A 144179-nucleotide genomic window follows, 5' to 3' on the forward strand; every position below is an offset into this window, starting at 1 on the left:
CTAAGAAGTCTGACCATCTCGTTGGTGGGTGGCCAGGCGTTTTTTTTTTTGACGTCCCGTGGAATCTAGTCTGTAACAGCTCTAGTCCAGTGGTCATCTCTTATCCATGCTATAGAATGTATCAGTATGTTTAACTACATGACATTTTATTTATTTATTATTAGGGAACTTTTGGGTTGTTTATGCCTTTTGGTTATCATGAATAAAGCTGCTATTAATTTTATTGTATACATTTTTCTGTGGACATGTTTGAATTTCTACAGGGTACAAAACTAAGAGTGGATTTATTTGCTAAGAATTGTTTAATGATCAATGAGGTTTCTCGGCCGCTGCCACGGCCGCGCGACCTAATGTCATCTTAGCACCAGCAATATGTAATGGTTCCTTTTTAACGGGTCGGACTTTTGTGGGAGATCCTAACAAGAATAGTAAGTCTTTTGCTGAAATATTGAAGGCAATCAAAGTGGTAGCCATCTCTCTAGACTGAACTAAGCCATATCCCCACGCCGGCTGAGAAGAAATATCCTTCTTTCTCGGGAAGAAACGCGGCGTGGCGTCAATCATAGTGTGATGTCCATTAAGCAAACAGACCTGGTGGCGTGGGAATGGGATATAAGGGGAAAAATTATGTACAAGGAACAGCGGAACGCTGGTGGTATCTCGAGCCGGAGCCGATACCAGCGCAAGACCTTTGGTTCCAGAAACTGCTTGCAGACACTCTACTAGACTATCAACTAAGCCAGAGCCCCACACCGGCTGATGACGGGAAATAACCATCCTTTTCGTTTTTTTTCCCTTTGTCAGACAGCGTGGCGATTACTAAACAGGCATGAACTCGGTGGCTCGGGGCAAGGGGGAAAAAGAAAAGTTATGTAACAAACAGCGGGACTTAATATCTCTATATTCTTAGCAATGGAGAACTATCAAATGCTTCCTTGGCAATAGGACTGTCTTTTTCTTTTTTGGGGGGAAACCCCAGCAACGGTAGTGAGTTGTGTGTTGAAACATGGAATGTAATCGAGATAAATCGTAAACAAAGTGAAACTTATCACTTACAAGGGTGGGGACTGGGGAGGTGGGAGGGGGCGGCAGGTATGCGAGGGGGGGTTGGTGATGGAAGATGGGCACTGGTGAAGGGAAGGGTGTTTGAGTATTGTATAACTGACATAATCCTGAGAACTATGTAACCCTCCACATGGTGATTCAATAAAATTAAAAAAAAATGATCAATGAGGTTTATAGACTTGAAGGGGGAGAGACTGGTGGAGAATGGTGAGAGAGAAATTATACATTCTGAATAGAAGTATGGAGCTATAAAATAAACAGGTCAATACAGGAAACCAGAAGTATAGAGAAATAGAAATAAACTTAAAGGGAAAAGAGGAGTTGTCACTTCTTTTGGATCAGCACTTTGGTCTGAAAGCATTAGAGGACCACTGCTTGACTAAAAATAAAAGATTGTCAAGATCATCAAGGAGGCCTCTGGGGTATCAACTTAGTTTCACAGCTGGAATTCTATCTGGTCAACCTCTGGCTATCTATAGAGAATTTGCACTCTTAGAGCTTCCCACATTAAATATTTGGATGTCTTCTTATATTAATAATGCAAGATATTCAAATATTAATAATGTAAGGTATGGGTACACTTACATTATTAATATAAGTGTTATATCAATTAATATTATTGATATATTTCTAATATGATAAGTCATTTTTATTAAAAGTCATCAAAAAATTCAAAAAGGTTTATTTAATTTGATCACAAATATGCATTAGATTAAGTTTTTGAAAGTATGTATGCCAATTTACACAGACTTTCTTTTTTCCTGCAGCAAGGTATATTCATTTTAAATAGTAAAAAGTAATCTCAGAGTTCTGATTAAAATGGAGAAGATGACTCATGATTTGAACTTAAATCCTCTGAAATTAAAATTCCTTTTGCACTGATAACTTTTAACAATAGAACTTTCAGATGGCACTCCTTGTTTAATCTAGGTTAAAGGGCAAGAACCTGAATTTGAGATGTTGTTATTCATAATGATTATTTTTTCTGACTCTATGCTGTGGGAATTATTAGACATTATTAAGAATGATGTTGCGCATTTCCTCTTTCAAAGTTGCAAATATCAGGCTACGGTTGAATCTTTTCTGAGTTTTATTCAATTTATTTTCCAGTCCTTTTCCATTAAGGGCCTTCAGAAATAATATTTCTCTGTGCTGATTCCAAATTGAATTTAAGTTTGACTATTAAAACAGCATGTAGCAGCGTTTTAATTTCCTAATTCACATGGTAAACAGCAAAAGTGGAGCAATATGAAAGGTTTGGGGAAAGCTGTATAAAGCCTGATGGTTTACATTTTCTAGCATTTGATTTATTAGCTGGCTTTCCTCTTTTTGAAATTGAATACAATTTGGAAAAGTTTAAAATGCTATCAATATACATGGAATCTACAGATTCTTATTTAATGCCTACTCTGTCAGATATCCTGGTCAGTCTAGGGTAGAAGATGACAAAGATATAGGCTTCTTCTTGGGATGAGAACGGACACAAACATAGTTATGTGTATATTTGGATAAGTGAGATCTTCTACTGTGGGATCCAGAGCAAGCTCGCTTCTTGTCCCTCGGAAGAAAGAAATGTGACTGATGTCATCATTGGCTTGTTACCCCCAATCCCTGGGACTTAGTCTCCTAAAGACACTTCCCATTTGGTTGGGGGGAAAAAACTCAGGTGAAGAGAATTATGAGTGACAGGAAGTGATCTTTGTCTTCACTTCCAACTGTTATCAAAAGCTATTTTTTTCTTCCTCTAGGAAACTACTTATATAAACTTTTTCATGAGTTAAATATTTGAAAAGACTGATTTCAGTTAGTTTCAGATTTCTGGGTGAAAAATTGAGGAGACAGTCCTTGAGGTAAGAAATTGTGAAGGTTTGGTTATCTGGAAAGGTGGAGGTGGGTGTTGGGGGGGGGTAAACTTATATCTCAATTAATGATTTGACTCTTGATTCCTAAGTGGTTGGAAGATGTGTTATTGTTACTATCTCTTGGCCCTGAATCTCAGTGAAAACTGCGCTGGAAATCAGGTTAGAGAAAAGGAAACAGCTATCAGAAGATTTGCAAGTCCCACTAATATGAGAATGTTACATAAGGATTAAAGGTGGAGGGAGGGGCGTGTCACTGTGAGGGCCTTTATCAGAAGGCTTTTACCAAAAGCATGCAATGATAGTTTGTCCCTGAAACAGGTATTTTTAAAAACAGGATGGTGACTGGCTAGCCAGACTGTAGTTGGAAGAGCAGCATAAAAATAAATGTTTTGCATAAGATTGAGCAGACATAATTACAATATGGGTTAGAAGAGTGGCAAAAAAAAAAATTAGGCCCAGAGGAAAAAATATCAAAAGTAAATTGTAATTTTATGTTGTGAACTAATTGGAAGCTTTAAATGGCAATTGAAATTCTTTCTAGGCCTCAGGGAGATGAAGCAGTCTTCTTCAGGATGTTTGAACTTAATTACCAGGTGCAGCAAGAGTGGAAAAGATTTTATAAAATTACTTAAAATAACCATGTTGGGCACCAGGAATGGTTATATTTATCTAAGGGCCTTAGCACACTTTTCAAGTTAAAAGATAATTTATATCATTAAAAATTTATTTAGTAGAATTTTAATGTGTCTGTACATGAATGGGGAATGTTTGAAAAATGTGCTCTGTACCCTGTCAGAAATTCATTTGGGCTTAAAAATGCATATGGATACACTTCTTTACTGTATTATGGCATATTTGCAGCAAACTGTTTTTATGTTCTTAAAATATTTTTCAAAGACAAAAGTAATATAACATTTTAGAAAAACAAAAAATGATTTATAATCTTTCCACTCTATTACAAGAACTCATCATTTTATCGGCATATGGTTTTTGTATTGTTATGCAATTTTGTATCATGTTCTCTTTTTCTTTATGAAATACATTTTTTTCTTATGTTGCTACATATTCCACATTTTAATTTAAAATTTCAGTAGTTGCATGGTATTCCTTCTAGATGTGCCAAAATTTGTCTAACTGTTGTCTGTAGGATGAAACATTTAGACTTTTGCTAATTTTGGCCATTAAAAATTAAAATGCAATGAATGTATTCATGCGTAAAACTCTCCTCCATCATCTCTTGTTCTGGTTCCAGACTTTTGGTTATTTCTAAGAAGGAGGATTATGGACATTTTCTTGGCTCTGTGTGCACATTGTTAAATTACTTCACAAAAGGCTGTTCCAATGAAATAAAATGCTACAACATATCAGACCAGCAAATCCATTGTCCTTAAACAAAACTTGGTCTTTCTTTTCTTTTTCCTTCTAATTTAATAAGAGTCATATTTTAATTTAAGTTTCTTTAGTGGTGAGCAGAACTCAGTGTTTATACTTATGTTTATTTATTTTTTTCTATCCATTTTGTCTTTAAGACTTAAAGATGAATTGTTCTGGGCTTGGAGAAGAGTTCAATGGAGGAAGCAGTCTTTTTGCTAGCCTGAGGCCCTGAGTTCTCTCCCTGGTGCTTGAGCCAAGCACAGTTTTGGATACTCCCATGTCCGGAGTTCCCAAGGATAACAGAGCACACTCTGTCCAAAACACTGAAGCTGATGTTTGTCAGTGACACAGCTACACATGTGCATGTATCACGGTCAGGGGGTGAGCCTCAGCAAACTGTTTGCGTGACCGGGAGTGACCCCGGGGGTCACACAGGTAGAATCCATGTGATCACTACAATTACACTTATCTGTCACTCCAGATTGTGATGTGACCCTCAGGAAATGCCACAATGACAGCTTTAGAAGGGCAGGAACGAGTGAAAGGAAACAGAAAAAGAGATTAACACTTATGTGGTGACAAATATATTACATGTTCCTGAAAATTTGTTGACACAAAATAATTATACTTTCGAGCATACTTACACAAAATGGCTTGGTTTTATTTGAATTAGAGATGGAATGTTTTAGATAAAAGTTATGTAATACTTTGGGGCCACTGTTTTGTCTATTTGCCTTAACTGCAAGTGAATTTCCTGCAAAATATTAAAAGGGATTCACTGAAAAGAGTTTGTAAATCAAGTCAGCTTGGAAAGAGCTTTCTTAGTGGTGGAGCAGCAGGTGAAGCAGAAAGAAGCAGCTTTCTCTGGTCAGAGGACTGGTACGTTTGCGCCAGTGCTGGGTTTTATGCTCCCCAAGCCCTACTAAAAACTTTGGTTGATAGTTTTAAATTGGGGCCTCTTGGGGCCAGAGTGATAGTACAGCAGGTAAGGGCATTTGCCTTGCACGAAGCTGACCCAGGTTTGCTCCCCGGCATCCCATATGGTCCCCCGAGCACCGCTAGCAGTAATTCCTGAGTGCAGAGTCAGGAATAACCAATCCCTGAGCATCACCAGGTGTGACCCACCAAACAAGCAAAAAAAAAAAAAAAAAAAAAATGGAGTCACTCTCTGCAGTGCTGGGTACCCACTCCTGGGTCCTGTGGTGGGGGCATAAGGAGGGAACCAGAGCCTGGAGTTTGTGCAGTGCCAGGAATTTAATTGGGGGTTTCTCACAAGCTAGGCCTGTGCTCTAGCATTTAAATGAGTCCTCTGACCCCTACATACCCATTTGTGTTTGGGAGGGAATTGTACTTCAGGTTTCTTCTGAGAGTCCTGAAAGTACAAAGTACTTAATATTCTAAAGTATATGAGCATACTAACAGTTCTTTGAGGTTGTGTGCCAAATAAATCTGCTGAGCAAAGCAGTGGGCCATACAATTATATCTAAAGTCAGAAGACTTGTCAAGAGTTTCCATAGGGAGTAAAGAAGGGAGTGTGGAAGAATTTATTTCAAGATCGTGTCGTAAGCAATATTCAGTCTTTTTTTTTTTTTTTGCTTTTCGGGTCATACCCGGCAATGCACAGGGGTTACTCCTAGCTCATGCACTCAGGAATTACCCCTGGCGGTGCTCAGGGGATGATATGGGATGCTGGGAATTGAACCCGGGTTGGCCACATGCAAGGCTAATGCCCAAACCGCTGTGCTATCACTGCAGCCCCAGCAATATTCAGTCTTTGAGGCATTAAAAGAATCTTCTGCTGGGTCGTTTCTTTCTTTCTTTTTTTTTCTTTGCTTTTTTGGGTCACATCCTGCAATGCACAGGGGTTACTCCTGGCTCGTGCACTCAGGAATTACTCCTGGCGGTGCTTGGAGGACCATATGGGATGCTGGGTATCAAACCCGGGTTGGCTGCGTGCAAGGCAAACACCCTACCCGCTGTGCTATCTCTCCAGCCTCTGCTGGATTGTTTCTAAAAGCAGCTCCTTGGGATACCCCCATTTTCTGTGGGAGAACCTGGCTCAGCCTGGGGGTATCTTGTGAATAACAGCAGCTGCTGACCATTTTGCATTTTTTCCGTTAGAATCCAAGGTGACCCAGACACAAGAATCCTACTCAGAGCTGGTCCTGTATGATGGCATCTCTTCTTTGTCCTACCAGGATGAAATTTTTCTGCAATGTGGCCAGTCTCCAGTGTCCAGTGTGGAACCGCCATGAACATAGCCTGCCTAGTCAGAGCACAAGACCGTCAAGCAAACTATTCACTTGGAAAAAAAAAAAAAAGGAATTTTGAAGCTTCTTAAGCGCCTGTCTACTGATACGTTCTGAAGCCTAACTCCAGGGGTAGAGAGGAGGAAGTCTGAGGAATAGTGGAAGCCACTGAAAGAAGAGGGAGTCAAGAAGAATTTGGAGGAGAGACTTTGGCTCTGCCTTTAGGTCAGGGTGAAGGGAACTGAGTTGGGCACTTAACATCAATCGGGTCAAACTTGGGGAGGCAAGAAAGTGGCTGAGGATGGTGCTTCTCAGACTTGACTGGACACATTTCCTGTTGTCTTTTTTAAAAATGTAGCCTGGGATTCAGTTTCAGGGAGAGATTCCTGAGCGTCTGTATGGCTAATAAATTCCCAGCTGATACCGACGCTGCTGGTTTGGGAACCACACTTGGAAAATTGAGGGCTTAGACGATGGAGGAGACACAAGAAGGGGCTCCGAAGGGCCAAAGGCGTGCGGTTTACTTTGTGTGAGTGGGCAGGAGAGGCTGGAACTTTCTAGCAAGAGAATAAATGCTCTGATCAAGTGGAAGTGCATCTGGTTACAGCCAGTAGAACTTGAGATGCTGGTGGAGGGGAGGAAAGGAAACAAGGAAGGAGTCATAATGATGTGGGTGTGAATCTCTAGGAGCTCGGTGTTTATTTTATTAGGAATGGGGAGGAATTAAGCTTCTCCTGGGCAACTGCTTCCTTGCCCTCTGGCTAAGCGCTTCATTTGTGTTTGAAAGCTGGCTGGCCTTCAGTGGAAACAGCTCAGGCCTCTAGCCTGCTCAGGCTGAGGGATGCCTCTCGCCCAGAGCTGCTTGCCCAGAAAAAAGAGAACATTTCTATTTTGTTCTCTAGTTTTTGGCGCTCAGGTCTTACTCCTGACTCTAGGACAGGGATCTCTCCTAGAGAGGCTCAGCGGATCCAGTGAAGTTCTGGGGATCAAACCTGGATCAACTGTGTGCAAGGAAAACATCCCACCCACTGGACTATCTGTCTGGGCTTCATAGAAAAAGACTTGAAAGACCAGATCTCTAGCAGTAGCCAGGTTACAACGCTGAGCTCTCAGACCCCCTTTCTGTAATGAGGTTGGCTTTCTAGGTTGGCTTTCGTGTCACACTCAGGGATGCTTAAGGCTTATTCTCGGCTCTGGGCACTCCTGGCTGGGCTTGCGGAACCATAAGGAGTGTCGGGGACCAAACCTGGGTCGACTGCATGCAAGGCTGTACTATCACTTCAGCCCTAGGTTGGCTTTCCTCTGTTATCTATGTCTTAGAATTCTCATACTCAGCCTGGTTCACAGACCAGCCGAATTGGCATCAGCTTGAGAGAAAACTAAAACCTTCAAGTCCATCTTAGATGTTTAAATTCAGAGCCTGCATTTGAGAAGGATCCCCAGGTGAGATACGTGTGCACATTAAAATTTGAGAAGCGCTGTCTTGTTTGACTCTTCCAGTGGCACCCTTCAGTCTAGGCAGAGCCTCAATTACTAGACTAAACACATGCTTACACAGACTTGTTATGGGTGAGGCAATGTGTTGAGTCCCTTTCAAACATTAACTCCTCTTACAGTCTATCAGTCATGTCATTTCATCCTTTTCTTGTCTCTGCCTGTGTCAGGAGACACAGGAAACTTTTGTAGGCAATGACTCAGGGGCCAAAGTGCCTACCTTGTGCATTACCTGTCATCTGGTGTGCTACTTAGCTGGCAGCTGGGTAAGAACTGAACCGTTTTTTCTGGGGATTCTGCTAAAGCAAAGCCTAGTGTGTGTGTGTGTGTGTGTGTGTGTGTGTGTGTGTGTGTGTGTGTGTGTGTGTGTGTGTGTGTGTGTGTGTGTGTGTGAGGGGGGAGGGGTGTGGAGAAGGGGGAGCAGTTGCATGTAAGGGAGTACTGTATCTCGAATAGTCCTAAACCTCAACCTTGAATAGTCCTAAATAGTCCTAAACATTACCCAGAAAGCTTTCTGGGTAATGACTGTGATTGTATTCCAGAAATGAAGTAGGTACCTTGGCCCTCTTCCCAACTGCATTTCAGCTTCCAGATGAAACAGGGGAAATGTTGTTTTAAAATTCAGATCATGTCTATGAGGCCCATCTCTGACAAGAAATCCCGAGAAGTTTCCTTCTAGCATCTCATTATCAGGGTGCAGGACTGTTTAATACTATAGGGAGGTGAAGCAGTGGTTTTTAGTTTGGACTCTGAGAAAGATTTCCTGGTTTCCAATATGTGCCTAGCCATCACCTTGTAGATAGTCCTTGGGTAAATTAATTAACATTCCCATATGTCAGTTCTCTAATCTGAAAGAGGAGGATATAAAGTACCTTACATGTGTGATAGATGGGTGATAAAGACTACATTAATTAGTAAGTGTAATGTACTTAGAAGTACTCATTATTATTCCCTAGGTTCCCATGGTTCTGTCCTGGGTCAGACTTAGACTAACGTGCTTTTCTGCTTTATTTAGACAGGGATGAGTGTCTTGACTATTCAATAGTGCTAAAGCCATGCTGACTCATCACAGGGATGCCCCAAATCTGAAGAGGAGGGCCCAGGGAATGACTCAGTGACAAAATGTCTACCTTGCAAGCATAAGATCATGACTTGCATTCCCTTATGCCGACCACTTGCACTGCACACACTCCTGGTACCTCTGCTGTCAGAAACCCCATGGGTGTGTGCTCCCCAGAACACTACAGTTCCATGTCTGTGAACACCACAGCTAAAGATATTCCAACACCATGGTTAGGTATGTCACACTGGTCAGTACATGTGTGAGTATGGCTGTTGAAGTGTTCAACTCCCTGCGAGTACCACAGTCTGCATTCATGCAGCACAGCTGAGGGTGTGTCACCCCTGGACATTGAGCAAAAGGGGAGGGGGAAAAACTTGAGGATAGGTTTGGCCAGTTTTCTTGTATAGTGTGTCTCAATTTTTTTCTGATGGTCTCCTTCCAAACTTGTTTCATTCTTGTGGACCCCCTACTCCATCCTACTAGTTGATCCCCAAGACTTATGCCATGGTCCCCTTATGTGATTTCCTCTTTGACCCCTTGAAATACCCTAAAGATTCACAAGGGACCAAACGGTCCCTAGTTGAGAAGTGCTGTTCTTTAGTGAAGAAGGATTAAGTGCTGTATTAATTTCCTAATATTGTTGCAATAAATTACCACAATGTTATTCAGTTAAAACAGCTTACAAACACTCTATTGCTATTCTGGAGGTCAGAAATCTGAAATTGGTTTTAGCAGGCTAAAAATCAAAATAGGAGTGAGTTCCTTCTGGAATCTCTAGAAGAATCCTTTTCCTCCCATTTTCTAGAGGCTTCTGCCTATACCCTTTAGTTAATAAGAACTTGCTGAAGCTTCCCACCCAGAAGCCTATGATCTGTCAGACTGCCACAGATGTCTACCTTTGTATTAATCATTCCTTTTTGACTCTTCTCAATCTACCTGTTTTATTTTTTTGGCGGGGGGGGGGAGGACACCTGGAAACATTCAGGGGTTACTCCTGGATCTGCACTCAAGAATTATTCCTGGCAATGCTCGGGGACCATATGGGATGCCAGAGATCTAACCTGGGTTGGCTGCATGCAAGGCAAACACCCTTCCCCCTGTATATTGCTCCAATCCCATTAATCTCACTCTATAGCCTGCAAGGACTGGTACTGATCCTGGCATCACCTAGATAATTCAGGATAACCTTCTCATCTTAAATCTTTAACTTATTTATATCTGCAACATATCTTTTGTTATATAAGATAAAAATCATAAATCCTGGGGTGTGGGATGTAGAAGTTTCAGAGAGAATAGCGTTAGTTTGCCTGCAACATTGACTAAAGGATTTATCAGAACTTTACTTAGGCCAAATAAATAAGAAAGTCCTTGTTAATATTCAGAAGAGGTTGGTGAGACATCATTGGTAATTTGAGGTACTAGTGTCATTATTGGACATTCACATGTGACAAGCACTGCCACGGATGCTCCTGGTGGTTTCCCCACTTGGCCTGAATACTAGCTTTTTTACAAGTGAGGAAACATATGGGAAAGGCTAGGGTCAATATTCTAATGGTAATTCTGGTACTTGCACAAAGTACATCCAGCTGCAAAGTCCATTCTCTTCCCATCACACCTCTCCTTTTATTAGAATAAACAAAGCCCAGTGAGGCACACCCATCCAGAAAGCTTAACATCCTCAATAGAATCCGTTTTCACAAACACTGCTTGAATATTTCTTTAGTTGGGAGTTGGCCAAAGTAAAATTTGGCAGTAGCATCAATTTACCCAATGTGGGTGAGAGCTGTGGAAACCTCTTGGGAAGGGTTCTGTTTGCACTGTCCTCTGTCCCATCACCTTAGGCCTCATCACTGGTGCCCCACAGCTTCCAAGGCAACTGTGACCCAGAAACCTAATGCCCTGAACTACCTGGCCCAGTTTGATACCCAGCCAGCTCTGGGCAAAATCTTTCCAGATAATAAATGAGAGCATCTTAGAGTGTGCAAACCATTCCACAGTAGAGCTTTTGGCATTGAGACTATTGGAAGAGTTCATGAATTATGAGAGCACACTAAATGGCAGGAGAGAGAAGCATGATTTGGCAAAAGAGCTGTTTTGTTACTACAGCTCTTCGAAGCATAATATTCAAGAGTAAAAATTTGAGCAAGACACTCCCTGATTGAATTATGGCCAAGGGAAAATCCCCAGCAGTGACTGTAATAAAGTAATAAAGGTCTCCCTTGCCCTTCCCCTGCTCTCTCTCTCTCTCTCTCTCTCTCTCTCTCTCTCTCTCTCACACACACACACACACACACACACACAGACAATTTCTCACTCCTTCACTGTCCACTTTTTCACTGTCCACTTTTATTCCCTCTCAGGGAGTGATGCTCAAACCATAAAAAATACAGAAAAAGTTCTGGGAGTCCCAAGTAAGAAAATAAACTTGTTCAGGAAATGACAGAGAAAAAAATTTCTGCTTAGTGTGAAAGAGAACATTCCAGTAGAAAATCAACCACTAGAGCTGCCCAAATATGGAAGGACCAATGTAGAAAGGTGTGCTTTCTGCCTTGAGAATTGTTTAAGACAGGCCACTTAAGATATGTTAGGGCATCTAGCTGAGAGTCTACTGAACCCTCAAACCCTTCTTTGAGGGTGCAAAGGCAGCACGATTAGCTTTGAGGTCCATATTTGATTTGCTTTTTCCTTGTAGAAATCCGATGAGGGTTTTGGGAGTAACCAATGTATTTTGTATATACACAGCGGGTAGGGTATTTGCCTTGCACGTGGACGACCTGGGTTCAATTCCGCAGCCCCTCTAGGAGAGTCTGGCAAGCTACTGAGAGTAACTTGCTCGCACGTTAGAGCCTGGTAATCTCCCTGTGGTGAGCGTATTCAATATGCCAAAAACAGTAACAACAAGTCTCGAAATGGAGACGTTACTCGTGCCCACTCAAGCATATCTATAGCAATGGGATGACAGTGACAGTGACTAAAATCAGTTATATATTTTCTCAAATCACCCTATTTGCTGTTGTCATTTGCTAGTTGCATGTATGACTTTTCCTCTATTCTCATAGCCACAATATGAGCATAAAAACATCATTTCAGGGAGAACTTTTCCTTATGCATAATACCTGTGCAATTATATACCCTCTAGTTTCCAGGCCATCTTATTTTATGTTCATTTCATTTCCCAAAGTGGCTAATGATCAGCGTTTTATGGATAGCCTTAACATCAAAGGATTCTGGAAGCCTTCATCCTCTCTGTTTTTCTTTTTAATTCTGGTATGATAGATAAATTATGGATCATGGAAATCTGTAATTCTTTAAGAACGTCCAAGCGATTACAATGAAGATCCATACTTGTGAGACGCTACATATTAGTGCTTTTTGGAAGGAGATTTGAGAACGAAACCTTTACTAACCTGTACATCCAGTAGAATTAAAGCCATCCTATTGCAATGTGGTGGTATCTCTAGAAGGAGATATGAATCCAAGGAATATGATAGTACCTTCTTCTGCTGGCATGACAGCAGACTTAGAAAGCTAAGGGCTTACTTACCATTCTCCCAAGAGAGCAGCTAAACAGGAGAGTGCCCATGACCTAGGTAACTCTGAACCATGTCTTTTTAATGGCCACAACCCACTGCCATTTATCTGTGGTCAGAATATTCCAGGGCCTATTAACCTCGCCTTCCCCCCTCGTCTCTTCTTCTACACTTTGGATTCTTGTTATAATGTTTGGGTTCTCCTAGAGAAATGTTCTCTTAGCCTTGACATCTACAGTCCACTTTAATATTTTTTTCCTTTTTGGGTCACACCCAGCAATGCACAGGGGTTACTCCTGGCTCACGCACTCAGTAATTACTCCTGGTAGTGCTTGGGGGACCATATGGGACGCTGTGAATAGAACCTGGGTTGACCGTGTGCAAGGCAAATGCCCTACCCATTGTGCTATTGCTCCAACCCCTACAGTCCACTTAAAAAATATAGGAACACACTGGCTTTTTTTTTTTTTTTTTTGCTTTGCTCTCCTGACTTAGGTACCATAATCGTTGATGTGATTGTTGTGGCTGTTGTCATCACCTGGTATGCTGAGGTGGGCCGAGTGCAGTACTGGGGATTCCCACTCGCAAGATTGTGTCCCATCACTTGTGCCACATCCCAGCCAAACTCTCCCTCCATTATTACTGCGGAATTCTTTGTATTAGAAATAAAACTGGTTGTTCTTGTTACAGTGGCTGAAACTGGAGACTGTTAGTAGACCAAAAGGCAAATGAGGCAAAAGAGGTTGATTCTCCTCAAGATTAAGGGTTCCATACCTAGTGAGACTAATCCAACCTCACAAGAGTTTCCCTTTGGGAAGGATAGCTAACAGAATAAACAGTGAAAGGGTTAAACTCTCCACTTAAAGTCCCCAGATGCTGCTATGTCCCTTGGTAATGGTTGTAAATCTGCTCTGCTCCAAAGCTGAGAGAACTAAAGCTTCTTAGTTGAGGGCACAAACTTTCTTCCAATGTTGTGTGCAGAAAACCTCCATCGGTATGATCTGTAGACTCTGCCTGTGTTTCTCCTTGTGATTTAGAGGAACTTCACCTCCAGTTTTATCTCTTTATTTAAGTACCAAGAGGCAGAATGCGATGCTTTTGGATTCCTCCACATCAGAGCACCTGAGGATAAATTCAAAACATGAGTCTTCGGCCAGTGACAACCCAGGTTCTGGATCTTGCTATGAGCTATGAGTTCAAGCAGCACAGTTCACTACTGTCTGAAAGGAAGTACTGCAAAAAAGAATGAATAAGCACTGAGGTGTGGTGGTGGCGGCGGTCTGGGTGGGGGTGGCAGTGGTGGTGGTGGCGGTGATGGTGGTGTGTGTGTGTGTGTGTATGTGTGTGTGTGGTAAATTGTGAATGCGACTCTGGCAAAACTTTTTCCCTAGTTGTGTCAGGGATTAGGTACCTCAGTCACCCTGCCACTGAACTACCTTTCTTCAATTTCTAGCTTGTTGCTGCTCACAGTGGCATTGATTACCTCAGATATCCTGTATAATTCACACAGAAGGCTCTGAAAAAACTAGTGCTGGGTTTGTATCACCTCTAAGCTCTCTCCTAATGTTCAATATTTTTTGCCAAGAAAATTGAGGGCAAGGAACAGGTTTCCTATGTCATTGTTACCTTTCCCAGTGAGGTGTCTTCTAAACAAGGGTTACCAAAGAAATACGACATCCAGCTGGCCTCCTGCCTCTGCAGATAACGAAGTTGTGGACATGGAACTCGTGTCTGTCAGACTTGGCGCTGATCTGCTACCCGTACCTGCAGATTACGACACTGGTGAACTTTGGATGGCTTCAGAATCTCATCTCGAGGTTAAACTTTATCCAACTAGTGAAGTGGAAACGAGATGCACATTTCATTCAAAGGACCCTGGAACCTAATACGGAAGCTTCCTGCTCATCATGATTAGGAAGTTTTGTGTGTATGAGAACAGTCTACAGATGTGGACTCAAGTAGAGAGCAGGCGGGGTTTCAGTAATCAGAGGGAATTATGGTGAATAGCAAATAGAAATATCTGAGAGGAAGGCCAAAGAAACTGACTTTAGACTCAATAGATTGCAATAACTCCACATGGCCCGGGGGAAGTCACTTAAATCCTTGCCTTTAGGATCCTCAAAATTACTTATTTATATAGTTAAAACCATCAGTTGTTCATTTCCTGAAACTCTCAATCTGTGGTGATGCAGATTCATTTATTTTTTAGTTTCAAATAGCTACCTGATTGGGGCTGGAGAGATTGTACAGTGGGTAAGGGTCTTGCCTTGCACACAGCATATTTGGTGTGATACCCTATTCTCCATATGGTCCCACAAGCCCTCTCCAAAGAATGATCCAAGTGCAGAGACAGGAGTAAGACCCAAGCATCATTGGGTGTGGTTGTAAAACCAAACCAAACCAAACCAAATCAGACAAAACTCCCAAATAAAATAGCTACTGGATTGTCCCAGCACCATTTATGAAAAATTCTTTTTCCCGGTCATACTGAATACAACTTTATAGTCACAAGACAAGCGTATTCTGTGTGTTTATGTCTATGGTTTTTATTTTATTTTTTTCTGCCTGGTAATGTACTGGCATTTACTGTGTTCATTGTAAAGATTCCTTAGCTATTTTAATACCAACAGTATTTTTCAGCCTCTATTTTTTTCTTCTTGTTTTGAAGGCATTCGTGGCTATTTTAGTCTGTTTGGGTTGCTATAACAAAAACACTGCAGACAGACTGGGTGAGGTTCTTACCTATAAACAACAGAAGTTTATTTTTCACAGATGTGCAGGCTGGCTGGTCAAAGGTCAAGCTGCAGCAGACTGGGTGTCTGGTGAGCTCCCACTTTCTAATTTTGGACAACTGTCCGGTATCTTTTTTTCCATCAGTGTCTGAATGTGAAGAAAGAGGCAAGAGAACTCTCTGAGGTTGCCTTTATGAGGCTACTAATTCTACTAATGAAAGCGCTATCCTTTTTTTTTTTTTTTTGCTTTTTGGGTCACACCCAGCAATGCACAGGGGTTACTCTTGGTTCTGCACTCAGGAATAATTACTCTTGGTGGTGCTCAGGGGACCATATGGGAGGCTGAGTTTTTTTTTTTTTTTTTTTTTTTTTTTGCTTTTTGGGTCACACCTGGCTCTGCACAGGGGTTACTCCTGGCTCTGCACTCAGGAATTATCCCTGGCGGTGCTCAGGGGACCATATGGGATGCTGGGAATCGAACCCTGGGTCGGTCGCGTGCAAGGCAAACGCCCTACCCGCTGTGCTATCGCTCCAGCCCCCTGGGAGGCTGAGATTTAAACCCGGGTTGGCCACTTGCAAGGTGCTATCATTCCAGCCTCAAGAGAGCGCCATCCTTAACATAATCATCTCCTTGTGCCCCATCTCCTGCCTGGAGCCATCAGTTGAAGATTGGTTTTCATTATAAATTTGGGGCTGGAAGTACCAAACATCTAGATTGTAGCAGATGACTATTGTTTTCTATTTCTAATAACTTTAGAATAAGTTTGTTTAATACCAGTGAATAAGTGAAAAAAAATCAACAAATGTAAGGTGCAAATTAAACAGATGATTGATTGTTGAAGTGAATTTAAATCCTTTCTCTGGTACTGATCATGGAAATTTGATAAGTTATTTGGTCTTTCTGTGTCTGTTTTTCTCGTTTGTAAAACAAGTGGGAAGTGGTACAGTAGAAACAGTTTAGAATAGATTTGGGACAGATAGGCTGGGGTCCTTTTTCCTACCTTTGCCACGTCTTTCTGGATTTCTGCCCTCTCACTGGAGACAAAGTTATCACAAGGTCAGAATGAGGGCTTTGAGAGGCTAGGTCAGGCTCTTACCTAATGTGAAAAGGAAAATATTAGATGTGTGTGTGGGCATCTTTTCCTCTTTCTAAGGACGAACTTGCAATAAAAGGATAGCACTGTGGCACTGTCATCCCATTGTTCATAGATTTGCTTGAGCAGGCACCACTAATGTCTCCATTGTGAGACTTGTTCCTGTTTTTTTTTTTTTGGCATATGGAATACGCCATGGGTAGCTTGCCAGGCTCTGCCATGTGGGCGGGATACTCTCAGTAGTTTTCCAGGCTCTCAAATAAAAGGATAAGAGGCAAAAATGATCCGAGTCTTGGTTATATTAGTGATATTAAGCCCCCAATATTCCTTAATTTCAGGGATCCCAGTGAAACAGAATTGAAGTTCTTGGTTGAAATCTTGGAGCCAAGTATTGCTTCTCAAAGGTTCAAAGTCAGGCCTTCGCTCCTCTCTTTGTAGCTTGTTTAATGGCACATTGTACTCAGGACGAACTCAGGACACAGTTATCTAACTGGAAGGTCACATGATCATTGCTGGCAGAGAAAGGAATGGCCAACAGAATGTGGTGACCACACAGAGTTCTGAATCAGGTGTTCTGTCGGGCTGGGAATATTCTTTCACCTCCAAGATAAGAAAAGGAAAGACTGGACAACCTGTTCAAAGAGTCACACTCAATTAAGCAAGTCATCTGGGAGTGTCAGTCTCACTGACCAGCTTGGTTTGTGGGAAGAAGGCAGCTGGAGGTGGAGGGAAGCTAAGGAAGTGCTGTACTACAGTTGTACTGTGTGGAGAGTGGTATGAAAACTCCGCAGAAATATGCACAGGCCGCTGACGATCCCTTCAAATGTGGTTGTGCCTGATGGGCTGAAAATAACAATCATTCTATTGTCAAGTGCTTAAGCTTAGATATTTCCCAGTCAGGCAATTGGATGGCTCCAGGATACTTTCTGGTTGAAAGGCCTTTCCGACACTTCTCTCAGACATAATTTTCCATCTTTCTTTTTACCTTGAATGATTTGAATACCAGATCTTGTTGAAATGTGTGCAGCCAAGAGCAGAATATCTGAAATTTATTGTGCCAGAAGCCCATAAGTAAATAAATAGAATAAATAAACATATCACACACATATAACGAACTTTGATACAAACAGAATGCCTGTTTTGCAAAGACAATCCTGGACAGAGGCATTTTTCTCCCTTCTGAAAAGTCACCTCACCTCTGGCCCTCATTACTACACTAAAGCTCCCTAACCCAGACACAGTGACCTCACAAGAAGACCATATGACTGTGCTTTAGTCAACAGTCATAAAGATTTTATCCAAGAATCAGCATTACTCACCAAATATGTAAGTATAATCACCTCTAGGTGATTCCTCTAGGTGATCCATTTTTCAGAATTACTCTTAATAATTTAGTCATCCCTAACCTCCAAGACTTAGTAGAAGCCCACAAATTGTGAAAGTAGAGTCAAACTGACCCCAATTTTTATTAAATTAATTTAGGTCTCTACTTAAATATCATTTTGGAGTAAATTTCCTTCAATACCTCTCTAAAATGGCAATATTATTTTCTGTAACATTCTTTTTATTCTCCATGGCACTGACAAAAACTAAACACAAGTATTTGTTATTTTTCATTGTATACCTCTTATAATGAGATCTAAATTCCACAGTGATTATTACTAAGTTCTTACACATACTAAGTGAGTGAATAATAAATATTTGTGGAATGAATAAAACTTAGAGATTAGGCTAGTAATACTTGGCATTTCTCTCCCTTCCAAGGTCATGTCAGACTTTATTTAGCAACACAGTACTCTTTTGCCTTATTATGCCTCAGAATAAGTCATAATTATGTACTACTTATCTGTGTCAAAGGAAATAAAATCAATTGATACTAAATGCTTTCTGAACCCATAGACTGGGACACAGTGTCTTTGACCATAGTAGGAATTCCTGATAGCTTAGATGAATTAGAATAACTTTTGATAGTTTTTAGATCAACTCTTTCACAAAGAAAAAAAGATGATTAAACCAACATAGATCTGATGAGGTGGATAATTTGCACTACAGAAGTAGAAGGATTTTTAAGACTTAATGCAATAATGCTACCTCCTGGAAAAATAGGCAGATGAAAAATTCAGTTCTGTTGCCAGAGATTTGGGTTTACAAGGTGTTCAGTATAAACCTTGTAGGGTTTGAATTTGGGTTATGTGGGCAATTTGTCTCCCTGGTAAAAGCTCCAAGACTGGGATAGTCTCTTGGGCAAAACAATTAAAATCTTAGAATATATAACCAGATAGACAAATGTGTGCCCAGGGAAGGATATAATAAACCAGTTTACTGTCTTTTAGATATAAATAGACCCTAAATAGGCAAAAATATACGCAAAAGTTGAGTAGGAAATTTTCAAGCCTTTACTCTATACTTTGGGATGCCTGCTATTGGCTATGTGAAATACCTCAGCCTCTGCTCTCCACATACCTATTAAATTTTGGTGTGCTTACTAACTGTTCTTAATGTCTCTCTTAAGACATTGGGAGCCACGGTAGGGAGCAATATTGTATTGAATAAATGTGAGCCTGTGAGCTCACTTGGGACTGTTCAAGCTACCTTAAAGCTTAGACAGTCCATATGTGTTTGTTTGTCCCAGCCTCTGAGACAACCCTTGTTGGTTGAACGTCAAAGGTGCCAATCCAGTTGGCTTTGTAGGTTTCCATTGTATTACTTTTTTTTTTTACTCATCCCACTTCAAATACTCCAGACCTTCATTGCCTTCATCATTTGCTCTTGGGATGATATTGGTCAAATGAGATCTCTACAGAACTAGGCCTAGAAGTAGTGGGTCAGGTTTGGGTTTAGGCAGCCAGAGGAGTGGAAAAGTGACAGTTGTAATGTATCCCTTCAAGACTTGAAGATCAAAGGAAGCTTATTATCAAGTTTTGATGAGTTTTCTGTTTTAGAAGTGAGACTTGAAATTACCTTCAACTCGAAAGACCTTGAACTGGGTAGTTTTAAGATCAGGTTGCTCTCGATGGAAGCGTATTTTCATGGTTGTTATCTGGGGGCTTTGCTCATGCCAGGTGTTTTTTAAGACAAGAAAGATTTATCCCAATTGTTATGAATGCAATCATTTCTACTTTTGGACATGCAGTGTGTCGAGGAATGACCCGGTGAAAACTGAGAAATAAATGCCAGTTCAGAAAGATCTGGTCTCCACAAAGATTACCATCACATAGAAACATTATTCACCCTTATTACCAACACATCCATCACTCAAAATGTGAAAAGAAAACAAAAAGATAAACCAATTGGCATGAACGCTAATGGTTACACTTCATTGCTTCCACAACAAGTTGCAAGAAGGTTAGTGCATCAAAGTACTCTCTTTCCCTCATAACTGTCTGAATAAAACCAGAAAAGTCAGTTAAAGGAAGATACTGCCACAGAGCAGCTGCTGGCAGGAGTTCTAGTATGTGGTCAGTGGGGGGATGTTCTGCTGAATTATTAAAAGTAGGAGTCTGGACCAGATGCCAATGTTTAGGCTCTGACCAACTTAAATTTCTCTGACACATAGTAAAAATGAGGCAGGAATGCCACAGCATTCAAGTTGTTCAAATTAATTAATTTTTTAAATAATCATTAGTCTCTGATCACTGACATGTAAAGAGATGGGAAGGATATTAGGGGAAAATTAGAATTCAAATCCTAGATCTTCTCCAGAATTTTCTGTAAGTCTAGGAAAGGACTGGACTGCGTGGCATAGCGTATGGGGGCATTTCGTTAGGTTCAAGTAAATTATTATTAAATTTATTTTGTACAATATAGGGAAAACATGTTGATGCTCTTTCAAATGATGTTTTGAGTAATATTTGGAGGGGATGGTTGTGTTTGAGTTTGTTGACAAGCAAGTTTATCAATGTGAACTTCTCTTTTGACACTTTTCAAGTTGATTTTAGAAGCTTCTCTATCTAGAGAGGGTTATTGTAGGGGGAAAGGTGTGTGCCATGCATGCTCTGAGCCCGGGTTCGTCCCCAGTACCACACATGGTCCCACATATGTAGCCCACCCTGAGTGATCCTGAGCACACAGCTAGGAGTAAGCCCTGACAAAACCAGGTGTGATACAAAAATTAGAATATAAAAGGGGCCTATAAAAATGCATCTTTAAAGGGGCCAGAGCAATAGCACAGTATAGTAAATTGTGTGCTTGCCTTGCACACAGCTGACTAGGGTTCGATGCCCGGTATCTCATATGGACCCTTGAGTACTTCCAGGAGTCATTCCTGAGCGCAGAGCCAGAAGTAACCCCTGAGCACTGCTGGGTGTGGCCCCAAAGCCAAAAGATTCCCTTTCACTCCTCTCCCCCCAAAATGTTAAGATAGCAAGGCCTCACCATCCTGGCTATCTATGCAAATGTAAGTGAAAGGAAAGCAAGGGTAATGAGCAGTATAAGAATTTTTTGGAAAAAAAAGATAAACTGCCCTATTATTATTTTTTTCTACAAAAGATTGGTGAGAGTTGGGAATATAGTTTAAGGTAGAGTACTTGCCTTGTATGTGCAAGGCACTATGTGCAATCCCAACACTGAAATAAATAAAATGACAAATAAGTAAACATAAAAAAATTGGGGCCGGAGCGATAGCACAGTGGGTAGGGCGTTTGCCTTGCATGCAGCCGACCCGGGTTCAATCCCTGGCATCCCATATGGTCCCCCAAGCACCGCCAGGAGTAATTCCTGAGTGCAAAGCCAGGAGTAACCCCTGAGCATCGCTGGGTGTGACCCAAAAAGCAAAAAAAAAAAAAAAACAAAAACCAAAACAAAACAAAAAAACTTGGTGAGTCTTTTTCTCTAAGAGCAGAAATTTCAGATGTTCTTTTCAAAGTAGGATGGTTCCTTTGTTAATTTAATAGTTTGCTCCCAAAGTGTCTATTTGGGATCTTACACAGGCACTCTTTTCCCCACTGAGACTACTTATTTTTATTTGTTAGTTTGTTTGGGGGACCGTTCCCAGAGTTGCTCAGAGGCTACTTCCTGTTCAGTTCTCTGGGGTCACTCCTAGGGTTGCTATCTATCAAAAAGTTGTTGCTATCAAACTTGGGCCTCCAGCTTGCAAAGCTTTTGCTCCAGCTCTTTGAGCTGCCTGCCTTGTCCTCAAACTACTTTTAAAAGAAGTTTCCAATTCTGTATAAATTCTGTATAAAAAAGCAGAATTTTATACACTGATAGTGGAGGTGTTAAGCTCTGAGAACCTCAGTGGGGTGGGGATGGAGATGGAAAAGAAGTCACAGTGACCTAAAGACTATTTAATGAACTCAGTGATATTGAACTATAACTTACCACCCAGAGCAGGAAGCTAGAGCAAAAGCGTCTTTACATTGATACTGAGGTAATTCCATGGAAATCAAGAGTCTTAAAGAGATTTCTCCGCGCCCGCACCCCCAGAATGACTGACGAAGAGGAGGGAGCTGCTTTGGACACCAGCAGCCCACCAGCAACCTGCAGTATGTGACTTGAGAGTTTCCGCCAGGTCCCCGGTGCGGAAATCTCTCTCTCTCTCCTTCAACTTTTTCCCTGGACTTTAGAGAGAAACCCAAAACCGCGCGGCCGCGGCCGCGCAACCTAAAGTCATCTTAGTATCAGCAATATGTAATGGTTCCTTCTTAATGGGTTGGACTTTTGTGGGTGATCCTAACAAGAATAGTAAGTATTTTGTTGAAATATTGAAGGCAATCAAAACGGTAGCCCTCTCTCTAGACTGAACTAAGCTATATCCCCACGCCGGCTGAGAAGAAATATCCTTCTTTCTCGGGAAGAAACGTGGCGTGGTGTCAAACATAGTGTGATGTCCATTAAGCAAACAGACCTGGTGGCGTGGGAATGGGAAATAAGGGGAAAAATTAGGTACATGGACCAGCGGGACGCTGGTGGTATCTCGAGCCGGAGCCGATATCAGCGCAAGACCTTTGGTTCCAGAAACTGCTTGCAGACACTCTACTAGACTATCAACTAAGCCAGAGCCCCACGCCGGCTGATGACGGGAAATAACCATCCTCTTCGGTTTTTTTCCCTTTGTCAGGCAGCGTGGCGATTACTAAACAGGCGTGAACTCGGTGGCGCGGGGCAAGGGGGAAAAAGAAAAGTTATGTAACAAACAGCAGGACTTAATATCTCTATATTCTTAGCAATGGAGAACTATTAAATGCCTCCTTGGCAATAGGACTGTCTTTTTCTTTTTGGGGGGAAACCCCAGCAACGGTAGTGAGTTGTGTGTTGAAACATGGAATGTAATCGAGATAAGCGTAAATGAAGTGAAACTTATCACGTACAAGGGTGGGGACTAGGGAGGTGGGAGGGGGCGGCAGATATACTGGGGGGGTTGGTGATGGAAGATGGGCACTGGTGAAGGGAAGGGTGTTTGAATATTGTATAACTGACATAATCCTGAGAACTTTGTAACCCTCCACTTGGTGATTCAATAAAAAAATTAAAAAAAAAAATGCTTCATAGAAGTAAAAAAAAAAAAAAAGAGTCTTAAAGAATCTGAAAAACTCTGAGACGGTTTGAACAATTTATAAGATTTCTCCAGGCATATTTCTTTGACTTTTCACTTCATATGTGAAATAACAAAATTAAAAAGCAGCATTTGAAACGTATGTATAAACTCCCTGGAGACTTTTTATTTTTTTTTAATTTTTTTTTTTTTTTGCTTTTTGGGTCACACCCAGCGATGCTCAGGTGTTACTCCTGGATTTGCACTCAGGAATTACTCCTGGCGGTGCTTGGAGGACCATATGGGATGCCGGGGATCGAACCTGGGTCGGCTGCGTGCAAGGCAAACGCCTTACCCGCTGTGCTATTGCTCTGGCCCCAACCTGGAGACTTTTTAAAGGTAGACAATCAAGATTCTTGAAATTCATGGGGGCTTTTGAGAAGTCGTCTTGAACTCTTGCTTTCCATGAGGGTCATGCAAACTGCCAAGGCCACGAGGGGTTGACCCACTCATTTTAATATCTCACAACTTTCACTATTAGGAAAAATCTCTTTAAGCTGTAGGTAAGTAGAAGTTAAGCTCAATTTCTTTTATTGGTCAGAGGACAGGGATCTCTGGACTAGGCCTTTCAGATTATGATTTGACTTTAATAGAATTATATCAACTTTATGCTGAGAGCATGAAAAGATTTTCATCAGAATGTTCCCATGTGCCTCTGTCACCCCAGGAGACTCTGATTCTCTACACCTGCAGTGCAACCGGAAACTCAGGTATGTTAGATATTTATATCTGTTTTTGGAGCTCAGGAGATGTATAAGAAAGTTCACAGCCAGTGTCCCATATGTTACCCTTGAGCTTGTCAGGAGTGATTTCTGAGTGCAGTCCAGGAGTTACTCCTGAGCATCACCGGGTCTGCCCCCCTCACCCCCAAAACAAATTAAAGCAGCAACTGAACTAATGATTTCATCATCTTTAGAACACCAGGGTAAAATGTGGTAGGTCCTGTTTATGGAGCACTATGGACCCACAGGATGCCAGATGCACTTACTGTTACTTGGATAAATTTCCAAAACAGTGTGAAATAGGGCAGACAGAATTAAATTTATTATTTAGCAGCATTTGTGTCATAATCAAAAACATAAAAATACACATTGTAAAAGAATAGCTTTACATTCAGAGACATATACTGGACATTTTATAGATGTGATTATTATGGAGGAAGCAGAAAACAAAATCTCTTTTAGTTTCTTAATATTTGACTCTGAAGCAAACAGTACAAATTAAAATAAACAAATAGAGCTCCATCAACTAAAAAACTCATTGCTGAAGTAACTCATTAAAATAAAAGAGACAACTTGGGCCAGAGATAGCACAATGGGTAGGGCACTTGCTTTATATACAGTAGACGCAGGTTTGATCTCCAGCATCCCATATGTTCTCCTTGAGCCTGTCAGGAGTGATTCCTGAGTACAGAGCCAGGAGTAACCCCTGAGCATCAGAGGGTGTGGTCCCCCCACACCCCGAAGCAGAATAAAGTGAAAAAGACAACATACTGAATGGGATACTAACAGGTTGCCATCAAGATATGTAACAACAACAATAAGAGAATAAAATTTTAGGCAGATAGATGGATTTGAAGAGTTTCACACTAAGTAAAACTAGTTGTATGGAGAGGGATAGACACAGAATAATCTTTCTCATGTGCAGGATATAAAGAAACAATACGGGAATAAGAAATGCCCAGAGGCAACACAAAACTGAGAACTGGTCTTCAGCAAGAAGCTTATCAGGGTGGGGGGAATGGAAGGAGGGACACTGGTCAGTGGTGGATGGAAGAAGGCACTCTGGTGGAAGATGTGGGGCTAGAACTTCTTATACATGAAACCATCATATTAACAGTTTTGTAAACCATAATGCCTTTTAGAAGAAAAAAAGACAGGAAGGGAAAAAAAAGTTCAGAAGGGTCATGCATATAGCTCAGCAATAGAGTATAATCTTTGCATGCATGGGTCCCTGATTTCCACCATTGGCACTGCAAAAAATAAAAAAAAAGCAAATTATATTTTTAATTAAAATACCAGAGGAGATGTACAGACAACCAGCAACAGATATGTGAAAAAAATGTAAATGTCCACTATCACTTGTCTTTAGGGAAATGTAAATCAAAACCACAATGATATGTTATTTCTCACCCACGAAAAATGACCTAAATGAAAAAAACAAGAAACAAAAAACGAAATCCCCCAAAACAAACCTAGAAACAACATGTCAATATGTGCCTATGAGGACATAGAGAAAATGGAATTCTCCTACACTCTTGGTAAGAATATAAATCAGCCTTACCTTCTATAGTAAACTCAAAATATTAAAAGTAGATCTACTACTTGCCCCCATGCCTGGCTGTCTTCACTGGGGCCCCTTGGAAGGGGTTGGTTGAGTTTCCCACCCCGCCCCAAGCAGAGCCCCTGCAGCTGAAGATCTCTGGAATCCAGTCACAGTCATGCTCAAGGCCCCTCTCCACACATTCGGACAAGCCTCACACATGAAGGAACCGGCAGAGGAACCCAGGTGTGCGGGACCTGGGGCTGAGATCTCCAAGCCTGCTTGAATCCAGACTGGGCCTCTTCTGCCCAGATCCCCCATTTTCTAGTAGCTAGGCGGTCACAACCAAAAACTGTCCCCAGCGCCATGTAATCCCATCAACGGCCAACATCCAGAGACTATAAAACCAAGCTCCTGGAAGCATCTTATAGCCTAGTTCTCCCTTTAGAGAACTTGGCAAGCTACTTACTGAGAGGTTTTCCTGCCCTCATGGGAGAGCCTGGCAAGCTCCTTGTGCTGTATTCATATGCCAAATACAGTAACAATGATGGGTCTCATTCTCCTGACCCTGAAAGAGCCTCTAATGCTGCACCATTGGAAAGGATGAGTAAAGAGAGGCTGCTAAAATCTCAGGGCTAGGATGAATGGAGATATTACTGGGCCTGCTTGAGCAAATCGAGGATCAATGGGATGATAGTGATAGTGATAGATCTACCACATGGCCTAGGCAGAGGTGTCTAGGTGGTTAAGGATAATCAATACCTTAGGTGTGGGAGGGGTATGGTAACATACATTGAAAAGGTGTGAATCCACACCCTAAAAACACATGCATTGTTTTTATTCAAAAGAGATTAAAAAAAGAGAAAGAAGTTTGTATTTTGTAAGGACTGATGACAGTGGTAAGCCCTAGAGAGCTAGTTAATTAGAATCTTTGCATCCAACCTTGAAGCAAAAAAGTGACTGGGAGCAGAGGAGACTGGTGCCAAGATGGGAGAATAAGGAGAATGTGTTTTACAGCCTCTTGCAATCATACTAGAACTTGAATTAATTAAAAAATGTAATAAAATAGATTAATTCAAAAACTGAAGTAAGCTCCCCACAAAGTTTCTATAGCAAAGGGTCAAAGGAAAACACTCAGGATACTAGAGGCAGGGACACATCCTTGCAGAAGAAAGGAATTTCTAACGTGGAACTTCATCCTGGGTAACAATGGGAAGAGTGTCCCTGTCCCTCCACCCTGCCCACCTCACCAACACCTGGCAACTAATCCAGTGATCTTAGCACTGGAGCACTGTCGTCCCGTTGTTCATCTATTTGCTCAAGCGGGCACCAGTAACGTCTCCATTATGAGATTTGTTGTTACTGTTTTTGGCATTTGAATATGCCACAGGTAGCTTGCCAGGCTCTGCCGTGCAGGCAGGATACTCTCAGTAGCTTGCCAGCTCTCCGAGAGGGATGGAGGAATTGAACCCAGGTCTGCTGCATGCAAGGCAAATGTCTACCTGCTGTGCTATCGCTCCAGTACCCAGTGATCTTATACTTAAGAAACAGGAATAAGAAACTTTTGGGTGTAAATAAGGGTTGGAGTCAGTGGCAGATGCCATGTTGGCAACTTTTCACAACCTGGCTGCACAAGTGTCCTTATGAACTTCTTATCATAAACCCTTGTTCACCTTGTAAACCGACTTGAACTCGGTGCCACAGCAGGCAGAAGTTGTTTGTGACTGAGTTATCCAGTTCAAATTATCCATGAGAACTGTCACAGAGCACCAAACATGAGATAAAGGAACTCAAGTGTACTGATGGATAGAAAATGAGAGCATGAAAAAAACTAATCAGTTATGCAAGAGTCCAGAAGAAGATGGGAAACAACAATGCTCACCACGCTCATTGAAATGTGATAGATAGAACAGAACTTACCACTGGGGCAAGTATAAAAGAAAGTTTAAGAAAATCCAGACAGAAGCCATAGAGCTAAAGTAGCTGAGCTAAAAAATTCAATGAACGATTTCAACAGTCAAATGTAAATAAAAAAGAAAATCAGTGAGCTCAAGACAGAGTAGTATGAACAATTGCAGACTGGTAGTGAGTGTTTGGAAATACAACTAAGAAATTTCTTAGCCCTGTAGAAGCCCAAAGGAATGAGAACTCTATATCCCTTTGAGATGTCCATCCTAAGCTATTTGGAGACAGAGAAAACAAGGTCCCATCCAGTTGCATGAAAAGGTGGATTCTCAGAAAAGTAGCAACTGCAGGAGAATCTAAAGGTCTTGATAAGAATAAGATAGGACTTCAAGAGACCAAGCCTTTTTCCCTATGAGAATATTAGGATTAATTTATGTTTGCAGAGAACTGCAAGACAAGACATTTATTTTATTTTATTTTATTTCCATCTGGACTTTATTGATCTAATAAAATTACATTAAGAATTGAAATGAATTATACATTATTGTGCTCATGTTTCCCCCATACAAAATTCGAGAACCCATCCCTTCACCAGTGCCCATCCTCTACCACCAGTAAACCCAGCATCTCTCCCACCCTCCCCAGTCCCATCTCCCAGCCCCACCCCACACTGCCACTATGGCAGGGTATTCCCTTTTGTTCTCTCTCTCTGATTAGGTGTTGTGGTTTGCAATAAAGGTGTTGAGTGGCCATTGTGTTCAGTCTCTAGTCTACATTTGGCACATGCCACCGCTCCCCCGCATGACCTCTGACCACATTTTACTTGGTGTTCCCTTCTCTGAGTTGCCCAGAATGAGAAACCAGTTTCCAAGCCATGGAGTCAACCTCCTGGTACTTATTTCTACTATTCTTGGGTGTTAGTCTCCTAGTCTACTATTCTATATTCCACAGATGAGTGCAATCTTTCTAAAGACAAGACATTTAAAGGAGTTGCACATAACTTTCTTCCCAAATTGCCTATAAACTTCTCTGCTTTTTCCACTCTGGAGAAGTTCATGTTCTCTCTTGCATATGTATTATTGACATATTTCCATTTTATTATTGAATGTAATAATAGTTTGCTTTATTCAACATCTGACTCAAATTAGAGTTGTTATATTGATTTACATTTATTTTGAGAATATTATTTTCTATTAAGAATATTTTTTGGAGAATATTCTGATTCTTCTGTAATTGAATAATTTCAAATTACTTATCTAACACTTATATTTAATATATCCTATTTGGTGCCTCTATTCTTTTAAATTTATTTTTAAATTGAATCACCATGAATTACAAAGTTACGAAGTTACTCATGATTGAATTTCGGGGCACAATTTCCATCACTAATTCTTCACCAGTGCCCACTTCCCTTTCCCCTTGTCTCCTGTTTCCTTTCTGCATCCAGCAGTGTCTCAATTCTTGAACTAAGAAAGCTAAATAAAAATTTCAACTCAAAGAAATAAAATAAAAAGATATTAAACTATTAAACTGCCTTCTTTATAAAAACATGATTCATAATTCTACCTTCATTAATGGCAAATGGGGGCATTATTACTCTTTTAAATATTTGTAACAGACAATATGTCATGTGGTTCTAACTTGCCTTTGTTCGATTATTGGTAAATCTCAACATTTTATGTTTTTGTAGCACTGTAGCTCTTTAGCACTGTCATTCCATTGTTCATCAGTTTGTTCGAGCAGGCACCAGTAATGTCTCCTTTGTGTGACTTGTTGTTACTGTTTTTGACATATCGAATAGCCATGGGTAGCTTGCCAGGTTCTGCTGTGCGGGTGGGATACTCCCCGAGAGGGACAGAGACATCGAACCCGGGTCAGCCGCGTGCAAGGCAAATGCCCTACCTGCTGTGCTGTCAGTCCAGTTCTATGTTTTTGTAGCTTATTTTAATTTCTTCTTTCCTGAAATGTCTATTCATACTCTTTCCCTATTTTTTATTGCTTCATCATTTTTCCTTGTGATTTAATAAGATTCTTTGTATTTTGAGAATATTTAATGTCATCTGTATAACGTCTTATTTATTTTTGTGCTAATTTATTTTGATACTTTTGCCATTCAGCAGATGTATGTTCTGCAATGAAATCTGCATAGTTTCTGCACTCCCCCACTTTCCATCTCTTTATTTTCCTGCTTGTTCGTGGGATGGGGTGCTTCACTTGTGGTCTTACACAAGTTATTCCTAATTTCAAAATCTAATCTTTTTTGTGTTTGTTTTTGTCTTTGGGATTGTAAAATACTTAAAAAAATTTTTAGGGACTGGAGCGATAGCACAGCGGGGAGGGTGTGTGCCTTGCATGTGGCTAACCTGGGTTTCATTCCCAGCATCCCAAATGGTCTCCCGAGAACCACCAGGAATAATTCCTCAGTGTATGAGCCAGGAGTAACCCCTGTGCATCGCCGGGTGTGACCCAAAAAGCCAAAAAAAATTTAAATACTTCTTCTTTAGGGCCATCTTTGGGTATCTGATTCATACACATTCTTCTGGAAATCTTTGTCACAAAAATGCTTTGTTCCTAGCGAAGTGGTAAGTAGTAGGAGTGGATTGTTGGCAGGTCATTTCATGTCGTCCTTAGACACTACTGCTTTTAGCACTTTCCTATCAGTGCATGTGCAACTGTGTGACTGATTTCTGCCCAAGAATTATCAGCTAAGTTTATTTCCATATTTTGTCGACTAGGACTATAGGCTATAAATATCTAAGCAACGAGACCCTTGCACACAAACCTAATGAAAAACTGCATCTTAATGACTTAAGTAGAAACATCCAAGTCAGAGTCACTGTCAGCACTGGGTAGATATTTCAAAAGCAGCCAACGGGAACAGCATTGCTTTTCCATGAGGTCACTAATATTGCCACACCAGTGCCTTCTTTGTGAGGTGCACACACGATCTGCTTCCTAATTGGAATTCAAGAGGCCAAAGTCTTCATCTGAAATCAGTCACGAGATACTTGAACTTCCATTGCTTGCATCAGTTCCCCTTCTCTCTCCCACTTTCTTTTTAAAATTTCTCTCAACCTTTCCCTTCTGTCTCCCTGCTTTCATCCTGCTTCCCACCCCCATCCCATCTTACTCCCATGTTGTGTTTTCTTATGTTGCTTCCTGATTTCTTGAACACCAAACAAAAACAACTTCTCTGTGACTAACTTTAAAAGAAATCAGATTTACAATACCACTAGGATCATGCATACGTCATTCCAACACCACTGTAGTTAACTTTAACTCTATATTTTTTATGTCACATTCATTGAAAAGTAAGGAATTTGAGCACCTGCCCACCAACATCCAATTAGGGCTTTTCAATAACACACACACACATCTCAAGAAAAATCTTGGCATTTCTTTAGCTTTCAGAAAAGCATTCATTTCAGAAACGTACATACAAGTTTACAAACTCCAGATTTCGTTCGTTTTTTGTTCTGACTAATATAATGTAGCTAATGTCACAGTGCTGAAAACTAATGTTAATGAAAACATACCAGGAAAGCAAGTAAAAAAACCAGAATTATTACTTTGGAATGCCATAATGAAAATATTTTAGTTACCTCTTAATCAGTAGAACTGACAGTGTAATGGAAATATAGGATTGCTGAAATAATTTATGATTTCATTTGCATTATCCTGAGACTGAGACTGAAGCATTCTGTAATTAAGACTCCACTTGGGGGCCACAATGATAGTGTAGGCAGTAGGGTTTGCATTCTGCTGATCCAGGTTTAATCCCTGGTACCCCCTACTTTTGTATGTTGGGATGCAGGGGGTAGAACATGGGCTGCCTTCATGCAAGACAAGTGCCTGACCTGCTTTACTGATAGCTTCTGTACTATATGGTCTCACCACCCATTTCTTAGAGGTAAAAATATGTTGGAAATTTTGCTGTAATATTTCTGCAGCTACTTTGTTTAGTGTCAACTTTTCCCATGAAATTATAAGGAACATGTCACTCCAAAAAGTGCCCCTATGAGATTCTTATGAGAACCCTTAACTTTGAGCTAGAGTAAACATACTACCTAGAAGTTCAGAAATTGTTAAACAATTTCCCTGAAGGAGTTTACACATCAGCTTTGGAAGGAAAAGACTAATCTTTATAAGCCCAACAACACAAGCTTTCACTTAATTGCTGGCAGTTACCCAAACCCAGATTATATTAGTCCATTAAAATAGAGTCATCATTCCTGTCTTCTCCATGTCTGTGATAGTATCTACATATGAAAGATAAATAATAAGATGTGAAGTACATTTTATGGTGTGATATGATATAACATGCATAGTGATATGTACAGACATTAAGACTTCTTTTTTGCAACATATTAGAATCTCTGCTGGTGATGTTGAAAACAAAGATGAAAATCACTCAAGCTACTTTATATATGCCTCATTACAACCCAGAAGCTTTAACATTTTGATGTTTCTAGTAAGGAAATTAAAAATGGCCAATGCCACTAGATGGATGGACCTGGAGGGTATTAAACTGGGCAAGTCAGCTAGGAGAGGGATATATACACAGAATGATTTCTGTCATATGTGGGAAATAAAGAAACATAGCAAGGGACTAACAAACAGTTAAGAGCAACAGAAGCTGAGATACTAGTCTACCGAACTGAGCTTACCAAGGTGGGCAGTCAGCAGGGAAGGCGGAGGAAGGTTTGGGGGAGAGACTCTCAGATAATGATGGAAGAAAGTGATTACTCTGGTGAAGATGTGGTGTCAGAACATTGAATGAACATTGAACATGAGACCCTATCATTAACAATTTTTAAAATCGTGACTAAAATAAATTTAAAACAATGGCAATGGTAACAGGCCCAGAGAACTGGCCTGTGGAACTGAATTTGCTAAGAAGGTAGGCTGAGGCCAATAGGGGCAGGACCTGGGCAAACAGGAGGAGTGATGCTGTCATTCTGGCAGTGGGTATGGCATGGAAACACGGTATGCCTGAAATACTTCTATTAACAATATTGGGAATCCAGGAGATAAAATAAAACTGAAAAAATAATAAACTTGATTTTTTTAAAAAAGCTATCAAAATTCCAGAAATGATAATGGTAGTCTATAAATAAAGACTAGAGGCAGTTTATAGCTAAACAATTTTATTGGCTTTTTGTGAAATAAAAAACACAAAACAAACCACCATAGTTAAAGGCCATAATCAGCATCAACCAAATGAACCAGCCACTTGGTTTCAGTAGCTGACAACAAACACTAGTGAAGATTATTGCTTATACCCCAGGTTCATTTATATGTCCATTACATTTTGGCAAGATTACAAGCAAATGGAGCTTTGGTTGTATAAATCCATCTTTCACTACTCAGTGAAAACTCAACCTTTACCATTTTCTGATGGGATATATGCTGATTCTTCCTAAGTCTTGACGTTTATTCTCATTGTCTCCTTTGTCCTTCCATTAAAGATTTACAATCCTATTGACCAAAAATTAAAGTAGATGCATTTATAACCATCTAGTCCGACCCCACTGTCATTAGAGGGAGATGCATTTCTAGGCCCCTCCAAACTCTTGTATATCTGCTATGTTTCCACTGACAGTGATGAACGCCCAGCTGTATTCTGGACAGACTTTCAATACACATTACTGTCAACCTTGGGGTTTGGACTCAATTATCTCTGTTTCAAACTTCTGAAATCTAGAAAAAAAAACAAAGCAAAACAAATGAAATAAAATCAACAGCGATTTTATAAAATCAAATAAAATCAAATAAGATCAGTAAGTTGACCTTCCGAAGGGAAAAAAAAAGATCCCAGCCCCTACACCACATATTTTATAGCAGGTATGGAGCTGTAGCCTTAAAATGCTGATGTCTGAAATCGTCTATTTACAGAGAAGCTATGACTGACAGCCTCTAGAAAGCTCCCCTGCTCAGTACTTGCTGTTTTAACACTGAAACTCAGAACAACAGAGGGTCAGAACTAACTCACATTAGCACCATTTCCTAGTTTCTGGGAGTAAGATTTTCTGCCTTGGAAGATGCAGGGATCTTAGAAAACCTACCTTGGAGCTTTGTGCTTTCAACAGAGGTGGGTGGTCTATTTTAACCTACTTCTGCAACGATATGAATTTTCCCTGGGAAGAGTTAAAAATACGCATCTTACAAAGTAAAGTTGGCCACAGGTGAGACCTGAGGAAGCCCACTTCTGGTGGCGAGAGGATGGGGTGGAGTCTGGGGACCCTTTCCCTTGTCCATCTTAATTCAAGTCACTGGAGAATCTGCATGCAGAAGCATGGCAAGATCAAGGAATACTGAAAGACAAAACCCTAACAGAACAATCCAAACTCCAACAATCTTTTGTATTCAGGTCCAGGTCCACCAGTGAGTTTGCCCTGGATAGTGCTGGGATTTAATAAGCCCTTCTAATGATTATAAAGATTATCTTCTTGAATTTAGACATTTAAACAACAGAAGATTTGATATCACCATATTTTACATGGCACATATAACCATATAATTACTACCACTTACACAGCAAATATTGTAAATACACATTCTCAGAGTTGACTTGGTAATTATACCAATGTTATGCAGCAGAACAAAGATTAAAGACTCTCTAACTTGCACTTTTGGGAATTTCATTCCAACCCTTTACTTCACAACAAAAAGATAACCCTCTAATTATGTAATAATGCTCTGTGGTTGTGTGGGCAAAGAGAATCACAGGGCAACTTCATGGTTAATTTGTGGCCTGTAAAATAAAGTAATACACAGTATTTTCATTTCAACAAAATTACAAGACCATATAAAAATAGTTTCCAATTTGGAATTTGAAACATGAAAGCTGGATTTTCTGACTTTGTATAAAAAGAAATGAAATAATGGGCTAAACTATTAAGCTTCTAACAAAAAATATACATATAAGTTTAAGGAATGCAGTGAGCATCAACTTCCCTTTTTTTGTCCAGGCTCATTGATGGTGAGCTTGTGCTTTGATCCACAAAGATAAATGCACAAAAAGTGGAGGAAGATCAGTGCCTGAAACCTGAACTACATCTTATCTCTAATAAGACTAATTTTACAGTAGTGCTTTTAAAAGTGGTGTGTCAGATTACTGATATTTTTTTTTCTTTTCCTCAGGCGACTGCTGGAGATGAATTCCAGAAGCACCACTTTCGTCTGGAGTGATGTTTATTTAGTGCAATATCTTCCTTTTCTCTTTCCCTTTTCACACGCTGGTAGTGGTCTTCTTCCTTCAGATACCATACAGGGGGCCAGCGGTGTCGTTCAAAGTATTCCTGGTTGTCTGGTGAAAGAAAGACATGGAGAAGAACACTTGGTTATTCTTATGTGTGCTTGCTTATGTGTGCTAAATTCTGTGCTTGGTGCTTCTCATCTGATTATTTTATTTATGTGCTCAAAAATCCAACATGCAGGGTCTAGGAATAGGCTGATTTGCAGATTGTAGCACCATCATTTTGGGAGGTAGACTAATTTGCCTACGCTCCTGCAGTTGGGCAAAGAGAACCCCGAACCCAGGAATGCTTGATTGCAGAGTGAAAGATGGTCTTAAGCCTCTCTCTCAAGACATGGATGAACCAACCAATTGTAATGTGATCTGCAGCAAGGGACTGTGAACCCCACTCCACCCAACCACGCCCCCACCCCCAAGCTTGAAATTCTCCGAAGAGAATCCCCAGATTCCCTGTGTCCTGTCATATGAAAATGCCAGTTATGAAGAACGGTGCTGCCTGAGGGCGAGGGTGAGCACTTCAATAAGAATTGGCAAGAATGGGGGCCCGCACAGTCTCACCTGCAGATTTTGATTTGACTTCCTTGCGGAACTTGGAACAAACGCTGTTGTAGTTGGTGCAGATGTGGTGCAAACACCAAGCGGCCAGCTGATGAGCGTTGTGAAACTGCAGGGAAGCGACCAAAAGGGGGTCAGATTCTATTTTCTAAAGTGGGGCTATAAAGAAACAGGATGCCTTTGTCGGGGTGAAGGAAATAAAGGGTCTGAATGACTAATTTGGTAAACCTCTTGTTTTGACTACAGTGTTTTGACTTTGGCTCTGATGCCGGCCAAGTACAGCGCTTGGCATCTCTTCCCTTACCCCTTGTGATAGGAGTACCAAAAATAATCACTGTATCAGATCAGGAGTTTAAATTGTGCCTGGTTTCCACTCTCCCCAGCCACCTGGCCCTCTAGTGATAAGTGACTGTGGCCTCTGGAAGGCACCAGTCAACAGCAGCAAGCAGCAGTGTCATCTCTGTTTAAGGAAGCCTCAGCAACGGAATACTCTGTGTCACATGTCAGCGCTCGGCTTGCTGAGGCCAAACATCTGAAAGAGGAGACTGCAGAATGTGCTGCTGTCCTATACCTGTCCTTTGCTTGCATAAGAAAAGCAGGTGGTGTGGGCAGGGTGGGAGGGATCTGAACATCCCACTCGTCCTTTCTGAGCAGATGCTCAGGGACATGGCAGCTGAGATGGCTGTGACTGAAAAAGACCTGATGCTCCAAATTCCATAACCAACACACCCTAGATGCCCCAAATCTGGCAGGGCTCCCCCTTGCTCTGCTCACGCCCTTCTCAGACATCCACGCTTCGGTTTATTTTTAGTATTTCTTTCGCTCAGGTGAAACCATGGAACCTAGTAGTGTGCTTTCTCTTGTACCCACACCTCCACTGTGAACCAAGGTCAAGCGCCACTGACTTTTAAAAGTCCTCAGAAATGCAACGTGGGCAATTTTGGTTGGTGCTTCCAACTTCTCCTGATATGGAACTTCTTTTTGAAAGATTACGGTGGTTGCATAGTGATGCTGGCTTGCAACTGCTTGAGCGCAAACTGCATTTCTTATCCTCCTGTGTGTTCAGAGACTATGTTAAAATTGGCAAGGTGGGAGGGAACTATAAAATCTGGTATAGCAGAGTCCCACCTGTCCAGTGATTGTTAGGTACTTAGTAGCACTCATTGAGGTGGGGTTTAATGAACTGGCTAAATGGAGACTCCATCCTAATCTCTTCCTGCCAGGCTTGTCAAGGCTCGTCATGACACTCTGGGTGAGTGTCAGAGTGAGGGGGTGGGGCTTGGGAAGAAAGACAGAGCAAAGAAATAGACTCAAGCAAGTACATGAAATGGACTGGCCTTGTATGAAATTATGGGTTATTTCATTTTTCTCTAGAAGGAATATTTATTGCCACAAGTCACAGGGTGTCTTCTAGTCCTGTTTTCAAAGGGTGGTCATGCTCATCCAACTTTGATAGGGGCTAGTTAATCCCTGTGTATGCTATTCTGTTTTAGTTATAACCTCTACAGGCTATTTTACACACGGGATTTTAGCACTCAGTGCTACATCTATTTATTTTTTCTTTTGCTTCTGATTGCTCAAGGGCAGAGAATCTGTAATTTGTAGCTACATGTTTTACTGTCTAGGGTGGTGCCTGGTAGGGAGACAATAACAAATATTTGTTGAATGTTAAGTTAGAATGAACAGGGTACTATAAACGCCTAGTCTACCATTCTCCCTTTTGAATCTGTGTCATCTCCTACAGATTGACATGGAATAACATGGAAGGACATGAATAACACCTGCTATCAACCACCCTCCTGTTCCGAACCTCCTCCTCTCCCTTGATTGAGAAACATCAATTTAAATGGCCTGACCTAGAATTTAGCCATCCACTGTTCTGAGTGAGAGAACAAGAAAAGTCAAATCTAGTAGAATGGAGAAAAAGGTAAGGAGTTTTCTCAGAGTTCCTTCAGAGTTTGCATAATGCCAGGGATGAGAGAATGACTCATATCTAGAAACTGTCTGCTCTTGGCCAATACATTTCCAAGAATTGAAAAAAAAAAAGAGTCCTAAGTTGTTATCCCACATGTGAATCTGGTGCCTCCGGGGACAATGGGGGAGGTCTGGACTTAGGGTCCTGGTTGTTTTTTCAAATGAAGCCCAGCAGGGTGAATGGTGCATGAAATATAAAACTCTCAGATCTCCTCAGTGTACACAGGGGGCCCCTGCGACTGAGTGGTCACATATTTATTTAGACAGATGCAACAGTGGAATGTTTCATCAGCATTAAATTAACTAGTCGAACACATTGAAAAGGTGAAAGGAAAGGTTACCCACCTGGGCTAGTTCCAAATATGAGAGCACCTCTCCATCAATGCCCGTGCCACTCACTGCGGCCTCCGTCAGCTCCTGAACGGCATGCTGCTCTGCAGAGTGGAAGCCATACGAGAGAGTTAGACTGGGTCCTGCCAGCCAGCCAATCTGCCTGGAAGCTCTTTTCTGAGACCACCTGACAAGGGGAGAAGCACGGAAAACAATTCTGATAGCCATCTGGATTCAAGGCAGGGTCCATATGTGACCTTTGAGCACTTGAGAATGGTGATCTCTAGGCAATGTACCATGATTGGGATCACTTGCTGGTACTGCTGGAATAGCCAGCCTCTTTCAGACCTTCATTGTTCAGTAGGTAATGACCAGCTAAATGAGGGTATTTAACTTAAAATTGAATTTAAAGTTCAGGTTCTTTGGCCACCCTAGTAAAACTCAAGTGCTTATTAGTCACTTAAGTATTAGACAAGGCCAACACAATGCTTTTAACCAGTAAAGGACAGTGATGCTCTAATTTTTTTTTCTTTTTGGGTCACACCCGGTGATGCACAGGGGTTATTCCTGGCTCATGCACTCAGGAATTACTCCTGGCGGTGCTCAGGGGACCATATGGGATACTGGGAATTGAACTTGGATCAACTGTGTGCAAGGCAAATGCCTTACCCGCTGTGCTATATCATTCCAGTCTGACAGTGATGCTCTAGACCAGCTTGTTTTAACCTTCATCTAGGACAGTGAAACTCTAGACCAACTTTTCTCAACCTTTCTCTAACCGTGGCACCCTTCCTGGTTTTCATGCCTCCCCTTACCCCCTTCCAACTGGTAGGTATCCCAGTCTCATGTCACGGACCCTCATTTAAACAGTTTCCCCCTGTGTAATGTGCCATGCTCCCTAGGCATTTCTTGGCTTTCCACAAGGAGCCATATGGGCCCCAGATGCCACTCTAGACAGTCCAATATCCTCCTAGAATTCTTGACACTCTCTAGGGGCTGTTGATAGTTCCTCTCTTATACCACTCCCATTCTCAATCATCCTTGGCAATAGAGAGATCAACAGTAATGAGCTAATACGGGGAATTGAAAATGTGAACACAAAGGCCTGTCTCAACAGCTTGAGATAGATGACATATTGTTCAGCTTCTTCGATTCTGGGGAGACCCCCAACCATAAGTGAAAAAAAGAAATCAAGCTGGTAAAGCCATATCTGACTGCCAGCTGTGTCCAAGGTTTCTAAGATGAATGTAAATGATGCTTCCAAGACTGAGTTGTCTGTTATCTCTGTTTGGACTGTCACCTGCCTTTGGGGTTGACATGTGGAAGTATAGTCTAGGCCTGTGTTTTGAGCTCCTTGATGTTGATGTATTCTTTTCTCATCTCCAGCACCACATCTGTTCTTCTAATCCATTACGTTATCCAAATTAAGCTTACTTTCAGCTTTGGCTCTATTTACTTGGAACACAACACACAAAGTCAATATGCCTCTATTTGGTCAATATGGTATCCAGATCTAAATAGTTTCTTTGAAACAAACTTTTTTTGGGGGGTGGGGTGGGGAGGTGCATACACAGCTGTGCTCAGGGCTTATTCCTGGGTATGCATTCAGGGATCACTCTTGGTGGGGTTTAGGGTATTTGTGCTAGGGATTAAACCCAGTTAGACTGCATGCAAGGCAAGTTCCCCACCCACTGTACTATCAGTCTGGCCTTGAAACAAACTTCTTCAGCTGTGTCGATGAACTACTATCTGGAACTAAATTTCCTAGAGAAGCCATTGGGTTTCTATCTTAATATTCACTTAAAAATTAAATTTACACAGCTAAATTTTAACCCAAAATACTGATTTTAAAACATACATTGTACATATTCCATATTCATATTAAACACTTTACACCAAACATTGCAAATAACTAAAGAAGTTATTTTTTTGAAGCTATGTGTTAAATAACTAACAGTAATAAGAGTATCAATAAAAGTAAATATAATTTTGTAGTTCACACAAAAACCATTCATCAAGTCATTTTCTTTTAGGAGAAGCAAGGTTCATGTTTTTATCACTATATTAAATATTTAATAAAAAAGCACTACTTTGAGATTGATCACAGCTTTATTCAATAGACTTAGTTCATAGTAACTTTTGACTATTTTAACGCATTAAAAATTTATCCTCAAAGAAAAATGTACTTGTAAAAACTGTGATTATTCAAAAAGACTGGACCTCACATTTCTGAGCAAAAATTGCATTGCATTCTCCCTGAATTAACATTTCTGAACAAAAATTGCATTGCATTCTCCCTGAATTAGCATTTAAAAATCAGTATGTGCATTCACCTGAGTATATGACTTTCAGGTATATTGGCTTAAAAACAGTTTACAAATGAATACAAATGCCTTAATGGTATATGTCTGTTCAATTAAGAAAAAAATAAATCAAGGAGAAGAGTTTGGTTTCTGGTTGAGTAAGAATAGTAGAGACCTGAAATACAGAGAAATGAAATCTATTCTAAAGGCTTTGCCAGAAAGTCACGCACAGAGAGAATAGTTGAAGTGTTCAACATTTATTTTATTTTATTTAGAGATTCAACAAATATTTATTGAGAACCTAATATGCTTAGGTACTTTCTATGTGCAGTGGCTAGGCTCATGAACAAAACAGCACTAGATCTGCTCTCGCAGTTAGGAACCAACTAAATGTATAGATTGACATGATAGACTATCCTGGCTGCTAATAATACTTATGGTTAATGAACCTTAAGGTTTACATTCAAGAAAAGGTTATCTGAATGCATATATCCTATTTATACCTTCTGGAGCTGACTGAATGATCAAATCTAGAATTAATACATAAGATTTTATAGTTAAGCCAAATCTCCATTTTTCCCCACCCCTTTTGCCCAGAATGATCTTGACATTTTCTAAAATATATTTAAGAAAACCACTTACATAATACTTACTAGGTGCCAGACAGTCTAAAACACACACACACACACACACACACACACACACACACACACACACACACACACATTTAATCTTTATAACAGCTCTAGGCTAGAATAACATTACCCCCATTTGAAAAAGAGAAAGCTGTGATAGAGAGTGGGTATATAAAGTTACCCAGCCAGTAAATGGTAGAAGAGTCCGGATTTGTCTTCTCACTCTCCCTTATTTTGGCTGGTGCTGGTGTCAAACCCAGGCTTCATTCATGCAAGTCACACTTTCCTGCTGAGCCACATTCTTGACCCCTAGAGGGCAGGATTTGAACCCAACTAGCTAGTTCTCTAGCCTCTGCTCTTAATCACTGTCTCCTCTCTTTTTATTAAAGACTGTGTCTGAGCACATGTTATGGGGATAACATGAATTATTTCAAATTCTGTGGCTCACAAATGGGGCAGAATGCATTAAAAATGGACTTCAAGGACCTTTAATTCTCAGCTTTAAATATGTATCTCCTAACAGGACCTACCATGAAATAGGTGTTTAAATTTTTATTGAATTTAGTTGGGATTTCTGATAGAGTTGATTTATTATCTGCCCTATTATCTTGCAAAAGAAAACCCTGCATTGTCTCACAAGGAATTAATTGTTATTTCCTGGAAATCTTACTTCTTGTTTAAGTGTGAGTTTGATAAATGTGACAGTCAGGCACTGCATGGTCCTGAGTCATCAGCCTTACCTGCAAGTGCAACCAAGTGTGGCAAGCAAAATCTGTTTGCCAAGGCAATTAATTCCAGCGGGTCCAGGTCCAAGTTAGGTGACAACTGCTTGGTATAGAGATAATCCAATACCGCCTGCATCGACATCTTGTTTATGTTCGGGAGATAGACCTGAAATGTTATTTGAAAAGCTAAGTTCTGCTGAAGAAATCAGTAGGCATATTTTCAGGTGATACTGCTTATAAATATCCCAACTGTGTGATTCAATATTAGTGAGTCTGGAACACCTGCTGTGATGCTGGGCTAGAAGTCATTTGGTATTTATGGCTTTAAACATAACGGTTTGATTTATAGATGACAAAAGAGTGGAGCTGCATGACAAAGCTTGATTTGGAATTTTTAAATGGCTATTTGGACTTATAAATCAGACAAATGGGCTATAAATGTATGATGACTTTATGGGCCCTTCTTGCCAAGTACCTTATAATATTCTTTTGTGGGGAAAGAAATCTCCTAGCAACATGACAGGTGTTGGGGGTCTCTGCAAACCACACTGTTGCTGACATATGGTAGAGCCCAGCTAAGATGTCAAAAGAGAGGATGAGAAAGCACCCTAGCTGCCACAGTGACTAGCATGATTCCAATATTCCAGCAGCATGCACAGATATATGCACGCTTGCTTATTTTCTCTATGACACAGCCGCATAGATTCAGAACTAACAGGTATCTAATTCAGAGAATCTAGAGAAATTATTCCTTGCCTGGGAAAAAAGCGATAGAAAGAGAAGAAATGGTGGGATATTGTGAAATTTTCCTGTGTGATTCTCCTGATCTTTTTCCTGAGTATCTGTATTTGTTGCCCATATAAATACATTCTCAGGGCTGGAGCAATAGCACAGCGGGTAGGGCGTTTGTCTTGCACGCAGTCAACCTGGGTTTGATTCCCAGCATCCCATAAGGTTCCCGAGCGTCACCAGGAGTGATTCCTGAGTGCATGAGCCAAGAGTAACCCCTGTGCATCAGTGGGTGTAACCAAAAAGCAAAAAACAAACAAACAAACAAACAAACAAACAAACTCCATTCTCGATATTGCCAGAGAGCCAGAGACTGAGGAGAAAAGAGTTCTGGATAGCTAGACATGGGTCAGTGGAGATAAGTAGCACCGTCACTGTCGCAAGGTCACCCCGTTGCTCATCAATTTGCTTGAGCAGGCACCAGTAACATTTCTATTGTGAGACATGTCACTATTTTTGGCATATCAAATACGCCACGGGGAGCTTGCCAGGCTCTGCCATGCAGGCGGGATACTCTCGGTAGCTAGCTGGGCTCTCCGAGAGGGATGGAGGAATCCAATGGAGATAAGTACTGTATAGAAAGTACTCTTCATCTTGGATCACTACTCTAGAAATGGCTCCTGTTGCAGTAGTACTGAGGGATGTCATTTTTATTTATGCTTAGAATGACAATGATAATAAGAACTGATCTTGAGGGACTCAGTAGGGGAGCCCAAGTCTGTGGTGGAAGGACGCTTTGGTGGGAGGGTTGGAATGCTGCATGCATAAAAACTTATTAACAGTATTGTAAATCATAGTGACTAAATAAAATTGAAAAAACCCACAAATACACATTATAAAAAGAACCATACATTTACAACAATATAAATTCAAGTGATTAAACAAATTAACTAATCTTGGGGCTAGAGAGATTGCTCAATGGACTGGACACTGTACTTTGCATCTGTAAGGCCCAGATTTGATTCCTGACATTGTGTGGAGGCCCCAGAACTACCAGGAGTGACCTTATAGCACTGAATCAGGAGTATATCCCAAATTAAAACAAAAAGAGAACAGCCAGGTGTTACCCCCAAACTAAGACAACAACAACAAAAAACAAGAATGAATCTTGGGGCTGGAGTGATAGCACAGCGGGTAGGGCGTTTGCCTTGCACGCGGCCGACCCGGGTTCAAATCCCAGCATCCCATATGGTCCCCTGAGCACCGCCAGGGGTGATTCCTGAGTGCATGAGCCAGGAGTGACCCCTGAGCATCGCCGGGTGTGACCCAAAAAAGCAAAAAAAAAAAAAAAAAAAAAAAAAAAAAAAAGAATGAATCTTAACTGAAGACCTCCTATGCACAAGGCACTATGCTAAGCTTGTCACACATGTGAGATAATTAAGACTTTTTTTTTCAGTTTTGGGAACATACGCAGTGGCAGTGCTCAGGGCTTACTTCTAGTTCTGCATTCAGTAATCATTCCTGGAGGGCTCAGCAGACCCTATGGGGGATCGAACCCAGGTTGGCTGCATACAAGATGAGCACACTACCCGCTATACTACCTCTCTGGCCCTCAGTTCAGACTTTTTTTTTGGTCATCCTACACATAAGGACATGGAGGTTCAGGGAGATTGAATCCCATATCTGAGTTCACAGAGCTAGTAAGTTTTTGAAATTTGAGCCCAGGGAGTATAAATCTAATGTTTATGTTCAGAATTACCATGAAGTATTAGAAGTCCTTTATAGCAAAGAAACAAAGTTTGGTTTATCATACAATAAAGTCCCATATCTCACAAATAATGTTTAAGATATAGATTTATAAGTTCAAAAGGATGAATAGTGATAAACTTCTATGCAACATAGAAAGATATATCTATGTATCATGATTCCATCTATATTTTATTATCTCCTTATAAAAACTGTCATGTTATATGTAATATATTAGTATATAAAATATATATAATTTTCCACACATAACTAGATATAAAATTTCTAGCAAAATTTTCCATATATAAATTTACCATATATATGAAAAATTAAAAATATGCACACATGCATATAAATTACCTAACTGGGGCTCAAAGACAATATAACCCACTAAAAGTGGCTTGGTTTCAGAATTTTCAAGCACTAGCAACTTCTGTATCTTTTTTTGCATAGTCACCAGCCATCCTTAATGTAGCAATAGGATGGTCAGAAAATTCCTAGAAATATTAAGAAACCTACTCTTTTCTCTCTCAAGGACAGTGAAAACAATTACAATTTTATAAATAAGCTTCATTGGCTATTATTATAATTTGAGCATGATCATTTCAAGTTTCTAGCCCAACCTCTCCAAGAAATGGATTTGGCAAGTAGGAACCATTACTGAACTGACATTACTTTAAAATGAAGAAGCCATTATATATTATAATTAATTGCTATTCTAGTGAAACTCACACTGGTTAAAAAAAATTGTATGTATGCATACTGCCCATATGTATGGACTTATCCAAACTAGACATGAACGCATTATATAAATCTATTTGTGTGTATGAACATATGACAAAAATTTCATTCTAGGTTGTTATTTGGATTAGTACAATTTTCTAGATCATTGAAGTTAATTAAGCTGTGAAATATTCAAAATTGGGACCATTTTGATAGTAGAAATATATATATTTTATAAACTTCTGAGTGCTAAATATGGAAGTCTTCAGCTTTCTGTAAACCCATGCTCTCTCAGTTCTCTCTACTGTGGGCTGAAATAATGACTTGACTTGAGGACAGTGCCAAGGCCTAGGACAGTTCCAGAGCAACGCTGCTAAAATGCTGCACCATCTTTGCCTTATCACTGACCTTTTGACCTCCAGTTTCCTTAACTGTTGTATGGGAGAAATTTAGAGTAGGCGATATCTAAAGCTTTTTATTCTTCATTAGGGTTTTGGTTTTGAAAAGAATAGGATTAGCGCAGGGTTGGCAGCACAGCAGGCTTGCCCAATCTGGGTTTGGTTCCGGGCATCCCATATGGTTCCCTGAGCACCACCAGGAAGGATGCCTGAGTATAGAACCATGGGCAATCCCTGAGGAATGCTGGGTGTGGCCCCCAAACAAACAAAATAAAATCAGATTACCTTAGCATTTTAAAAATAGTGTATTCTATGTCATGGCAAAATGAACACCCTAAATAGAAGGACATTATTTATGGCTGCAGGACATGCCTGACTCTGGTAAGGGAAGCAGCCCTTTCTCTGTGTCTCTGTCATGACCTGCTATTTTCCTCTTTTTAAATACAGTCCTTGGTATAATAGTTCTTAATTTTTTTTTTTAAGGAATGGGTATTTTTGGCAAATAGTGTCAGGGACTCTTAGGAGTAATCAGGAAATGAGAATCAATTAGAACATTTCAGGGGACTGGGAGATACTATAGTGAGCAACTCGTGTGCATAACTAACCTGGGCTCAATTTGGAGCACCACATTGTCCCCTGAGCATTGCTGGGTGCAACTCTGGATGCCCTTAGGGGCCTCTGGGCCATCTCAGTAATCCCCAGCAATTCAGGGACCCAGTGCCATGGCATTCCGAATCCTTGCAATGACCCATTGGCTGGACTGACTGAAAGTTACTGGTGGAGCTCCCTAGGGCTCCTGAGACTGCTTGAACCCCCATCTCCCCAAAGAAGAGCAAAGTCAAAGAAAAAAACTTGCAGAACACCCATCTGTCCTGATGCCTAATTTTTAAATTCCTGTTTCTATAATTTTAATATTTTCAACACTGTGTAAACAATGGAGAGGTCACCTAACGGGGAGAATTTTTATCTTAAAATAATTGAAGTATAAATAAGGAATGGAATTAAAAATATTTCATTCTATGTGCTTGATGCAGCTGCTTAAAAAAATAATGAAAGAGTATATAATGCTACCCTAAACAGCACATTCCAGTTTAGTTGGCTTAAAATTTTAATTGCAAAGATCACCTCAGACTATTAGGTTTATAATTAGAGATGGTCTCACAGAGAATAAAAAAGTATTCTGGATCTAGAGCACTGCTTACTACAACCCGGGCATACATTTTTAATGAATCACTTGCTGAGTACCTCTGGGGAGAGAATTATGCTTACTGTTACATTAAAAGTAATGAGAAAATATAAGTAAAGTACAGTGTCCTCTTAAATATTAAATGACAAAAACGTTAACGTAACATCAATGGGCATGCTTTATTTCTTTCTGGATAGGCATGTGAATTCTATTAAAACTAAAACAAACAGGCTGACTTTTGTTTTATTTGTCTTTTGGGATGGCCTTCGCAGTCATGCCCAGGATCCTGGCAGTGCTATGAAGTTCACACAGTCCCAGGGTTTGAACCCAGGACTCTGTGCTCCAGTTCTTCCAGCAATTTCCCAGCTCCTAGATGAAATTTTGTGGGGACTTAGATTTGCAAGAGATGATAGTTCAAGGAATAATAAAAATTGTAGCCTCAAAAGGACAAATAGTGGCAAAAATCAATTAAGGAATATGAAATCAAATATCTCTGTCTCCCCATTACCTATCTCAACCATCCGTAAGCCAGTTTAGAAAGGAAAGGTGGGGGCTTTTGAACTTAGGTCATTTAGAAAACAAACATTTTTCTTTTTAAATTTTTTTTATTTTTTTTATTTTTTTAATTAGTGAATCACTGTGAGGGTACAGTTACAGATTTATACATTATTGTGCTCATGTTTCCCCCATACAAAGTTCGAGAACCCATCCCTTCACCAGTGCCTATTCTCCACCACCAGTAAACCCAGCGTTCCTCCCACCCTCCCCAGTCCCGTCTCCCCCGACCCCAAACTGCCACTATGGCAGGGTATTCCCTTTCGTTCTCTCTCTCTGATTAGGTGTTGTGGTTTGCAATAAAGGTGTTGAGTGGCCATTGTGTTCAGTCTCTAGTCTACATTTGGCACATGCCACTCCTCCCCCGCATGACCTCCGACCACATTTTACTTGGTGTTCCCTTCTCTGAGTTGCCCAGAATGAGAGACCAGCCTCCAAGCCATGGAGTCAACCTCCTAGTACTTATTTCTACTATTCTTGGGTATTAGACTCCTAGTCTATTACTTTATATTCCACAGATGAGTGCAATCTTAGAAAACAAACATTTTTAACTCATCATAAACAGGATTCAATGGGAATCCTCTAGGATAATAGTGATTAACATTTCTTAATAGCAATCATATTTTCTATGCACCAAATCTGATGCTTAGCACATGTACTTTTATTCTTCCTGCCCTTTGAATACAACTCTCTTCTCCTTTATAGATGAGGAGACAAGTTTAGAGAAGGTGGGTGGTTTGTCCAGGGTCAGGCTGAGAATAGAGCTCATAACTGTGTACCTACCTGCAGTCTAAACAGGGCAAGAAAGAGATGAAGCAGAGAAGGGCAGACGTGTCAACAGCTCAGGGCATTCTTGATTTATCTGTCAGCTGATGGGTTTAGGAGCAGACTTTTGACCCCATGGTCTCTGTCCTTTGATCAGTGGGATCTGTACCTACCTACTAGCCTTAGCTATGATGATTGTGAGTGGTGAGTGATGGAGTCATTTCAGTGGGGAGGGCTAAACAGGTGGCTACTTCCAGGAGAGATTGTTAAACGACCATGGATGTGTACATTCTTACTCACTGCTAAGTTCCTGTTTTGGTCACCTCTCCTGCAGATGATTACAGTCCATTCTGGGAAGGGATAAAGGGGATTAGCATTTGTGAGATCAGCTTTGACAGTATCCCTTTGTGCTAGGGTTTCTGACCTTGATCAGCTTCTCTGGGTTAGTAGCAGGTGCTCTGCCACACAATCAGCACACATACCATTGAGCTAGAAATGGGCGGGAAGCAAGCCTTTGGGCTCTAATCGCTGGGGATTACTGAAATCAGTGGAAGGCCACTGGATGTGGTTTTAATAGTGTCTTCTCCATTTTTCTCAAAGAGGAAAACAATGTCATGAAGATCACACCTGCATTAAAATAGTCTAATGGCAACCACCAAAGACTTAATGCTTTTGCAGGGCTTTGCAAGCATTAACTAACTCATAAACTTAACAACCCCACTGTGGTTACTTTCCCAGGGCCATGTAACTTTTACGTAGAGAAGTTGGGATTGAAGCCCCTTCGACCCTATATACAGCAGTTACCACTATCTGTAGCATCTATTCTTAGTAACAAGACTCACAACAGGTCTGAAAGCACAGTGAGCATGTTTAATCTAAGGTAAGGTTCTCCTGGCTTACAAAAGCTGCCAGACACTAGAAGATGTCATTAGGATAATTGAACACCTGTTCCCCAAACAGCAGACAAGTTTTGGCTGGGGGCTGGTTTAGGAGCAGCTGTAGTTTGTTCTGGAAGCAGGCGGATGGCCTAGTGACCTCCTCAGCTCCAGCCATCCCAGCTTGTGATTCTAGGATTCTGTTTTCCTACTTGGGGATGAAAATGCAGGCTCCTGGGTCACAATGGGAGTGCTTAGATTTCTGGCGAGAGCATTCTTTTAGAAAGGTTAGCAATTGTTTTTTGTATTTCTTTTGAAAGTTTGGAGCTATGCTGAGATAAGGAAAACAAACCTTTTAGGACAATAAACTTGCTGGGGTGTCCCCATGTTTTTTTAAAGATGGTTAAAAAATACTTTCAAAACTCAACAAAAATGCTTGCTCACCTCTAAAGTTAGAAGTGGTTGAATTGGATTTTTCTTTCCCAACAGCACTTGATAAAAAAAAAAAGATGAAGATGAAGGATCTCCAAAGAACAGCTTGTTTTGCCCTTAAAAAGAACATTCTTTTGAAGATAGACCAATGCATCGACAAGGGACCCTGCAGATAATGATAGACCTCAGCACTTGGAGAGGTGAGGTCAGAAGGAGTATAATCCTCTAGTTAAACCCTCAGAGAAGTCAAGTCCTATGAATGCAAGAGTGACCTGCTGTAGCCAGAGGCTGAGACTGACACTTTTCAAGATCTCCCATATGGTTAAGGCTTAACTGAGCATAGGCAGTAAGTGAAGAAAGAACATTTTCATGGTCTTGAGATTCTGGAAGGTGCACTCTTGCCCATATTTCAAGTAGGTTTTTAGTTTGTTTGTTTTGGTTTTGGTGAACACCCAGAGGTTTTCAAGACTTATTCCTGGTGGTGCTCGAGGACTGAACCTGGGCCAGCCACATGCAAGGCAAGCATCTTACCTGGTGCATTTTCTATTTGGCCTTTGTATGGTTTTGATATTATCTTGCCTGTTGACATTTATTTAAAATAGAGCTTCCTGTGTTTCTGGGTGTGAGGAGAATTGCAAGGATGAAAAATGCTGCATGGAGAATACATAGGTACTCACACATAACAAGGGAACAATGAACAATGATTCCTCATAATTGCGGAATTAAGAGACAAAATATTCCAGCACAGCTTTAGAAAACTATTCCATGGAAGCAGTTAACGTATGTAATTGGCTACTTTAGCATTTTATGTAAAAACACATGCCTTGACACTTCGGCCTTTTGGCGAGTACATACCTCACTGTTGGCGCTTTCCACAAATGACCCCCCAAACATGGCAGCCATCCATCTGCAGCTACAGATCAGCAGTGGCTTGTGGGCACGGATTGCTCCATCATCCAACTTAAATGTCACATCTGTCCAAGGAGGGAGGGAAGAAAATGATGAAATTGCCTCATTGAGCGTCCCACCCATTTTCATCAACTTACATCTTTTATACTCTCTCTTCCACATATTTTTAATTGGGGGGGTAGGGGGGAAGGCTGAGTCGTACCTTGCAGTGCTCATGGGCTACTCCCAGAACTGTGCTTGAACACAGGTCCTGGAGATACCTGAAGGATGATGATTCAGTGCCAGGGGCAGACCCCAGACTTCCTGCATGGAAGTCAGCAAAGCACCAGTCACTGAAACTATCTCTCCAGCCCTCCTTTTCATAGCTTCACTTATTAATTTTTGTGTCAGTCTTCACCTTTGCCACACCTATTTTCCTTGATGTGCTATGGAATAAAGGGTAAGCATCTAAAATTGCCTATCAGGTCACAAAGAAATTTATTTGAAACATAAAATGACATAGAAGAAATACTTTTTCTCCTTAAGAAAAATGTAAAACTTATAGATAGTGTAGAGCCATCTGTGTATACACACATACTCGATATCTCATTTGAAATGTTTCTAACATGGCAGTTCACTTTTAACTACTTTATGAAGTTTCCTAAAAATAAGAACATTCCTGTAGATGAAAAATTTAGCAATCATTCCCCATCATCTATTATCTAGTTCATATTAAAATCTTCCCAGCTATTTATAAATTATATTTTATAATATTTTTTTCTTTAAAGGATTCAAATGTCGCCCTCATCTTGTCCTTGGTCATTAGCCTCTGCAGTAAGGGAGGTGATTTCTGAGAAGTTGATTTCATTAACCAAGATTCAATTATTAAATTTTATTAAATTTAATAATTAAATTATTAAATTTACTGCAGGTCTGTAACTTTTTCATGAACTTTCAGGGCTAATTCCATCTCATGGAGGTCAATCTTTGAAGTTGCTATTGCTTTAAGCCTTAAAATTAATGAAAAGATGCAGGAACTGCTTATTAAATGTACCTTACTCTGACAGGCATTATAAATGATAGACGAAAATAGAAGTATCCCCATAAATAGAAGTCAGGAAGTCAAATTTATACAATGAAATACACACCCACAGGACAATTTCAGAACAAAAATAGTTGAAGTATGTAAGATAGAACAAGTGTAGGTCAGTAACTCATTTTAGATACAGGCTACCAGGATGCTCAATTATGTAATGGTAATGTGGCAGTATAGGGCATGGTTTTCAAAGGCAAAGAAGGGGCTAGAGAAACAGAGATGAGCAAAGTAAAGAATGAAAGAACTTAAAAAGGAGAGGGAGAGAACAGAGGCATCTTTGATGGAAGTGACCCATCAAATGGCCTCATGCAGCCAAATTGCCTCAGGGGTGGAATCACTGATTTTTGTCAAGGGTGAGAGAGCTTAAAGTTTAGTGGCAAACAGACATGGGCAGGGGACAAATCCTGAAGGGGAGCTCTATCATTAAGTCAGTTGAATCAGGGCTCAGGGAAAACAGCAGCCTGCAGAAACATCATGAGAGCACAGCGTTCTAGGAAGCAGTGGTGGATTCAAATCCTGCCCCTGTCATATGCCACCTGGATAATCATAGTTAAGTTACCTAACTTTACTGCTGTTCCCCAGCTGCTCCATTTGAAAAATGGATACATAACATTACCCTCACATTTGATGAGAACTAAGTTTGAATACAAGGAGTTAGGTGATGGGAAAAATAAGCACTTCAACATGTAAATGATGGTTATTCTTTTCCTGTTCATGTTTGCCTACTGTTTGATAATACACAGCCCTAGGAATATGACTCTGTCCTTGGAACCACTCACCTGAGAACGTCCCCTTGCTGAGACATTCTTTTATCCGATTGGCTTTCCTGACATGAAAGGCTTTTGTAATCTCCTGATTCATGAAGGCTTCCTTGTTCATTATGTTTTCCACCATCATTCTCAAATCAAACATTTCCAGAACCTCTGCGATCTGAGCTAGACCTCCCAAATCCTTTTCGTTCTCATCCAGTTGTCCTGTATACAGAAACTGGAGCAGGGTTCGGAAAGGCCCTGGTTGGACAGATGAGTCCATCTTGACCACAGTCACAGGGCCTACCCTCTTGGAAATGGGATTGACTTGCATCTCTTTGTGCATGCCCATGAACCCCTTACTCCAGCTTGTCAATGTCTGAGCCTCCAAAACCGAGCCCTCAGCTTCCAGGCCTGGAGTCTCCGGCTGGAACGGGTTCTGGTTCAAGGACTTCCACTGATTGTCCCCCAAGGCGCCTTCTTCTCTCTCCTCCTCAAGGTCAATATTCAAAGCCGGCCCCTGGAAATCCTTGTTCTGCTTCTTCCTGTCACCAGCTCTTTCACCCAAAGTTTGGGTTTCTTCACATTCCATTAAAAAAAGATCATAAAATTTGGAAGAGGAGGTAGCGAGGTAAATTCGGTGTGCAAAGATGTGCTCCTGGTCCGGAAGGATGAACAGGACATCGGCACAGAGAGGATTGTCCAGTAAACAGGCAGCTTCATTAGTCCCTGTCGAGGGACATTCTGGAACTTTGATGACAGGTGGAGGGGCTTTTGGAGGTAGGAATGGTGCCTGAAGCAAAGGTTTCTGAACTTTCTTTAGGTGGGATTTCCAGAACTGCAGGTGCCGGCGGGAGATCAGCGCTGCGCGGATGGCATTATCAAACACATCCTTGATACCAAACTGATCAAATACGCTTGTTTCATAGTATGGTATACCGAGTTCCTTTGCAACCTCTCGGCCTTTTTCTGGGGGCAAAATATCCCCTCTCTTTATGGGCCTGAAATAGAATAATAAAACAAACTAAGAAACGATAGTATCTAGGGCCTACCTAAGCACCTAGTTGGATTAAATTCTTCAAGTCCTATTCAGGCTTTCAGTGAGACTCTTGAAAATCTATTGCAAACCTCAGATCTTTCAAAGACACGACGACAGACCTGAACCCCTGTCCCCAACACTTTCAGTAGTAACCACAGATAGCTGAAATATCACTCATTTACACTCTGATTAATACTAGACAAATTACCTTACTTTAAAATTTTTTCATTTTTCCCTCTTTAATAAATAATGATTCAATAAAAATATTTTTTCACAGACTCTACCCTTTAGTGTTGTATAAAAACTTACAGATATCTGACTTAGCTTCAGATTTCCTTAAATATGTCTCTGGTTCCATGAAACCTAATGGAATAAAAGCTATATTCTTTAGTTTGGTATATAAGACCCATTTATAACCTAATCATTTAAAACTACATACTTATATCTTAAAGGACTATTGAGTGGTACCAATGAGATAATATGTTGGCATAGTATATGGTCCACAGTTAGGTCACATAAATGCTAGCTGTGGTTATTATTATCATCATCTTTATCTTCATGATTAAATTTTGCTTGAAAACTTTCAAATGAAAACCAGAGAGAGACAATGAATAGGGCATTTGCCTTGCTTGTGGCACATCCAGATTTGACCCAGGGTACCACATATGATCCCTGGAGCATCACTAGGAGTAATTCCTGAGTGCAGAGTCAGGTAATGTGTGAGCTCTGGTTGGTGTGGTCCAAAACAAAAACATTTACCTCGTGCAAGGCAAATGCCCTACTGGCTGTGCTATCAGACTGGACTGAAAACCAAAAAAAAAGTGCATGAAAACGAGGCCTATCCTAAGCAATAAATGACCAATGTTTCTCAACGTTTCCCCCACCATGGCCCCCTTCTGACTTTTTCCTCTCCAGTAGCATCCTCCAGCCTACCAGTTGGCCCCTTAGTCTTAGGCTCTTACCTATTTCCCATTTATGCAGTTCCCATCTCCAGTCACCTGAGCCCTCACAGTGCCCCTTGCCCTGGGAGAAATACTGTAAAGACACAGACAAACCTAGACAATGAGGACATGTGCTGCTGTACTCTTCACAAATACATTAGATTCTGAAATATACTGTTAGGAATTGACCTTCCTAAATGATTGTTTGGTTTTCTAAACCAAAGTCAAAAGCCTGGATCTTAGGTAAAACAAGACAATACTAGCTAGAATTTGCATAGGAAGACTTGGATGGAAGAGAGAAAACATTGAAAGGCAAGTGCAAGAAAGGAGGAAGGACGGGGCTGGAGCAACAGCACAGCAGGTGGGGCATTTGCCTTGCACACGGCTGACCCGGGTTCGATTCCCAGCATCCCATATGGTGCCCTGAGCACCACCAGGAGTAATTCCTGAATGCAGAGCCAGGAGTAACCCCTGTCCATCGCCAGGTGTGACCCAAAAAGCCAAAAAAAACCCCCCAAAAAACAAAAAAAAACTCCAAAAAACAGAGGAGGGACTTCCAGTGGCTATTTTGCGCTCTTTATTTCTAGGACTGACTTGAAAAACCATTATAGCACTGTCTTTAACACTATTGTCCCATTGTTCATTGATTTGCTTGACTGGGCACCAGTAACGTCTCCATTATGAGACTTGTTGTTACTGTTTTTTTGGCATATCGAATATGCCACGGGTAGTTTGCTAGGCTCTGCTGTGTGGGCGGGATACTCTTGGTAGCTTGCTCGTCTCTCTGAGAGGGACAGAGGAATCGAACCCGGGTCGGCCGTGTGCAAGGTAAATGCCCTACTGGCTGTGCTATCAGACTGGACTGAAAAATTATTAACTGATTAAATTCTTCAGTGATTATTTTAGTAACTTCTTCCTTCAGAAGGAACTGTAGAAGGAACTGCAGAAGGAGTTGTCTTATAGGAGATATTGTTCTCTCTACTATCCTCCGTGACTCCCTCCTTTCCATCCTTATATAATATGTCCATGGCTGTAAGGCCCAGTGATCTATCTATCTATCTATCTATCTATCTATCTATCTATCTATCTATCTATCTATCTATCTATCCATCTTTCTATCTATCTATCTATCTATCATTTTACATCCTTTTATTTATTTTAAACCGATACATTTCAGGACAATTTCATATATATCTATGTATATATATATATACATATATATATATATATATTGCCTTTTGGGTCACACCCGGCGATGCACAGGGGTTACTCCTGGAGTTGTACTTAGGAATTACTCCTGGTGGTGCTCAAGGGACCATATGGGATGCTGGAGATTGAACTTGGGTCTGCCAAGTGCAAGGCAAATGCCCTATTTGCTGTGCTATCTCTCCAGCCCAGTATCCATATTTTATAACAGGATCATATACATCCTCTTTGAAGCTGTATTTTAAAAGTTGTACCACCTTAAAAATGACCTCTCAAATAATTTTAAAAGTAGTCTTGTGGTTTTGAAATTATAGTTTCATTTTTTTTAAGTTTAAATGGATACAGTTATGTGGGGAGTGAAATACTCTCAGAAGTTGGATTGAAAATAAAACTAAGATTAAAAACCCCTTGCTATCAATATTTGTATACATCTGGTGTCCTAGACCAAGAATGGCTTATTACTCTGAAATTATATTAAAATAAAAATTACAATCACATTTTCAATGATAAAATTATTATTAGCTGACATTTTTTTCAATATTTTGGAAATTTCAAAGCTCAATAATTCATCTGAAGCACCACTCAATCAATCCCTTTGCAAACATGAGTGCTTAACTTGGAGAAGATGGTGAACATGAGATATCTCTCATGATGAACAAACTAACTTACAGCATATGGTTGAGAACCACTGGAAAATGAGACTTTGGCTATAGAGATGACTTCCACCTTGAATTTTAATTTGGTCAGCACAGCAAAACAGAGTCTCTTGGCTTACCTTGCTAAAGGGCGCCTGGCTCTATTAACAGCTTCAAGATCAGCATAGCGGAGATCTAGCTGGCAGCCAACTAGAACAACAGGTGTGCGAGGACAAAAGTGCTTGATTTCTTGATACCACATGGTTTTCACATGATTTAGGGAATTGGGATTAGCAATTGAAAAACAAAGGACCACAACGTCGGACCTAAAAGGAAATCACAAAAACAGCCGATGTCCTTTTAATTTTTTTTAAATCATTATGGCTCCTCCTATCTATCTCCCTATTTTCATCCCCACAACTTAATGTCATACCATATCACTATCTGAAAAAAAAAGATCAAAAATACATCTCAGAATCATGCAAACAGCCTGACAAGCTCCCGCATTCCAGCACCAATATAGCCTGGATTTACTTCCATATCACATTGCCGAGTTCCTATGCATCGAAAAGTTTCCAATGAAATTATTTGACTGTATGGACAGTTACCCAAAATTGATTCAGTCCTGGAACCACAACATGCGGAACTATTTCTATTTGTAAGAAATAGTTTCAAGATAAAAGAAAAGAATAAAAAGCACCTTTTACTAGTTGAAACATAAAGGTGAAGATGAGTCAGCCCAATGAGATAAAGCAAACAATTTAAACATTGCTGAAAACATAACAGGTATTTGCGTGCAGGGCCAGCAAATACACAGAAGGATTTCTGCCCTTCTCTACACGTAAGCACACATACAAGAGAACACAACCACTTATCTGTTTCTGAAAAGAAAAAAAATCCTGAATTTTCAGAACTATTTACTCTTGCCTAGATGAAAGGCAAGAATTTAACACAAAGGGTTAGATGGATAGCTAATAAGATGAGAATAAGGTGAAAGTTGGTTTCTCAGATGTTATATGTGTCACACAGCAGGTATATGGGGAAGAGAAGTGCTATATTCTATTTTGATAAGAAGCCTTCCATTTTTATATAATCACTTACCATGCTAGAAGCCATGAGAACTTATTTTTACAAAACAGTTGTTCAATTATGGTGTTTGGCAGATAGCTGCTAAAAGGTATATTTAATAAGAATTATAAACCATCATTTCAGGTTAAAATATGCTAAGTGATCACTCTTAAAATATTGAGGCAGGATAAGATAAATGATAGAAAATGTTATGGATTCAAGACTGTCTTGCATCTAAATTTAGAAATCAACTCTAACAATTTTATTAGATGTTAATTTGTAGTCTTTATTGTTTATGAAATGAGAAGAATCAAGTTGATGAATCAAAACACCTTCCTTTTAAATCATTAATGAGATTTCCCCCCCTACATATCAATGAAGACAGGCAAATATATCCAGGCAACCATAAAATTTCTAAAAATAATCATTTGCAATGCAGAAAACTGCAGGGTGCTTATATTGAATGTAACTCACAAGTTGAGCCTTTAAATTTATATTTCAGAAAAACTGCACTGGACTACAGCATATAAAGAAACAATCCTGGGATTGAAATATTTTCAAATACAAAGATAAGATCTCGGACTGACAGGAGATGAATGTATTAATCTTCAGGCTTAGGATGTCTGAGAAATAAAGGCATTATCAAAGATTCTTGAACACTGGAAAATATAAAGCATGAAAATATGTACATATGTATAAATGAAGGGGAAGCTTGTTTGGGGGGATCTGATTTTAACAGTGGAATATTCAGTGCAAAGTCTTAACATCTAATCAGCATAAACAACAGTATCCAGTGAAACCAAGACTGCTTTGAATTTTGTATTTTTTCGGAGTTGAGTTTTCTATTATTCATAATGCTATTTATGTAGAATATCTGATGAAACACTGTTATAAGCTTCATCACATCACAAAATAAATCCACTATGAATTTAGACACAGTGAGAATAATATGGTGATATCTAAGGTTCATTATTATTAAGAAAGAATTGAGGAAATATATTCAGCACTGAGTAGAATAGTACAGTTATGTATAAAATTGTTCTAATTTGTGCCTTCTATTCCCATTTTCAGCCACATGACTATAATAAAAATCATCCTCAGAGCTTAATTTATATGACAGACATGTAGCTAAATGTCAATTCTGTTATCTCATTTTATGATACAGCAAGTGAGGTTTTGAAATCAGCTAGCTTGGTTGCCAAGGTTACTGTGATAACACTTATACCACTGAACACATACTAGTTACTATCCAGATGACCTGTAAACAAGTACAGACAGGGCCTTGGGGGTTGGAAAAATGGAATCTCCTGATGATAGCAGCACAATGCTATCACACAATACAGGTCCACAGGGCGCAATTTCTAACTATGTCGCATCAATATCTCATTGCATGAAATACTACTGAAAGCTAAAAATATAATTCAACATGCTGTAAATATTTTCCTTAGAAGGATGATAGTTAAAGTGGTTTTATTGAGGACAGCACTAGTTCCTAAGCTAAAACAACTTTCTGAGTCAAAAGTCTATTTATATCCTTATAAATAAAATTATTCGTTTTCCTGCTCTATAAAAACACACGTTTCAGTGCATTTAGGTGCCATGTCCCCAACATTTTACACTGAAAGAAATTAAAAGCCAAAATAATATTTCAGCTACTAACTTACTGAAATTTCTTGGTTAAATCCTTGTTCATCTCATTATAAATGTAAATTAAGAAAATATTATGTACAGATTACATAAAAGAGGGGTTCTTTATATTGCTATACAAATGTAGTTCCTTAAACTTGATTTTATAAAAAAGATTTAGAATCAATGAATGTAGTAATAGATAATAAAAAAATGATACTGACAATTCTCCTTATTCAACAATTCTCCTTCTCCTTTTTTCTAATTTGTAATTCTTAATATATCAGAACATTGCGTGCTATAAACACCTATTCAATCAAATAACTATTTTGAGAATGCCATTTATTCCCTACATTTTGAGCCATTTTTCTATCTAGTCCAATAAGGCAGAAGGATTGTAGCTAAGAATATCTCCAGCTTTCGGCATAATTCCAGGGAACTAGAGATATTAAATAACTTTTAATCAAAACATTCATTCCTATGTGGAGATTATTCAAAGTCTGACATAATCTCATGTTTAAAATGCCATTCCTATGAAAGATAAAGGCAAGTCCTAGCATTTCTACTTCTATGGCATTTTACATCTTTTTCTTTGAAGAATTGGGTTTAAAAGTAGTTGGGGAGTTTGATGTGGACATTTTCACATATTAGGCAGCAGTGTTAGTCTAGCTCTGACCCCAGGGTTCTTATTTCAGCAGTAAAAAGAAGCTGATAGCATTTAAATGGAGTCCTACAGTTATTTAGATTAGAATGCACAAGAATTCAAGAATGCATAGGGCAAATACAGAGTAGACAAAACTCAAAAATCCAGAATACTGCAAAGGTAGAGAAAAATGAAATTTCTTTTGAACGGGCTAAGCATCTTCATTAAAGAAAGCCAGGATTACAGGACTTAGAGACATCTTCCTTTGTTGTCTATGAAATATTTAACTTAGGGAAAAAATTTGCTTTCTTGTACTAAAGTTTGAAATATCAATACAGAAGTTTCTCTAAGAGAGTATTATATCAAGTAATATCTGTAAAATAACATTTTGAGTGAGTAGGTTAAAACTGACTCAAAAGAATTTTTAATTTTTAAAATTGACCCAAAGTGATTTCTGTATTGAGAAAGTTGTAACTCAATCTCCAGTTTCATGAAAGAGGAGGGAAGAATCAGAAAGAGACCAAATCATCTAAAAAAAAAAAACACGCTTAAACTCATAAGTAAAGTCAAACTCAGTTGAATATTTTTTCTTCAGATATTCAACAAACAAAAAGCACTTGCAATGAAAATATAGGCCAGATGTAACATGTGAAAGATTGGAAAAAATGATTTGAAAGCATGCAAAGTTTGAAACAAACTTTGTTGGCAGATTCAAGAAAAAAAAAAGCTAAAAAACATGCATCTTACCCACACATATTTTGACCCCTACTACATCTTCAACAGAAAATACCACCTCTGTTCTTAAGATCTGTGCTTATAACATTTACTGTCAAATACTATAGACTTTGTGTGAAAAGTTCAGGGAATCAAATTTCATCCAGAAATTAAACACCCAAAGAATGAATGGTAAATTCATTCTCTGAAGAAATGGTTGAGAAAGGGAGCTCACGGATACCAAAGAATTGCTTTTAGGAATGAATTTCTGAAGTTGTTTCTCATTGCAAAAGTTCCCTCCATCTTTTTCCTTAGTCTTTCCTTTTCTGGGCCCAGCTACTCTGCCACCCTGCTCAGTTTAGTTGTTGCGCAGGCTGCTCATTTGCTTATCTGGTCACGCTTATTAAGTCCTTAAATAAATAAATTACCCTTTATGCAAGAATCTGAGATCAGGCCCATTTTATTGGTAATATGGAGGACAGTGGATTCCCTTCAGTCTGGTAGACAACTGTGAGTGAGACACTCAAATGACTCCAATGTGCCAGTTCTGGTGGGATCACATGTTTATAAAGTTTGATGACCAAGAATATGCTAACAATTATAGCTACATGAATCTTGCTCGGAAATACCTTCTTTAAAATATCTGATTTTAAGCAAATTGTTAAGTCCATATCACTATGAATATTTCTCTTCTTCCTTTTTTTTTTAAATATACCAGGCGATGCTCAGGGGTTTATTCCTGATTCTGCATTCAGAAATCACTCCTGATGGTGTTTGGGGGGCTCTATGGGAGGCCAGGGATCAAACCTGGGTTGGCCATATTCAAGACAAATGCCCTACCCACTGTACCATCACCCCAGCCCTGATACTTCTTTATTTTAAAGTGTTTTCACACACACACACACACACACACACACACACACACACACACACATATATATACATATATATATTAGCACAGACTTCCATAGCCTTTCTATTTCACATGATCACATTTTGATGGCTTTGTTGTCAACATACACAAATCTTCTGGCAACGTTTCAAGCAGGAATTTCTGACCCACACCTTTTCGGCTTTGAGATTCACTCCTGTCCCCTCCAAATAAGATAGGTCTTTACAGAAACATATTTAAAACCATTCATATCAACATACCTTTCATGCATAGAGTCTGACAGTGCTATGCAAACAGACAGATCAAAACAGCACAAAACAGTTGTGAGCATGGTAGAGAAAAGGAATGTGTAATACGTAACTTTGGAAGATTTTAGTAGGGGAGCAGCCCAGTGTGTATGAGATGCAGAGGGAGTTGTCAGTGATGGTGAACATAACCACCTGGAGATGAATGGCTGTGTAAACTCATACTCATGGAGGATGGAGAGGCCTGCAGGGGAGCACCTGGTAGGGAATCTGGGGGGAGCAGGGCAGTAGACCATGCATGCCCTGAATGTAAGTAGATAAATCAAATCAATACTTTACCAATAGCAGTGAGGCTTCTTAAGTACAGATGTTATGTGGGGAAAACTGTGAAAACACCCTGAAATATATCCAGATTTGGGAGTGATTAGCATGCACAACTATTTGTTTCAAGCCCATAACTGCATGTTTAGTAGGAAGCAACATTTTCAACCAGTCTTCCCCCACCCTCCAAAAGTGAGATCAAAGCAATGCATGCTTTAAAGTGCAGGAAAACACCAGTGCCACCAAACTTATGTAGATAATACTGGAATGTTAAATCGTTGCTTTTCTTTTTAATCACTTTAGGGCTAATATCACAGGGGTAATGTCCTTACCTTAAATGGTACCCCTTTCTCTATACGTAGCAATCTGTATTTCCTTGACTATCCATATTTTTATACCTCATAGAATTGTCAGTAGAAATAGAATGAAAGTGAAATTGAGTGAAGCACAAGTAATTTATTAACAGAAAGGGCTTAAGTGATCTCATTTAACTTCTGTTCAAAGAAAGCAGAACTAATGAAGGTTTGCCTAATAGAAGAAGGTGAAAATTGTGGTAATAAATTCCCTCCTTACAGCACTTCACATTTTCATTTCTTTTTGGTGTTCCCTGAAGCTAAGTGACTGAGGAACTTTATTCCTATACTATTAATGCTTTCTCCTGAGAGAAAGCCTCGTGTCAGCTAGAATGCCAGATGGGAAGCTCTGGGATTAACTTCTTTGACTCTTCTGAAATGAAACTTTGCAAACCAGGCAAGATCATTCTACTACTCTAAGGAGGCACCTCTCAGCAATCCTCTTTGAACTGATAAAGGTGTGAGGTCTAACAACTTATTCAATATTAAGAAATAATCATTCAATCATTTTTTCCCAGAAATATTAACTAATAACCTCCTGCATACCAGACTCTTCTTGACATTTGGGATATAGTAGTTATTTGTAGACACAAATTTCTGAGTTTGTGCTAATATTTGTCAAGCTTATATCTGAGTGGAGAACAAGGACAATAAGAAAAATGCATAAAACGATTAGTATGATAGGTAGTGATAAGTTCTAAACAGGGAATAAAGCAAGATAGTTAGATAGGACTTGTGAGACTAGGGTCACAGAGATGGAGCAATGGGCTGGAGCACACGCTCAGCATGTGGGAGGCCTGGATTCCATTTCTGGCACTGCATTGTCCCCCAAGTAGTACCAGGAGTGAGCCCTGAGCACAGAGCTGGAAGTAGCCCAAAGGCACTACCAAATGTGGTTCTCAGATAAATAAAAATTAATAGGAAACAGGTTGCCGATGAAATGAGATGACTGAAAGGGCCTCACTGAGAAACTAACATTTCAGTTAGGCTTTGAGAGAAGTGAAGGAGGTAACATACTGATATATTATGGGAGGAAACTGGAAAAGAGGAAACAGCTGGAGCAAAGGTCCTGAGGCAGGACAACACCTGGAATGTTCCCCAGAAGGTAAGGGTTAAAAGAGCAGGAGTTATATTAGAGAGGCAATGCTGACTGAGGTAAGGAAGTTCTCACGGGTGTCTGGCTCTTAGTTTGGATGAACAGGTATATAAGAGTTACAAGTAGCAGAATGACAACTTATTTTTTAACAGCAACACTCTGCTGTTATGAAAGTCAAAAGGTGAAGGGGAAAATGAACCATGAAGGGACTCAATTCAGAGAGAGATGACAGTTATTTTGACTAAGGAGCAGTGCAAGCGGTGAGAAGCGGTCACAAAGACACACTTTATAGAGATAAAAGTTAAATGAATAGGATTTGCTATTGGATCATATGTGTGACATGGTCAATGGGAGTCAGGAATAAGGCCAAAGAATTTTCCTCGGGTTCTTCTTTCTTATTCCTGGTTGTGACAGCAATTCCAGCAGTAAATTTTAATTATTTATGTTCCCGTCTACCCTGTTTTAACATTCAGGGATTCTGCCCAGTTTTCTCTCAATGTTGTAACAGTGTTTGCAATAAAAAGCATTCTCAATTACTATTAATTCAACTAAAATACTTTATTAATATTGAAGGTTGACGTATGTCAATGTGACTGTGTCTGTAAGCCCATAATATGAAAGAAATGAATGTAGGTCTTAAATAAGCAGAGGATACATAAAACATTTTACAAAGAACAAAAATAGTATGTGAGCATACTATGTTTCATCAATTGTTGCTGAAAGACTACCATGTAATATGTCTGGTATATATCAAACATTAACCAGATAATTTTTAAAATTAATTTTTTCCTAAAATATCCTTTACCTATTATTTAGTAGTACCACGATAAAATGGATCAATGATCTCTTCCAGGAATTAGATCACCTCCCAAAGCAAAGGAAATATAAAGAAATGTGAAGGCTACTTTTAGGATTAATTTTGAGTTAGTTACATGGAATTAAAGGCCTAAAGAAGCACGCTCTATTTCACAGACCATTAAAAAACAAACATAAGCTCCATTAGAGTAAATAGTCAAGATGATAAATTTAAAGAGAAATTTGTATTTTGGTTTACATTTCTATAATTTAGTACTTTGTCCTTCTGACTATACTCTCTAGGAAGAGAAGTTCCAGGCAAATAATAAAGAGGTCAAATTATTTTGGAAATCTAATGAATGATCAACATTTGATTTACGGACAGTTGTTAAGATTCAATAAGATAGATATCTGTTTTATAAACTTTGTAAAGTACTACTCTTTGTTAGACCAATGTGATTATGAGTTCAAATGTCACCAAGGATGACATCTGTATTGTAACTAGGAAGAACGGTAATATATTCTAATTAAGACTTATTTTTCCTTTTGGCCAGTCAGCTCATGTCATTTATTGGCACAGAATTGCTGAAAGATAATAAAAAAATTATCCTTTGAAGATACAGCAAAATTACTCAATTTCTCTTTCTTCTAACACCACATAATTTAGAACGGAAAACTAGGTAGGCTGAAATACATGTTCTCATTAGGCATTTCTATTACAGAAATGGTACACTGATGTTCTTCTTTTCCATGATGTAAAGTCAAGATAGTTAACTATCTTGGTAACTATCTTGACCTAACTTGTCAAGCGATGGTGTTTTGTATTGTTGTATTGTTGTTGTTTGTTGGGAGTTTGCGCAACATCTATCTGGCTGCTCCCCGGGCGTACTCCTGGCTCCTGTTCAAGGATCACTCTTTTTTTTTTTTTTTTTTGCTTTTTGGGTCACACCCAGCGATGCTCAGGGGTTACTCCTGGCTTTGCACTCAGGAATTACTCCTGGCGATGCTTGGGAGACCATATGGGATGCCGGGGATCGAACCCGGGTCGGCCGCGTGCAAGGCAAACGCCCTACCCTCTGTGCTATCGCTCCGGCCCCTCAAGGATCACTCTTGGTAGTGCTCAGGAGACCAATGATGCCAGGGATGAGGCAGGGGTTGGCTAAACGTAAGGCATATGCCTCACCTCCTGTGCTATTTCCTCAGCCCTAAGCTACAGTTTTAGGAATATGGAGAAGTGGAAAAGAACATAAGATACTGATATATTGTACAATGGATATGTTTCTTTATCCACTTTACTAGCCTTGTTGCTTATATTTATGTGTCATCTTTTGGGTCAATCAGTGCTTTTCTGGGCTGATCCACAAAGGACTATTTTCCCCAGCCATGTGACCAGTGATTGGGCAGCAGCCAGGCTCCTTCTGGGTCCCTAAAACACATGAGTGACTCCAGTCACCAATCAAGTCTCATTGCTATCTCACTTGGCAATGCTGCATCCAAGGACAATTTCAAACAACATCCAGTTGAGCACAGAAATCTCAGATCTTCTGATTATTTGTCTTCTGGTTACAAGACAAGATGTACCAGTTCAGAGCAGGAAGGACAGTGTGGAATAGCAGGTCAAGGTGACACTGAGCATGGCGCAGAAATATTTTTTGTGTGCCAGATGATTTGGTATCACTGCAGTCCTATGCCTGAGTGCTTTCATATAGGATCCAGAAATTTCTTGCAACTTAAACTTTTTGAATTATTTATATGAATTGAATCAAATGTGTTTTTGTTTGTTTTGAATGAATGAGTATAAAGTTGTAGCAATTCACTTTAACCATTCTATTTAATGCTTTGTTTGAATAAATGAATTATATATATGGATTATCATAAAGATCTTATAAATAATGCCCAAAGAGAAAGCACAAACAGGTGGAAAGTGTAATTTTTAAAAATATAATTATCTGAGTAAGAATCCTCATTCTTGAAGGATGTAGGCAGGTTTGGGCAGAGAAAGAGCTTGAATTGTGCTGTGGATGCAGGAGAGATCAGAAGTGATGTTTTAAGGAGCTCAATAGTCAATCATAGTTGTCCCAAGTTAAGAAAAAGTGACTGATCAAACTAATTATTGGCCCAGGCTACCTTTGGCTTCACATTTAATGGGAATATCCTTTGTCTCCTAAATGCATAGTTACCTATAAAGTCAATTTAACGGAATGAATTAGCTAAATCTATTTCAAGGTTGGTATTTTTGTCTTTTCACTTAGTGGGAAATTTGGAACTATAACCACATTTTAAGTCATTAGGGGATCATAGGGTAAAATTCTTCACTAAATTTTTTCCATCGCATATATTATAGAAGAGAATTTTTGGTCTCATGATGATTATGCCTTTGGATTTGGTTTCAACTTTTGTAGAAAGGTCAAGGTTGTAGCTATTTATCTTCAAAACTTCATTTTACTAAAAGATCACTAGTAAAAAACTACATCATTTGTATACAAAGACTATATTTGTTTTACTTATATATTTGGTGTGTGATATATTAGTATTAAAAAGTATGCTATACAAGAGACATTCTGAATGATTGAAGCTATGGGTAATTTTTACCAAAATCAAAATTTTATAACACAAACAGGGAGAACATTTGGGGCTATTCCTGAGTATACATCACCCTTTTTTCAGTGGATTTCCCATCTCCTTTTTCAATTTTTAATTAGAGAGGTCAGGCCTCAGTGTTTTCATTTTTATCACCTTCAGGCAGGAACATGATTAATATTCTTTTACTACAAAAATACAAATGTAAAATTTACCTTAGAGAAATAATTTGAGTTTGTAATAATGGTATTTCCTGGCAAATTCCTTAGAAGATCCTTGCACATCTGAGACTTATCTATAGATTCATGCATTTAATTTAACAACCATTTCTTAAACTTGCCAAACATATCAGGTTTTCAAGCATTAGGGATATAAATAAAAAGAACACCCTGTTCTAATAATACCAATGACAACAAAATGCTGGGCATAGGAGAATGGGAGATGTTTAGGGAGTCAGTTTTCGAATTCATCATTGCTACAGTAGATACTTGCAAAGATGCTCAGTGGGAATGCAGAGGAAGAACACCTCACCTAGATTCTGCAGGGGATAGAGAGTTAAGAACTGTGTGTGCAGCAAGGAGTTGGGGGAGAATATGGAACTGCAGGAGAATAAATTCTTAGAATAAGATAAAGGATAGGTAGGGATAGGACCACGCTTTCTATGTGAATGTAATGCATGCACACTTGTGGGCACAGAAGTCACAGAGGACACCAAACTATAAATATTTTTCTAAGTGTGGAGCAAGAGATCAAACTGGAAAGGAAAGCAGAAACTCAACCCAGAGAAACGAACCAGAGTGGAGACTCACACCTGTTGTGGGCTTCGATTCCCAGGAAAGGACACACCTGATTGCTCAACTCTGCACCTAGTTCCCAGCTAGGGTGACTGGTCCCTTGCGTATTCCCTTCAAGGTTACCAGAACCTTCTACCCATCCACAGCATACCAACTGTGGAAAGACAAACTGCTACTGTTTGACGGAGAAATTGGATTTTATGGAACATGATGTTTTCTATGAACAAGCTCCATGGTCAAATGTATCTTCTTAGAAAAAGATACAAACAAAACTACAGCCAAAGACCCAAACCCGTGGTCAGGATGTCATCCGCAAAGCTGAGGCCTCTAGCTCAGGGAAACAGCAGCACTTGGAGACAATTTAATATGTCCTATAATTCACTTTAAATATTCTCGAACAATTATACTTCCTATTTTCAGCTGTAAAGGATCTCGTCTTATTTAAATATTCTATGTTCACATGACTTATATTTTCATTGACCAGCAAGTTCTATAATCAAAGCATTTACTGTCTTATACAAATTCCATGCAAAACACAACTACCTTGATTGTCTATAAAAATGAAGCATCTGGATGATTAGCTGTGACACATAATCCAGTTAAGATAATCAACACTTCGATCACTCCTCAAATTATCTGTCCCTTCCTCTATCCTCTTCCCCAGGGTACAGTATGTATATTTTTCTCAACGGAGATTAGACTGTATCTTCTAGAATTTTAAAGAAATGAAAATATTTTTATTCTGGATTTCTTCACTTGAAACTTTCAACTCAACTCTCCTATCTTCTTCTCTCCCCTCCCTGTTTTCATCTCTCTCTGTCTCTCTCCCATTGACAGAGGTTCAGTAAAGAGATTCAGGATAATTCCATGGCAGTGTCTATACCAAATATGGCCTGAAGGCTAACTATTATAATCATACAAATATGGCTCAAATGTGCTAACTCACCTCTCTCCAGAACTCTTACTACAGATGAGCCAGTGTTTAGGCTTATTAAAGTGCAAAAGCTAGTAAAACGCCTTAGGGAACAATTTCTTTTTTGTACAATAGCGGTTCTTGTATCTTTCTATTCTCTTCCCTAACTTGAAAATTTAAAAAGAAAATAGCATTCATAGTCCCTTAAAGGACTAGTATCACAGTAGTGATCTTAGGACTTAAATCACAGCAGTGCATAAGACTAAGTATCTTTAGAATATGAGTTGTAATAGTTATTATAGATCCCTTAACAAAACCTATTTGTGGTTTTGAATTCCCTCACGTGCAAACTTTAAGGAGGTGCAAGATACCTCAGTCACACAGATGGACAAAACTTAACATAATAAGACTTTAATAAATTAACAAAATAAAACTTGGGTAGCAGCTACAGAACAATGGGTAGGGTACTTGCCTTGCACATGGCAAAACTGGGTTTAATCCCAGGCATCACATATGGTTCCCTGAGACACGGCTGGAATTATCCCTGAGCACAGAGCCAGAAATAAGCCCTGAGAACCACTGGGGGTGACTCCAAAAGTAAAAAACCAAAACAAAACAAAAACACAAATCAAACAAAACTGAAGCAAAACCTCAAGGCACACACACACACACACACACAAATCTATGAACAACAGAATATCAAACTTTTAAATTAAACCATGTTGTTTACTTGGAATGAGGAGAGAAATCCATATTGGCTCTATCTTAAAAATTAATGTTTATATTTTATGCTCAAAATATATACCTCACTTATCTCACTCTGGTCTTTTTCCTAGTTTACTCCACCTGATATGTTTCACTGTCCAATAGACTGTTGCAATATTGAATTTTTATTAGAATATTATTTCTGGTTCAGCCTTTAGAATGTGCCATGGAAAATAAGAGCAAATTCAAAATATTCTAGATGTATTAGTAGCATCTTATATTTCCTATTTTCACTGACCACAAGCACAACCAAGATAAAGACATAAACATGAGTCATCCTTAAAATATTCAAACAGAATATTTAGGGACCACACATGAGCAAGCTGATCTGTGAGAGCTAACTAAACCAGGAATTAGTTTAAAATAAGTTTGTCATCAATTATCATAATCAGTCATAAGAGCATGGGAGAATGGGTAGCTATGAACTTTGGAGTCAGAAACCAATAAGAACAGTTCAGTTAAATTCTCTCCTAGCTGACCTGGCCCTCTTATGTGCCTGTGTGTTCAACGTAAAATGAGTCTACGTTGAAGGGCTGCCACAGGCATGAAGCTGGATAAGATATGAAGAGCACTTAGACAGGGCTGCCTTATAGAGTCCTGATTAAATGGTAGTCGTTAATTTCACCACCTCTGGTACCATAGGTTTTAATAAGTGTCTGAAAGGGCTGAAGAGATAGTACAGGGAGGTTAGGTCATAGCCTTGCATGTAGTAGACACGGGTTTGATCCTAAGCATCACATATGGTCCCTGAAGCCCTGCTAGAAGTGATTCCTGAGTGCAGAGTCAGGAGTCCTGAACACAGACAGTGTGGCCCCCAAAATGAAATAAAATAAATAAAAAATTTAAAAGAAGTATTACATAAGTATTTGAAGGTTATTTGGTCCTGAGACAGATTACTGACAGGGATTTACAAGAAAATGAAACAAATTTTTTTTGACATAATGATTGTTTTAATGCAATTATTGATAGGTGGGGTGGCTATTGAAGTGGAGCTCAGACATCCTGTTGAGGACAAAGCACATTCTACTTGTTTACAATTGCAGATCCAGTAGCGAAATGGAAATGTGAACATTTCATCATTTTTAGTTCCAGAGAAAACTTCTTGAGTGATATCTCTTTAAAAAGAGGTTCCCTCCTTCCTTGCCAAAATCTGAGCAGCTGATCACAGCCATGGTTGCATATACAATTTTGTTCTTGACATTTTAGAAAGATCCAGAAAAGAGCTTCAAAAGTTCATCCAAAAGTGGATAGGAAGTAGGTGGTGGAAATAAAGGCTACAAGAGTCATTCACTCTAAATTAGAGAGTATATGACAGATTTCAAATGTGTTAAGTCTTAAGATGCCAATGCTCCTCTTTACCTTAGATCTTCATAAAAACTAACCACTCCGACCCATAGATTTTCCTAGACAGATGATTTCCTTTTCTGAAGAAAAAGGGTCAACTGGATGACCTTTTGTGACCTCTTCTAGTTCTGTGCTTCCATACAAATATGAAAAAGCAAAGAGCAAATAGACACCTAGTTCCTCCCTGTGGGGTGATTTTCAGTTCTACCCTGTTTAAAATAAGATTGACATATCCTGAAACAGAGGGAAGAGTGAAATGTAAGGGTTAGGCTGGGCTGGGTTTGAATATGCCTCTGAAACTTACTTTACTTACGTTTAAGTGGTTGTGGTAATAAAGAACTCAACTCTTCTCAACTGTAGCATGGTGATAATCTCTGCCTCCTAACATTCCTGAAAGGATTAACTAAACTAATGTTGGCAAAGCACCTAATATTTTGGCTGGGACACGGTTAGACTTTTATATGTTGCAGCTATTATTCCAGTTGGATAAAAATGACTTAAATAATTACCTTTAAATTACAAAGAGAGGGACACAGAGATGGGACAGGAAGCAAATAACCACAGTCCTGGTTCAAGTCCTTGGTGACACTTATGGTCTCCAGAGCACCACCAGGGGTCCCACTTGAGCACAGTTCCAGGAATAACCCCAGAGCACTGCTGGGAATGATCCCTAAATCCCTCTTCCCAAACAAAATACAATCATAAAGAGAGCAATGCTATTCTGGTTATAGTAACATCACACTAGGAATATTTGAAGTTCAAAACTGGCAGCATCTTGGTCGATGGGATCTACTCTGCCTACTCCAGCTTTCCATGCCAAAGAATGTTTCAACTTATCTTCGTCAGTGCTAAAAAGCTGAAGTAATTAAGGCAAGGCCTAAGGTATCTTGGTATGAATTTGGCCTTTTTTCATAGAAATAAAAATAATTATTTTTTAAAAGATTCCATCTATTTTCCAAATATAAGTAATATGTCACATCCCTTTGAACTAAATTTATACCAAAGAGGAAAAATCTGAGTTAGAAAAAGTTGCACAGAAACCAAATTTATTGTTGAAACTTTAATTGTGATATTTGTCCTTCATGAATGTTATGAAGTTAAAAATGGAAGTCAGAAAAAAAATTAAACAGCCCTTACCATAATGAAATGCAGTGTTCAGAGCTCTATACTGAATAAAAGAAACCCTACTTTGGCGAGACTTTTCTACAAATTGTTATTTTCTGGTACTGTATCAATGTGGTGTTCTGTATTTATTGTTGATAGAAAGATTCTGGAGTCTAAACCAGAACAGCTCTGAGTTTCATTCTTTCCCAGTTGCAGAGTCTGGGTGGCTGTGGAGACTCAAGCAGAGGAAATACAGAACACAAATATGCACATAATGTGAGGCCGAGGAAAAAGTCAGCAAAGAATGTAGCAGGGTTTCCTGAAGCCCCTCTGTGTAGCTCAGAGTTGGCTTTCAAAGCAGGTTCTGATTCCATCAAAGGGGAAAAATGTTTCAGTTGATAGAACCAAACATTACAGGCAAGAGTGCAGAACAATGCACTTTGAAGTGATGGGAGTCACATGAAAGAGAAGCTTATTTTTGTTGGGAGAGAGTGAGTAAGCACAGACATGACACGTTGTAAAATGGCTCCAGATACATTAGGATCCTGTATGTATCCATATATAAGCCTGTCAATATTAGATCTAAAATGTCACTAAATCAATTCCAAGTAGGGCTCTCCTATGCTGATGAAGCAAACCCCATACCACCACGATATAAGCTTTACATTGTGGGGCCACATTAAAAATGAATGACTTCAGTTATCTCAAAGGCATACAATTCAAATGGCAACAAACTATAGAGCTGCTAAAGTAGTTTATAGATGAAAACCCAGAATAGTTTTAGATCTACAATTTCATGACACATTTTAAGAAGCGAAGGTAGAAGGACAAAAGTCCTTCTCATCAAGGCAGACACCAGAAATTAGAGTTTTAGTTCTGGTTGCTTCTTTCTGAGACTCAGTCAATGAATTGGTCTAAACTGCAGTTTCAATGTACGAACTATTTCTCAGGAATAGGAAAAACCCGTTTATTTGGTATTTTAGACCAGTTGGATTAATGCCTATAAAAGTTTGTTTAGAGGCTTAAGAAAACTATTTGCTTGCAGAAATAGATATACTTAAGATACTTACATAATTTTTATCTCAATACCAAAGAGTTACTCCTGTTTTGGTATATCTAACTAATCCAATCTTGTGAGGTAACATAATTTTGATAGTAATAAGTGATGAATGATTCATAAGTTCTTAATTCTAAATTTAAGTTAAACATTAATTTATAGAAAAGGAATAAGAAAACTCCTTATATAAATTTTGATAGTTCTAATACATTCTCTAAAACTTTAAGTTATGATGATGATAAGTTCGTTAAACATTTTAAGGTAACTTAACCATGTTATACTATTAATGTCCTAAGTTTTTCCTTTATACAACTTGATTTTTTCCTTCCTTTTTTTAAAAATGAGAAATAGATATTAGTGCTTCAGTTCATTTTGGAAACGTGCCTTGTGAAGTACTTTAGAAATATTTTTCTTTCTTTTTAAAAATGACCTTCAAATAAAAATAATAGACTTTTCATATAACAAAGCTAAAAGCAAATAACATCAGACTCTGCTAATATGGTCATGAAAAGACCAGAGATCTTCTGAAGTGCGGTGGCTAAGTGCTAAAATTACTTAAAACAGTCTAACGGAAAGCAAATAAACTATTATTCAAGAAAAAAGCACTCAGAAGGCTGAGTTATGCCAAGGCTGAGGGCATAACTGAATTTTCATCTAGCAACCATACCAGCTTAAGGAACAATATGTGTTTGAAATAAAATACTTTCCTGGAAGGAGCCAGAAAGGAAGATAGATGGACACCTAGAAACAATGCTCTGTGTTTGTTTCTTTTCTTTTCAGAGACCCAATGGGGGACCCAACATATCTGAAGACCATATGAAGTGGGTTTTTTCTATATTGATTTACGAAACAGCTGTGGATCTGGGGAAAGAAAACTTTTACTCCAGCTCAATCTTACTGCATTAGTCTTGGTTTCTTGGTTTACCTGCCATATGCAAAACGCCTGTCTTTGTGATGATCGCCAAAAGTATCCCAAAGCCTTAGAGAAACGCTCACTTCATCAACGACATCCCGTGATCTCTCCAAGACCTGCAGGGAGGAGTGAATACATATGCTCAGGGTCAGGGGAGGATGTCTGGCTTGGCCACCTCCGTGCCCACTGGACTTCACTTGCATTTTGTCTTCTAATGTCTCCTAATCAGTTTACGGAAGTCCCACTTTTCTTACTGAAATCACATGAAACAAAATGTCCTCATTCTGGATACCATAGCCAGACAGCAGAATTTACATTCTGCTCTTTGCCGGTGTGGTGCTAAAAAATGTTTGTGTTAAAAATGCTAACTCCCCTCCCTTTTTTAAAGTCCCTCCACACCCCCGCCCCCATCCTGACTTTTAAAGTCAAACTAGCAGTACCAATGATGTACTCTTAGGAGTCAAAACCGAACGAAAACAAAACACCAACTCCATCTTATCTTACCTCTTGGCAGACCCGGTACTGGTCAATCGCCCACACAGTTGGTACGTGGGTGGCCAGCAGCTGATACTGTGTTAGGGTTGTATTACACGCTCTGGCACATATCAAGCGAGTTTTCCCCACGGCATTGTCTCCCACCACCACACATTTGATGGTTTCAACGTTGGGTCTTTCGTAGTCCATGTCAGTGTCCATTTATAAAACTCTGTAAGAAAGAGCAATGACACTGCATTATGCACTGGGGCAGTCTCCCGTTGGCCCAGGCTCTTCTTTAGGGGTCCTCCAGACTAAGCAAGAAGTTAGGGAGATCGTATTATGCCTCACTAAAACCCAAGTTTTCTTTTTATAGCTCATACAAGTATGAAAACACTGGATTGTTATTTTGACCCCAAATAATTATTTCAGTTTTCATGTTATTTTCTCCTTGGTTTTCTCTAAACATAACAAGGCTGCTGATCCACCCAGGCGAGTCAGGAACTGCTGGCACACATTTATTGCTCCCTCGCTACTCATGTTGATCTGGTTAAAGAGACTGGTCACTTGCCAGTTTAACCCCCCAAGCTCTGGGACATCAGCTGCCTTGGAAATATAAGGATCCATATCATCAAAATCTTTCCATGGTCCAATAACTCTTATAAGCAGCAGTTTTCTCTATGTGCTAGGCTATTACGGTGTGTGATATAAAGGAGAGTCAAAAGTCTAAACATAAAGAACTCCTCTACTTTAAAGACAAATAACGATGCTAAGCTGGGTTTTGATTAGTTAGTATCACTAACTTATATTTACTCATTTTATTATTATTATTATTATTATTATTACTACTATTATTTTGCTTTTTGGGTCACACCCAACGATGCACAGGGGTTATTCCTGGCTCTACACTCAGGAATTACTCCTGGTGGTGCTCAGGGGACCAAATGGAATGCTGGGAATCAAACCTGGGTCAGCCGTGTGCAACGCAAACACCAAACACCGTACCCGCTCTGGTATTGCTCCAGCCCCTCATTTATTTTATTAATCAAACTCATTTAAAAAGACCTTCTCGAGACAGTCACAAAAAAACAAGATATAAAACTATTCTTCCTGCAATTTTAACAGGAATATCTTTACCATACAGTAGAGAATAATTTTACCCAAGGAAGAACTACTTTTGAATCTTCCTGAGACCATCCAAGAGTAGTTTAAAAGGGCTGATGAATGAGGGGTAAAGAGGAAGATGGAAAGCGTGGCCAGCTCAGCTACTCGGGGTCAAACACATGGTGGCTTGTGGGTGACCAACCGTGCATGATTTTAAGATTTTAAAATGCTGTAATTTGTAATTTTCCTTTTGAGGAGGCCCATTGTTATACTGACAACACTGATTAGGTATTCATTTTTTAAGAGTCCAGGGTTTGTTTTTTTTTTCAACCTACCACAATAAAGAAACTGTTCCAATGAGGGCCTAATGCATTCTTGGGAGTCAGTAAGTGTTTAACTCAAGTGATGAGAAAAATGTTTACTTGGGTAATATGAAATTAAGGGCAGAAAAAGAGCAAGCATGAGGGGAGTAATTTGAAGAAGGATGCTTTCTTCCATCAAGATTATCTGAATACGGGGAACTGACTTCTTACACACTCACAGAAGTGTGAAACCTGGGGATGGAGAACACCGTGGCAGGATACGTGTGGGGTGATTGAAGCAACAGGTGTTGGTGAGACTGTGATCTTACCAGTGTATCCAATAACGTGGAGGGGCTTAAAATAGGTACCTGTCTCACCTGGAAAATGCTGACTATGATGACCTTGTAAGGAAAAAGAGAATCTTAAAGAAAAAAACAATCTTTAATTCTAATTAAAAAATTCCAATTGTGATAATCATCCAGGTGTGTTTGAGTTCTAAAAGAGATGTCCTTTTTAAATTTTTTTTCGCTTTTGGGGTTACATCCAACAATACTCAGGGGTCACTCCTGGCTCTGAACTCAGGAATCACACCTGGTGGTGCTCAGGGAACCATATGGGATGCCAGGAATGGAACCTGGGTTGACCATGTGCAAGGCAAACACCCTACCCACTGTACTATCTCTCTGGCCCCCTAAAAGGGATGTCTTTAAAATTTAGTCTCCAGCTGGGAGAATGCTCAAAGCTGAGCTCTGGGTTTGATCCCTGACACCTCATGATCCCCTGAGCAACCCATGGAATGGTCCCTGAGCATTGCACCTGAGTGGCTCCTGGAAGCTACCCTCTTAAAAATTAAAACTGTCTTGAAATTCTATGGTTTTATTTGTTCCCTATTTAAAAGTGAAATGTGATACAGGTCTGACATTGACATTAGGTCGGTGACTCTTAAAACATCCACCATCTCTCACTCTATGGAAATTTTTTTGCTGTCATAACTGGGTTGGGGGAGTTTACTCTCTCTAGTGGGCTGAAGCTAAAATACCACAAAACATATTACTAAACTTGGGGAAGTCCCCACAAAGAATTCCTCAGTTCCAAATGTAATAGTGCTAATCCTGTCTTAGATAAATGTGAATTTCTGGTCATTTGATTTTGAGCATGTAATTTGTATCTCTTGAGTCTAAGCTTTCTCATCTGCTAAGTGGGAATTAGAATACCATCTCCCAATGTTGTTGTGAGGATTAGGGTGAGCTGATGTTTCAAATTCCTGATACAGTACTTGACACATTGAGAGCTTTTAAAAAAGAATTATGAAGCTGAAAAGAAACATGGTAAGATAATAACAAAACAAGTCAGGTAGAACACCAGAATTGTATGCAAACTAATAGCACTGTAGCACTGTCTGTAACGCTGTTGTACTGTTGTTCATCAATTTGCTTGAGCAGGCACCAGTAAATTCATAATAAAATACATTTTCTTTACTCTTAACATTAGCACTTCACTGCAGCACTGTCGTCCAGTTGTTCATCAACTTCTTCGAGGGGGCACCAGTAACGTCTCTATTGTGAGACTTGTTGCTATTGTTTTTGGCATATCAAATACGCCACAGGTAGCTTGCCAGGCTCTGCCGTTTGGGCAGGATACTCTTGGTAGCTTGCTGGGCTCTCCAAGAGGGACAGAGGAATCGAACCCGGGTCGGCTGCATGCAAAGCAAATGCCCTACCCACTGTGCTATCATTCCATAAAAGGATAAATCTTAGTAGGACAATTTAAGAGTAAATCACTCAAGATTATAAAAGATCAGAATACAAGATGAAGCAGAACTGACCATCTTGTGAATCAAGAGAAAGCCCTGGAAAGGGAGATACGAGAGAAGGTCACAATTGACTAAAAGATAGTAGAGTTGGAAGAGAAGATTCAAGTATGAGTATTTATAGATTTTTAAATAAAAATGGCAATGCTTTTGATATTACCATGGCTTGCCTGTGTCAGAGAAAGAGTTTCCACTGGAAGTTTCACATCCTTGGAATCCCGAGTTACATTACTTTAAATGCCTTAAGTGAGAAAGCCTCACTATCTTGCTGTAAATTTAATTTTTTTTATCTAGATAAAATTAATAGAAAGCCAATCTCTAAACTTTGGGAGGAATGTTTAACTTTAATCAAAACTGACCATATGATAAAAAAAAAAACCCAGATTTTTGTTATTGTTGGCTTGCAAAGCAGCTCTAATAGCAGCCCCCGCCTCCCCCTCCCTCTGCCATTGTGCCCCACTACCCCCATCAGGAATCTCTAAAATAATGTGAATATAATGGCATGGTGGAAGAGCTGCATAACTTTTATGAAAGATTACCAGGCAGAAAACGTCTTAGTTTTATGTCAAGACTATGATCACATGCACAAAAGAGAATCATGACTTGTTTTACCAATAAATACGTCTCATGCACAGTCCTAAAAAGAATTTCTGTATTAAAGAGTAACATCCGTGGGTCTCTAAGCTCTATCAGTCTGCTAAAAAGTGAAAAACCTCACATACTGATGCTGAGTGACTGCCAGAGGTGCTAGACTTTGGGAAAAGAAGACAGAAAGACACAACACAAAAGAAATGAAAGGAAGGGCAGAATTAAATGCTTAGTTCAGATTACACACTTTGGTCATGGAATTTCCAGGAGAGAGTTTGCAGGATTTCCAAATAAGGAAAACAAGTTGGGGAGGGGGTAAAATCTATTTTATGTTAATCTATAAAGCATTTTAAGCATATGAAGTCAGAATCAAAGGTGTAAATTCATGCTATGCTTATATTGTTATAAATTGATGGTTCATCTGCCACACATAAACAAATAAACATTAAATTATGTTAGTAATTACAAAAAATACAATTTTATCCTTCTAATTATGGGCTCTAATTTATTCATATTTTGCTCTGTTATGGTTGAATGAGCTCTTGAGACCATCTGGATAATGACTATCTGGTTTCTGATTTTTATTTATGTAGAATGAGAGTAATAAATATTATGCATTTAATACTGATTATAAATTTCAACACCATAAATCCCACTGGTCTCTGTGAATATGTTTAGCCTTTGGATTCATATCTAAAGAGACAAGAAAGTTAAATAAGAAAAAGAAAAGCTGGAAAGAATGGAAGCTGACAATTCATTACTGTGACAGCTTTGCAATCAATTCGCCAAAAACAACTTGAACTTTATTTCAGTTATTCACTTCATCCTCAGGACACAGATTCTGAGAGTTAAAATATTGAATATTCTGGGGGTTGCAGAGATAGTAGAGCGGGTAAGACACTTTCCTTGTCTGCGGTGGCTTCAAGTTTGATCGCTGTCACACCCTATGGTCCGCTGAGCACTGAGTGATCCCTGAGTGCACAGCCAGGAATTAGCCTTGAGCACTGCTAGGTGTGGTCCCCAAATAAAAAACTGTGGCACTGTAGCACTATCGAAATGTTGTTGTTCATCATTTGCTCGAGCAGGCATCAGTAACATCTCCATTGTGAGACTTGTTGTTACTGTTTTTGGCATATCAGATGCGCCACGGGTAGCTTGTCAGGCTCTGTTGTGCGGGCAGGATACTCTTGGTAGCTTGCCAAGCTGTCAGAGAGGGGTGGAGGAATCGAACCCGGGTCGGCTGCGTGTAAGGCAAATGCCCTACCCACTGTGCTATCACTCCAGTCCATCATCACTGTGGAGGGGAATGAATTTACTATGCAACCTCTGGAAATTTTATTATTTAAGTCAGGCAGCATGAAGAGCAGACACGATTTTTTCCGTTTCTCATCTTCGGCAAGAAGCCGAGAAGAGTGTGTTCACTGTGTATCTGGGGTGGATGTCTGTGACTTGTCTCTACTGTCCTAAGAAGGCCATAAAAATAAAAATGCATATTAAAAAGAAAATAAAATAAGCAACTCTTGGGTAAATGATCTTTTTTTTCACCTGCAACCAATCAACCATACACACTCTTCATGATCACCCTCAACTCATACTATATGTTTTACATATCATGGGGTAATTAGGATAGCAGATGGAATTATCATCTGCTTATCATCTGACTGTACTAAAAGAAATTATCTTGGAATATCAGGGTATACACCCAAGTAAACACAGCATTATGTAAATGGGGAAGCAAGAGGTAGAAATTCTGAGTCAGAGAGAGAGAGAGATGAAGATGCTATGCTGTTGGTATTTGGAGTTGGAAAGGTCACTGCCAAAGAATGCAGGTGACCTTTAGGACCTGGAAAAGGTAAGGAAATGGATAATCCTCTAGTGCTGCCAGTAGGAACACAACCTGTCAACACTTAGATTTTAATCTAAAGAGACCATTTCAGATTTTTATCTCTAGAATTAAAAAACACAAAATTTGTGTTGGTCTAAGTCATTAAAATTTTAGTCACTTCGTTATGTTATAGTAGCAATATTAAATTAATTCACCAGATTTTAACCACACAAACAGTATTTCAAATTCTAAATAGTATATGCTACCTCAGCACTTTTGCAACACAACTTTCTCTGCCAACCTTCCACCATTTGTCATCTACCTGACAAATTCATGGCTTAAAACTTTTTTCAGGGGGCTGGAGCGATAGCACAGCGGGTAGGGCGTTTGCCTTGCACGCAGCCAACCCAGGTTCTAATCCCAGCATCCCATATGGTCCCCTGAGCACCGCCAGGGGTAATTCCTGAGTGAAAGAGCCAGGAGTAACCCCTGTGCATCGCCGGGTGTGACCGCCCCCCCCAAAAAAAAACTTTTTTCAGATGTTACTGCCTCTCAAAAGTTTTTCTAACTATCCTGCCTTCTCATACTCTATTTTTCAATCTTCCATACCAATATATAATCCTGAGAGAAGCAATTCGAGTACATGCATGTCATTTACATATACACACAACATTCATTAACTTATTCATTTCCCCCCTCTATATTAGCAAAGCAGGGAGCAGTGGTTGTTGTCTTTTAATTTTTTCCCCATATTTATACCTTCAAAGTACCTAATTTGTACACTACATGAATCATCGAATACTTCTGTGACTTTCTCCCTAGACTAATCATAAGCAAAAATAGTGGCATAGTCAAATGTGACCTTATCTGGCCTGATCTTTTCCATTCCTTCCCATCCCCATCCCACCATCAGTCTGTGAGATGACAACTCTACATGGCATCTCCCACCCCCTCTTGAAATAGGCTCTCAGGAAGTGGCATGCACATTTATTCTCTCAGTCACATTACAGGAGTGCCAGAGTCCTGCCCATAATTTATTAATTCAGGGAGGGTGTACTATGAAAGATGGACCTCGTGATAGCCCTGCTTGCTGCAAACAGATGCATGTGATTATATATAGGACCACTATCTGAATTCAAGCGAGAATATAAGCCTCTTCTAATATTAGATACTTAGATATTAAGAAGGGTGAGTGGGGGAGGGAACAGTTTATCATTTCCCCAAGATACCTCATTTGACATCTCTTAACTACTCTGAATTATACCACCCTTGGAATATATTGCCTCTTACTATCACTTCTGCCATGTCTCTTGTTACAGTTACTATTTCAATCAAGGATAGTGAACAGTCTGCTTAAAGACAAAAAAATCTAATACCCATAGCAGGGGCTTTGTACTTTTAGTTCCATTTTGTTATTCTTATACTATTGCATAGTCACTCAATTTTTCTGTCTGCCAAAATAGCATATAATCTTAATTTTAAGAAATAATTTACTTGATGATTAAAAAAATATTAGTGGAACAAGTTTTAGTGTATTAAAAAGTTACCTTGTAAAGAAAACCTGTTAACTTTATATTATTGACAAGGAAGAAAGTGTTAGGAGTTGAATAATAATTATTAAATAACCAAGATGCAGATTTCATTATCCAGCACTTTTTTAATTCTAAGCAGGCATGAAATAATTTCTACATAATGTAAATATCTCAGCTGGAATGAAAAGTGGATCAAGAGCTAGGAAAGAGACAGTAAGTCCTAGAGAAAACTATCTTCAGGATAAAAATGTCTAACTGTAAAAATCAACAACATTCTTTATATTGAAATTTTTTAGTGAGAAAGAGAACAGGTTAAGTACCAGGAAATGTACCACATCTACGTCTAGTAATACACAAAACACAGATGTTCCTTTAAAAATTATCATCATCTTCACTAGACTTCTATGATAATGAAGACTTACATATTACCACTTTATTTTTCAAAAACTCAATATCAGTGGAAAAGATGAGGCAGAATTAGAAATATTCTGTGTTTTCCCCCCAATTACCTTAAAAACATTTGCCCTTATTGAAAAATAAAGAAGAGATAAAGAACTGCTTAAAAGAGCCATACAGGGGTTGGAGCGATAGCACAGTGGGTAGGGTGTTTGCCTTGCATGCGGCTGACCCAGGTTCGATTTCCAGCATCCCATATGGTCCCCTGAGCACCGCCAGCAGTAATTCCTGAGTGCAGAGCCAGGAGTAACCCCTGTGCATCGCCGGTTGTGACCCAAAAAGCAATCAATCAATCAATCAATCAATCAATTAATCAATAAAAGAGCCATACAAATTCCAGGGTAGATTCAGAACCACAAAAGTACAATATTTTCTAGACTACACTTGGACTACTCAAATCTATAAATAGGCCACTTGACCTGTTCTTTTGAAAACTTTGCATTTTACAATACTTATGTTCAAAAGTCTTTTTCATGTCCTTGGAACATCTGCTGAAATATTTTTTCCACAGTTAGGACTCAGAAATTTAGGCTGAGTGATCAGTGAGAGCCATGCACATTGGGGACAGTAATGAAGAAGTCAGATGTGGTTCTTGCTTGCCCCACGGACCTCACATTCAGACGAGGAGAAATAAGTGAATACTTAAATATCATCATCATAAATGTGGTTTCTTGAAAGAGAAGCACAAAATGAAAGGTTGTTCAGAGAGAAAATAATAGGTGGGAGGAGGAAGTGAAGATTTCCTGCAAAATAACAGAGTAGTAAGGCCACCCAGCTCATAGCCTACTCATCCATACAACAAAATAACTATTGAAAAACAATAGTACCTTAAATGGACACAGATAATTGGAGGATCAGTCCTTTTACAAGGAAAAGTGGAGGAAAACATCAGAGGGGGTAGGAAAAGTGTGACATAATTTTACTTGTAATGCCAAGGAGACACCTGACTCAAGAGAGGGACAGATAGCAGCCACATGGAGCCCGTCAGTAGGTCAATATTGGGGGCCTGGTACTTATGGATTGTGCTCACAGAACCAGGTGTGGAAATGCGAGTCTATCATCTGAAGAACAACAGGATACTGGGAACAGATGCACAGCTCAGTGTCCAGTGAGCAGGTAACTACCAGAAAAGGCAGACTCCACACTGCTAGAAGTCAAGCAAGGAGCTCCACTCCTCGCCTGTTAGACCATTCTTAACTACTGGGGTTGCTCTTATCCAAGCTAGATAAGATTGGATATTTAGCTTGACATCTTGGGCCAACTGATGTCAGCTGACAGCTGACATCTTGGGCCAACAATTGCCAGATATATATGGCTGCCATTCCATCTGTTAGAGAAGACCAAGTTAGTGGAACATGTTGGGAGCGGAAAGATGTCCACCTGTAGCCATCACACTAGACTCCTCTCTTGCAGTGGGTTACTGTGTGTGCAAGTCACCTGCTCCATTCATCTCTGCACCACCATTGGCTTACAATCACCTCTATTCAGAGCTGAAAGTGCCCAGTCCTTGACAGCAGGGTCTCCATGGAAATCTCTGTTTGTGAATGTTGTTTTATTCTTTTGCTTTTTGGGTCATACCTGACAATGCACAGGGGTTACTCCTGGCTCATGCACTCAGGAATTACTCCTGGCAGTGCTCGGGGAACCAATATGGGATGCTGGGAATAGAACCTGGGTTGGCTGCTTGTAAGGCAAATGCCGCACCCGCTCTGCTATCGTGCAAGCCTTGTGGTCCTTGTTGTGGTTGTAGTGATCTCCTAACTCTATATCTCTCTGAGGGCCACAGCTTCCAAGAAAGAATTTAAAGAATTTAAAGCTTTGCTTACAAAGCTGTCTCTTTACAGAAAGTGTACACAGACCCTGAAAAATAGCTGTCTCACACAGCTCTTCGGGCAGTGGTCTGTGCACAGTCCAACCAGCTTCTTCCAGACCATTCTGCAATAGCCTGCAAGTCAGGGGGAAATATAGGCTCCAGAACCTGCAGCCCGAAGCAGGTCATAGTTCAGGTTCCAGTGCTTGCCCACTGTTGCTGCGAAGGCTCTGACCGAGGAACTGGCCTACAGGAGAGAATGGCCTACAGATCTTCCTCTTAGTTCAGACACCCACAACCTCTAAGGAGGCTTAAACTCCTGGACATCTTTAGCAACAACTTGATTTTTATAGTATATATTTTATACTATATTACTGCAGTCTATAATTTAAGACCACACATCAAGTCAAGGAAAGAAAGTGGTTTAGCTCAACGTAAAAAATTTATATAGTGTTTCAAACAAAATGAAGAGACAAAAGAAATAAACTACAAAGGTTGGAACAAGAATAACAATATCAAAAACCCAAAGGACAATCTAAAAGCTGAAGACCAAAATAATCACTAATTAATTGATCTAGGTAACTTACCTGAGAAAGTGTTCAAAGCAATAGTCTTACTGACATTTAATAAAATAAATACAATTATTGGGAAAAATGAGAAGTATAATGAAGATTGAGAAAATTTTAGACAAAAATTCAAATAGAGGGGCTGGAGCGATAGCACAGCGAATAGGGCATTTGCCTTGCATGCGGCCGATACTGGGTTCAATTTCCAGTATTCCATAGGGTCCCCCAAACACAGCCAGGAGTAATTCCTGAGTGCATGAACCAGGAGTAACCCCTGTGCATTTCCGGGTGTGACCCAAAAGGCCAAAAAAAATTCAAATAGAAATAACAGAACTAAGGAATATAGTAGCTAAGCTAAAAATATAACAGGTGGCTCAGCAATAGAAACTGCAACAATAGAATCAGCAAGCTATGACATAGGGCAGTGTAAAACGCTCAAACAGATCATCACTAACAAAAACAGAAGAATTTAAAGATATAAAAATAGTGTAAGAGGCTGTGTCATATTACCAAAGAAGTAATATCTTCATTAAGGAAGATCCAGAGGGAGAAAAGGGAGATAAAGAAGACAGAAACCTTATTAGCAGAAAAAAAATAGTTGAGAATTTTTTAGGTTGAGAAGAAACCAAACATCCAGATACAAGAAGCTCAAAGAGTTCCAAACAAAATAAGTCCGAACAGACATAACTCATGACAAATCATCAAAATAGTAAAAAAAGAAAATTGACAGAACATGAAAAGTAGATAAACACAATAAACCTTATATACAGAAATTGCTGGAACTATTTGCAGTTTTTCTCCCAGTGGGCAACTTGCAGGATAGGCATTATATATTAAAAACGCTGAAGGAAAAGGCTTCTCAGATGATAATACTCTACTAGGTTACTATTCACAATTTAAGGAGATGTTTACCTATACAGACAAATGAAAAGTAAAGGAACAAATTATCATTACTTCAGCCTTGAAAAACATTAGAGGGAAGCCTATAAACGGAAAAGAAATTATACCTAGAAGCAACAAGACACTAAAAATGTACAATGTAGGGAGTGAGGAAAATAATTAAATGTGAACCATTACTATGAGCTCAGTATCAACCTGTGCAGTAGATGAGTATCCCCTTAATAACCCTTCCACAAGTTAAAAAAAAAAAGTATTTTGTATTTCTTGAAAAAAGTGTTTTTCAAGAAAGCTAAAAAGCTCACAAACCCTCACCGAGGTTCACAAAGACAGGAAAATAAATCAATAAATCTCTAATGATTTCCAATAAGCATAATATGAAATTAAATGGGAGGAATTACAACAGAGCAAATATCATAAAGATACAAAAGATCAGGATCTGAGAGATGGTACAGGGATAAGACTGTGGTTCTATCCCCAGAGACACATATGGTTCCCTGAGCATGCCTAGGAGTGAACCCTGAGCACAGTATGGAATAACCTCCAGAACCACTAGGGATGGTCCATTTCTCCTCCCCAAACCACAAGAGAGATAAATAACTAAATATCTTACAATATATTTGAAAGTTTAGAAAAAAGTGTTTTGCAGGAGCAACAAGTTAGGATTATGTCAAATTAAAAAGCTTATGAATAAAAAAAGAAAATATCACCAGAACAGAAGCATAGCTTATTAAATGGGGAGATTTTTGTCCATCATATACTTCAAAAGAGACGATATCCAAGATAGAGACTTCATGCAATAGTCAAACAGTAAAATATAATACTTAAAACCAAAATTAAAACCAAATCTGATTAAAAAGTACGCAGAATTTCTTAGGACATACAAATGACCAACAGGCTTCTAAAAACTCCTCAGTATCATTCATTATTATATAAATGCAAATCAAATCAAAACCAGCATTATTTTACAAAATGCAAATCAAAACCAGCATGAGCTATCATCTCACCCCTGTGACAGTGGCTTGCATTTAAATACTGGAAACAACACATGTTGGTGAAGGTGTAGAGAAAATGTAACTTTGTACATTGTTGGTGAGAATGTACACTGATGGAATCATTATGGAAAATAATATAAGGCTGTAAAAACTATTAACAGAATCAGCACAATATAACAGTCCCTCTTTGGACACCTATTTTGATGGACATCAAATTTTCAACCTGAAGTGCTATATGCTTATATATTTATGTATATAAAATGTATTATATAATATATAAATATATTTATGTAGTATATATAAATGATGATATATAAATATATAAAATATAAAATATTAGTATATAAAATATTAAAAATGTATATAAATAAACCAAACATAATCTACAATATATATGTATATTTTACATATATTTATTGCAGTGGGCTGGAGCAATAGCACAGTGGGTAGGGTGTTTGCCTTGCACGCGACTGACCTGAGTTCGAGTCCTCTGCCCCTCTCGGAGAGCCCCGAAAGCTACCAAGAGTATCCAGTCCGCATGGCAGAGCTGGCAAGCTACCTGTGGTTATTCAATATGCCAAAAACAGTAACAAGTCTCACAATGGAGATGTTACTGGTGCTCGGTTGAGTAAATCCATGACAACAGGATTTGAGTAAATCCATGACAGTACTAGAGTGCTTTATTGCAGTATTACTCACAATAGATAGGACATGAAAACAAACAAGCCATTATTGACAGATGATTGGGAAAAGAAGAGATATGGTACCAGACTACTATTCTGCTAAACAGATGATGGAATTTTGTCATTTGTAACAAAATGAGAGGCACTCAAGGACCGTATGAAGCAAAATTAAATAGGTAGGAAGACAAATAATGATGACTTCACTTATGTGTGCATTATAAGGAAACCAAGCAAATGATTGGACAAAACATAAACCAGTGGACAAAGGTAAGAAAATTGAGGTTACCAGAGGGGAATTGAACTGAATTTGGGAATAATGGTGGAAAGGTGAGCTTTTAACAAGGTACAACTGATGTAAAATAACAGGCGGAATGACTTCAGGAAAGGCAAGCAGGGAGTCTCTCTGGGGGGGAAGCCCTTTTTCTGTTACCCCTAGAATGAAAAGCATCAAGTCATAAGATAGGAAAAGAAGCTGGCTGGAAAACCTAATCGTGAGGAGGGCTGGAGGGAAGAGAGGTAATAGATAAGCAGTAGGGGCCATGTCATGTATGATCTTTCCTTGACATGGCCCCAAGTTTGGATTTTATTCTAAAAGCAGTGAGAAGCCAATGGAAATGTGGAGATAGATTTTGATTCACTCCACCGAGTAACCCCTATAACAACAAAGCAAAAGTTTTTAAAGTAGAGGAAACTCCTGAGACAGAGAATCAACCCCACAAATCATAGCCAGCATTTTATGTGTCAGCACTTAGATCTTTATGCCCTGACTTCAGCATGGATTAGGTGACTGTCATATTGGAATGGACTTTAGGTGAAACTTACGTAGATGACTGACAAGTGCTGGATTAAGTAACTAAACAACTCTTGCACAGGCAACTATCCATAATGCATATAAAATGGCCCAGGTAGTGGGACAAAACTACAATGATAATAATCATAATGAGCTGTTAATGGGGTGGGTAAACTGAGGATGAGTTGGACTTGTCTGTACATGGTTGGGGTTGGAACAATCCTATATTTCACTACTATGAGGTATTTCTCAAAAGCAACTCCATTTCTTTCTTTTTTATAAAACTCGGAGCACTGCATTTACAGTAATGATCATGAGAGAATTTCATGCACACAATCTTCATTTTTAAAGGTCTTGCTGGTACCACTAGTACTCCACTAGTACTGCTGTCAGAGGGCGTGCAGTAGGAATCTAAGCAGAGGTACAAGACCTTGTCGGGAACCTCTTGAGTTCTTTGGGAAGGACATGATGTGGCTTGGACTGGGGGGAACTAACAGAGATGCAAAGTAGTAGACAAGTTACATTTTGGAAGAAGATGCACTTAAAACATTCTTCTATCATACCACTCCCAGATCATTTATCAAATTGTGATTTGTAATATTTACAAATATCTCGGCTAATGGCAGATCCTGGCAAGCTACCTGTGGCATATTCGATTTGCCAACAACAGTAACAACAAGTCTCACAGCAGAGACGTTATTGGTGCCCGCTCGAGCAAATTGGTGAACAACAGGACGACAGTACTACCAATATTATATTGATAATATGTCTTTTACTTTCTTTTTTTTTTTTGCTTTTTGGGTCACACCCAGCGATGCTCAGGGGTTACTCCTGGCTTTGCACTCAGGAATTACTCCTGGCGGTGCTTGGGGGACCATATGGGATGCCGGGGATCGAACCCGGGTCGGCCGCGTGCAAGGCAAACGCCCTACCCGCTGTGCTATCGCTCCGGCCCCTGTCTTTTACTTTCAACCCATCAAAATTATAAGTTTTTAACACCAGAGATGGTTATTATTTAATCCTCAAATATTTTGCAGTGTCTTTGGCTATAGCTGATTCCAGTGAGTATCTGTTCAACTGAACGTTAAAGTTCAGCTGCGATCCCTTCTATCAAAAACCTTTCACCTGTGTGCTGGCAGAGAACTTGAACTCAACTATCTATGGTGACTAATGATGTAGCCAAGGACTTGGAAACAGTAGCATGTGGCTAAGTCTTTAACTGGTGAGGAAACACCTTGTGGAACATTTGTGAGGTTCTTCCTGGAAGAAGCATCTGACAGATGGTATCACATCAGCCTTGGTTTTCCAACAGGAGAATATCAGTATCCATGGAAACCACCAGTGATCAAGGACCAGGCTGCTTCCCTACCTATAGAAAGTCAAGGGATTCCAATTCAAGGAATTCCCAGCTCTTTTTAGTAAATCACTACTTGGATGGGAAAGGATGGAAAAGTGAGGCAAATGCAATTACTACATATGGAGAAGAATTTTTAAGCGATATGAAAGTAAGTCTTGAATAAAGGAGTTATATCTGTGACTAAAAGAGTCACATCACAAGAGGCAGTTACCTGGACTTTAAGGCAATATAGCAACGAAAAACAGATGCCTTTGATATCCCTTCTACCCACGTCTCACTAAAATTAACTTTACTTTTTGCAGATAGCAGATTCCACGACAGTACTAGGAATTAAGATAAAGAGTAATTAACTACATACTAGAGTTTAGAAGTTTTGTCCAATCCCTCCCATGGAGTCAAGTGAGAGTCACTGAAGAGCTGCAGACAGCCCTAGTTCTGGAGAGAGCGTCGACCCGGATGGTAAGCTAACAGGATTCTCATCACAGACACCCTAGGAGTAGTCCCAGTGATGGACCTTGCAGAAGATGGACCATATGCCAAGCATTGAGCACAGGAAGGAAAGATTTTTCCCTTTTCTAGCTTATTTAACCAGGTTGTTTCAGTTTTGACACTGCAATAAAAGTGACTGATTCTGTAAAGTTAATGAGAAGAGAAGTGGGAGAGGGATGGAGGGTGTAATCTCTGTCTGCATGTTAACACATCTCCAGCGGTTTCATTCCTTGCCACTGTCCTCATCTCACCTTCAGAAATTCTCTTTCTCTTTGCTTGCACCCTTTGAGCAGGTCTTCTTGTCTGTAGGGTGGGCTATTGGAACTCTCGAGAACTCGGAATGTGGCCCTACCTTGGGTCATTTACAGAGCCTAAGGTTGTCTGAGCATATACTTCCATATAACATGGAATATATTTCCATTCTTGGTCATCAAGAAACCTTTTTGTTTCTATGAGTGAAGTAAAGAGAGACATATGGCCTATTAAAAATCCCATACAGAAAAGTACAAGAAATTACCTGAAGATGTGGAGGAAGGGTGTTGTAGTGAAGTAGACAAAACCACAGGAAGAAATAAAAAAAATACCAAAAAAGTGAAATAAATAAAAGTAAAACAGAAAAATATGGATGATGATAAGCCTCAAAACTACTCACTATTTTGAGAAAACAGAAATTTACATGTAGGAGCCAGGAGACAGTACATTGGTTAAGTTTCACGACTCAGGTTTGATCCCGGGCATCACAGGGTTCCCCAAACATCAAGAGTTTCAGCCTGGATCCATACCCCCACCCCACAACCCAACCCTGGAACTGCTTTGGTTATGGAGGTAATCCCCAGAATCACATGACCTGACCAACACTGCCACACTGACTGAGAATCCCTGGTGGGCACTTTGGAAGTCATGAGCACCACTTGAGCGTCTACCTTGGTCCCCCTCCCCCACCAAAGAAAATCACATGCTGTGTCTTGAAAGAAAATAATACAATAAAAACTTCTGTATCAGGACAACTCAGTATGTAGTGGCAACATACAACTACTTTTTAGGCTTCAAAGACTTAGAAGGACAAAATATAGGTGCGTGCCGGTGTGTGTGTGTGTATGTGTGTGTGTGTGTGTTTCCTGATGCTATTTTTAAATTATCAAATCAAGAAATCACTCAATGTGGTTATCAGATAATAATTGTATTAGCCTGAACGGAAAAACATAAAAGATTTAAGTTATACGGTAAGCACAGAAGTAAGCAGAGCTACAAAGTGAGCTTTCTCAGTATGTAATTTTTCAAATAAAAGAACTGAGTTTAAGATTTTTTTTTCCTTTTTGGGTCATACCTGCCGATACACAGGGGTTACTCCTGACTCGGCACTCAGGAATTAGTCCTGGTGGTGCTCAGGGGACCATATGGGATGCTGGGAATCGAACCTGGGTTGCTGTGTGCAAGGCAAACGCCCTACCCGCTGTGCTATTTTAAGATTTTTATTTTATTATTTTTTAAAATTTTTTAAAAATTATTTTACTTTTATATGTGATTGGAGATCCTGCGTAGGAAGGGAGATGCGTGCTGAAAGTAGACTAGACTAGAGACTGAACAGGATGACCACTCAATACCCCTATTTCAAACCACAACACCCAAAAGGAAAGAGAGATATCAAATTGGAATGCCCCGCCACAGAGGCAGGGTGGGGTGGGGGATGGGACTGGTGGGGTGGGAGAAATACTGGGTTCATTGGTGGTGGAGAATGGACACGGGTGGAGGGATGGGCTCTTAAACATTGCATGAGGGAAAAATAAGCACGAAAATGTGTGAATCTGTAACAGTACCCTCATTGTTACTCACTAATTAAAAAATAAATGAATTAAAAAAATTATTTTGCTTTTTGGGTCACACCTGGAGATGCACAGGGGTTACTTAAGATTTTTTAAAGGGATTAAATTGCTCAAAGATATATGCCCAAACTCAGAGAAAACTCAAAAGCTAAAAATTGGTCACTCTGATGTGAAAGAATTATGGTTACCCAAACCATCTGAAAATACAAAACCATTTTAGGTAGTTATTTTGACTATGAAATTGCATAGAAATACTATCTGTGAGTGATAACTTATAGTGTAAAAAGATAAGCAAAATGATAGTGGTAATAAATCTTCAAAGTGAAAAGAGTGTATGATAAAAATCTAAAAAATTTACTAGGAGAAATTTATAAAAATTGCTGACATATACAGGATAAGAAATTAAGAGTGACACCAGATCAAAAAAGTAAAAATAGGGCCCAGAACAATAAATAGTACAGTGGTAAGGTATTTGCCTTGCATGCAGCAGACTCAGGTTTGATCCCTGGAATCCCATATGGTGCTCCAAATGCTGCCAGGAGTAATTCCTGAGTGCAGAGCTAGGAGTAACCCTGAGCATCACTGGGTGTGGCCTAAAAAGCCCTCACTCCCCTGCAAATAAAATAAAGTAAAAATAAGATATAATTCACAGAAGATCTACAAACAGATGAACTATAGTACCTATGGTTTAAATTAACAAAAAAATAATAGATATCCCACATTAAATTAAAAAATTAAATTAAAATTAAATTAAAAATTAAATTTAAAAATTAAATTAAAAAAATTCTATAAATTCTTTTTCAGTGTGCTTGGCACATTTGCAAGAGTTGACCATATATGAACTTCAAGGGCAAACTCCCTAGAGACATAAAACTGTGTCAACCAAATTTTCTAACCACAAAGAAATAAACAAATAATTTAAAAGGGAAAGTTTATGACAGCAACAGAAAATCTCAACCACTTGAAGACTTAAAATCTTTCTGACATATTCATCTATGAAATTTTCTTTACAAATAGAAAATGTCTTAAAAGTACACATATCTATCTCATCTTTATTAAGAATTAAAAACTATAGAAGTAATATAAATATAGAATTTAGATCATACTAATTGTGAGAATAATTAGAAAAGTAAATAATTAAGTATTCGGTATGTGATTCTGGGCAAATTACTCAATTTCTCTGTCTCTATATTTTCTTATCAACAAACTGGGGATAATTACCTCCTTCAATGGTCTGTTAATGAAGATTAAATTGGAAAATCCTTGCAAAATATTTGAATCATTATACTTGACATTAAGAGAATATTCAATATCTGATATATTATTATTGCCATTATTTAAAATTATGCCACTGAGTTTATAATATAGAAAAAACCTTATGATACACTATTAAGAGGAAAGAACAGATAGTAATCCTAAATAAAAGCTACTTAAAAGAAAGACATGAAACTAAAGAGAAAACAAAAAAACAACCTGGCACTCCTCATTCTCTTACATTAAGTACCATCCTAGCACAATAACACATCTAAAGCATAGGTGACTTTTAGAAAGTTGTGAAAATACTATTTTTAAGAAAACTTAAACATGTAAATTTTGCATAATACATGAAGCAATTTTATTAAAACTCTTACAAAGTCATTTGCTCTAGAATCCTTTGCTCTAGAGTCATCTCTTATAGACAGTATCTGCTTAAACTGTCCTTTCACTCTTTTAAGATCCTGCATCTTTTCCTTTCAGGGCCATCTTCATCCCCTCTTACAAGGCTAGCCACTGCTTTCTGCTTCTCTTACTTGTATTTCCACCCATTATTCTCTTCACTCATTAGATGGATCTTCTTCGGGACCCATACTCTTTGGGTGGGCGGGGAAGAATATGGAAGGGCTAATTGACATGTTAACACTTAAAGTTTTCAAGTGCACAAATCAGTGGTTTATTTTCATTTTTGCAGTAGTGAGGGGCCACCCCCAAAGTGCCCAAGGGGATGAGGCCACTCCTGGAAATAACAATACTCAGTTGGTTGGACTGGCCTCCAACACGGGGCCTCATACACATAAGACAAGGGGGGTATGAGGCTTGCTCTCCCACTTTGAGCTCTCTCTCTCTGGTGCCCAATTTACTGTCTGAATAAAAAAAATATATATTCAAAATTATACAACCATTATACAACTATTTAATCACAGAACAATCTCTTCATTCCCCTGTCCCCCCAAAAAACCCTATATCCATCGGAAATCACTCCCCTATTTTCCTCTCTCCAGCTCTGGAAACCAACAATCTACTTTCTTATCTTTAAGGAATAGTCTATTTTGGACATTTCACATTAAGAATCATATAATGTCGATACTGTTGTTGACTATCTTCTATTTAATACATTTTCAATTCACCACCGAGATTGTTTTAAATTTATTCATTTTTTATAGCTTATAACATTACTAGAAGTATCCTATAATTTTTTAGGGGTAGGCTTCCAAGCAGTGCTCAAGGAGCCTGAGGATCATATTTGGCTCTGCACAGCCAACTGCACTGGGTACTTCAATGCTAGGGACCCATGATGCTTTACTTCTAAGGCCCTGGGTGGTGCTCAGGGATGCAGTATCAGGGACTGGGCTTAGGTCCTCGTGCATACAAGGTATGTACCTTCACTCCTGATTGACATCCCTAATCTCCAAATATTCTATGTTATTTTTTAAAAGTAATAAATACACACACACGCGCTCACACACACACACATATATATATGTATATATGTATACATATATATATAACCCTTGGTTACTAATTCTGATTCCAAAATACATTTAATAAAAATTGAATTTTAATGATCATAAGTTGTTTCTCAGAACCATGTATTTATATTGAGACTATCAAGTTTTTATTTTTCACTCAAGAGCTTATAAAAACAATAATCTAATAGTATCTTGCTAAATATCAGACTCAGAAATTGAACCACATAGAGAGCAAGCTGTGGACTCTCTGAGCCACACAATTTTATTTCAGGTAGACGATGAATAATTCTTGGCTTTGAAATTTTGAGTGTTCACTGGGAATACTACTTATGGGAACTGAAATAAGAAATTTAAAGAGATTGCTTGGAGATACATCAATGAAATGTATAGTAGCAATCAACTGTAGTTAAGGTAACTATAATTGTTACAGAATTATAATTAACTTGTATTAAGACAGTACAATTAAAGTAATAAACTTGTACTAATATAGTACAGTTCAACTTTGCACTAAGTCATGATTATATTTGTATGTATGCTATGTGTTTGTGTACTTGAAAATTTCTAATACATAAATATTGATGCACACTCAATTCACAAATCTAACATTTAAATTATACCTGGGAAGCAGATTCAACACACTTTCAATTAGAAGGGAGATAGCTCAATAAAAGCTAATTAAATCCAACAGTTGTGATATATGTGTATATATTCCCAACATATGTAACACTTTGATAATTGCTTTAAATTAACAATTAAGTAAGGCAACAAAAGATTCTGCACAAGGATTCTGGAGGATCTAAAGTCCTTATATGGGTGATGAGTAGCTGAGGGAAGATCAGGAAGCTTTATCAAGAATTACTAATTTAAATACTGGTCAAGTCTTTAAAGAGATTTCAAAGTTTTAAGAGTACATAAGAGAAAGCTAATATTAGGTACATATAGATAAGAGGAGCTCAAAAATCTGTCCTTGGGCTGTTGTGATAGTCAGGCTTGCACTGGCTGACGCAGGTTCAATTCCCAGCAGCCTATATGGTCCACTGAACCCTGTCAGGAAAGTAGAGGCAGAAGCAAGCACTCCTGGGTGTGGCCCCCAAGCCCCAAAAATGTTAATACAAAACAAAACTATCCTCATGAAGAAAAGTTTCTATTCTGTTCTGTAGTAAATTATTTATTGAAAACATCCTTTAGATCATAAATGTCTTAGCAAGACATTTCACGGAAAAGTGAAGGCGGGATTATCTGTACACAAAATTTATTCTCACACTTCTCTGTGCGAGAATAAATTTTCTTTTCATGATTTAAATTAATGCCTGTCTGCATATTTTGAGGACTCTTCAAATGACAGTAAGTACCTTTGCTGCTCCTGAAACTTTCTTTAAATTCTAAGCAACTACCCTACTCATGGACAATATTATTTTGGAACTTCCAGTCTCAGTTCCCTTGACTTTTATTTTTGGTTGAATCACTGAGTTACAAAGTTATAAAGTTATTCATGGCTGAGTTTCAGGTGTACAATTCCCCAATACCAGTCCCTCTACATCCCTCTACCAATGTCCCCAGCTCAAAGAAAGTAATGTCTCAATAGGCCGATCACACAAAATCCTACACAGTGTACTCTCAGGAAACCAAATGCAACAAAACCTGCTAAACATAAGGTGGAGAAATAAGCCACTAGAAAAAATTCCTTCTCCATTCTTCCCAGATAAAATTGTCACACTATGAGACATTCCAGGTCGCATGTCATAAAAGAGTTCTCTGACTTACCTCAAGTGACTAATTAAAAAATAATAGGATTTGGATTATTCTATGGGTTCATTGTTGAGTTTTGTTTGATTGACACAAAGGGAAACAATTGTCCTTCCATAAAGTTTATTTTTTTAAATAATTAGTTACCAAATTTAGCTCTGGCTCCATCACTAAAACGTCTATTATCTCTCCATGTTATTGATGTTAGGCCAAATTCATCTCTATTCAGAGTGTACAAGTATAGATGTCTTAATAAAAGGGGGAACTGGTGAACCTGTACTGAAAAGAAGGAGAATATGTATAATAAAATGGAAGCACATAGCTTCATGAATGTTATTAAAGTATATGTACATACATATATATATAATAGCCTTGGTCATAATATATGAAAGATAAAAGGAGGAGTAGAAAGCAGTTAAGAAATTGTTCATTAGAATCAATGAAATATTCTGTATTGCTTGTTTTGGCATATTTCTATCTGTACAAGATAGATCTGGCAGCACTTCTCATGATAGCCAATAACTGAAAACCTATCAGTTAGGAAGGATGAATATATTAACAAACTGAGGCCTATGTACACAATGAAATGCTACACTATTAAAAAAGGACAAGCTACTAGTAAGACTGCTAGGAATGAATCTTACAGACATCATATTAAGAGGAAGAAGTCAGGCTCAAAATAAATTTTATTTGTATAAAATTTCAAAAGCAGGAAAAACTAATCTGCCATGTTCGAGTCAGGAGAGTAATTTCCTTGGTTGGGTGGTGTCTGGGTTAAGACATCAAGACGTGTAGCAGCCAGTGTTCTTTCCTTACATTATGTGCTTTCTATGTGAGTGTGTTGAGTTTATGACAAAAAATTAAGTTATATATATTCTCATGATTTGTATTTCTTTAAGATATACTTCATAAAAATGTTTTAAATGAATTATGGACCTCAACACATATCAAATAAGACTGTAGGCTATAAGTGTTTTGGGTTTTTATAATACATATCCATAATTGACAGTCACTGAATCAAATTGTCCCCATCTAGTGAGTTGTGTATAGGTGTCAACCTCTGTTAGCCCAGAAGGAACAGTTATTTTTTTGTAGGACTTTTCAAATTGTGACAGTATTTAAAATTAAAATTTAAGTAAATTATACTAAAATAAAGGTTTGATACTTACATTTCTTTCAAATATTTTGTTGCACTTAATATTATAAAAACTTTGTGAGGTTATTTAGCCAATTTTATGTATATGGTAGAAATGTTTTGTAATAGAAAACTAATGTGCCATCACTCCCGGTTCCATGCTTATTTATACTGGCAGCCTGAAACTGGTTATGGTAGACTTATTTACACCATTGAAATTGGCAATCACTCACATTAGGGCTCGCTTTTTTAAATTTTGCTGCATATCCTAAGAAAACGATTTAAAGAAGTGACAAAGCAGATTAAATTTGAAAGTGTATTTATGTGTAGCTGCTGCATTGTACATATTGTGTTCAAGGAAATATCCTTGAAATTTTAAAGCTGTTACCTGGTGTAGCAAACAAATCATTCACATATTTGATAAATACAAAAGTTCTCACATATATCTTTGTGGTTCATTTTTCTTATTAACATGAACGACAATATCAACCAGCATTTATTAGAATTATATCTACATAAATTGTATCATAGGCAGACCATGAAAAATAAGTTCAACAAATACCAACAATAGTCTGTGAATCCATTTGGCGAAATGGAGTTTGCCATAGAGTATTATATATATAGTTTATTACTTGTTGTAAATTGTATGCTACCCAAGTTTTGTCAGTAAAATTTATAATCAACTTATGTATGTACATAAATGCATCTTTTCCCTCTAGCTACAGCTCCCCCAGAGAGCTGGTTAATTTACGAACACGCTTCTGTCTATATCCCTTCTATGTGTAAAACTTTATAACATTCTATTACGATTTAAAAAACAAGCGACCAAATAAGGTGGGAGCCACTACAAGGAATGAGCTTCAGTATAAAGTAAAAGTAACTGTGCTTTTAGAGTCTTACTATTTAAAGTTGTTGTTCTCAGATCAGCAATATTGACATCAGTGGAGAGCTTATAAGAAATGTATAATTTCTCATTTGTGTAATATAAAATAACATAATATGAGACTAACACCCAAGGACAGTAGAGAGGGCCAGAAGGATTGCTCCACAGTTGGAAGCCTGCCTCATACACTGGGTGAGAAGGCAGTTGAGATAAAGAAGGGATCTCTAAGTCAATGATGGCTGGAGGGATGGCTCGGAAAGGAAATGTGTGCTGAAAGTAGACAAAGGACCAAGCATGATGTCCTCTCAGTATCTGTATTGCAAACCATAATGCCCAAAATAGAGAGAGAGAGTAAAAAGGAATATGCATGCCATAGAGGCAGGGGCTGGGGTGGGGTGGAGGTTGTGGGAGAGATACTGGGGACATTGGTGGTGGAAAATATACACTGGTGGAAGGATACAAATGATCATTGTATGGCTGAAAGTCAATCATGACAGCTTTATAAATGTATCTCACGTGATTCAATAGAAAAAATGAAATGTATAATCTCTGGTTTTCTCTAAGTACTTCTGAACCAGAAACTTCATTTGATTTGTATGTAAATAAACATTTGAGAAACCCTAGTTTAAAAGCAAACTCTTTGATATGAACCAAATTTATATAATCATTTCAAAATTAGAATCATGTTAGGGGCAACCAAATAATTTGTGATATATAAGTATCCAGTATTTTCTTACACCTTCATAAAACTGGGGGAAAGAGCCAGAGAGATAGCTCAAAAAGCTGGCATGCGTGTTTTACATGTGGGAGTCCTGGGTTTAATCCCTGCAACCTCATGATCCCCTGAATGACTCATAAACACAAAGAATGACTCCCCAAGTTGGGTAAAGCCCTGAGCTGGTCCTAAAACAAAAATGGACCAAGCGAAAAAATCCTAGGGATAAAACAATTCTACCTCTAAACCCAAAAGCACACTTGTCTTGTAATATACATTTGTACAATATATTTGTAAAAGAGAAACTGCTACTAGGAAAATAAAGTCTAATGTAGTCACTTGGGTTATTAATTTTAAAAAGTGCTAAAGAAAGAAAAGAATTCCCAGTAATAGCTTTTCTCCATGCATGTAATGAATAGGACAAGTTGCCAAAGACTTGGTTCCAAAAATCCAAAGCAGGGCATCATGTGCCACATGACAAAGTGTGGCAGCTGGGGAGAGGAGTGTGATGAAACACTTCCCAGAGATATAATTTAGGCCAGAGTAGTTATCAAGTGCTGAGGGTGGAAGAGGGAAATTGTAGGGCTTATGCTTACCCTATCAATGTATCAGTCTGCAGTGCAAGACAGAAAGAAGAGAGGAGGCCAGCATGTGGAAAATACTCAATATCAGAGTTAGCTGAAATGATGGAAGGAATGTATCACAAGTTGGGAAACGGAAAGCAAAAATGTTCTACTGGCAATAATATTCTCCTGAAATATTTTTGAGTACTCTGGTTGAAAATATAGGAGTTGCTTTGAGAAGTAATGGTCTATTTGGAAAACATGTTAGATATAAACATAGAGTCTGAAGAGAAATGAGAGCTACAAATCTCCAAGAGGATTTTAATACTAGTTAGTAAGAGAAACTGAAACAATGAAATAATCTAAGCAAATCTTGCAAACCTAAAGGTAATTGCGACTAGCCCTGGAGAGATCACCACATCTGTTGTTAGCCAAGAAAAACATTACTTTAACTTTCCCTCAAATTACTCCAGTAAATTTAGGGGGAAATGATAGCTACTCTAATGTATCACAACATTTTTCCTTGAGATACTCTAGAAGGCTAAGACGAGAATTAATCATTATTGTGGGCTTCTCATGTGTTCTACACATGGGTGGTTTTATAACATCTGCATAATTCACCAAGAGAAGCCATATTGTCCTCATTCTACAGATGAGCAAAATGAGGTCCAACGAAGAACTTATGCAAGTTACACAGTTAATCAAAAGTCAGAGCTCCATGGACAAAATGAAAAAGCCTCAAGTGTTATTAAAATAGATTGTTGAAAAAAGACCGCTTGTAAGGGATCAGAGCAGGGGATGGTTGTATTGAGTCAGAGCAAATGATTATTCTCTACAGGTGTCACTGCAGATAAGTGAGGGGGTATTCTAGTACCTACCGTATCTTTATTTTGCTGGTACTTTTTGTCATCCATTGCTGGGTGTACTTTAGGTTTCAGATTTATTTATACTAGTTGTAATGTTGGCTAAGTTGATGAGTTAAAAGACTGACACTCTGCTGGCAGTGTTACATAATAGAGTCCAGCCCTGGGCTGGGACTTGGAAACCTGGATTCAGTTCCTGCTGTGTCACTTATTAACTATGAAAGTGGGTGAGTTACATTATGTCTCTGGGTGGCATTTTTTTTTTACCTCCATGAAGTTTTTACTAAGTATCCTCAGGACCTTTCTGACTCAACTCTCCATGGCTTACTATTTAAGATTATGATTTCTGTTAAAATATATTACAAATAACCCAAAGATTTAGCATTTGTCCAAACAACCCTACTACCTACTTCAGGTTACTTTAAAAATAAAATGCTCACAAGAATCGCTAATTTAATTTCCATATTGTCACCAAATGAAAAGTGTTGGAGTAACCTGGAATGAAATAAAGGAGTTTCCCCCACCTAAGAGTTTATTTAAAACAATTATTATTAAAGTTCTTAGGGATATATGCATGTAAATCAAAGTAGGGCCTCTATTATAATTAATATATATCCCTTTTTTGTCTTTGTACAACCAAAATTTATAATAAATATTAGCTGTAATAGTAAGGAGTTTCACATGCAGTAGGAGCATAATAAGTGCTTGTTATTGTCATTATTACAGAGTTCAAGGGGGGTTTTCACAACGATTGAGTAACAATTCAGAGAAAATTTATCCACAGAAGGATGGAAGTCAAGAAAGTATCCTCATCAGCATGAGGAACTTGCCATTCTAATAAGTAAAGTCAGGTGCAAACAGAGACACATAATTACTTCTGGAGCTACTGGCATCTCTTTCCTTATAAAACTTTCTAATTCTCCCCGCGGTACATAAAATCATAACAGGGACATGCTGAAGTACTTGACCCTAGAGCTGGCGGGTGTGAGAAGCTAGGGATAACCTAGGCATCTGGAAAGCTGTCATATCCGCAGTTCATTTCAGTGTCTTTATTTTCCATTTTTGTCTGCTGTGCACCAGAAACATAAGATTCTAGGAAGAGGGGTAAGTGATTTTACTTTGCTTCTAAACAAAAAAAAACCTCTATACAAATTTGATACTAATATATAAATAACCAATCTATACACATCCACTTGCATGACTATCTATGTCCTCTCTACAAAAACATTCTTTTTTCCCTTCCTTTTCTCCACAACTCTCACACACTCTCTCCTCATTTCCTGCCCTTTCTACATACTCCACTTTCTATGACTTAATTTTCTTTCCCTCTTTAAGTTTTGTTTCTGTATTGTGAGGCTGGTAAATGTGGGGGTGGGGGTGGGCCCGGGGCGGAGGGGTGTATGAAAGATGAACACAAGAATCAAATTCAAATCACCTATACTTTTTGAATCCTATTACAAGAAGCTAGTGAGGTCTTAAAAAAGATACTGGCTTCCTAAAAGTAAGATCAACTTAACAATGATATTTGTTGATTAGCATTCCAAATGTTTACAGACATGCTTTGAGATAATTCAAGTGTACTAATAGAAAAAATAAATGACTGTTAGTTTATTATTACTGACACCATGGTAAGTCTAAGGTTTTTGTTGTTTGTCTTTGTTTGATTTTGGTCACACCCGACAGTTCTGACTTACTCCTAGCTCTGTATTCAGGGGTCATTCCTGGTGGGACTCACGGGATCATATGGGGTGTCAGGAATAGAACCCAGGTCAACAGTGGGCAAGGCAAGTGCCCTGCCCACTATCTTATCTCTCCCTGCTAAGTTCTCTTTTAGTGTTAATATACTATAGCGAGAACATAATTTTACACTTTCTAGTATGTAAGTTTATAGCAGCGACATTGATATTTCGTGATAACCATTATCACAGTTAATCAAATGTCAGTTGATAGCGAGGTTTTAGCAAGCAATATAATAGTGCTCTTATAATTTAGCTTGTGATGATATATGATATAAAAACTTTATTTAAAAAAAGCTGTTATAGGATAACTCATAACATTCTTTTGGCTATTGAAAGTCTTAACTAATTAAATGTATAGGGGGCTTGTTAGCTTGGGTTGGTGTTATCAATACATTTTTAAAAAGCAATATATTAAGGACTTTTTTAGGATCTGTTCCTTATTTCATTATTATTACCCCTCCCCCCTTTTTAAAATAAAAATACTCCTTGGAAGGAGTAACATTTGCTTAAATGATTCTGCCAAACGTAGGGAACAGAGAGAAAAGAGGATTGTCAATCCAGACAAAAACCAAAAATGAGCTGATGAATCTTTAAATATTGGACATTTTCAGAACTTTAGTTGGGATTTATCTATAATGTATCAAAATCTACCTACACAGCACATTTTAAACTGAAGTTCCAAAAGGAACCCATGCTTTTAAGCATCATGCCAAATTGTAAAGCTTTAAAAAAAAAGATGCTATGCAGATTCAAACAGCTCACAATTTTGTTACAATGCTTTTGAAGCAATAATGCTTCTGAGTTTTATATACAGTAATTCAGTGGTTCTAGATGACTGCACAAGCACTCCCATTTGGGTTAAATTATAATTTTTGTCTTTTCTTAAAGTCTCACTCATTTATCATTTATCCAGACAAAAATATGTACTTAGGAAAAATTTTCCACACATACATGGAATTGTAAAGTAATCCCACAGAGTGGAAAATGCTGAACTCATAAATGTAACATAGACTAACATCCCAATTCAATCTTTTGGCATGTGTGATCTTGATTTATTCGCTAATCTTTCACACATGAATATTTAATATACTCCCTTTTGAATCTGTTTATGAAATCCTTAAAAACAGCGATCGCTGCCTTTCTCCCTTCCCCATAAAACCACCAGCCCAGCAGCACCACGATGCAGGGGTCCAGTTTGGCACTCCTAGGCCTAGTAACATTGGGAGTATATCAGTGTGCTGCTAGTAGCATTGGGATGTATACTCTGAACCCCATCCAAAAAAATGTTATCTCAGGATAAAAATTTTCTTGAGTGTTTGACAGTACATGCTAGAAAATACGAATGAATATGTATTATTGTCACTGTTTTAGTTATGAGAATGGAATTAATTTCTTTGCAATAGCTGGACCATTGAATGTTACATAATCAGTAATTACCAAATTATCTTAGGGAGGTCATATTTTTTGGCTCCAGTTTCCCTACTTGAGAAGGCCTTTCAACAAGAGTTTTAGGTTTTAGAGTAGGATGTAATAAAAAAAATTCACTTTTCTGACTTATTAGACGCAGGAACTAAATATACCATCTAACCACTCTAAATGTCTAATTCCTTGTTACCTGGAAATCAAGAGAGAGGTTTAACTTCACAGAAATTTTTTTTTGAGGACACACATTACCCTAACTCTGGTTCATAATAAAAAAAAATAACTATTATATTAAAAGTTTTCCAGTGACAGAGTGCTAAAATTAGGGAGTAAATCCTTAGTTATCAGTAGTGACTGATATTTAAGATCCTCAATATCCTTAACTATTCTAGATCCACTCTAACCCCCAATGCCCCCTCCCCCCAAATTTTTACAAAGGACAGAGTAATTTAATGACCATGTTTCTTTGTGTCATTTTATACAGAATAAATAGGACATAAGAATCATTAATTTGTGACGGTTATACTTGGGCCCATAAAAATGACAAAGACAAACTGTTTCAAGACAAATGACTAGGGAATGTGTTCTGAAATGCATGCTCAGATGTAGACACAAAATATCACAAATATGCGGTCATAGGTTAGCACAAAGACACTGACCTCACTTACAGGAAGTGAAGAATAGAGCACCCTGCTGAGAGCTGTACTTACCTATTCGGAAGAGAGAAAGACCATCAGTCCTGCAGCTTATCAGGAGTGGATGGGAATCACTGACAATTTCGGCGGACATGTTTTCTTTTCTCCCTGACCATAAAGGACAGAATCTGCTTAACTTTCACTAAGTGCCTGTGCTAAAGTACGGTTGGGTCAAATATATCCCGAAATAGCTAGGTTAACATTTTGTAGCATTTGTGAAAATATGTTTCTGAGCATTTGTGGATGATCCAAAAAAAGAAAAAAGAATTTGGCCTTAAGTCCTTGGATGAGAAGAATGAAAACTATACAGACAAGAAGTCACAGATATGGACAAGCTATTTCTACAAAATAGCATTTTTAGAAAATATCATAACTAAAAGACCGAATGATTCTTTTTTCCTATTAAATTGTAATAGCAGAGCTAATGCATTACTTTATGAAGCTAATTGCACTATGTAAGGTTCTACTCTTATCTCTACAAACACACATAATCTTTCATGTATGTCTACACTACCCTCAAAATTTGGGGGGGGGAAATGAAAGGGCAATTTTTAGGAGAATACGAACTGGGCTTTTCTTATTTCCTAAGCCTCTCACACTGAGATGAACTAGCTTTAGTTTCTTTTATCTATTATGCTCAAATATGATCAGGAATCTCAGAGGAATCTTAATGTCATGATCTACACTTCCCTTCACCTGCAGGACAGTGCGCAGGCATTAGAGTTATACAGAAACGAACTTGTATGTATTTTCTAGCAAATAGTGACTCCCAAGCCTCTACACGGTTAATTGTAATGAAATATGATTTCAAGTTTCTAAAGAGTGTTTGTAAACAAACTTATCAGCGCATGTTTAGAAAAACTCAGAGCTTGCCTCAAGCAGACAAACATAGCCTATTTATATCTACTGATAAGCGAGAAGACAGCACCAAGTTTTGCAGTTTAGAGAGGATACCCTACACAGTGTAGGTTTGTATTGTACCATTTGGGGTTGGGGGAGCCCCAAAGTAGCAAAACCTCAAGCTGAGCATCTGGCGAGGGTTCAATAGAGCCTTGTGACTAGCACAGGTTGGGGGAAGTTCAAAGTCAAAGAAATGTTTCTGGTCCTACCTTTCTATCTTCCTAGTGCTGGGTGATTCTGTGTACATGTCAACCTTCATGCACCCCCCCGGCCCCCCAACAAATGTGTACAGTCAGCTCGAAAGGCACAGCTTGTGTGCTGACGTGCAAAGCCAAGTCAAAACCTTGCGCTGGGCGCTCCCCTCTAACTTTTTGGCTTGTCCAAGTCTAAATATTGACATTGCTCCTCAGTTGAGATGTTTGATACTGCTGAGGAAAGAAACTGCGGCAAGTAGGAGCAGAACCCAAAGAAGTATTTTTACATAGTTATGCCTTCCACTTTCTCTTCGGGAGGGGCCACTCTTCCCTGGTCTGGAGCTTTCCCCCTCCCCACCCCCTTTGTACTCCCTGAAAGCCGAGCAGACAAAGACAAGGTAAGTTTTGCAAGCCCCTCATGGCAGCTGCTACTGTTGTCACAGCAACTCACAACAGACTCCATAGACACGGGATTGGGGGTGGGGATCGCCACACTGTGGGCAGACCTGTCCACCCTCATGGGGGTGCAAAGCGCTAAAGGGGTTCGAGTATCCACCCTTCTCGGGTCACCATGTTCCCCACCACTCTTCTTCCAAGGGGGAAATAACCCTCCTGACAGCACGGCATCACCCCTCCCTTGCACAGAGAGCCTGCTAAGAGTGCCTGTTGTGCATTTGCTCAGCTCCAAGTTAGGGGTGCGGCTGTGCGGGCGCTCTTAGGAATCTCTTCTGCTAGCCTCAGATAGGAGACAGGGAGGGGAGGGCGGCTCCTAAAGCAGCTCAGTCCCCTAACTCTCCCTTGGGACTCTGCTGGCCGCGTGGCGCAGCCCGGGGGGACCCCCTATCCCGGCCCGCAGAAGCCACCCGCTGGGGCTGGGGCCGGGCGGTGGCGGGTGGGGGGCTCCGCGGCGGCTGCTTGCTTGCAGAAGTTTCATACCACAGCGCACTCACGACACAGAACCTACCCTGGAACCGAGCGAGACGCGAGCTCTCTCCGCCTTCAAGAGCTGGGGGGTAAGGGGGGCCCCCCCGCCTCTCAGCAGCAGCCACGACTGCGCGCGGTCGCGGGTGTGCCGAGCCCCTGCGCGCGGCGTGCCGCCCGCCGCCCAACTTTGCACAAAGACAGCATGGCACTGCCTCGCCTAGCGGGCTCGCCCGCCGCCGCCGCCGCCGCCGCCGCCGCCGCCGCCGCCGCCGCGGGTCGCTGTCCGGGCGACAGGTCCCGGTCTCTTTCCACGCCACCCCTCCCCTGCAGCAGCACACCCCCCTCCTCGTCCTGCCCCTACCCCGCTCCCGGACGCCGGCCGGGCAGAAGCGAGCGCCCCGCACCGAGCTCCGCCGCCGCCGCCGGGGCTGGGAGGCTCGCACTGTGACGTTAGCAACCCTCGCTGCTATTTATATCCACACGATTGGATTTCATTCATGAAACCGGGGCCTGGTGTGTCTGGGCGCCGGGGCGCGGGTGGCAGAGGTGCCTCAGCATTGCGCAGACCTCGGGGCGGTGGTGGTGGTGGGGGGGCGCCCCGGCTCGGAGACGGATCACCCGGGATCCGCACGCGCAGGGCTCGGGAGACCCTGGCCCCGCTCCCCGACGGCCCTGAGGTGGGGTGGGGGGAAGGGTCAGGGCCATCAGGGCCCCCCACCCCCTTTCCCCAGCCTCCCACCCATTCCCCTGCAACTGCTGGCCCTTGGTCCCAGGCTCTGGAAAAGTAAGTTGGGCCACTAACCGGCTGGGCAGCATGGCTCTCTTCCCCCCGGGAGCTGACCGGCCGCGGACGCGGAGGGAGGACATTGGCTTTTGTTTCCAAACCGAGCCCAGCTGCTGACTAAGGGCTGCGTTGGCCCTGCCTCCTCCTCCCCTGGGCGGCTGCACGTGCTGGCGCGCTCCCCCCACCGGGTTACCTTGCTCGGTGCCTGGGCTCTGGAGGTCCCCGCAGGGGGGCGCTGAGACGTCCCACTGCCCACCCTCCTTCCCACCCCCCCACCCCCCGCCCACCTCCTCTCCAGCCCTAGTCCAGGGGCGATTTACAACCTCCCGCCAGAGGCTGAACGAGGAAGTGAAATTGACTTGGGGCTGTTCCCCAGTTGTCAGGATTCGTGGTCGCCCCTGACCCCATTCCTCTGCACTCTTGGAGTTGACAGAGATCTGGGAAGACGGGATCTGGGATCACTGCCGTGCTTGCAAGCAACAAATACGCACTGAATGCCTACAGTGGTAGTCGCCTTGTCAAGATCTGTGCGGGTGACAGAGAACGCAATCGACCCGGTTTCTGACCCTCCAGGAGCTTTCAGTCCCGCCTGCTACAACTGTTTGATTCCCGCCCCCACCTCCACCCCTCACCCCCGCTCCCCAGCACAGCGCGCGCAGACACACACACACACACACACACACACACGCACGCACGCACGCACGCACGCAGGCTTTAGAGAGAGATAGCTAGAGTCTAAAAACATTCAAATACACAGCTAACCTTAAGGCTACCCTAGGAGCTTTGTTCATTTAGCAAACCTTTGTGGAGCCGACTTGTACCAAGAACTAGGATGGGACTGGAATACAATGTGTCACTAGCCCTCTAGAAGTTCCCAAGGAAGGAGTTCTAGAGGAATTGACAGACCGCAGGAAACCTATGTTTCATCAAGGGTGATTGCTTTTTGGTATTCTCCTGCCTGCCCCTTGCCCAAACACAAGAAGAAGAAGAAGAAGAAAACCCCAAACTAACAAACTCTCCTCTGTCATTTTGATTCTTCCAAGACATCATCATCAGTTTCACAGTTGGAATACAAACTATTCTTTCCTAGCATCTCCAGATGAAATTAGTCCATTGGGTATTCTGCCTCTTCCCTACTAGTTTATATATCCTCCAGAGGTTAAAGTTCTAAATCTCCCAGAAACCAGCATGCAGAGAAATTCAATAGTTTCCACCCCCCCCCCCACAGGTATATAGGCTACCTGCTTTAAGTTTAATTCTTCACTGAATTGTTTTTGGAATCAGAATTAATCAGTCCCTAATTATTTATACCAGAAGAGATGATTAAGTATGGCGTCAGTGTTCTAAGAACTTCAAGACAGATACACTTGGCATGAAACTGACTTTCCTTAGTCTATTTAATAGTGATTTCATTTTGAAAGGTTTAATCAATATAATTCTTTTTAGGAACACATTTCTTGGTAAAAGTTAATTAACCCTGCTCACTCCTAGCAATCAGTCCTCTTTATTGCAAACCATTTATTTTCAAACTGGCCTGGGGGCTAAGGAATAGGGTAAACTCAAAAGCAATGGGAATCAGCATGTACCGCAGCCCTCACATGTGGCAAGCAATGGGCTGGGAAGTTTAAAGACATTTTCTCGATTAATCCTCACAGCAATCAGTAAGTTAGATGATCAATATCATAGACCACTTATAAATGAGGACACCAAGTCATGTCAAATAAGTGATTTTATGAGATTTTTGACAGTTGCATTAGAGTTAGGGTAAGCCTATGCCAAGGCCTTATTTTATCATGAATCTGTTTTTGATGTGATGATCTTTCCAGTTTCTTTCATTTTTTTGTTATAGGGAGGTAAATGGCATGTACACACACTCCAGCTACCAATACCAGAGAGGCACCTGGAGAGAGACTCCAGGTGGCAGGATACCCTCCTGATAGTGCCCTCCACCACATACAGGGGGCTGGAGCGATAGGACAGTGAGTAGGGCGTTTGCCTTTCATGCGGCTGCCCTGGGTTTGATTCCTCCGTCCCTCTCAAAGAGCCTGGCCAGCTACCAAGAGTATTCTGCCCACAAGGCAGAGCCTGGCAAGCTCTCCGTGGCGTATTTGATATGCCAAAAACAGTAACAAGAAGTCTCACAATGGAGACGTTACTGGTGCCCGCTCCAGCAAATCGACAAGCAAATGGGATGACAGTGTTATAGTGACAGTGACCACAATACAGGGGCCCATTCTCCATAGGCCTTATAGGAGCTGCTTCATGCATAGGGTGTAAAGAACAAAGAGTTACCACAGGACTATCCTGCAACATGCCTAAATTATGGAAACTGACTGGAAGAATATTCAGGAAAATGTATCTGTATAATCACTCATTCAGATATGGCAGAGGAAAAATTACTGTCTTAGGAAATCCTTCCAAACATGGAAATTGATTTGAGGACGAGGTAGCCACAATGGTGTGAAGTAGTCTTCAAATTCAACACATGAAAGAAACCCTTGACTCTGGAAAACTTGAAAAAAGGAATATGTAGCAAGGAGTATAGACTAAATTTTGGCAATAGGAAAGGAAACAAAAGCAAATAAGCCCCTAAATCACTTCTATATTCTTCTTATAAAGTCATCCACATTTGTATACTAAAATTATGCTTGCTAATAAAACAATACTATTTGCTTTTAATAAATATAAAACTATGTACATAAGCCTAATTAAACTAACAGTGTATTTCAACACTTACAGGGTTTTGCTAAATAAAAGTGGTGTAATATTATTTTTTGGGGGGTTGGTCACATCGGGTAGGACTCAGGAGCTACTCTTGATTCAGTGCTCATTCCTGGTGATATTTGGGGACCATGTAGTGCTGGTGCCTGCGATAAATCAAATTCTGGACCCTTGAGCTGTTTATCTTGCCCCTTCCATAAACTCGTAATAACTTGTTATGGTAGATATCAAAGATTTAGGAGGAGGTTCTCAAACCCCAGTCACGCTGGGTCTGAGCCATGGAGTGGTAAAAGAATTTACTAGAGCAGAGCAAGTTTATTGAAGAGAGATAGCACACTATTTTGACTGACACAGTGGGGGCTTCCAGAGAAAGAGGTCTGTCTGGCTGTCTTAGGGAACACTTTTTATAGCATAACTTTTGGGTGCTTTGGTGGGAAAATTCTTTTTTCTAAAGATTATTTAGTCCGGGAGGGAAATTGCAGGGGACATGTACCAAATTTGGGGAAGAAAGCACATTGTATATAGATCATCCTAAACCAATTGAATAAAAAAGAAATTTGGCATGGTAATTAAAATTGCCATACTTAATAAAACATGTTAATCTGGATCAACTACAAAATGTTCTGAGCCAATCATGTAGTAATAGCCTATTCTGGAAAAGAAGCTGTATGGTCAATTCTAGGAATTTGGGTAACAAAGGTGTATAATGCATGTTTTGCTGGGCCAAACTGATAAGGTAGCTGTGCCTGGCCAGTTCTAGCAACTATGGGGCAGAATAGAGCAATGGTGAGGCTTCTGGTTACAGCTGATTATTTTAGCAAGAAGAGTCTCAGCCTGCTAGGCTTTTGAAATGGAGACTTAAGCTAGGAAATTTGGGGGGCACATTTGCTAGAACACTTCAAATATTTATCAAAGTTACATGTTAATAAAATTATTTCCACAATTCAGACACAGTTCCCTGATCACAAAAGGACTTCCTAATTCTACCTCTTTGTGTTTGCCTCTCGCCACCAATTATTATTCTGTTCTCTAGCACTAGATTATGTGATTTTTCAGATTGATTTTAATGGGACTATGCAGTATCCTATGTTTGGAGATGGAATACATTTCTATCTGATAGCTGCATCAGAATTTATTGATTTATGTATCCATTTCAGGACTGGAGCGATAGCATAGCAGGTAGGGTGTTTGCCTTGCACACGGCCGACACGGGCTCGATTTCTCCATCCCTCTCGAAGAGCCCAACAAGCTACCAAGAGTATCCTGCCTGCATGGCAGAGCCTGGCAAGCTACCCATGCGAGGCATATTCTATATGCCAAAAGCAGTAACAACAAGTTTCACAATGGAGACATACCCGAACAAATGATGAGAAATAGGAGGACATTGCTAGAGTGCTACAGTATCCATTTCAGGATATCTGAGTAGCTCCCAGTATTTTACCATTATTATAATACTTTCATAAATATTTGTCTAGATATTTGTATGAACGTAAATTTTTATTTCTTTAGGATAATTCCCAAGACTGTGAGTGATGGGTCATATGCTAGAAATTGTCATGATATGTTTGAGTGATAGGTACTAATATAGGAGAGATCTAGTTTTTCCACATTCTCACCTACATTTGGTATTATCATAATTTAAAAAATTCAATGATTCAGTTGTTTTACAGGGACAACTCACTGTGGCTACACTATGCATTTTTTTTAACTGTGCTTATTTCTATTCCATACATTTTCTTTAAGTATCTGCTTCTATCTTTGACCTGTTTTATACTTCAATGTTCATTTTCTACTACTGAGTTTTGGCATTTTCTCGAAATTATATTCTGAGATCCTACCAGAAAAGAGACACGACTTTCAAATAACGTTATTTTCCAGCCAATCACTATCTGTCAACATTTCTTTATATATTTCAGATAGTTTTAAAGAGCATATGTTTGGGACTTATATAAAGAGAATCATACTAAGTACTTACAAAGATCACCTACACAGAGGGTTAGTTTCAGCCTTATTTTATAAGCTTGGCTTTCATCCGTGGGTAACGGTCAACCCAGCTCCCAGGCCCACCGCCTCAGAAACGCCAGCCTGGGCCAGGCATCGGCGCAGGCGCAGTTCAGACGCTTTCTCCTGAGGCCCCAGCCGGCAATACATGAGGGGCTGCAGAAGAAGAGGCGGTTTTTCTCCTTCCTTGGGTGCAAAATTTGCTGCTGCTGCTCGCTACTTAGAAGTTATCTTGGGTGGGGAATTCCATAAGTTATAAAGAAATTTAAGCAAGTTATTACCTCGTCTGAAGAAGTAAAAGAGAAGAAGCTCCCGCGTCAGCCAGCCCGTTTTAAGTTAACAGCTGTGCTGGGCGCCGACTCCTGAAGTTAGCAAAGCCTCATTCACCACAGGACACAACTTTGCTGTACTATAAAAAATGTAGTGGCCTGTGACACATACCAAATGCTGCCTCATAGTCTCAAGATTCTGGGCTTTAAGGAAATGCCAAACATTTGCGTTTGATGAGCGGAACATTTCGGCTGCAGAGTCGAACTGAGGCCTTTGAGCACCTCGATTAGATGAATAGTTTTGGTAGGTCTTTGTACACGTGCCAGTTTCCCCAAAGAACTGAGACTCTAGCTTCTACCTCTGGGAAATGATGTCAGTCTGAAGTGTGAACCCAAAAGGCTGAGGGCGAGCGTGCTCCAGCTAATCAGGAAATACAGGTATGCAACAATGTGCAAAACCCACCATCAGGAACCCTTATCCATCCCCAGTTTAAAGTTTAAAGGTAAGCTGTGCGTGAATCTCTGGGAGGGATAAGTCCCTTCATTCCATTTGGGTGAGGTATCTACTCCCTGGGAATGATGCCGTCTGTTTTTTTTTTCAAACCAGCAGCTAATGTCTCAGAATCTCCAATTGTACATCTACTGTTTTTGGGAAATTGGAGGTGTTTTGACTGGCTAGCAAACTGAAAGAGATGTCCTTTGCCTAAAAGCCAAAAGTAGAAATTAAATCCTAGTCTTGATTTGTAGTCTCTAGTATTGTTGATCTGGATTTTTTTTTCCCTTAGGAGGAGCTTTAATGTTTTTTTTTTTTTGTTTTTGCTTTTTGGGTCACACCCGACGATGCACAGGGCTTATTCCCGGCTCTGTGCTCAGGAATTACCCCTAGCGGTGCTCAGGGGACCATATGGGATGCTGGGAATCGAACCTGCATCGGCCACGTGCAAGGCAAACGCCCTACCTGCTGTTCTATTGCTCCAGCCCCAGAGCTTTAACATTTTTTAAAGCATCATATATATACACAAAAATATGTGTGCATATATGTGAAAATATATGCATATATGAATGCATAGACTAATCTAATTGATCCTATTTTTGAAATATGATTATCCATTTAAACATGGAGGCATTAAATACTGTGGGGCTTGTGTTGCAGTGTGTTGAAGACAAATACCTTTTATCTTGGACGTGTTATTTTACTGGGTACTAATGAATAATACACTATGAACTGGAAACAGGAGGAATGGATTGCTTTGGCATGCATTTTTGCAGGTTTGCATATAGTCCTTTTCATATAGATCTGTTTCTTTGGTTTTCTGTTGAGATGAGTTTGGTTTTTTTTTTAAAAGTGACTGCATACTCGGCAATTCTGTCTACATTCTTCATTCTGACAAACTGTGTTTGCTTTGCACTGGTCTAGCTCAACATGTATAAGAAGTGTCAGAAAACTGTTTTTAGTGTCATCTTTCTAATTTTGTTTAGGTTGCTATTACTAACTAGAAAATGTGAATGCCATATTTCTAAAAGAAGAAAGACAATGTAGAGTATTTATCTTTTATTTAAATTATATAATTCTCACTAAAAAAGTGCATGTGAAAAGGACATTGTTTTAGCCATAAGCTACATTCCTCATATTTAAAAATGCTACATTTCAATTGAGCCTAATTAAATATAAATGACAAGATTTATCTTTAAGGCTATTTATCTTTAATGCCTGATCAGCTGTTTCATTTAAAAAAAGACTGTTTCTCATTACTTAGCAAGTGAAAAAAGGACAAAGGTGAGGCACTTCAAAGGTAGAAAAGTGCAGGGGAAAGTGTAGGAATTGTATTTTGGCCATTCTTATAATTAGCCATTTAATTCTTCATTGATATCAATCCTCACTATATCTCACTAGCACATACATAAGATGAGAAGAAAAATAATAACTTTCTAGAAAGCTGTTAAGAACATTGAATGGACAAATGTTTGTGGAAACATCATCATCATCATCATCATTCTGTTGATTGTCAAATTTCTGGAACAGTCTCAGTAACGTCTCCATTCATCCTAACCCTAAGATTTTAGCAGCCCCTCTTTACTTGTCCTTCCCAACGGTGCTGCATTGGAGGCTCTTTCAGGGTCAAGGAATGAGACCCATCATTGTTACTGGTTTTGGCATATGAATATGCTACGGGGAACTTGCCAGGCTCTCCCATGTGAGCAGGAAACTCTCAGTAGCTTGCCAGGTTATCCAAGAGGGAGAACTAGGCTATAAGATGTCGCTTCCGGGAGCTTGGTTTTGTAATCTCTGGATGTTGGCCGTTGATGGGATTATACGGTGCTAGGGGGGTGGCGGGGGGTTGGGGGAGCAGCTTCTGGGTGTGACTGCCTAGCTACTGGAAAATGGGAGATCTGGGCGGAAGAGGCCCAGTCATGATCCGAGCAGGCTTGGAGATCTCAGCCCCGGGTCCCACACATCTGGGTTCCTCTGCCAGTTCCTTCATGCGTTAGGCTCATCTGAAGGTGTGGAGAGGGGCCTTGAGCATGGCTGTGACTGGGTTCTGGAGGTCTTTGACTGCTGGGGCTCTGCTTGGGGCGGGAGAGAAACTCAACCCACCCCCTCCGAGGGGCCCTGGGGAAGATAGCCAGGTGTGGGGGCAAGCAACTCTCTGCATTGCTCTCTTCCGGGAGCTTGGTTTTATAGTCTCTGGATAAAGTTTGTGGAAACATCTCATAAAATAAAAAAACTCTATACCCACTACTAAGTATGAAAACAGACTCAGTACTAGGCCATTTAAAAATACTGTGTCAGGCAGAGGAGATGCTGTCACGATTCCCACCAGCCCCCAGAGGAGCACTGAGGCCATCTCTTCATGGGGTCCTGGATGGCTCATTCCTGACAATACCTGTGCCACACGGGCTAGAGCGATAGCACAGCAGGTAGGGCGTTTGCCTTGCATGCAACCGACCCAGGTTCTATTCCCCCATCCCTCTCAGAGAGCCTGGCAAGCTACCGAGAATATCCCGCCCTCATGGCAGAACCTGGCAAGTTACCTGTGGTGTATTTGATATGCCAAAAACAGTAACAAGTCTGACAATGGAGACGTTACTGGTACCTGCTGGAGAAAATCAATGAACAACGGGACAACAGTGCTACAGTGCTACCTGTGGTACTTGAGTGCCACTTCCACTAATAGCTCCTAACCAAGTGCCATAATTCCAAGGAAACCCATCTTCCTCCCAGCCCAGTGAAGCCATCCTCCCCAAGGCGTCAGTTGGTCCCCTCACTAGTTAGTGAATTTTTCTCAGGGAATTCTACTCTGCTCTTTTTCAGAGTTCTCCAGAGCTTTTGAACTTCAGCAGTAGTTCTTCCCCCAACCAATGACTACCACAAGCCAGAACTGGCTTTTTTCGTACCAAAACACAAAATATTAACCTAGCAGATTCCTCCCCCCATCCTACCCTATCCCCATGACACTATTTACTATCCAAACCACAGCCAGTCTTCTTCACCCTATAACCATAACCAAATGCCTTGCCCTATAACCATAACCTTCACCCTATAACCATAACCAAGTGCCTTGCCCTATAACCATAACCTTCACCCTATAACCATAACCAAGTGAAATAAACTCTAAGCACAAGGGAAAATAAACCTGTGCATTGCAGGATATCATCTGACTTGGCAGTATCCAAATGAATCATAAAGGACCTGCCTCACTCCTAACTCAGTCCTCACTCTCCCCCGGCCCTGCCAATCCCAAGAATTAGATGTATCCGTCTCTATATATTCTAAAAGAGAAAGCCTAGTAATTGACATTTGAAGGTTTTTTCTTTTTTTGCTATATAATTTACTTTCAATTGTTCCTTTTTCTGGCAGTGACCTAAATTCTAGAAAAACTGCCAGGGGCCAGGAAGATTATACAGTGGGTAAGGCTCTTTCCTTGTACTCAGCCAACCCAAGTTCTATCCTAGGCATCACATATGGTTCCCTAAGCACCAAGAAGAGTGAACCCTGAGCACAGACCAAGAATAAGCTCTGAGCACCACCAGGTATGTCCCAGCTCCACAAATTAAAACAAAAACAAAACAAAGGGGCTATGCACAGATATCTTCACATATGAGGCCTACTATTGAACGAATGTATAAATTTTCTTCAATCTTTATGACAACAGCTATCTTAAATAATAAAATGGGGAAATGGCGTTTTCTAAGGGGTGAGTGACTTTCTTCTGTTGGTAAAGTAGAAACCAGAATTCTAACACAGAATTCTAAGCCTGATCTTTCAACCAAAGATTTTGAAGATATTTAGTACATAGTATAACAATTTGTGTACAAATTGTACTTTAAAATATAAATATATATATATATTTTAAACACCAATAATTTGTAAGGAGACCTACTAATCAGTACCTAAATGAAAGCTTAATTGTGGTGACTTTTCCTTCCTTATTTGGCATTGCGCCTCTTTTCATAATGTTTCCTTATCACAAAGCACAGAGGACCTGACTTGTGCTAGAGTCAGGAACATCTGTCTCCAGGTACACAATTACAGTCTCTCCCCAGCTCTGTAAATATTTATGTTTACCTTAATATTTCACATGACCTATAATTTGCCTCTAGGTAAACTCTCTTTTTTATGGCCAAGTAGTTAACTGTATCATATGTGAGTGGTACAAGTAATTGAACACATCAACAAGGAAGGAGCCCAGTTCCTTAGCTTGTAAATATACAGGGTCAGGGACAAAAATCTCATTTCCTTTCACAGCATCAATCTGAAAAGCTTGTGAAGTCTTTTTGAGCGGCATGAAAGCTGGGCGTATCTTTATACCCAACTTACCCTGTTTGGGTGAGAAAGCCCATAGCAAGTGACTTTAATAACAAAAAAATATGAATAATGATAAACTTTTATTAAGGGTTGGAGGGCTTCCAAGCAGTGTTCAGGGGACCTAAGGGTCACTCTCAGCAATACTTAGCGAGTTGGGCCTGGTGGTTCAAGGCTGGGCCTAGAGGATGCATAACTCTGCTTCCAGGATGGATCAGGGCCACTCTGGTGGTGTTTGGGGGCCTTCAAGGCCACACCCAAAAATGCTTGGGGTGACTTTTACAAAACACCCTAGTTCTAATTTCTTCTAATCACACTCACAAAAACACAAACACACACATACAATCCATATGACTTATGGAGAAGCTGCAATTTTAAAGGAAAACTACACTTCGCGGTTTTTTTTCCCCTAAATAAACATTTCTAAATAAAATGTTTCATAAATAAAATAAACATATAAAGTTGTTCACAATAATTCATTACATTTAATATTCAAACACAAAGCCCACCACCATTGCACCTTCCCACCACCATATTTTGAATGGAGGGCACCTTGTTAAGATTAACCAGATGGGAAGGGATGGGTATTCGAACATTGTATAACTGAGATTTAAACCTGAAAACTTTGTAACTTTGCAACTTTCCACAATAAAAAATTTAAAAAAAAAATAAAAGATTAACCAGATGGACCTGGTATCTATCAATAATCTGACCCCTCTGCCACCAGATTAGGAAAACATGTAATTTTTGGAGAATATACAATGCAGTCTCTGATTTTTTCTTGGTATCTCTTTAAGAAAAATGATGGCTCCATTTCCTAATGAAACCAGTGGGATATTACATTGATTCTGTATTGTGTCAGCTTGATGAGATAAGAGAGATAGGTTATGCACATTTCACAATATGACATAATTATGGAATTTGACTTAAATATATAGGTATTATGGGTAAGGCATGGATTGACTCCTAGTCAGTCACTGTCATCCCATTGCTCATCAATTTGCTTGAGTGGGCACCAGTAATGTCTCCAATATGAGACCACTTGTTACTGTTTTTGGCATATTGAATACGCCACGGATAGCTTGCCAGGCTCTTCGAGAGGGGCGAGGAATCAAATTCGGGTTGGCCACGTGCAAGACAAATGCCCTACCGCAGTGCTATCGCTCCAGCCCATTGACTCCTAGTAAGTTTATTATTCTCATTATTCTAAATTATTTAAGATATTTTTTGTTACTGTTTTTGAGTCACCATGCAGAAGTTGCTGGGTCTAACTCCTGGCTCTGTGCTCAGGGGTCAATCCTGCTCAGGGGATCAAACTGGCATCAGTGATGTGCAAGGTGAGGTCTTAGCCCCTGTGCTATCTCTCTGGTCCTTAATAAATTCCTTGATGTTTAAATATGCACATCTATCTTGTGGGTAAATTAGGTATACACACAAGACCTCATTATTTAATGAAAGAATGTTCATTTTAAAAAATTATTGGCCAATCTGGAATTCTCATTGATTTTGCATTGCATTCTTTTGTCAGTCTAAGTTACATGGCACCTGAGGACATAATGGTATTTGTGTGGGATGGTAATTAAATATGACAGCCAGGAAATAAAAAGCAATATTTTAGTGACTTTTTGTAGATGGTTTCCATACTTATTCTTCTTTTTAATTGTATAGTGATATGCCATCTATTGTAAATATTAACAGTTCTTCAGTTTTATATATATAGAAAAGGAACCTATCAGAGCTGTTGATCTTATAACCAATATTTAATGTAGTAATATGTATTGGGATTGATTATTTCTTCTGGCAATATTTGAGATTATTAATGAATTAAAAATATATATATATCCTGAAAAATTATAATTAGAAACACGTAGATACACAAAAGACACTCCAAAATTTTCTTTAAACCTGTACTTTTGCATGCTCATACGTTGTAGTAATTAATGTTACTGAGATACTAAGGATATGTATCTTCTGAAAGAAAGATTATGCTATGTCTAGTCCGTAGCACTGTCTTCCTGTTGTTCATCGATTTGCTCGAGTGGGCACCAGTAACGTCTCCATTGTGAGACTTGTTGTTACTGTTTTTGGCATATTAAATACACCACGGGTAGCTTGCCAGGCTCTCCAAGAGGGATGGAGGAATCGAACTCAGGTTGGCCGCATGCAAGGCAAATGCCTTACAACTGTGCTATGGCTATATCTAGTATAATTTGAAAATTATATTTATTTTAATATATTCAATTTCATTGTGATTTCATTAACTAAAATGGTAAACTTAGTTAATTCTGTTATTTAGGATGTTTGAATAATCCATTAATTGAGGTTTTTTTTCTGGGATTTTTTTTTTTTTTTATCCTGTGGAGTAAAGACATGGAATAACAATAAAGAGAGCATGTTTGGCTTCTAAGGTTGGGAGAATTCATGATCAGCTTTTAATGGGGAGTTTCCTAAGCAAGGCAAGTCACTTTTCTTAGGGTTCATCCCACTTATTTTTAAAATTAAGAGCTCTGACTGGAGTAAAAGATTTTATGGTTGTCAGTGTTTCTCACCTGGGGGTACAGGATTTTCCAAGGGGGGCACAGGTGAAGTTGTGTAAATGGGGATGTTATAAGAAAGCCAACCTGTAGGATGGGGTTGGGCAGGAAGGAAACAGGTCAGGAGTGGGAAGAGCTGAAAAAAGGTTGAGAAACACTTGTCAGGGCGATTGAATGATTATAGTATTATTGTTAAAATTATTACAGAAACACCAATGATACAGTATTCTTGAAAATCACTTCATATTCTTGGTGTTTGAAAGATTAAAAAGAACACATTTAGCAAGAATTGAATGAGTTTCTTTCATGTACTTATTACTAAATTAGTCTGACCTCCATTAATTAATTAATGATGGCTTTAATTTTATTTGAGTTTAGGATTATCAAATAAAATACAGTATACATGATTGCATTTAAGTGTTTAACATTTAGAGTATTTAGGATATTTTTACATTAAAATATCATCTTTTGGTTTGAAATTTAGATATAAATTGGTATCCTGTATTTTTATTTGCTAAATCTTTACACATTATGGTTTGGGAAGGGTCCAAAGAGGTAATAAAAATTGGAAAGAAGGAAAGTGAACAAAGCCATTTTTTAATATCCGATATTGAATTTACTATAATAAAGAAGATATGATAAATTAGACAAGTTACATTTCCCAAAGCATGTTTGGTTAGACCAACTATAATTGAGGATCTGTTAATAAAGGAGAATGGTGCTCTTTTTATTTAAAAAGTGGTCAGCTGAGGTGATATTTTGCATTCTATTCTTTTCTTAAAAAGTTATATTGGGAGAGATAGTACAGCAGGTAGGGTGCTTGTCTTGATATGTAGCTCACCTGGGTGTGATCCCAGGAATCCTATATGGTCCCTTGAGTGTGCTAAGAGTGACCCCTGAATGCAGAGCCAGAAGTAAGACTTGAGCACCACTGGGTGTGGCCCCCCAAAGTAATTATTTCTTATTGCAAGACTTCTCAGAGCAGTTATATGTGGAAATTAAGAATAAGAGGAAAATAAAGTATGTTGAACTACTAGTGTCTATTTGACCAGGGAACGTTTTGTGATCTTAGAATATCAACAATCCAATGTTTCATGGAGTAAACTTTATGAACTTAGAGTAAGCAACATAAAAACAGTGTTTGAATGGTTTAGTATTTTCTATTTTGTTTTGTGATCAAACCCGACAGGGCTGAGGGCTCATTTTTTTTTTTTTGGCTTTTTGGGTCACACCCGACAATGCTCAGGGGTTACTCCTGGCTCATGCACTCAGGAATTACTCCTGGTGGTGCTCGGGGAACCATATGGGATGCTGGGAATCGAACCCGGGTAGGCTGCATGCAAGGCAAATGCCCTACCCGATGTGCTACCGCTCCAGCCCCTGAGGGCTCATTCTTGGTGATTTGAGGAACCATATGTGGTGCTGGAGATTGAACGTAGGTTGGCATTGTGCAAGGCAAGCATGCTGCATGCTGTACTATTTTTCTGGTCCCAGAATCAGTTACTTTTTAATCACCAATCCAGGAGCCTTCATTTTAGTTGGGCAGACACGTGGGTCCTTGTGGTTAGTTATTCAAGGAGCAAGCTGTCCTGGTTACCCCACGTTACAGATAATTTCTAGCTATCATTACATAGCACCAGTACATTCATTTAGATGGCCAGTTCAGTATATCGGTTATGCTGTCTTAAAATATTGGAACAGGTTCGGATAACCTCATAGCAGCTGACCCAGTATTAGAGAACATCTTCATAGTCTAAGTTTGTGATCTTTAACTTTATGATAGTTATTCAGAAGAGACTGTGTTTGCAAAGGAAACAGGAAACCACAGTTGTGTACCGCTTGAAAAAGAATTTTGCTGCTTTTAAAATTAAATATTGTCATAAAGGACAAATTATTTTCTTGTATTTTGTTTTACTCTGGGGGGGCACACCTGGTGATGCTTAGGGATTACTCCTTATTCTGTACTCAAGAATTACTCTTGGCGGTGCTTGGGGGACTATATGGGGTACCAGTGATTGACCCCAGGTTGGCTGTGAGCAAGGCAAGCGCTCTATCCACTGGACTATCTCTCCAATCTCGTGATGATGTATTTTTAATTTTAAATTTTTAATTAAATCCATAATTATTTTTGTCATTTTCTCAGTGAACTCTTTAAATTACTATCATGTCGAATTCTATGAGTGTTTTTCAATTGGGTCTTATTTGTTAATAGGTTGGGAGTCTTCTCTGTGATTTCAGTAGTTCCCAGTCAATTTGTTGCACCATCACTTAGCTTTAGGAATCAATTTAAATTTCTTCCTTCTCCCATCCTCTAACTTAAATCAATTGTGAACTGAGAACAGAATGCCAAAAGACAGGTTCAAGTAAGTTATTAAGGAAAAGAGAAAACAACCATTAGTTTCTTTAAATAACTGTATATTTATGTATATTTACTAATTCACTTCTGAATAACTTAAAGAGTATTAATAATTTGTCTAATGTATTGATAATACTTATTGACTGCTTACTCCATGATCCACATTCTGTTCAGTGCTTTACAAACTTTATTTTATTTAATCCTTATTACAGCCCTGTAAGGTATTCTTATCTTCCCCATTGCACATGTTGGAAAGTAGAGACACAGAGAGGTTGAGTCACTTGTACAGATCATATCCCTTGAAATAGGAATTCAAGTAAATTCTAAATTCAGACCTAAACTCTTCATTATTATTTTTTCTCTTTTTTTTTGTGCAAGGCAAACAGTCTACCTATTGTACTATCTCTCCTTACATCCTTCATTTCTTAAACAAATCAGTGCTTGCTTCTGCTACAGTGCACACAGCCCCCTTGCCTAAGATGATCTTTCTCCACCCTATTACCCAGTTGGGTTTACTTGATCCACACTTGTCATAGTGCTGGGCCACTTCCTCCCAGGCATTTTTCTAAGTTCTCCAGCTACGGAAAAGGCCATAACTGGCTCTTTCTGATTCTAACCATAGCAGTGCTAAAGCCTGGGATACTCGGAAGCCCTGCCTTTCTGGAAGAACTGGGGCTGGGAGACAGTTGGGTTATGCCCAGGGGTGATCAGAGATTACTCCTGGTGGGGCTCGGGGAATCAGATGTTGTGCTGGGGTCTTATCCCCTGCACTGTCTTTCCAGGCCTAGTATGGTTTATTCCAAATTCCTTGGGCTGTAAGTAGATGAGGGATTCAAGAGAGCAGGGCCTGATTCTTATGTGTGTTCACTGAAACATGGTTCAGGACCCGATAAATAGTACAGCAGAGAAGACGCTTGCCTTGCACACAGCTGGTTCTGGTTCAGTCCCTGCAGCAAAATTTGGTCGTTGAGCCCCACAGGAGTGATCTCTGAACATAAGAGTCAGAAGGAAGCTCTGAAAAAAATGGTATGGCCCTAAAAACAAAAATAAATGAAAAAAATAAAGTCACATTACAGAACAGTGAGGAAACTTAGGCACACACAGGGGGTTAGATGCCCTACTGTAAGATTATTTCTTTATCTCTTTATTATTATTATACAATGTTATTGCAATGGAAAGTTTTATTTTGAACAGACACCACTCGTCTTTTTTGCACTTTTCCAGACCCTACATAAATCTCCCCGGGTGATCATATAAAAGAGTGATCATATAAAAGGCTAATATAAAATAAAGATGATGAAAAAGTCATGCTTCTGAGGAGAGAAATCACAGGAACTTGACGTGAGTATTTTTTTGTATATATAAGGTTAAAACATGAACATATTTAGTTTAGTGCACAACATATTTTAAAGGATACAAGTGCAATTGTATATTTTCTGAAAAGTTGTCCAATAAACAATGTTAAACCATTTCTTTTAGAAAAGGATTCCTGAACTAATCTTTGGTGGCTAAAAACCAATAATGTTTTAGCTTTAAGAGGGTCTGGGACCTTGATTTTGCACAGATCTTAGTAATTAGTCCATTTCTTTTCATTTGATGTGTAGCTAAATATAAGGCAAATATCGGAATTTGAAACTGTCTGGAAAATGTTTCCTAAAATATTTTTATTTCAGAAAAATCTCACTAAATATTAACCATAACACACATTTTATGTGGCTGACCTGAGTTCGATTCCTCTATCCCTCCCGGAGAGCCCGGCAAGCTACTGAGAGTATCCCACCCGCATGGCAGAGCCTGGCAAGCTCCCTGTGGTGCATTTGATATGCCAAAAACAGTAATAACAAGTCTCACCATGGAGACATTACTGGTGCCCACTCGAGCAAATCGATGAACAATGGAAGGACAGTGCTACAGTGCTACACATTTTGAACAGAGATCATTTTTTTTTCGATTTTAGTTTATTATTTTGCAAAAAATGTCAGAGGAAAAGTACAGCTGCTCAATATATATTCTTTTTTTTTTAAATTTTTTATTAATGAATCACTATGAGGTACAATTACAAACTTATGAACTTTCATGTTTGCATTTCATTTATATCCCTCCACCAATGCCCATTCTCCTCAATCAATGTTCCCAGTATCCCTCCCACCACCCCCACCCCAACCCCCACCACCCCACCCTGCCTCTGTGGCAGGGTATTCCCTTTTGTTCTCTCTCCTGTTGGATGTTGTAGTTTGCAATAGAGGTATTTATTGAGTGGCCATCATGTTCGGTCTATAGTCTACTTTTGGCACGCAGCTTTCAACCTGAGTGGGTCCTCCCAATAGTCTCTACTAGGTGTTCCCTTCTGATTTCTACCTCTTTTTTTTTTAACAACACGCAGTAAAAATTTATTCACATTAATAACTCCATTTGTCATGGGGGTTGTTGCTTAGATGTATGGGATGGCACATGCATGCTGGCTCTGAACAGAGATCATTTTTTAAATTATCAGCATAGTAACATCCTTGCTATGATAGAATGTTAATCTGGTGTTCCCCTAATCAACCATGCCACCTAATATTCTTGCCCATGGACAACATATCCTTGGATATTTCCCACTGGAGAGGATTGTTCTGTTATCAGTTAGCCAGTATGGTGTACTGAAGAATTCTAGGCCAAAGCCTTAAAAAGGCAGGAAGAATTTTTCTTGTGTGCCCCAGAAGTCACTCACTACATGAGAAGTTGGGCTGTAACAGAGCTAACACTCTTAGCACTCTAAACCTAGCCACATGGAGAGGACCAGGGATAAGAAGCCAAGCTCCAGAAAATGTCCTTCACTGAACTACTCGAAGAGCCTGGCAGGTGGATGAAGCCATCTTAGAAACCGATCCTCTAGCTTCGGCTAAACTACCCAAGCTGATGCCATATAGAGCAGATGGATTGTCTCTACAGGACTCTGTCTAAGCTGCAGAATTGGAAATAAATGAACTGGTTGTTGTTTTGAGCCTCTAAGTTTTGAGTTTACTTGAGTTATGTAGCACTACAAAAAATGTAATTATACCAGTTAGTTTCCCTTTCTCCTAATTTATTATAAACTAGGCATTAATTTATTGTATTATTGGTGTTATAGACTTGTATTATAGCTATATTATCATTTCCTCCTCCCTCCAAACTTTTATTGGAGGAAGTATTGATTCATTCAATAAATGTTGGCCAACTACAACACTGTTGGGTTTTGTTGGGCCCTGGATAGCCACAGATGAGAAAAAGACTTAAAACTTAAGAAGGGTGATAGAAAAACTCTAACACAGGATCTTCTGTGAGAGTACATTGTGAACACAGAATGGCAAGACAGAGAAGAGATCAATCCTTCCTTAGTTGTGGAGAAGAGTTTCGTATATTCTAGAAAATGTTCTAGAAAGAAAATTAGTTTCAGACCTGAAGGTTGGAAAGAACTCTCCCAGATGTTAGGAAGACAAGAATAAGAGTCAGTTTAAGCCGAAGGAAGACTTTTCAAAGCTCTGACACTATGGAAAGAATATGTTAGTTTGTTTTGCTTTTATTTATTTATTTATTTTTGTGTGGGGTGGGGGTGGGAGGCATTGTACCTGGTTGTGCTCATGGCTTACTCCTGGCTTTGTACTATGGGATTCACTCCTGGTGGGCTTGGGGGCATAAGGAATGCCGGGAATAGAACCCAGGTCAGCCATGTGCAAGACAAGCACCCTACTTTCTGTATTATCGCCCTGGACCAAGAATTTCAGTTTTAAGAAACTGTGATCTTCTGAGGTCATGGTACAAGATGAAGTAACAAAGAATTTCCTAGCAGTGCAAGCAGATTAAAGCCTTAAGTAAAATTCAAATGAACTTAGTTTGAGTGCAAGGTGATCTAAATTATCTTAAAATAATTGTACTTAAATGAAGTATGATTTATAGTAAAATATCTGCATTGGTTAGAGATGCGAGATTGGTTTTAATATTGCAAGAATCAGGACAGTTAAGCATAACTAAACTGCAGCAATATGTTGTAAAAATGTGTCATTAGATCTGGTGGTGTTAGACATGCACTGTGGTACATGTGCATAGTACATAGGCCAATTACCCACTGCTATTTGGTCTAACCTGTTGAGATAATGATCCTATCTGTCTTGGTCCTCAAATACTAAGTAATATTATTGTAATGTACATCATACCACATCAGAATAGAAAACCATGTGATTTTCGTTCTACCTTAAACAACTTGCTGTTTCTAGTCTTGTTACAGGCCATTCCTTTTGGGAGGTGGGGTGTGGGGTATTTGTACCATATCCAGCTCTGCACACAGGAATGACTCCTGGCAGTGCTTGGGGGACCATATGAGGTGCTAGGGCTCCAACATGGGGCAACTACATTCAAGGCAGTCATTTAACTCTCTATACAATATCTCCAGGCCCTGTGGGCCATTGTTACAGGTTTAGACTTTATTTGCATTTCCCTGATAATCAGTGATGATGAGAATTTTTTTTTCATGTGCCTGTTTGCCAGTTTTGGAGAGAGGTCTACTCAGTTCTGTTACTTTTCATTAGGTTATTTGTTTTTGCTGGTGTGTTGTATGAATTCTTTGTATGTCTTGCCTATACTAAGAATCTTGTATATCTTTGGCAGGTGTATGTTGTAAAAATATTTTTTTCTCTTTCTGTAGGATGTCTTATTGTTTTAATCTAGTCTCTTTTGCTGTAAGAAGCTCTTTAGTTTGAAGCAGCCTCATTTATATAACTTTGCTTTGGTTTTCTCTGGCTTTGAGATTCATACATTGTTGGTGGGGTTATATATTAATGTCTGTGGAAAACAGTAGAAGGTTCCTTAAGGGGCGGAGCCATAATACAGCAGGTAAGGCATTTGTCTTGCATGCAGCTGACCTGGGTTCAATCCCTGGCATCTCATAGGTCCCCTGAGCACTGCCAGGACTAATTCCTGAGTGTAGATCCAGGAGTAACCCCTCATCATCACTGGGTGTGACCACCAAAAAAAGCCAAAAAAAGAAGATTCCTTAAATATTAAAAATAGATTTACCGTGTGATTTAATAATTCAGCTCCTGATTATCTATCTAAAAATTATAAGACTAATTAGAAAAGATATATGCACAAATATGTTAATTGCACTGGTATTTATAATAGTCAAAATATGAAGTGGCCTACGATAGGTAAATGGATATAGAAGAGATATATATGTATATACGTATATATACATGTATATATGTATATATATAGATAGATATACACATATATGTGTATACAGACATATATAGAGAATTGAATACTATTCAGTTACTAAAATCAAATCCTGCTATTTGTGATGATTTGGATGGAACTAAAGGGAATTGTACTAACAGAAGACATCAAAAATGAAAGTACAATTACTGCATGAGTTTCCTCATTTGGAATATAAAGTAACAAAGCAAAGAAATAGACAAAAAACAAATCAAAACAAGCCTTTGGATTACGACTGCTCAACTGATGTTACCAGAAAGAAAAAGGGGAGGGAACAAGTGCTGGGGGTGAGGGGGTGGGGTAGTGTATTGTGTTGAAAGGACATTGCTATTTTGATGATGACACTGTGTTGTAAACCAATTTTCTGAGACAAAAAAAATCTTATGTTTATCTTAACATATACAGACAAGGGATAGAATTGATAGAATCCGACACATATTTATAATAAAAAATATTCTGAGTATGTAAAGCCAGAGAAAAGCATGGTCAGATCAAGGATGCTCAGTGCTTCTGCTGCCATAGAAGTGCTTTGTGAAGCAATTGCATTTCTTGATCTTGGAGGAGTGAGATATAGTCTGACATTCTCCGGAAAAAATTTCCAGAGTAATGAAAGAAAGGAAAATTCATAGACATCCAACGCTACCATTTGATGAACCGAACCAAATGCTGATTGTCAAGTGAGCAATGGATTTACTCCAGACCACTTTAAGAGCTATGCAGACAAGCAAGGACTCAGACAGATTCCATTAAAAATGCGATTGCTCTAAACATCCTAGACAGCATTGCTAATGGATATTGCTAACATGTCTGTGAGCCTGGTTGCTGTATGCTGAAACAGAAATGAGACACAGTAAAAAGCTTAATACCTCAGGCCTATGGTGATGATAACAGCAATTAAGAAAACAGGCAGAAATCAGTCTAAGTTTTCTTGTTATTGTTTGTTGCCACTTATATACCTGTTGGAAAGATAAGTTCTCCTTCTGGGCTTTTTTATGTATCTTTAAAATTAGTGGATTAGAATATATGGGCATCAGAATAGTTTTATCTGAGTTAAAAAAATTTAGATACCATGATTGACAATACTATTTATGATATAATGTGAGATATTGCCTCACACCATTGAAACAGGCACACAACAAAAACCACCGGTGTTGGTGGGGATGTGATGAAAAATGAACCCTCATCCACTGCTGGTAGGAGTGTCCAGTGGTTCATCCATTTTGGAAAACAATAATGACACTTCTCAAAAAATTAAGAATTGCACTTCCATATGATCCAGGAATTTCACTCTTTGGCAACTACTCTAAGGGGCCCCAAACTATTTTTTTCTTTTTTAAATTGAATCACAGTTACAATGCTGTTAATGATTGAGTTTCAGTATACCATGTGCCAACACCCATCCATCCAGCAATGTACCATCCCTCTACCAGTACATTTCCCACTACTAATGTCCCCATTTTCCCTCCTGCCACCACCTCTTCCCCCACCTGACTCTATGACAGGCACTTTCCTTCTCTATCCCTCTGTCCTTGGAGGCATTATGGTTTGGAATACAGATACCGAGAGGTTATCATGTTTGTTCCTTTACCTACTTTCATCATACAGTTCTTATCCAGAGTGATCATTTCCAACTACCTCTGTCATAGTGGTCCATTCTCTATCCCAACTGCCTTCTCCTCCAGTACTTGAGGCAGGTTTCCAGCCATAAACCAAACTTCCTGGCCCTTGTTTCTACTGTTCTTAGGTATTAGTCTCATATTATGTTTTTTATAACCCACAAATGAATGGTGTCATTCTATGTTTATCCCTCTCCTGACTCATTTCACTCAGCATGATACTCCTCATATCATCCATTTATAAAGAAATTTCATAACTTCATTTTTCCTAACAGTTGCATAGTACTCCATTGTGTAGAAAACTGTATTCTTAATGGACACTTGAACTCCTTTGTTCAATAGCACTAGTCACAAGTCACAATAGCTAAGATCTAGAAACAACTCAAGTGACTAAGAACAAATGGTTAGACAAAGAAACTGTGGTGTATATGCATGCTCGAATACTACTTGGCTATAAATTATGAAATCACATACTTTGCTACTATGTGGATAGATCTAGAGTATCATGATGAACACAATTTGCCAAAAGGAAAGGGAAAGACACAGAAAAATCTATTACATATGTGGAATATAAAGAAACATAGCCAGGGAATAACAAATGGTTAAAGGCAACAGAACCCAAGAATGGGCCTACCCAACTGACCTGGGCCTACCATGATGGGCAGATGACAGAGATGGTTTCAGGAAGGAGGGTGCTAAGACAATGGTGGAGGGAAGCGGACATTCAGGTGGAGAACCTGGGTTAGAACATTATATTCATGATACCCCAGTTTTAATTCTGGCTCTACCTTTTACCATTTGTGTGATTGTGTGCCAGTTTCTGTACCTGTATAATAGAAACCTCAAAGTGTATCTTTGCAGTTTAAATAAGATCATGTAAATGTAGCACTTAACATATTCACTGCACACACTAAACATTCACTAAAGATTGATGTTATTAATATTTTAAAAGAATTAACTATTAAGATTTAAAATGCCATGATGATAAACAGTAGACTGGAAATACTACTTTATTCTGACATGGAGATTGGTAGGTGCTGTGGAAAGCTTTAAAATTCTTCATATTCCTGCCTATCATCACAGGTGGTACTATAAGAAGCTTAAATTTTATAAGAATTTTAACAGGAAGAAACACAGAAGGGTAGATATTCTTATGTGATTTAATCCTGGAAATGTACCAGTGATTTCATTACCATGTGGAAAAAAAAAACAATGATAACATTTCTTATTCTCTGCTGTTAAGTACTGAGTGAAAAATCTAATTAAATGATGCATCCATAGACTCTCCATAGAATGTAATTAATGTGACAACCAGAACCCCTATTGATTATGCTGGTGGATTTAATCAAATAGTATGTTTACTCAGTAATCCAACAGAGTCTGACGTCCACTGTCAGTTAGAAATAAATTTCTCCATGTGATCTAAATATCCTATTACAGAATGGGAAATCTAATCATATGAATTTGGAAGGTAACATATTTTATTAAATAGATTACTTCCCTCCCCCAAATCATATTGATAGTATCCCTCCCAGAGTAATTACTGGTTTGGACCAAATATTAAAATAGAAATTATTCATGAGAGAGGTCTAAACATTACTTTTTATTCATGTCCCTATTAGGAATTTATGCCTTCTAGTAGACAATCAGAGTTCAATTCATGAGAAACTTGTAATGACAGCAGTTGAATTGTTGAGCAGTATGGAAGACTGCTATCCTCATTGGTTTGTATACTTGAGGTTCTTGATAGCTGCTTCATAGGTAATCCCGTCTGTTACCCATGAACTTGCTAGTTATACTTCTGGAAAATGCCTTGTCACCATTACCAATGACTAGGAGCAAGAATGTGCAGTCCTTTTCAAATTCCCTTTTATGTCCTTCTTTTTATTATTCAGTAGGAATTGGGTTTGTAGATCAGAGAGTCTCTAACTCCAGCTCAGACTCAAGTGTGTTAATCATCTCCCCCCCACTCACCCCCTAACTCTTCGGCCAATCAAGGAAAGAGGGGCAAGGCTACACTCATTCCCAAAAAGATCTTGGGCATCTTAAATAATGTCAGGCGATCCTCTGTTTCTTTCAAGAGGCTTTCCTGTGCCATACAAATTACACTCAAAACAGAGAGGTCACATCAACGTCATCTGGAACATAGAAACCTTGTATTCAGTGAAAACATACAAGAAAGGCAGCACTAGCATGAGGAAGTTTTAAAATAGAACAGATTAAAAGTCCAGTCTTGAATAACCATGGCTCTGGAAAGAAAGTTCTTTCTTTTTTCCCTAGGCGGGCAAAGGCACTGAATGTCCCTAGACCAGGACCCTGGCTCCACCTCTTCGTAGTGTGATTTTGGATGTGTTATTTCATCTTCTTCAGACCCTGCTTCCTTCCCTCTAAAATGACTCATGCATTGAGCACATTATATGGCACTAATAATAATAGCATCATTGTGTAGATGTTACATTAACGTATAAATAGGTTTTACCTTATATTATAAAATGGCTGCAATAATCTGGTAAATACAGCATTACCCAAATATATTCATAGATTCAGGCTCAGAGTAAGAAGTCCTTGTCTGCAAATGGAATGAGTTTAGACATTTTCAGGCTTTGTGAAAGCTGCCCCAAATTCCCAAATCCTTAGAAATGTGTAGCTTAACTAAACTCACCAAAGGTCACTGTGAATGAAGTTCAAGAGCATTGCTAGACATGGAAGATTTTGTGAGCTGTAACTTCTCAGGCAAAACAGCCTATTCTTTAATTAATGTTTTTTAATAATAATTTAAACGAACTGTTATTATTTATTTATTTACTTTTTTGCCTTTGCCATGGTGGTAGAACTCTACTGAATGGAAACTTTCAAATAGTAGCAAATATTTGCTGATTTTAAAACTTATATGGAGTTAATGATCTGCTGTTTCTTTGTTGGAATCAATATTAAAATCATGTGGTTGTCAGTGACCTCCAACTCACCCTTCCCAACAGAAAAAAATAAAGAACACTTTCCCACAATAGACAACATAGAAAATATAAGTAATGATTATAATTTCTTTGAACTATAAGGACACAAAAGCACGAACAGGAGAGGAATGACTATTTTGCTCCAGTACCTCTAAATATTTCTATTTATTTTTATTTGCTATTTTTTCAGTTCTCATGGTTACCAAAATGTTAATGTAAATGCTTTTATTATATACTTTATTTCCCTTTCACATTGTCGAAGTGCCAAAAACCCTCCACCACATTCCTTATTCAATAGAAGTTAGTTTATAGACTCATCTCCAGCTGAAAATGCAAAATAAAGTAAGGAGTCCAAATTGGTTCCTGAATCTACTTTTCCTATTTTTGTTTGTTCTTTTGTTCTTTTAGGGAATAGACTCCACACCCTCAGGAAGAAGCAAATTATATAGTGTTTTTCTGCCTCTCACAAAATGTCTAGTGTTAAATGTCAGCTTCTTTCAAATAGTCATAATTTTCTGTTTTTGTCCAAAGAAGTTTTCTACTTGACAAAGTACTTAGAAGGTTGTCTGACCTTTGACAAAATCTTAAAATGATTTATTCAGACCCTGAAAATAACAGTGACTCTGTTAATTATAGAAAAATAGAAATAGCTTAAAAGATGTTATGGAACCGGGTACAATGGTAACAATTTTTACCCTTCCCTGAGTTTATCCTGGTTCATAAATATAGCTTATAAACTGAAAATACTGTGATTCTGCTTTTAATTCTTCCAAGTAATTCCACTTATTTCAACCACCAGTTTCAATATACTATAAAACAAGTGATCCTTAATGCAGAGTTAGAAGATCATAGACATTTATCACCCATATTGCTGTACAAAATTAGTGGATTTTCTAACATCTCAATGAAGTCTTAATTATTACATATGTCTACAGACATGATGGAAGGAAGAATAACCTTCCGGGAAGGAGTGCAAATATTTATGACTTTCAGCCAAAGTTCTTTGCATAAACAAGCAACGACAAAAACAAACCATTCCATTCTGTTTGACCAAAAGTTATGACAGGAATGTTCTGAGTCACACGTTCCTATAAAGGTAGACAGTTCTCATTACCTTCTGCTTCATACAAAAATTCAAATGGTTCAGCAAATATTGACCCAATTATAATTCTGATACCATTAATCCTTTTCTTTACATACTTGAGGTTTGTTCCAACTTTCACAAGATGAAAATGAATAAAGAAGTTTAGTGAGCAAGTAATCTGAATACAACAAAAGAGGTCCTGAAGATAAAATTCATATGTGTGTGAGTGTGTGTTAGTTAAGCCTTGCAAAAAATCTTTTGAAAGTTGCACTCTTTGCATAAAAAATAGTTTTGAATCGAAGAAAATATTTAAATAGCCACGTTAGCTAAGACAGAAAATTTCATCATTAGTAAAGCATATACTGAGAATCTTCCTTTTGGGGGAGAGGGGAGTGGGTGGCAGGAGGGAAACTGAGGTCATTGGTGGTGGGAAATGGACACTGGTGGAGAGATGGGTTTTAGATCATTGTATGACTGAAACTCGATCATGAGCAGCTTTGTAACTTTGTATTTCACGATGATTCAATTAGAAAAAAAATCTTTCTTCCTTCTAGGAAGCTTCCTAAGGTTCTGTAATCACATTTTAAACACAAAGCTATGTGTTCTATTGGAACAGAGCAAATACTCTGAACCTGTTATCCTCCAAGAGAAATAGAAAACATTTGCAAAAGTAGCAAAGATATTTTTTCTTTTGTTTGGGCCACACCTAGTGGTCCTCAAGGGCTAGTTCAGGCTTGGTATGCGTGGGGTCATGCCTCGTGGTGATCAGGGGACCATGTGGTGCCAGGGATCAAACTTGAATCTCTTGCACACAAAACACAGGCTTATTATTTGAGCTATTTCTTTGGTCCTGGAGAAAAGAATTTCATCTTATATTGCTAGCAAAATTCACAACTAGTTGGATACACTTCTTTGTCATTCTTTATTGTATGAAGTACTAAAGTAGCATCACTTTATTAATTATAGGCTACTTGTAGGTTTTTTGTTCTCTCCATTATTTAATACAGCTATACTAGAAATATTATTGCACATTAGTTAACTCCTGAGTGAATAAATGAATGAATGAGTAGGCAGCCAGTAATGCCTTAGATAGTTTCCAATTTCTTAAAGTGGGGAAGGAGGGAAACCTGCTTTTTTTTTTTTTTGGCTTTGCCACATCTTAGTTTGTTTCAGTGATCTCCAAACCATTCTGTATTCTGAAGTACTAAGTATTCAATACATATGTTTTAAGTGATACACACCAACATAAAGTATAAGTTTTATTTAATTTTGTTTTCTTTCATGAGTTATCAATATTTAATGTTTTCTTCTCTAGTTATGTATTCAAAAACAAATGTGCCGCCGCCAATTTATGTAATGTATCTCTGAGAAGTGGTGAAAAGACCAGAGTATGCCAGATAGGATAACAGACTGATAGTAAACCCTTTCTTGTGTTTTGGGCAACTACTGCCCTCTAGGGGAAACATGGAAAAGAAATAAAGTCAGAGGATTTTCTGCTAAAAACTTGAGATTTAGACATTTACCTATCCAATTCCTATTAGGGAAGATAATAATAATAATAATAATAATAATAATAATAATAAAAATAATCAAACCTAATCCTCAAAAAATCTTTACATTGTATGATTTTCTAGGGTCAGATAATTTAGAGTCACTCCCAACAGTTCTTTATTTTGTCTCTCCTAATTTTCTTACTCCAGTAAACATGTTATTTCTTGACCCATTAAGAAACTACGAAGTATGGCAAAGCCAAAAAAAAAAAAAGTTACTCCCCTCCCCCTTCAGGAAGTCAAAAACTATATAAGGCATTACTAGCTGTCTACGCATTCAATTGGCTGTCTTCTCATCCAACTGTTTATATGTTTTGTCTGTCACTGTTTATACATTTAACTTTGATCTTTGAATCCTTCAGAAATCATCAGATATCCCAGCTCTCTTGCTGTTCTTTGTAAAAGAGGCCATATAGAGTGGGAAAGAAGCAAATATTTACAAAGATGCCAAGATGTTAAGTTATTTCTGGTCAAAGCAGCCTCACTAATTCAGGGTGAAGAACAAAAATCAACTTGTGTATTTTATATGAGAGATCCAATGTAAAATACTCTTAATTTAACCTTGATATAAAACTTGAAAGACTTTGAATTTTATCTATTGAAACCTTACCTTACAGGCAAAAATTTATCTCCTCTTTCATTTTTAAAAGCTTAAAGGAGAATTTTAATGATTCATATTAAAATGAAATTTCTGGAAACATTCTGCCTTAAAAGTACCATGACTTTTAGGGTGATAATTGCTGTTACTTATGAAACATCATTTGTGAAAGATCTATTTGTTCATTTAGATTTCATTGCTCGTAAAATAAAATGTGGGACCAGGGAGAGTGTACAGAGGTTAGAGGTACCTGATTCTGGTTTAATCCCTGGCACTTCCTGGCCTTGGAGCCTTTGCTAGGTGTTGACCTACATGCCCCTAACATGGTAGGGTGGCCATGGTGGTCCCAGGCTCTGTAGAGCAGTCTCACCTCCTCAGACCCTGGCATTGATCCTTTCTGTCAGTGTCCCCCAAAATTACCAGGATCGGTCCCCTGGCCCCCTTGAGCACAGCTTGGGCAGACCCGCATAACCCCCTGCTCCCTACCAGATATATTTTGGGTTCTAGGCTACACATACATAGTCAAATAGAGAATTAATTCTACAGTATCTTAATTTACCCTATAGCACTGTAGCATTGTCACACTGTCGTCCTGTAGTTCATCGATTTGCTCGAGCGGGCACTGGTACCGTCTCCATTGTGAGACTTGTTGTTACTGTTTTTGGCATATTGAATACGCCACGGGGAGCTTGCCAGGCTCTGCCGTGTGGGTGAGATACTCTCAGTAGCTTGCCAGGCTCTCCGAGAGGGGCGGAGGAATCGAACACGGGTCGGCCACATGCAAGGCAAACACCCTACCTGCTGTGCTATTGCTCCAGTCCAATTTACCCTGTATTATTTTTTATTTAATAACTATTAAGGGAAATATATTTAGTTTTATGTATATTATCCACACATCTCAAGGGCCTTGAGAATAGGTAATTTGTTTCCCTTGTTTTTATATTCCAGTGCCTTGGACTTAATTTCTCAAGGTTAATAACAATCTTTTAAGTGTGTGTTCTATTCTCGGTTTATAGATAAATTACTCAGCAGAATAGGAATTGGTGTGTAGTAGAGATTTAAACCCCATGTATTTGTCAGGTAGACATTGTGCTCCCTCCCTGCTCATGTGCCTATCCTAGTACCTGACACATAGCAGGTATTCAGTAAATATTTGGAAAAGAATCGATTGGGGAACTTTTCCTGAATAGTGTATTTTTGTTTAGTTTTGGTGCTAGATTAGGGAGGTTCAGGGATTACTTCTGGATCTGGGCTCAGGGATCACTCCTGGAGATGTTCAGGGTCCATATGCACTATCGTGGAAGGAGTGGGGGAAATCAAATCTGGGCCCTAACCACTGTACTCGTCTTTGCTTTGTTACCACAAGTATCTCTGTGTTTGGCACATAATGGGTTCCTCAATAATTAATTACTGAATGAATGAATATATGTTTCTTGAGAAGATTCTTTTATTTGTATCTTTTTGTTTGGGGGACACACTGGGGAGTGCTCAGGGAGTACTCTTGGCTCTGAATGCAGGAATCACCCCTTGGCAAGCTCCGGGGACCATATGGAATGCTGGCGACTGTGCTCAGCATGGCTGCGTGCAAAATAAACGCTCTATCCATTGTACTATGGCTCTGGTCCCTTGAGAAGTCTCTTTTGAGTAATCAAAATTACCTTAATTTAGGTAGATTGTCCACTATGGTGGAAATAAAGTTAAGACTAAATGAGATAGGTGTTTATGAGATGCAGTATTGATGTTGGTCTCTTACCATTTATTCTATAATCCATTTTCAGCTAAATCCAAAGAATCTGTCTTGACTTGTTTGTAATATTATTATTAAAAAAATAAAGGAAACAAATTAGGGAACTGATACTTAAAAAAACAAACCCAGCTTTTAACTCAGAAGGAGAAACTGGTTGACCATGCAGAAGTAACAGATAACTTAGTGAACAACAAAACCAATTACTTTAGAACTGTGTGTGGGTATAAGTCTGAAAAATATCATACTAATATGACAAATTTTTAAGAACAGATTTTAAAAGTTCAGGGAACAGATTATAAGACTTCTATCAGTGTAAGAATTTGAAAGGGAAAGACCTTGACAAGATTGAGAAGTTGCAAACAAATTTAAACATTCTGCAAACTTATTTCCTGTTATCGGGATTGCATATACTTGCGGATTTCATCTCTCTATATTTGTAACTTGTTCTTAAAGTGGTTTTTAGATAATCAGAGCAATTTTTATCATAATCTGAAATTTAAGCTTACTTTATTAAAATAAGCAGTTTTTGAGGCTTGAGTGAGAAACCTGTGGAGTGGAGTGAGCATCTCAGCAGTGTTCAGGCCTTACTTCTGGTTCTGCGATCAGAGATCACTCCTGTTGGGCTTGGGTTACCATAGGGAATGCCAGGGATTGAACCTGGGTCAGCTCCATGTAAGGCAAACATCCTTCCCACTGTACTATATAACTCCCGCCTCTAGTTTTACAGAATTCTTCTTATTTTTTTCTTTTTTTTGGGGGGGTGGGTGGGTCAAACCCGGTGATGCTCAGGGGTTACTCCTGACTCTGTTCTCAGGAATTATTCCTGGTGGTGCTTGGGGGACCATATGGAATGCTGTGGATTGAACGTGGGTCAGCCGAGTGCAAAGCAAACACCTTACCCACTATGCTATCTCTCTGGCTCCCAGTTTTACTTAACTCTCAACTGAAGGAAATCTGGAGACTATAAGAAGAAACCACTATGGTTGTTGTTATATGACCACTCAGATTATTTTGAATAATCCATTGATTGCCTCATTCATGAAATATATGTTTATTGAAAAATTCTTTGGCAGTGCTGTTCTGGGCCCTGGAAACATAAAAGTGAACAAGACAAAATCCTTGTTTTTAGAGGGTTTGTACTCTGGAAAAAAAGGACAGCAAACACATTAACAAAGTATATTTCTAATCCAGGCAACAGTGGAGATTATATATTGTTATCCCTTCCTTGGCGGTCTGGGTATACATAAAGAAATATATACCTCTCCTTGCCAAGTGGGTGTTTTAAGCTATTAAGCCATCTTGTAGACCCTAGGGACTGGAGTGATAGGACAGCAGGTTGGGCGTTTGCCTTGTACGTGGCCGACCTGTATTCGATTCCTCTGTCCCTCTCGGAGAGCCCAGCAAGCTACCAAGAGTATCCTGCCCGCATGGCAGAGCCTGGCAAGGTACATGTGGCGTATTCCATATGCCAAAAACAGTAACAAGTCTCACAATGGAGATGTTACTGGTGCCTGCTCGAGCAAATCAATGAACAGCAGGACGACAGTGACAGTGACAGTAAATCCTAGACCCCAGACATGGCCCCCTCACCCTGCCCCTGCCCAAATGGTGCCTTTATGGGGGGGGGGCAGGGATTAAATCCAGGCAAGACAAGTGCTCTACCATAGAGCTAGATCTCAGGCCTAAAATGGTGCTTTTAAGAAAAATAAAGCAGGGTTTGGGAGAGCAAATGCTGTGTTGTTTTTGCTTCAAACAAGAGGACTGGAGATGGGGTTTTCTTTCAGGAATGCTGTTTCTCTTCATCAGAGGCTTAGAGGCTAAGGATTTGGGGAAATCCAGATGAAGAGACATGGGGGCACGAGAAAAAAAACAAGGAGAAAAGATAATCCCTAAGGATAAAACTGATTTAAGAAAAATCTCAGAATACTCGAAACTTCTTGTGGTTTAAGTTCAAGGATCTTAAATGTTCCTGTAAAATATGGACCTGTCATGGTCATACTATGTGTGAGAAAGAAATTTTAAGATTTCTATTTCTTTCATGTAGGCCATGAAGGGAATACTATTTGGATTGGCAATTATAGGTGTCCATTTCTGTCCATTACTACATTCTACATTACATGGCATTCCTGGGCATTCCTGGGTGTCCTTTTCTTTCCCCACTGCAAAACACTGGGGCAAAGAGACAACTTTGATGTTTTTAGAATTATTTTGAGTAATCTCAATTACCAGGATTTATCTGAAACATAAAATTTGGACACCATCTCCTAATTATCTTTAGAAGCTCTCTCACCTAAATTCTCCTGCTCTAGTTTATATTTCCTTAAGGAAGCTGATGAAAGAAGAGGTATGTGTCATACTGTGCCAGTAGAAGGGAGTCTTGGGTCTAGGAGAATGTGGCTCTGGAGAAAAATAGAGGGCAAAGGGAATTCATTCTGAAGGGAACAAAGGAATCAAACCCAGGTCAATTTTTCCAGTCCATATTTAAGTATAAATTCAAATATTTTTGAGTATTAACTTCATACAGACTAATGTCTGAAAACTGATTTATATGATTTATATATTTATATGTTTGTATATGTCTGGATAAAACTTGTTTGGTTTGGTTTTATATTTGATTTATATTTTTCATTAGTATTCTGAATTGGACAAAGGAACACTTTGCTATCTGATCACATCCTACTATTTTTAAGAATCCAAATGGTCAAACTTGATATCTAACTATGCACTGTTATTCCGTTGCTCATCGATTTGCTCGAGCGGGCACCAGTAATGTCTCCATTGTGAGACTTGTTACTGTTTTGGGCATATCAGTCATGCCACGGGTAGCTTGCCAGGCTCTTCCGTGCGGGTGAGATACTCTTGGTATCTTGCCAGGCTCTCTGAGAGGGACGGAGGAATCGAACCCGGGTTGGCCGCGTGCAAGGCGAACGCCCTACCTGCTGTGCTATTGCTCCAGCCCTGACAAATGATGCAAGTTAGAATTTTATTTAGTGAATAAGTTACATGATAAAATTAGAATACACTGTCAATTTAAAATGGAAAAAAAGTTGAGGTTATGGAATAAATTTTATGAAGTAAATTAATTAAAACAAATATAAGATCTATAGAGGACCAAAACAAAAAGATAAAATCCCTTAAAATTTGAGATGGGCTATATGTGACTTAATTTAGATATTTGAGAAATAGGGATATCAAAGTCAATTTGATGTAGTTGTGACAAAACAGATTCAGTTTTTTAAAAAATTAAAAATTCTTTTTTTGTTGAGTCACCATGAAATGCACTTACAAAACGTTCATGTTTGAGTCTCAGTCATACAATTATTGAACACCCATCCCTCCACCAGTGCGCATTGTCCACCACCAAATTCCCCAGTATCCCCCTATTCCAACCCTTCCCCTGCCTCTATGGCAGACAATTTCACCTGTACTCTCTCTGTATTTTTGGGCATTATGGCTTGCAATACAGATACTGAGAGGCCATCATGTTTGATCCTTTATCTACTTTCAGCACACATCTCCCATCCCAAGCGATCCTTTCAGCCATCATTGACTTAGTGATCCCTTCTCTATTTCAGCTGTCTTCTCCCCCAGCTCATGAGGCAGGCTTGCAACCATGGAGCAATATTCCTGGCCCTTGTCTCTACTGTCCTTGGGTGTCAGTCTCATATTATTAGAACCAAACTTTCAAGAGGCCCAATTTCTTTAGAAAATTATCAAATGCCACAAAAGCAAAAGCTTGACATAGGTGTAAAATTTCACTTAAGTTTAAGCTGTGCCAAAACAACATATATGGGAATACATACATTACATACATACATAAACACACATATCTCAAATTAACCATTTGTCAATCTCTCATATTGGGGTCAGTCATTGGATTCATTTTGTATGTCATTATTAATTGGATTTTGATCTCTGGATTTTTGGATTTAATGGTTTGAAAGTTTAAAGTTTCTTTTCAACTGAGACATGGTTATAATAAAGAAAAAACTATGGGTATTAAGAGTAGCATAGCTGAAGCGAAGCACAGCAGGTAGAGCGTTTGCCTTGCACGAGGCCGAGCCGGGTTTGATTCCTCCGTCCCTCTCGGAGAGCCTGGCAAGCTACCGAGAGTATCCTGCTTGCATGGCAGAGCCTGGCAAGCTCCCCGTGGCATATTAGATATGCCAAAAACAGTAATAACAAGTCTCACAATGGAGATGTTACTGGTGCCCGCTTGAACAAATCGATGAACAATGGGATGACAGTAACAGTGAAGAGTAGCATACATAAGCAAATCTTATAACCTAGTATTTCACTCATTTTAGCTGTTTCTGAGGCATCCCCATAGCCCCTTTACATAATGAGTACCCTAAGTCTCAAAGTGAGAAAAGAAGTCTTTGGGGTCAGGAAAAGCTTACAGTGAGTTCAACCACTCAGGGCCAGGCTGAAGCAATGTGTGAGAACTTCACTTTGAGTAGACCATTTACAAGATCACCAGTTGGAAGGTACAGTTGGTTAATATAAATTCTTAAATTTTGTGGTTGTTTGTTTCAGAGTCACACCCAGGAGTGCTCAGGGCTTGTTCCTGGCTCTGTGCTCAGGGATCACTTATTGTTGATGCTTAAGGGACCAGATGTGGTGTCAGATCGAAGTGGAGCCAGATACTTACCCACTGTACTATCTCTCCCACCCGCTGTGAATTTTTTTAAATAGTTGTTGAAATATTTTCTCTCCTGATCTCCTTAAATTAGCAGATTCAGTTTTAACAGAAAGACAGCCCTTGGAATAAGACTATTGCTAATTCTGCAGATCAGATTATGCTCCTGGCTTTGCAATTAAAAAAAAAATAGTGACAAGAAAGATAGTACAGAAGGTACGGTGCTTGCCTTGCACGTGGCTGATCTGGATTCTTCTCCCACATCCCATATAGTCACTCTTGGGGCCCTGCCAAGAGTGAGCCCTGAGCACAGAGTCAGGAGTATGCCCTGGCCCCTGCTGGGTGTGGCTCCGAAATTTAAAGAACAGTTGGACCAGAGACATATTACAGTGTGTAGGGCGCTTACCTTGCACATGACCAACCCAGGTTCTATCCCAAGCATCCAATAGGGCCTTCTGAGCACCACCAGGAGTAATTCCTGAATGCAGAGCCTAGAGTAACCCCTGAGAAATGCTGGGTGTGTCCCCAAAACCAAAAAACCAAAAACAAAAATAGAGCCTGCTCAGAAGAAAGCGTTTAAGCTATTGAAAGGAAGAACATTAGAGAATGAGGAAGCATGGTAAAGGAACTTGTCAGTTTATTAAAGAGGAAATAAACATTTTGTTAAATTTAAGATTACATTTCAAACCAATTGAATTTTATAGAGATAACATTATAGTTTTATTTAAGGACTTTCTGAATATGCATATGTTGGGAGACCTAGAGATCCTTATTATCAGTGATATGTCACATCAGTCATCGGAAGAGATTAAGGTCAATATTGCTGACCTTTAAGGTGTTGTTATTGTAATGGATGTATAATTTTCCAAAAATCAGTAACAAACAAGTCTCACAATGGAGACCTTACTGGTGCCCACTCGAGCAAATCGATGAGCAACAGGATGACAGTGACAGTGATAGTGATAATTTTCCTTTAACCTTGTCATCTTTAGTTCCAAAGTCATTCACTTCTTTTTCATTGGTGTGTGTGTGGGGGAAGCTCCTAAGTATGGCTCAAGGCACACAGGGGATATGTCCTTCTGTATTCAGGAATTAGGCTACATGGTTCGAAGCTCTGGCCCAGAGATACAATACTTCTTGATCACACCCAGTGGTCAAGGGTGTCATTGGCTGCACTAGCTGTGTGTGTGTGTGTATGTGTGTGTGTGCTTGTACGCACGTGTGTGTGTTTGTGGTTTGTGTTTGGTGTGGGGGATACAAACTTGCATCTTGAGCATGTGAGACATGTACTCTAGTCTTTTGAGTACACTTTTAGGCTATGACTTTTGTAGGATTTAAGGAAATGGAGCAATAGAGACCTTCGATCCATGTAATCTGAAAGCCCTAAGGGGAAAATGGGCTTGCAACATTTTATTCCTTAACCCTTCTGATGTTGGCAAGGATGTAATTGGCAAATTAGGGCAACTTCTTGACTGATATATACAAGATCTTGGGTAAATACTGGGTAATTGTGTCACTGACAAACTGCATTTCTAGTGTGCTTTTCAATTTTTCCTGGAAGAGAGTTCATTCAGTATTTTAGGGGGCACCGGCTCCCTGACACTTAGCAGGATGTCATCATGTTCAATGGTCATTTGTCTGTGATAGTCAATGTCAGTCTTTCTCAGTTCTATAAAAAACACACATGTAAATTGTTCGAGCAAGTATATTCTAGTCAAATTCCTTGCACAAAAAAATGTTTTCCTGTCTTGTATACAATGGAATTTACATGTTCATATTTGCTTGCTTTTGGGAGGAGTTGGGCCATACCTACCCATGTTCAGGGTTTACTCCTGACTCTTTGCTCAGGGATCATGTGTGATGGTGCTCAGGGATCATATACAACGCTGAGGATCAAACTGTAGTTGGCTGTTGTGCAAGGGTATTCATTAACCCCTGTACTAGCTCTCCAGCCCACAGCTTATATTTGAGTCAACCAATACTATGCTCTTGCAGTATATAAAATTATTATTAGGCCATTAATATGAAAGATAAAGGAATATTGATAATAGTGCTCTTTTTTACTATTTTTAGAGCCTTATAGAAAATATTTGTTGATTAATATAACTGAAACATAATTTGAATATTAAATCATCACTCTTGGCAATTATATTTAGTTACCGATTTACCTAAGAATTTGTGTTTTGACAAAATATTTCACTTCAGAATCTTTTTTGAAACTAGAATAATTCTTTTTGCATTTACAAAGCATGCAGCAGAAAAGCCACTAAACAACATAGGAGTTAAAACATTTTCTAACAGTAATAAGCTCTTCAAAGAGCTTACACAGCATATTTTCTGCTTGCTTTACATTTATATTTGTGTCACAACACAAATAGGGCTTTACAGTTCAAGATTAATGTTATGGTTTTCTATGCTTATTCTTTAATATCCAAATTGCACTTGCACCAACAGCAACAACGAAATCAACTTAATGTTTGAAATCTCATTGTAAAAATATTCATGGACACTCAAAGTCAGTAACAGAAAAATTGTTTCAGAATCTATGTGTATCCCACATTTAAAAAATTTTGGTAAAACTTCAGAGAGTTGAAGTTGTGATGATTCAACATGAATAATATATGGAAAGTATTGCCAAATATTAGCTCAGGGCAGCTAATTTATATGGCACTCTCTTATCTTCTTCAGTAGAAGAAATATGTAATAAATAATAATGTAGCAACTAAATCTAGAATCAAGCCAATTAACTATTTGAGATGTGAAAGCACTATTTTTCACTATTTTCAAATCTAGTTTTCCACTGGTTCAGAAATGACTGATTAAAGAGTAAATGAAAACTAATACTTAATTGTTTTGCCTCCACATAACTTCATTGGCTTATTATTGCACAAAACCAATAGTGGTGGATTAAATGATAAATTCACAGATTGCTTAGTCTAGCTACTGCTAATCTTCAGCCTTGTCAGAAGTAATTTGCTCTATAGCAGTCCTTCTTAGAAGGTAGCCTCATTTGGAAGTAAAATATCTACTGAAGTTAGCAGAGTTCTAATGTTTAAATAGAACAATGACAGAAAGAATAATTTTAGATTTAAGAAATAGAGTTGAATTTTCTCACCACATCTCTGTAAATGTTATTAGGACAAAGCAACAAAGCCACAGGTCAAGGGGTGAATTCCTGGTCATTACCTAGCATCCTGTTAATTTTTAAAATTATTTTTTTGACTCAGTGATTTAGCAGGGGCTGCCTCAAGTATAAATGTAAAAGGCTGCCAAGGAAATTACTTTTTTTTAGAAACAAGCAGCATCTTTTATCCATTAAAGGTTATTATTTGTTAAGCACTTTCATATCTTAGGGCCGATTAGAGTTTGGTGTTTGGAGAAAATGAGATGCTGGAAGCTAAGAGCATTACAAAATCACAGCGCCAGAGATAATCAAGCGGCCATTTAGTTCATCTTCCTGTCTCTGTTTAAAATAATATTAAAGAGAAAAAAAAACTATTCACTATCTTCCTGAATTTTTTCCACATAAATTATATTTGAATTTTATCTAAGCCCTCTTTGTTTTGTTTTTAATGAATACTTACATAGGAATGAAATTTGATTTGGGGAAGAAAAGAGACATAGAAATATAGAAACTCCAGTGAAGAAGACTTTACACTTTGGGTTTTATACTCAATCCTAAAAACTGCAATGCTGGGTTCAGGCATATGAAGAACCTATTAAGTAATACTTGGCTAGGACTAGAGAGATAGTACAGCACACAGGGCGCTTGCCTTCTGTATGTCTATCCTGGGTTTGATTCCCAGCAGCCTATTATAGTGCCTGGAGCACCACCATGAATAATTCCTAAGTGCAGAGCCAGGAATAACCCTGCATATTGCCGGGTGTGGCCCAATAACAAATAAACAAAAAAGAAATACTGGTCTGGAGGAAACCTAGAGGCCTGGTGAAAGGAGATGAAACAAAGAAGATTCAAACCATTATAGGATGAAAACAATCAAGGATAAAGAAAGCGAGTTAATATTACACTACCCGTATGTCGGTTATACAGTTGGATCCCCCCATTTTTATTGAGGCACTGTGGTTTATATTACTGTTAATTATAGTTTGATGCATATATTGTTTCAACACCACTTCCATCTGCAGAGTATCCACTTCCCTCTATAGATGTCACAGGAACCCCTCCCATCTCCCCGAAGTCCTGCCCGCCCACCCCTGTCTCCACCCCGCAGCCCCTGCCACGCTCAGTTCTGTAAACCAGACCTCAGATTCTGTTACCTTTGGCCCTTTGTTACTCCTTTGCTGTTTTTCTATATTTCACATATGAGAGAGATGGGCTGGAGCGATATCACAACGGTAGGACGTTCGCCTTTCACGCGGCCAACCCTTGTTCGATTCCTCCGCCCCTTTTGGAGAGCCTGGCAAGCTACCGAGAGTATGGAGCCCGCACGGCAGAGCCTGGCAAGCTACCCGTGCGTATTGGATATGCCAAAAACAGTAACAATCAGTCTCTCAATGAGAGACGTTACTGGTGCCGGCTCAAACAAATCGATGAGCAACGGGATGACAGTGACAGTGATGAGAGAGATCATTTTCTAGCTGTCCCTCTCTTCTAGCTGGCCTCACTCAACTCGATTCCCTCTAGTTTCATCCATATAGTGGCAAATGGGGACTGGAGCAGCAGGTAGGGTGTTTGACTTGCACGCAGCCAACCGGGGTTCAGTTCCTCCATCTTCCTTGGAGAGCCCTGCAGGCTACCAAGAGTATCCCGCCCGCATGGCAGAGCCTGGCAAGCTACCCATGACATATTGGATATGCCCAAAACAGTAACTACAAATCTCACAATGGAGACGTTACTGGTGCTCGCTTGAGCAAATCGATAAACAGCAGGACGACAGTGCTACAGTGGTGAATGGCATGATTTTTTCCTTATTGCTGAATAGTATTCCATTGTGCATATATATAACACAATTTCTTTATTCCCATTGATAATCTTCTTATAAATATTTTTCATAGGAAAAATTGTTAATGTTGTTCAGGCAAAAACTTATCAAGAGATTGGAAGGATGATCAATTCAACTTGCATAATAATAAACCCGATTCCTTAAGATGGAAACACCATCTCTAGAATTTTCTATTTATTTTAATATTATAAA

The 144179-nt window shown here is 39.2% G+C and overlaps 1 protein-coding gene across 3 annotated transcripts; it reads right to left on the reverse strand.

Moving 5' to 3' along the window:
• Positions 1-32292: 32292 nt before the first annotated feature.
• On the reverse strand, positions 32293-104553 carry RHOBTB1 (Rho related BTB domain containing 1). Of its 3 annotated transcripts, none has more exons than XM_055139163.1 (10): positions 104496-104553; positions 72633-72834; positions 72141-72244; positions 55046-55231; positions 51115-52085; positions 49207-49325; positions 40958-41108; positions 37295-37383; positions 34979-35084; positions 32293-34471 (listed from the first exon to the last, which is right to left on the reverse strand). In XM_055139163.1, the coding sequence occupies exons 2-10, from the start codon at positions 72822-72824 to the stop codon at positions 34302-34304; spliced, it is 2088 nt and encodes a 695-aa protein (XP_054995138.1). In that variant the 5' UTR covers positions 72825-72834; positions 104496-104553; the 3' UTR covers positions 32293-34301. The 3 variants fall into 3 exon arrangements, with proteins under 3 accessions (XP_054995138.1, XP_054995137.1, XP_054995139.1); XM_055139162.1 differs by lacking the exon at positions 104496-104553 and adding an exon at positions 104175-104419; XM_055139164.1 differs by lacking the exons at positions 32293-34471; positions 34979-35084; positions 104496-104553 and adding an exon at positions 104175-104429 and having other exon boundaries at positions 37374-37466.
• Positions 104554-144179: the final 39626 nt, after the last annotated feature.

Source organism: Sorex araneus, chromosome 5, assembly GCF_027595985.1.
Source record: "Sorex araneus isolate mSorAra2 chromosome 5, mSorAra2.pri, whole genome shotgun sequence".
NCBI lineage: Eukaryota > Metazoa > Chordata > Mammalia > Eulipotyphla > Soricidae > Sorex > Sorex araneus.

Bases quoted from the DNA above. Each gene is read 5' to 3' on its own strand.
- RHOBTB1 (XM_055139163.1), bottom strand. From the start codon at position 72,824: ATGGACACTGACATGGACTACGAAAGACCCAACGTTGAAACCATCAAA. The intron at 37,384-40,957 runs GTAAGGCTGATG...TCCACTCTGCAG, and splicing joins ACACTTGGTTGCACTTGCAG to AGCAGCATGCCGTTCAGGAG. The intron at 34,472-34,978 runs GTGAGACTGTGC...TTCTTTCACCAG, and splicing joins AGTCAAATCAAAATCTGCAG to ACAACCAGGAATACTTTGAA.